Genomic DNA, 144,179 nt, shown 5'->3' with positions numbered 1-144,179 from the left:
CAGATAACAGGTTGATTCAGCTCTTGAGTTCACCACTTGAAGTTGAGGGTAAGCTCTGGTCTTCAAGACCCTCAAATGAAACAGAAGAGACTTCCCTAAGACCACCAGAACCACCCTCTGTTTTTGCAGTTTTCAGTAGGAGATAATCTGGCTTTCCCCTTTCTGGGTTGAACCACAGATAAGAAGTATCTGAATTACTAAAATGATACCAGAAGACGGACTGGAGACCTGTGTGTGCACCTATGATGCAATAGAACTTCAGTTCTGACTTGACCACATCCCCCTGTCCTCATGTGCCTCTCCAGCTCGCACTGCCTGTAGTTAACCAATCCAGATTTAAATTCTGAGTGCTCAATTCAAAGCACACTTACATTATGCATAAGTTTCCTCACTGCCATTTATTGCTATCACAGTACTTAGCACAGGGCGCTCTGGTCAGCTTGCCTGGCTGCAATAATAAACTGAAAGGATAGGGACACTTTTCATTTTTAGCATTTTTACTGTATGACTCATCTTTGTGCTTCCATGCAGTTTGGGCCCAAGGCCTCTCAGATCTAGCAGGTGACAAATAAATGCCTGTGGACCTTGAACCGTCTAGAAACAGAAGCAGAGTGTGGAGCAAGGTTCATGCATGAACTCCACCATCCTCCTACCAGTTGGGCTGTCTGGCTTGTGCTGTTCTCAACCTCTGGAATGGGAGTAATAGAGCCCATGTCTAAGGAAGATGGAGAGATAAACATGCTTGCTTAGACCAGTAGATAGCTGAGCATGCTAAAGCACAGTGGTACTAATTTTTTTTTTAATTAAACCAAAGGTTTGGCCTATATGAATGAGAGCTGTTCCCTAGTCCTGTTTTGTTTGTTTGTTTGGATTGCTTTTGGGAGGAAGAGTGAGCAGAGGTTGATTTCATTTAAGACAAGGCTAGCCCACACATAGTCACTAAATATTCCATGCTGGGTCAGAGCTCACTCCCCTCCTGCCTCAGTGTCCCAAATTACTAGGATTACAGGTATGTGCCAATACATGTGGCTCAATGGCTCGTTGTATTTTTACTTTCAGTTGCCTGTGTGGTAGAGCATGCATTCAGAAGCTCATAGCCCCCACACTCATCAACCTTGGTTTAAGCATCTTTCTAATGTTGGACAGGTATGAGTGCCAGGAGACTAAGTGCTAGCTAAAGACCATTCACCTTGCCATCTTCCATTATCAACGTTCTCAGATGAAGATGATCATTTTGCAGTAGCTCTTTAGTGTGCAGACTAAATGCCCTATTGCAGTTGTGCTTCACAACTCAGTGCCCGTCTGACTGGTGACTGGTGACAACTCTGTGCTGACCATCATCTTCCTGACAATGATGAAGGACAGGAGCAGCACACTCCTAAAACTCTTGAGAGATCAGAGGTCCTGACCCTTTACCTAAGAGCTCTTGGTCTCCTGATGCTTTGCTTGGAAAGATGAGTCTCGGTGCTGACAACAGGCTAGGTGGATGTGAGCCTTCACAGGTGACTGGGAGAGTCAGAGTCTGTGCAATCACTACATGTCTTGGTACTTGTCACTTTTGGTGGGGAGGGGCAGGGTGCAGATGGACCAAGGCCCTTGCACATCTGTGGCAAGTACTCTATCTGTGAGCTACATACCCATCTTGTTTAATGTCTCCAGTGCTCCTGGAAGTTCACATGAACTACACACTTCATTCAGTGGAATAGGAACCAAGAGAGCTTAGCTGTGGAGCCTAGATTCCCCATGACTCTAGAGAACCTGAATCCATTATGGAATTAGAAAACCTAAGTCCATCAATTCAATGCATGACCTGAGCGAAGGTGTTCGCCATCGCTAGGCTTCAGACATCTCCTTAGTTGGAACTCTTAGCCTTGCTTCCACAGATCCCTGATGGCACAGAATAGCAAGTCACGCCAGCACTCCATGCTGCCGGCATCTGCACGGACCTCACGGCACCATTTTCCAAGCCTTTGCTAACATTCCTGATGGTTTCCTTACATTCATGCTATGTTTATATAGTCATCCTAGGTATAGATATGGGAGCATTATATTAAAATTAGCCATTTTTTAAAAAACATCACTCTAAAATGTATCTGTAAGATGTCAAAGGTAAGTCTTTCATTTGGAAAACTATTTGTATGGCCTTCTGTTAATGTAGAGATTGTAAGTAACCAAGCCATATATAGAAAGAAATGAGGAGAAGCCATTGACTTCTAGAAACTGGGGAGTATAATAAACACCTTCTTCCAGGCCTCTGGAGACATCAATCCTGCCTCACCTTGGTTTTTTGGATATTTGGTGTTCTGGGGGAAGGGGGTTGTTTTGTTTTGTTTGATTTTAGTCTTCTGGAAACAATCACATTTTATTTATTTTTTAAGTCATCAGAGGCTGGGTAATAGCATATTACTGAAGAGACTACATTTTAAACTTAAAATTCTTCCCTTGGTAGATCTGAGAAAAGACATAGGAAGAACTGAAGCTGGAGAACAAACACACCAGGGCAGAAAAAAAGAAGTGAAAAAACTTAGAAAGCCTCTCTCTAAAGGAATGCTCTGCCTCCAGTGAATCTCCAGGAAAGGGTGTGGTCAACAGAGTTTAATGGTTCGCTGTTGTTTTAGCAGCTTATGCCAACTACACAGGAGTGCTTTCTTAGCTGTGCAAGTTAAGTGATTAGACAGTGAGTGGAGTGGACTGAAGTGTCAGTTTCCACTCACAGCAAAATTCCAGTGGTTATCACAAATCTTAGCAGTTCTTACCAGAATGAAGTCCCCAGGAGCAGGAGATGTCTATAGCGACACTTCATGTGTCATAACTCAATATTTACTAGCTTATAATCCTATCCAGGGTCCCTTGTGTCCAGTAACCTAGGAGGTACATTGCATGGCACACTGGTGGCTCTCTTGCCAGGCAGATAAACATAATATACTGTCTTGAAAACTAATGTCAGCTTGAGCCTTTGTGAGTAAGTTTGTTTGATTGTATCTACAATAGATACCCTGGTTGCTGAGGAACATCCAGTGTTTGTCAGGCAACTAAAGGGGTCTGATAAGTAGAAAGTTAGGTGTATACAGCCATGCATGCCCCATGCCAGCTGCAGCAAGTGATGATCCAGGGAGGGGAAAAAATGTCAAGTTTGTTCTCAGAGACTCTTTTGTTTAAAGTGCAAGCTTCTTTACAGCCACTATGATTACCATTCCTATGTCCATCCTTCACCACCCTAAGTTTTCCAAATTGAAGAAAGCAAAGCTCTTACTATTCTCCCTGGTAGTTTATTTCTGGGTTAATATGAATTGTTGTTGACCTATCAGTCTCACTAAGTTTGAATCCATTGTTACGTCCAGATAATAACAAATAAATGAGGTTGCTATGGAAATTTAATCTGAAAATCAGCCCAGACTGTACACCCCGGATCCAGGTCTCATTTTTACATTTCTTGTTGATGTTGAAATTCTCTTCACCCAGCATCTGAAGACTCCACCACTCAAGTCTGTGGGGTAGAGGTTGTTCAGTAATGGCCTGAGGTGGCAATTGGAAACCAAATATAATTTTTTACTGTGAATTTTTATAGTAGAAAGTTCTTTATATCAAAGGCCTTTTGGTGATGGCCATCTTTTAATATTTATATATTTTGAGGGTAAGCACATAGATTATTTTCAGGCATATGTCTCTTGACAAATCTGTAATACATAATTCTGAACTGTTCTAAATGAGCCCATTTCACTAGCTAATTCAAAATGCATTCAGTACATACCTTATACTTCTGGATTTGAGAACTCAGTCACCGAATTTAACACATATGTTTTTAAAATTCATCTCTCAGATATTAGTACTTCAGTTGCCTAGAGCAGTGGTTCTCTTTGGGAGGGGTCAAACAACCTTTTTACAGAGGTCACCTAAGATCATCAGAAAACAAGTATTTATATTATGATTCATAATAGTAGCAAAATTATAGCTATGATGTAGCAAAGAAGATAAGTATATGGTTGGGGTCATCACAACACGAGGAACTGTATTAAAGGGTTGCAGCAGTAGGAAGGTTGAGAACCATTTTCCTAGAAGGCAAAATGCCCAGAAGGTATGTATGGTCCAAATGACTCAAACTGGGACATGCATGGAAATAGGAAGATGACCATAGAGATTATCCAGGAATCCCAGGGCTCATTAGCTATTCTGACATGTAATTACAGCAGAGTTTTTTCCAACTTTTTAAAAAATTTTAAACCTTCATTACACTCAAGGAATATTGGTTTACATATAAAAGCAAAACTTTGAGCAGGATTTTGAGAAAAGTTCTATAGCCTCCATCCATAGGGTCCTGACAGGAGACACAGGAACCATGACTACCAGTTGGTCCTGACATTCCTTCATCTCTGCGTTTCACCTCTCATCTCAGAAATTGCTTCATCTTAAAGAATCTAATAGCCATTCCCAAGGTACAAAATGACCTTCAGTGCTACTGATGGGCTTTCAAGTATGCTGTTTAAAAGAACACATTTAAAATAAAAATCATTAGGCTCAGAAAGCCTTCTGTTTATTAAAGACCAAAGCCAAGCTCAGAAACAGAACCAGTGTAAACATTCCTGGGCATTACAAACACACCGTTTAGGATATAGACTTATCTATATCCTATTTCTGTAGGATATAGATAAGTGATAATATCCATATTCCATACAACAACAAGGCCAGACATGGCTGTTCCTTGTGCTGTAGGTGAGAAGGTCCAAATTCAGGAATGTTCTAAGGGTGTTGTACTTCACTGAGCCTGGGCTGAAGTCTCTTGGTTGTGTTAACCCATTCACTGGATGTCACTAGGAGCTAGAACCCTGACCTCTTGGTCATATTGACACAGGCTATGGAGGTTTGCATGAGAATGTCTCCCAACGGTGTGGGACACTTGGTTCTAGTTGGTGGTGCTATTTTGCAGAAGCTTGGGGAGTTTGACTTTGCTAAAGGAAGTATGTGTCTGAAGGCTAGCTTTGAGAGTCTACAGCCTTGTTCCATTTCCAGTTCACTGTCTCTGCTTCATGTTTGTGGTTTACAATGTGACCTCTCAGCTTCTGGCTTCAGAAATGCCTGCAGCATGCTACCATGTCTCCACTTTGCCATGATGTTCTCTTATCTATAAGCCTAAATAAAGCCTTTCTAAATTTACTTTCAGTCATGGTGCTAGACCAGAGCAATAGAAAAGAGTCTCATACACGAGTAGACAAATGTGCCAGTCACTTGCCATACCATGAAAAAAATTGCTACAAAAGCAGACCAGCGATATTTGGGGGAAGACTATGGAAACCCAGCTTAGCAAGCAGAACAGACTGTTTTAGAACCATGCTTGTCTGTGACTTTTGGCAACTGGGTTGTCTGAGCTCAAACCCAGAGATGCATACAGTTGGTATGGCATCTTTTTAAAGATCTGTATGTGAGACTGTAGTGTGTGCATATGCCACAGTTCACAAGTGGATATCAGGTCTCTGCCCTTGCTTCCCTTGTTTGAAATGTGGTCTCTTATTTTCTTTTGCATATGACAAACACCTGCCCAGGAACTTTTGGGGACTCTTTCTGTGCTTCATACCTTGCCACAGGAGTTCTGGGACATTAGACACACAGCCACCATGTTCCTCTTCTACCTGGTTTCTGAGGATTCAAATGTGGATTCTCACACCTGTGGGGAAAGCATTTTGCCCGCTGAGATCTCTCTCTCTCTACAGTCTGAAGTTGGTCTCTCTCTACAATCTGAAGTTGGTGTCTAATATGTATTCGTCACTGTTGCTTATGAGCCAAAGATGATCCTAAAGATAATACATATGTAGATAGAGTATCAGGGTCAAATCCATGATAAGCATTTTATCATTGGAAGGAAAAACTGACTGTTTTAATTTACTTTCTTCTATCTTTGCTGCATGATTTTTGATATAGAGATTATCTCTGAAGCATGCTTTCCTTTTTGCCTATGCTAGTTTAATGAGAGAATTGTAGTCATATGAAATGCTTTTTTAATGTTACCATTTATTAAATAATTTCTACAGCACCTCTGTCAAAACACATGAGGCACTGAACCACTAAGCCAATGATTCCTAAAATCTAGATCTCTTCTACCTTTTCTAAACAAGGAGAGCTGAAGTTTCAGTACGTCATAAATGTCAAATTCAATAAATGTTTCAAATGACTGTACCAGAGTGAAGCATTTCTCCTAATGGTTGGTTGCATATGTCACACAATTAAGTTTGTTTTCAGTTCTACACATGACTGTGAACTTCAGGTAGTCAAGCCATTGTGATCAATTCAGCTTCTGTCATGTATCCGGATCCATCAGCCCATTGACTGAAGTTGCAAAGAGTATCAAGGGTTTTCATCAAAAGGCTTTCAGAAGCACTGGACTGGGTGTATGGAGAAGTAGATGTACCAGTTGTATATCATGAATAAAAAGTTCTAGCTCTACAATATTTTCCATTCAACACTTCAATACTAAAACTGTCTTATAGCTCAAGCATTATCCCATGTTGCATTCTTCTCCAGTATCCTGTCCCTCTTGACTCCTCTTCTTCCTAATAGGGGGACTTTAAGGTTCTGCTAGAAAGCCAATGAGTTTTCCATTGTAGAAAATAAATAATATTCTATTAACAACTATGTGCATATGGCCTTGTCTAAATTGATATATACATATATTATATGTAAGATAGGGCCTGAAATCAGCTTCCATGGCCAAAAGAACTGGTCTCTCTGAAGTTCTGAATGTTGAGCAGTGGCAAGCCTAGAGTAGATGCCTAATGCTACAACCCTCAGTGAGTCGGCACTTGGCTGTGCTTGAAAATGAGCTTCTGTAGAGCTGACTAAGAAAAATGAAGTCATAAGGGTGGGGCCTTATGATATGACTACTGCCAGAAGAATAATGTCAGGAAAGACACACAGACAGAAAGCCACATGACAGCACACGGTAATGGTGGGTTTTCACAGGTCAGGAACAGAGAGATTCCCAAAGACTTTACCTCTATAGCCCCAAAAGCTTTTATCTTTGGTAGTATTTTACTAGGGCAACCCAAACAGACAAATCCAGCTTATTCCTTGTTTTGACCTACCCCATTTTCACCAGCAGTGTAATGAGAGAGAGAGGGGTGTGTGTGTGGGGGGGGGGGAGTGTTCAGTCCATCAGCACATTTAAAGAAAAAGACTTGAATAACCAGCCTTCCCAAAGGACAGTTCCAGTCCCCAGAGTAGCCAATGCCCAGCCATAGTACAGCTCTACAGGTCCTCCAGTGGCCTCCTGAAGCACCACACAGGATCCCTCCAGAGAAGCTCAACATCAGACGGCAATGGGGAAATTCTGGATACACATTCCACACCAGACATCACCAAGGAGGCCAGAAGACACTTGATCCGTGACACAGGCTGACCAACAGCTAGAAGGAGCCTCTCTACCTGCCTTCCTTTTTACTAATCCTGTAATTTGCCACTTACTTGCTAGCAGCCTCCCTACCAGCCTCCCAGACCTTCATCTGAGGGTGACCTGCATGAGTTCACCGGACAAAGAAGTTAAGAACACGGCACTGTAGCTGAGTGACAGGCTTGGGGAAGTGCCAGATGGCCCTTCAGGCTACTTCATCTTTTATTTTTGATTGTTCCATACTTAGCTCTCTTGGGATGTCATGGCAGCCCAGAGCTGGAGCAGATGAATGCCCTCAATTCTATGCTGCCCATCCACCACAAGGTGGCTGGGGTGTGTTTTCTACACAGGAGTTCTCTTGTAGTGCATATACCTCAGACATCTTCAGATTCAGCTATCTACAGGAAGAATCTGTTTTCACCTTTAAATTTTGATGTCATTACTTTAAAAACATAGCTTCGAGTATACATACTCTAGTGTAAGTATGTGCTTGTATGTGTGTGTGTGTGTGTGCATGTGTGTATATTTGTACATGAGTGTGTACCTGTGTTTCTGTGTGTGTACTGTATGTGTAAGTGTGACTCTGCTTGTGTGTAAATGTATGTCCATGTGTGTATGTGTGGGGATACGTGTATGAGCTTTGTGTGTGTGTGCCTGCGGTTTTGTGTGTGTACTTTGTGTGCATGTGTGTCTGTGCTTGTGTGCATATGTATGTCCATGTGTGTGGTGATAAATGTATGTGTTGTGTGTGTGTCCATATATGTGTACATGTCTGTGTGGATATTTATATCTATTTGTGTGTCTGTGTGTGCATGTGATGTCTCCAGAATCCAGTGTAAAAACCAAGGACCACAGCAAGAAATAAAGCCAGAGGCAGAGTCTTGAATTGAGGGCACTCGAGGGCATCATAAGATTTTAAGCCCTGTGGGAATTTTAGAAATTTTAGAAGCTGAGCCAAGAAGGTTTCAAAGAAGAAAATGGGACAGATGGTGGTTTAGTGGCTACTCAGAGAGGGCAGACTCTTAGATTATTCCCACATGTCCTGCAGGGGAACATCTCATCTACCACGTCCACGTGAAGCTGCTGAGAGTTAGACCCACACACGTGTGAATGCTCCTCTGTAGATTGTACCTGGATTTGCCTTGACACTTGAATGCTCTATGGAACTTCTGTCCTTTACAGCCGGAGAAAGCAGGACTGCCTTCCTTTGCTAGCAGTTAAATTCTGTTCCTCTTACCTAAGCAGCATGATTCAATCCAGCGGAAGTTGGTTACCTCTTAGACACAGCCAAATATTCTGCAAGGATAACTGAGATGTATGGAATGGGAGACTACAGCAGATTGCTTTGTAAAATGGACATAAATGATTTCTGTTTCAAGGAGATCTTGAGCCCCACTCTTTGCAAGTGGAACACTGTGTTATACTAACTCTTTGGTGTTTGATCTTAATCTACCTAGGATTACAACAGCCAATCATTCTGGGGTGGGGGTGGGGTGGGGTGCTGAATGTAGGAGAAATGCATTATTCAGTGAGTGTCTAAGAAGAAAGTATACCGTGTGGCACGAAGAGAGGTGTTGGTTAAATCTTTGGAGAGGTATTTATTCACTTCTAGTCCTCAAGCACTGTACTGTCCCCTGTCAGGTACCCAGTGAGGATCAGAAACTGAAGGGGACTCATGGGTGGGCAGAGGACATGCCCTGCTTAGATGATCAAAGTGCAATGGTGCTCACACAGACAGCATTGGCTATGGGACAAATGGTTCTGCTCTTTGGTAAATCCAGTCCACTCTGTGTCACAGGTAGAGTTCTTCAGACTTTTTAGGAAATCCACAATTAATAATCATCCTTTCATATTTATCAGTGTTGGTATTTAGGTTGTATTTAATCATTTACATTTACATCATTTCAAAATGTTTGGTGTGTACAGGAATGGGGTATAAGCTATTTCTGACATCTTGACCTTCTTACTAATTTAGAGGGGGTTTTAAAGTATTGATAGGACTGTCCCTTTAGAGGTGATACATTAACACAAAGTAGGACATTACTGAGTCACTGGGAAGTAATGGGGCCACTCCCAGAAGTTAATTTTCTACCTCAATTTGAAATAAATAAGGCATCTCAGAAGCTGTGTAGACTTGTGCAGGTGCTGTAGGGAAAGTGCCTTGTGATGACTTCTAGAGACAAGATAGCCCAGCCAGCTGGCACCTTTCCTTCAGGGTGCTCCACAACTGTCTAGGTCCAAAGAGTTTGGAAGTCAGTCAAAATGGAATCCAAATGGGTATATTTTCTTAGGTTCTTAGGTATAGATATAGATGATAGAGATATAGATGATATAGATATAGATATATGTGTGTATACATACACACACACACACACACATATATATATTTATATATATATATATATATATACATGCATACATGCATACATACATACATACTGTATTGTGATTATATTCAGTCTCCCTTTTCGGTCTGGTACACCCTTTTCTTCCATCTCAACTTCCTATTCTTCCCAACTAGTCCCCCAGTGACTACAGGACTAGTGAAAATGATGCCCTTCCTCTAGCAACCATAAACAGTCAGTCATCATTTTCTTGGGATAGGAGAAATAGTGCCTCATGGACACTTCTATCCATAGTACAAAGTTGAAGGCCCCAATATGGTGAAGGCATTCATGACTTATGGTTGTACTTACCAGCTTACATCCCTGATTGTGTTAACAGGATGCTAGGTTATCTGAGTGTAACACTACAGTGGACTCTTGTTATCTGTATGCAAGGATGGGGACAGATAAGCAAGCTATTTGTATTATCTTATAGAATCATGAGCTATAAACCCTCTCTTCCCTCAAAATCCATTCATTTATGTTCCTATGCCCAGAAGCAGATGAGCCCATTCACTCTGTGTGGATAATTCTCTGGCCAGTTCAAAGCCGAGGGCTCCTCTAAAGGAATGCGTCAAGTTCAGAAAAGCATTTCTGCAACTGTGCACCTTTGCTTTTCACATACAGGAAACCTTCAGACTTCTATGGAAAAGCCAGCAACAACTCCGAAGTAAGCTTTAAAGCTAGAAAACAAATGCCCATTCACTTGCTACTTTCAGGACCTAATAATGAGGCAGTAGAGGTGGGAAAGGGGAGGGGGGTAGAAAGAGAAAGAGAGAGGGTGCTATTTCTCACGGAGGTGGCCAGCTGGGAAGCTGATGGGAATCTCAAAAGGGAGAACACCAGGTAATTAAATCTTGGCTGTATGGCTGTGACAGCAGCAGTCAGCAGACACAGAAAGAAAATGACTTGGGGCCAGATGCTCACAGGGAATAATAACTGATAAGGAATCGCTGTCCAGCCAGAAAACTCACTCAAACTCTCCACAGGGACATCTTGCCTTGGGGATGGTGCTGAGAAACCCTTGACCTGCCTCACCCAACCACGGAGTCCTCCTCACACTCCCCCAGACAGCTCCCTCTGCACAACCTTACTTAGCTTTGTGCTTTCTGCTCTTTCCTCAATTCCAGGCTTTGGGAAATTTCCCAGCTTGGTTTTGCCTGGGTTTAGACTTGTACACAACCCTTTCTGCCTTCCTTGAGAGTGTCACCATAGGTGGAACCCTGTGGTGATTGGGAAGTATACTTCAAGGAGTCCTGGAAGAAATCCAGAAACAAAGCAGGAGAGGGGAGAAGGAAGGAAAAGGTGGGGAGAGGAAAAAGGGATGGAAATCCTCCAGGTCTTAGTGGGAAACAGTACAGAGGAGTGAGCCTGTTTTTTTGAGTCACACTTACAACAGAATTCAGAAAGAGAAGGCCATCAGAGGCTTGCTCACACTGTGCCAGGAACTAAGCTAGGGCTCTGTGGGGGGAGGGGGCTCCCAGCCAGCTGTCTCTCCCCATATAATCCTCTGTCTACATTTCAGATAAGGAAAACAGGTCTAGGAAGATGAAGGCACTTGCCTGTGGACTTAGCTAGGCATGACTGAGCTAAGGTTTGAGCTCTGGGTGTTTCTATCTGTGCATCCAATGATGCGTCTAAAAGACTTAAGAACTGCTTTTTGCAGACATGGTTTAAGCTGTGGACAGTTTTCTGTGTTTAGATATCTCTCCCCAAACATGCAAATCCTAGTAGGAGAAGCACTGCACTCCCCCACCCGCGAGGATTTCACAACCACCCTGCTTCCATTCCAGTAGCTAATTAGATCAAGATGGGAATCATGACACAGACCATAGTTCAAACTAGCTAATTAAATTAAGATCAATATAAAAACCTTCTTCAACCAAGGTGCATTTGGACATTTCTGGCGAAGATCTCTGCATGTTGAGTCAATGAGACAAGGAGGGAAAACACGTGTTAAAGAGTGTTTTCGTGCCAGACTCCTCTGTCCTCCTTAATGAAGCAAGACCAGGGATCTAGGAAGCATCAGCAGACCATATAAATGGGAAGGAGGCTAAGAGCTGGCAGTAGAGGTTTGTGGCGTAGGAGCTAGCACATATGAGGGCCTCATTAGGTTGCTATGTGAGCCTCAGTTTACCCATGCTGCACAGGTTTGCAAATCAATGTGATGATTTCTAAAATTTCCTTCTAAAGCAGTGACTCTCAACCATCCTAATGTGGCTACCCTTTAATACAGTTCCTCATGCTGTGGTGACTCCCGGGCCAGAAAATCATTTCACTGCTACTGCATGACTGTAATTTTGCTACTGTTATGAATCAATCGCAATGTAAATATCTGTATTTTCTGGTGGTCTTAGGTAACCTTTGTGAAAGGGTCTTTGGACTCCACTAAGGGATCATGAACAACATGATTAAGAACCGTTATTCTAGCTCATTTTGTTTGTTTGTTTGTTTGTTTTTTGTTTATCTCACAACTCTTTAATGATGGTGTGATTCTGCTTGTCCTCAATCACAGGAAAACAGGGAACTTTTACTGAATCTACTGTCTCTTCCCAGATGAAGTGGAGAAGTTGGTCTCAGATTGCTCTAGCCCTCACTCAAGGCTGGAGGTCTGGTGGTAGAGTACACATTCTTGTGTTGGTGGCATCTTATATATAGGTCAGGGGGCAATGCTCAAACCCTGTATCCACTGTGATGTTTATTCACTCGACTTTGAGCTTTCTGGATTCATACAGTGTAACACTTGGGCATCTTAGAGGCAACTAGAAAGTTCTCCTAGGGGGCTGTGTGCTCCAGAATAGAACTCTCTGGATGAGGTCAGTGAATTGTAATTCTAAGACTCTCCCAGAGTCAGTCTAGAATATTCCCCCTAAAAAGAAACTTCCTGCTATATTTTATCTGATGGTTCACTCGGAAGACTATTGTTTTTAAAATTAAAAAATTGATATAAAATATGTCTAAAAACTCAGTACTGATGTAACTGTGCACAGGATTCACTTTGTAAATATCATCAGTTTCTCTTCCTTCATTAGTGATATCTATATAACCTAGATATGGAAAATGGTAGCATAATTATTTGTGAAAAATCAAGACAGATGAGCAGGTAAGGACAAATCTGTGATTTCATAAAGTGTATTTGTCTTCCTATTCTCCTACATTGTCAGCTTCTAGGAGCAGAGAACCCTGAAAGCTCAGAGGACTCCACTTATAAAGCCCACTTACACAACAGCAAAGCTGCTTTTATTGAAGGATGCAGGAAGAGACTAGATTCCCTTTTCAGTGGTTCCCTGTGTGAAGTCTCTAGGGTCCATCCTGTTCTAGGGTCTAGGATGAAGAGCAGGGGTTAGGAGAACAGGGATCCTGAGGAACTACAAGATGTTAATTAGTAAAAGAATAAAGGAAGCCAGAATTTAATTGTCCAACTTCATGATCTCATCCCAAAGTCTCCTCTGAAATTCACATCGACACATGTTGTGTGGTGCAGTAGCATTATGTCATTTGAGGACTCATCCCTCACTGTAAACCAAGCTCCTAATTAATAGACATTTTGTGTAGTGCCAAGCTTCTTTTGTGCCTTTCTGACTTATGCCATGAGAGGATACAGTGCTCAAGATGTAGCTTAGAAACAGAGAAATGGAACTTTGCTAGACCATGAATAAGTCTAAATTTGAACTATGGTTTCCAGAACTGTAAAGGAGAGATCTGCTCTTTATAGAGTACCAATATGTGTGTTTTGTCTTAGCAGCACACACAGGCTGAAGGAAAAGGCTGCAACACAGACAAAAATAAAGGTCCCAAGTCCAGTGTGGGTAGAAGATGCAGACATTAGCATCCTGAATCAGACAGATGACATGGAGACATCAGTAAGAAGGGGACAGGGAGAGCTCCTCTTTGGTCTCTGCAAAAATCCCTAAGAAACCCAAACTTATTGTAGAGAAGAGCAATCTGGTCAGTACTAGAGTGGACCCTCAAAAATACTGAGTCATGAAGATTGTAAAATGTGGGATGAGGTTGTGATGCAATATGCTCTCTAACATTATTCTCCAACCATATGCTGGATCACAGGGCTTTTTCCTCAGTGACCTACTATGCATAATTTTTGCAAAATCATACATTTAATCAAGATAGGAACAAGCCAGATGGTTTGCCCCAGGGCTACACTAACTAGATGCTTTTGCAATCCCACTTAACCCTCGAGGATCCACAAAGTCCTGCATGCTTTTATGAGGCAGATTCCACCCCAGGTCTTGCAAACAAATCCTCATGCAAAAACATTATACAACAGGCTGGGGATGTAACTCATTTACCTGACAAGCAAAAGTCATGAGGTCTAATCCCAGCTGTGCAGCATCTGGGGGAGAAAAGCAAGGCACACAACACAGAGAATGAAAGGAAAACAAAATACAGACAGGAATAGAGGTTCGAGGTCCAGTCAGGGCTGGAGCTGCAAAAACCAGGGTCCTGAATCAAACAGGAATGGTATATATAGGTATGTATGTGTGCATATGTGTGTATGAATATCCATGCATGTGCATGTATGTGTATGATTTGCCATGTTCTCAAGTACATGTTCTATACTCCTTTACATACATCTTTACTGAGTTTACTGTCTAAATACCAGCTTACTCTTTATTTATTTATTTATTTATTTATTTATTATTAGATATTTTCTTTATATACATTTCAAATGTTATCCCAAAAGTTCCCTATACCCTCCCTCTGCCCTGCTCCCCTACCCACCCACTCCTGTTTCTTGGCCTTGGCATTCCCCTGTACTGGGGCATATAAAGTTTGCAATACCAAGGGGCCTCTCTTCCCAGTGATGGCCGATTAGGCCATCTTCTGCTACATATGCAACTAGAGATATGAGCTCTGGGGGTACTAGTTAGTTCATATTGTTGTTCCACCTATACGGTTGCAGACCCCTTTAGCTCCTTGGGTGCTCTCTCTAGCTTCTCCATTGAGGGCCCTGTGTTCCATCTTATAGATGACTGTGAGCATCCACTTTCATATTTGCCAGGCACTGGCATAGCCCCATACGAGACAGCTATAACAGGGTCCCTTCAGCAAAATCTTTCTGGCATATGCAATAGTGTCTGGGTTTGGTGGCTGATTATGGGATGGATCCCCGGGTGGGGTAGTCTCTGGATAGTCCATCCTTTCATCTTAGCTCCAAACTTTGTCTCTGTAACTCCTTTCATGTGGATATTAGCCCAGAAACATAGAACACCCAAGATACAATTTGCAAAACACAAGAAAATCAAGAAGAGGGAAGACCAATGGGTGGATACTTCATTCCTCCTTAGAATAGGGACCAGCTTACTCTCTAAAGGGCTACATTCCAGTGGAACATGACCCACAGCATGCTGGGAAGGGAGGTCTTAAGATCTAATTTTTAAAAATAGAGAAGCAATAACCCTAGGAAGACATCTTTCACACCGTACATAGTTGAATGAAAAGTCTTCCTCTGTGGCTTAGGGCAGGTTAGTTGTCAGTAAATTCCTACAACTTGACAGAAGAGCCACTGTGGGTCATCAGGTCATCTCTCCATATTTTCCAGTACTGTGTGAGAATGATGTGTTTTCAGATTCACAGACAGCTCTACCCCTCATATATATATATACCATATATGACTATCCCACTTTCCATTTGCTCTCTTGTTCCCTTCAGAGACTCTAAACTCTTTACATCCCTCTCTCTATGTACCCCAGATGATAGGGTCTGGGACTGGATGGATGATGGGCAGAGATCAGATACACATTGACAAATGATACCCTTGTGGCACTGGGCCTCCTGCCCCTCTTGGTAGCTACCATCATAGTGTACTCAGGTTTCCTTTTTTGGTATTCCATAAGTTGTCAAGCTAGCTAGAGGTACAGGCCAGGGAACCCAGGGAGAGCAGGGCCTTCCTAATCTGGCAATGTGTAGGTGACTTCAGATAACATTAACACAAATCATAGTTCCTACTGGACACAGAGAAACTGAGGCTTGGGGAGCCAAATGTTGACTCTATCTTACACCTGAAATCCATTGATAGCATCTGATTTTGTCCCACTTTGTGAAGCTGAGATGTCCTCAGCTTTCTTAACACTTTACTGTAAGGAGCAAAATACAAAACATCACACATATTGAGATCAGCCAGTCCCAAAGCCTCCACATCTCAGCAGCCTTCTGTACAATCAGAAGACATGTTCAAAGCTATGGAATTTCCACTAGATTCTACACTTCACTGCCAAAATTAATGTACTTATCCACCATAGGAAGGAAGGAAGGAAGGAAGGAAGGAAGGAAGGAAGGAAGGAAGGAAGGAAGGAAGGAAGGAAGGAAAGATAGAAGAAGGGAGGGCATAATAATTTTTAAATTAGAAAATCAACTAGCTTTCTATCTTTCTGACCACTCACACAACTATTCCTCCCATCCTTCCTCTCTGCCTAGTGTTCCCTTTCCTCATCTCCTTTTTAGGCATTATACTGCACCCACACACGTATTTGTTTGCATACATACATATACTATAGGCTAGGATCTGTGTACAGTGGAGAACGCATGGCCTCTTTCTTTCTGAGATTATGCGACCTAACTTAACATTAGGCACTGGAAGTCTATCTATTTTCCTGCAAATGTTGTGACTACATGTTCCTTTTAGAGATGAATTACTATTCATTTCAACTTTCATAGCATATAATGTTATTAACTTCATAAACTATTGCTGCCTTGACGTAACTTGCAAAGAGAAGAGTCCCACAGAGATAGGATGGAGACTCCTGCATTGGCTAGTGAGTGGTCCAGAGCAAACTCAGAATGAATCTTCTGATGACACATCCCCAGTACTTCGGTGACAAATAGCTTAGCCTCCCAGCATCAGGGCCCTTGGTGCTGCAGCGAGCTCTGGGGACAACAGGCAGGTTTATGTATTTCAGTCACCTTGCTTTACTCCTCATTAGTTTAATTTAATGCGCTTAAGATCCTCACATTCTGCGACTAAAGTGTCTCAATTTTACTGACAGAAAATCTGACGCTCACTACAGCTTTACAGCTTGATTGAGGTTACACAGCCCGGCAATAAGCAAGCTGTGTTTAAGCCCTCGGCTGCCCGGATCTTACACTGGATTGTATCTGCTGAGAGCTTTGTAAATGCAGTCTCAGACAACCATCTTCCTTCCAGCCTCTCTGCATTTGTCCTCCAAACCTGATTATTAATTTGCAGCATCCTAGAGCCCCAAATAAACTGTGAGGTGCTGAAGTTACCAATTAGGTGTGATTGTTTTATTTGGTTCAAGGAGATAAAGGCTCTCCCGTACCTCATCTGTCATAAAGGCCTTGCTTAAAAATCAATCGCTCAGTAGAGACATCCTAGTCCAACATGGAGATAAAAGGGAGATTTAAAAGTCATGATGCGAATTTGTCCTGGAGGCTAATCGAGGATGGAGGGAGGGGGAAGAGCAGTCTGTTGGTGTTCTCAGCCTCCTATTAGCTCCCTCATCTATTTATTGTCAGGACTATCATTAGGAAGATTAAAAACCCAGTGCCTACAAATAGTCCTGGAATTTTTGTCTTTCATTAGTGACTTATTATTATTATTACTGTAACCCTCCCACTCCCCCCAGCAAAGACAATGATTTCTTAGTCTACATCAGGAGGTAATCCATAGAGGATTCATCAGGGCTGAGAAAATATTAAACGCTATTTCCAACCTCTGCATCCTATTGTCAGAGGCCATCGTTGATAATAATAGCTTTAATTTATAGAAATATAAATAATACAACAGTGACACCAGGAATCTAGGATCCTATAAATCTGTCACCGATCAGTACAAATGAGCACGGCTAAATGAAACCCAGCTATAAATATACCCTGTACCATCTCAAGATAGGAAAAATTTGCAAAAATAAAAAGAGCAGGAACCATAATTGCAGTAAAAATGGAAACCTCTTCAGTCACCAGAGGGCTTTCACCTTGAAATATGAGCCATCTTTGTTTTCCCTTTTCCCCCCTCTGCTGAAATTTCAAAATGTATTGAATTTGTTTCTTATGAGAGGAAACAGCCACCATGCATCTTGTCTCAGGCAATGCCCCTGCATGCGAGCTCATGCGCCCTCTATAACTTACAGAGCAATCATGCCGTGCAGGCTCACCCTGTTCCTTACACTAAGTAGATATATGGTTTTACAAATGACCTACATGTTTGTGGTATTAGATTGCACAGGTGCTATCATGGTTTTTTTCCCTCTAAGAAACACATTTGCTGCATAAAATTAATGAAATCTGCTTTGAGAAATATTCTCTCTATATAAGAAACGTCACCTGTCCTCAATGGCTGAAGGAAGGCATTTCTGTGATTCTTGCTGCTATTTTAGGCACTGCTCTATTGATTCTTCCAGGAAAGACCCTCACTGCTTTATTCAATGCTTACAGAGCACATATGTAGAACTGAAAGGCAGAGAATAAGCTGGGTGGACCCACTTAATATTCCTGCCAAACACGGATCATTAAAAACATCTTCAATCTAAACAAACGGTCTCAATTTAAAAAAAAAAAATGCTGAGAGATGGCTGTCCCCACAGGAGCAGGGCTGCCTTTCACTGGGTATGTCTGCTCATGAAGGAGCTGAGAGAAGAAACTACCTCCTCAGAGCTTCAGAGCCAGATGTGGTTGCTAGACATAGCTTGTTTGTTTGTTTGTTTGTTCGTTTGTTTGTTTGACATCCACAGAAGTATAAGGTCTATAAAAATCAAGTCTTGATTTTACCAAGATGTTTCTGGAGTTGAGCAGCAGGGACAGTGGCTCTGTGGGTGAATTTCCTGCTATGCTCGCATGAGGACTTGAGTTCAGGTGTCTGGTACTCACATAAAAGAATAGATGTGGCCACCTTGCCTGGACCCCAGCATATCGAACAGAAGCAGAGGGCTCAGTGGCCAGCTAGTCTACGCAAAATGGCAAGATTCTGTGAGATATCTTATTTCAAAACACTAAAGAAAAGCAATTGAGGAGGATATCACATACAGGATTACCTACATAAGTCTACATATGTAGGATTACCTACATAAGTCTAATATGGGCAAGCACATAAATGTGCCCATATGCGTAACCACACACACATACACACACAGACAGACACACACAGTGGAGGAGGGTGTCTAGGGGTAAAAAGTGATATTTGCCTATAAACGTCCAAGCAGATCATTCCAGATTTTCAGTCAAAACCCATCTTCAGATTGTCATCAGGATAAAATCACATTAATGCTGAGTGTGGCCAATGGGTTTGGCTGAGAAGTTTAAATCTGCTTATGGACACCCGTGGCTGCTCTCTGTCTCAGGAGAGTCAGCCACACTACTGGGACTTCTTTTGGGAGAACGATTGTCTGTTTTAGGACCCACTCCAGCTCTCCTGGCCCCACTCTTTGCCCTGGTATAATCACTTAAACTGGCATTTAGCCTGTGGGCCCCCACACAAACTCCAGGACTCATTTCTCCTCTAGAACTCTCAGCATTTTCTGCCTGTCTTTCAGCATATGGAATGTGATTCTAGAAGCTTTAGGTACAGAGTGGGGGAGGTTTATTCACATCATGGCTGCTGAAAACCAGGGGAGGAAAGCAGCTGAATTCCTGATAGAGCCTTCAATAGTCTCTTAGCTAGGATTGTTAGAACAGTGATGAAACATCATGGTCAGAAACAACTTACGGAGGAAATGGTTTATTTGGCTTACGCTTTCACATTGCAGTCCATCATTGAAGACAGGAACTCAAACAGGGAAGGAACCTGGAGACAGGAGTTGATGCAGAGGCCATGGAAGAATGCTGCTCACTGGCTTGCTCCCTGTGGCTTGCTCAGTCTTCTTTCTCATAGCACCCAGGACCACCAGCCTAGGTTCCTCTCATGTCAATCATTAATTTAAAAAAAAAATGCCTTACAGCTGAATCTTATGGAAGATTCCTCTCGAATGATTCTAGCTTGTGTCAACCTGACATAAAACTAGCCAGCACAAACACCATGTCCACATTGTGTCACATTCCCTAGACAAATCCACCTAATAAGACACCAAGGATGAGCCAAAGAAACAATTCCATCCCCTCCAACTTAGTAAGCCAGTGAGTTTACTGGTGTTACTCCCGGGTATGTGAGGGGAGACGTCCTCATCCGGGTAAGCATGGGCTACTCCACAACACTAGAAAGCTCACTGCAGCAGGGTGCCAACTCACAAAATCTGCACTGCTGGAGCCTCCTGCATAACTCTCATTTGTCTCAGTCCCTTGCACACTCTCCTCTCCCAAGCAAGCATTATCGCATCTACAACCACTGCATTTGGGAGAGGCCTGTGAACCTTATAGGTTCCAGGAACTTCCTGAGGCTTGTACCTTTTCTTACTTCCTGAGCCTCGATAGAATGTTTTTGACACAACTTCCTTTGCTGAAGCACTGTTTCCTAAAAGTCCCACCATCAAATTTGGCACAGGCTAGAGACCCAGCTGTCAGCATGTGGTCCTTTAGGGGATATTCCAGATACAAATGATGGCAAACAGGCTGTAGACTTAAGCCTATGTCCCTTTTCCAACCTCATCACTTACGGTTATTTAATGTCAGCAAATGAATTCACTTCTTAAATTCAGGATGTGGGCTGGATGCTTCCTTTCTGATCCTCTGTTTCTGCCAACTCTGCTCCATCCCAGAGAAGCTTTGGTTCTGCCTGTACTTGGCTGCTGAGCTTTGTATAAGGGGATGATACAGGGTTTTGTCTTCTCAGTTCCTTCTCAGAAAAACCTCTTGGGCTCCATGCGCCCTTCCCAGAAAGCAGCTGTGCTTGCAAGCAGCTGATGTCACAGGCACTGTTGCCTAAGGAATCCAAATATTCACCCTCCCTGCTTCCCCTGGATGGTAGTGGCTCGGCTGTTTCTCAGACAGAAACTTGGAGCCCACACACAGACTTTGAACATGTCTTTCTTTCCTGTTGGGCTCCTGGCTGCTGAGAGAGCACCCTCATCATTTGTCTTTTATAGTCTGTGTTTGTTTCAGTTTCATGAACTGTGAATGGGTGAGATAAAGTGGGAATGAGCTATGCTGAGCCCTGAGCAAATGACAGCGATATAGAGTCAGTTGGGGTGTGAGCGGGACATTGGTGCTAGAAGAGGAGAGTCCTCGAATCCAGAAATAGAAGCTCACGCAAGCCCAGTTCTGTCTCTGTCTCTCCAACTCCCATAGCTTCTTGCCACATGCATCTGCAGAACCAGGCCTCTCAAAGTTGTCCACAAGCCAATCAATGAGTCTATATCAAGTCACATAATAGAAGAAGTAGAGTCACAGAGGATACTGTGGATGAGGGAGATGAACCCCTTGTGACCATCTGTTCCTTCATCATGAAAGAGAGCAGCTAGAGAAAATATGACTGGCTTTGAAAATGAAGACTGTCCCAGGAGCCAAGGGGTGTGGGCAGTCTCTGGCAGCTCTGAAAGGCACAGAATGGGAGAAACCAAGCGCTTATAATCTGTTCTCTGAAGAACTGCATTTAATCTGAACTTGTAACCTTCTTTGCCAAATCTGAAACTCATGCAAACTTGAATTTGAGCCACACGAGTGATAAGAAATTAGTGTGAACATAAAAAGTGATGACATTTTCCAGGGTGTTCTGCCTCTCTTTCGAAGATTTTCAGAATGTGGATTCTATCTGGGAAAGGAGAAATGCTGGAAGCATTCCGTTGGTCGTGTTTCCTGTCCAACAATAAAGAACTTCTGAGTTCCTTCCTGGCGTGCCCTGAGCCAATAGTCCCCAAGGTTCCACTCAACCTCTGTCATCCAACTACTAATCCACACACACAGCTAGCAAGATACCTCTTCTCCATTTGTTTTCAAGATTCTTCAAGGTGTCCCCTGCTCGGGCATCACAGTGTTCCAGGTGACCTGGGTAGATTTCGCATGTGTAATTTGGCTCACAAATTCAACTCTTTGGCCCGTCATCAAGAATTCCTCTCTAAGCCTCCTCTCAACTGTCGACAGCCTTCTGCAACACTCAGGCTCCACGATCTGAAAGTGGGGCGTGTGCCACCAGAAATGTGAAAGGAAACTGTGCAAACTGTAAAGATATGGCTTCTCTTCTTGGTGACGTGATGAGATGACAGCTGTGTTTGTGCAGTTAGGTGGCATTGTGGCAGGTGTGCATGTGGTTTATCAAGCTGTGCATATGTATATATGGTTGGTGAGAGGTTATGGGGGATATGCACATGGTTCATAGTATGCATTTTGAGAAGGAAGAAAGCATAGGTATTGGTGTATGCATGTGTATGTGTGCATGTTTGTGTTTGTGACTACATGCAGTCTCTGTGTATGTGAGGTATTGTGCTGTTCATATGTGAGTATTGATGTAATATGTGCATCAGCAGCTGTATAGAATATGAGTGTAGAGGTATTGGGATATGTGCATGTGTGCATGGTTTCATGGGACTCATATATGTAGAGTGACAATGTATATGTAAGGTATGTGCATATATAGCATTGTTAGGGTGTATATATGTATATACACCCTAACAATACTATATATGAGGTGTGTGATAGGTGTATACATGGGATGGTGTTGGTTTATGTTGTATGTGTTGATATAGTTCATACATATCAGGATATGAGGTGTGTCTATAGAGATATTAGGATGTGTATAGTTAAGTAGGGTGGATATGTATAGGGTGAGTATATAGGTAGGTGGCATTTTCATGTACATGCATCTTCACAGTTATTTAGGGGACCTATCCTGGGATGTCTGAATATGGTTTGAATGACATGTTCCAGTCGGGTTCTGGAGTTCTTCATGTTTGTGATTATACAGAACTATATGGTGTACACTATACGTCTACATATGTGTGTGGAAAATGTACAGCTTCCCTTTTAATGTGGTTATGTAGGACATGTATATGAGTGTGTAGAGATATCTGTTGTATGAATGTAGTTATATAGGGTATGTTTTCAAGCAATACATGTACACACTTGACTGGTATGATGTGGAAGAATTGTACACATGCTATAAATCTCATAGGCTTTGGGTAGCATCAAAATCAAGACCTCACCCCTCTCTTTTTATTCATTAATTCTCCCACATATGTGGAAACTAGCCTTGATCCACGTAGGGTTCCCTTTGCTTGAGTCCTCCATCCTGCCTGGTGTCCCCTTTGGGGCCAGTTGGTAAGAAGGCATGGAATCAATGGCTCAGACTCTGGGAGCAGGTGAGAATGCAGCAGCAAGCTCATTTATCAATTCTTCAGGAGTGCTGCTTATACCCTCTACCTGTGTCCGATTGGTCCCAAGCAAATGTGTCCTCCAAGTAGCAGTTCCCAAGTGACTGTCATCATATCATCAATCTCTAAGCTCTCAGGCAGGCTTCAGCATAGCCCTCATGCAGAAGTTGCCTCCACGGCTGCTTGGCCTCACTCACTGTTTACAGAGGTTTATGCTGAAGCAACCACCCACCACCTTGTCAGTGAGGCCTGCTGTTCCTCCTACAGGTTTCCCAGTTCAACAGTGAACAACACAGGCAAGACTTGAGTTCACTTACATGGGATAAGAGATAATTCACTTAAAGTAAAACCTACACAAAAAAAATCATTTGTTAAGTCAGCAAATGCCAGGAGAGATTAAAGCACAACAAATGAGATATAAAGGAGGGACAAGGACAGCCATCTGGCTATGGGGACCTTTAAAGTTTGTTGGGGCAGCATAGGGCTGATGTGGTAACAAACATGGCTTTCGGAGCCACCTATGAGCTGCATGGGAACCTAAAATGGACTGAGTGTGGTCAGGTACAATGGTCTCTAAGCCACTGCAAGGCACCTTCTCATCCCATGAATGCATGGGAAGCCAATGATGGGGCTAGGACTGCAGTGGTTTCTCACACTTCAGTGAGATAGAGAGGTAAGGGCCAAGAGTGGGCAAGAGTGAGAAACACAACCAAGAAGAAGGAAATGGGGCAAGTAAGATTTTAATTCTCCCTTCCTTGCTGAGCACTTCTCTCTCAAAGCCCCCTGTTCAGACTCTCCTCAATTTCAGATGGGAATAGGCCTTGATAAATCCAACACAAATTGCATATGACATACATTTAAATATATATATATATATATATATATATATATATATATATATATTCAATTAAGATTGATCTATTCAACATTCTAGCATAGAGACAGAGGGTTTTGAAAGCCTATACCCTTAACTGCAAAGCAATTGACAGTTGATAACTTTGGGGAGAGAGAGTGTGTATTTTTTTTTAAGGTTGTGGCTCCTGGTAGGTCAACAGTACTCCAGAAGATGGCCACACAACCGTGAGTATATGGGGATATGGGCTACACAAATTAGAATCAATAGAAAAAAAGGAAAAGGAAGAGGAGGAGGATGACGATGACGATGAATACAATGATAACAACAACAATGACAAGGAAGAGGGTAAGGGTGAGGGATGAGGAGGCGGGTAAGAGAAAAGGGAGGTATATTGAATGAGTATATTTTTTCCCTTGAGGGAGAAAGTAATATTGCTGTTTTGGAAGAACAAGGAGGCCCCAATCATTCTGTGAGCTGAAGTGTGAGTGCATTCAGAGGGGCTGGGGTCATGCACATAGGCAGCTACTAGGAAGTTTCATCTATTCTTTTGTGGTGTGACTAGGAGCAGGGTAGGTTGTTCTCAGTACCTATACATATTGTTTATTGTTTCTGTAGGTAGAGTGGACCAGTCAGGCTGAGTCCATGCAATTCTTTATGACAAGGGGACTATAGCCTAATACACCCTGACTCAATTCCTCAAGACCTGAGCCCTATCACCCAACAAAACTAGGTTCAAGATCAATATCCATGGTCCACCTCTGGCCATGTGCATGTATACAGGATGATGTGAGCAGTTCAGAGTCTCTTCGATGTTGACATTGTAAGTCAGCATAGCTCCTGGAGTAGGGAAGGATAGCATGGAAGGGCAGCATGTATGCTCAGCTGTGAAACAGCCTCCATGTGTAGGCTGTATCAACCCCTGTGCTATGGTCCCTCCCAAAAGTGAGAAACAAATTAAAATTCATATTCTGTCAAATACCTGCCAAGGGACAAAGGCATTCAAGTTCAGAAACTAGCCTTGAACAAATACTTGAGATAGCAGACATAACTCTTAGAACACAGGCTTGAACAGGCTATGCCTCTCCATAGGTCTCTGAGACTGAGTTCTTCTGTGACTTGACAGCTCTCAATTTGTGGTACCTGATTCCTCCATGCTCCCTGCCAAGTACAGTATGTGAAACTAAATTCTGTGATGTAAAATTCCCTATCACTCCTGAAAGTTAGGCCTTTGCTTTGTTCAGCAGACTGGTCCAGATTCCTCAGGGAGATGGGGATTTGGTACAAAGATGTCAGAGATGAAGGCAGCTGCTCTCTGGCCAACCCACTTTCATCCCTCTCATCTCATAGTCTCTCTTCCTCACTTCTTCTCCCCTTCCACCTTCTCATACACACTACACACATACACACACAAACACATGTGCACACATAGGAGAGAGAGAGAGAGAGAGAGAGAGAGAGAGAGAGAGAGAGAGAGAGAGAGATTGTGTTTGGCCTGAGAAGCTGAATGGGAAAGTAAAACATAAGATCTGCCACCAAGGTCCAATGAAGGGAGGATTTTATTAGTCAGTTCACATTGTTACTGGACAGCGGACAATCAATAGTCACTGCTGAGTAAAGTGCCCCCATCCTGTCAGAACAGAGCCACAGAGCTCTGCCATGCTCCTGTTGTCATCTGTCAAGACATATCTACAGGTGCATATGTGTAAGAACCACAGAGCTCCTTGTGTTTGCTCTGGGAGCTGAGACAAGACAAAGTCAGGAAGCAGCCAGGGTTTGGCATTGACGTGTAAATGAGCCAAAGATGAAGCCCATTTGCTGTGTGCCTGATCTCCATGTCAATGCTTGACTCTCCTGTCAGTCTTTATGCAAAGGAGTCAGGGAATAGGCATTCTTCTTATCACCCTTGAACAGATGTTAAAAATTTACTCCCTGGAATGGTTGTGTGCAAACACAAGGAGGCAAAGTAGGGGAAGGCACTTTCCAGGTTGATTCACATGCAAACGGTATTTTGAAGTTATTCATCTTCTTTGAAAGGCAATAACTGCCTTGAAGAGAACTCTGACTTTAAGGTTTTGGCAGCCTCATTTATATAGGTCCAGGGTCCATACTCAGAGGCAAAGTCCATGAATGCCAGAGGGAGGGCTAGCAACTTGACTCAGAAGATTCTCTATCCAGAATCTTCTAGTGGTATTCACTTCTAGGATCACTGAAACGTCTGTTTAAACATCATGTTTAGATCTTTTATGATGACAAACTCAGTCTCCTTGTCTTCATGAAATGAGTAAAGTTGGGACACTCCAGATATATTAAAAAGTCTTCCGTGTTGTTAGCAGATCGTTACACTGATTTAGGAAGAAGAAGAAGAAGAAGAAGAAGAAGAAGAAGAAGAAGAAGAAGAAGGAGGAGGAGGAGGAGGAGGAGGAGGAGGAGGAGGAGGAGGAGGAGGAGGAGGAGGAGAAAGAGAGAAAGAGAGAAAGAAAGGAAGGAAGGAAGGAAGGAAGGAAGGAAGGAAGAAAGAAAGAAAGAAAGAAAGAAAGAAAGAAAGAAAGAAAGAAAGAAAGAAAGAAAGAAAGAAAGAAAAACTAGGTTCCAGACAGTATATATATATATATATATATATATATATATATATATATATATATATATATATATATATATATAAAACTGCAGGGTGCTGAAGACCTGAGGCTGACTTCTGAGTTTCATTGAATTCTCAACTGTATGCTTTTGAAAAAAAGAAAGAGAAGGGTCAAGAGAGAGGGAAGGAGGGAGGGAGGAAGGAAGGAAGGAAGGAAGGAAGGAAGGAAGGAAGGAAGGAAGGAAGGAAGGAAGGAAGGAAGGAAGGACAAATTGGAATTGTTGTGGCTTGACATGATGGGAAGGAGGGAGAGTCAGTGTTCTCCAGAAAAACAGAAGCAATACAATGAATAAGTATCAAAATAAGAGTTGTTAGATTGTCTACATGATATGGGCAGAGTAGCCCAACAATGACTATCTCAGACTGGAAAGGCTGAGAACCTGGTGGTTTCTCAATGCACAAGTAAAGTGCATGTGCATGCTGGAGTGCGCCTCTTGGATAACTCCAGGTCTCATCAAGTTAACAGTCAAGATTAACCACCATGTCCACTAACTCTGTTCTAAACACCACATTAGGCAGGCAGAGTGGAGTACGTGAGATCTTAGTGGTATAGCTCAGTGTATGGTTTGAAAATATTTGGCCAGGGAGTGGCACTTGTTGGAGGAAGTAACTGTGGGGATGGGCTTTGAGACTCATCTCCTAGCTGCCCCTGAGACAGTTTCTCCTGGCTGCAGTCAGATGAAGATGTAGAACTCTTGGCTTCTTCTTTAGCACTGTTTCTGCCTGGACACGGCCATGCTTCCTGCCATGATGATAATGGACTGAATCTATGAACCCATAAGCTAGCCCCAGTTAAATGTCCCTTAGAAGAGTTGCCTTGGTCATGGTGTCTCTTCTCAGCATTTGAAACCCTAACTAAAAGATTCAGCCTATCTCAAGGTCTTGATGTAGCTGAACAGAGACAGGAGGACTCTCTGGAAATGTGTATTGGCCTCATCCTCCACAGTACATCTCCTGGAAGCAACTGTAAGGCTGGTGAATGTACCTATGACCATTGCTCATGAATTCTGCTCACCTTCTTCTTCAAGGTACCACTACAAGTATATACAGTCACTTGGATGCTCTGTGGCAGGTATGAGCCCTCAGGCTACATCCTATGAGATGCTAGTGGGGACCCTCTAGGCAGCTTCTCTCTGCCCAGACAGGGAATTTGTTTCTATCATCCAGTTTGGCCCTCAGTTTTTAGCCCACCCTGATAGCTATCCTGCTGGTTTGTAACATGATTAGACACAAGTATCCAAAAGGCCACAGCTATGCCTTCTGGCATGAACATATAGAGAGTTGCTTAGTCCTCATTTACACATCTTATTTTTGCTTTCTTAAAACTCTTTTTTTAGTGTTTTTTTTAATTAGGTGGTTTTTTCATTTATATTTCCAATGTTATCCCAAAAATCCCCCGTACCCTCCCCCACCCCCACTCCCCTACCCACCCACTCCCACTTCTTGGCCCTGGCGTTCCCCTGTACTGAGGCATATGAAGTTTGCAAGACCAAGGGACCTCTCTTTCCAATGATGGCCGACTAGGAACTCAATGTGCTTAAAGAAAATGGATTTTGTGATGCAATTATGGAGCTATGTAGATACATGGGCTGAGAAGACCCTCTGTTTCCCCACTGGCCTTCCAATGTGTGCAAGGTCATCCTGCAAGTGGTGTACTCAGAGAGAAGGAAGCTGGTCAGCCTTTGATTGGCAGGATGGTCAAACCTCAGCAGCCACTTACTTACCTGCAGAACCTCCTCCACTCTCAGTTCTTCATAAACCTTCCTTCCTGTGTGAGAGTGAATCTTGATTGTCAATTTAGTTGAATTTAGAATCACCATGGCTGTAGTTAAATGCACTTCTGGTTGGGCCTTCTATTTTGTTCCACTGGTGTACATGTCTGATTTGAGGCCAGTACAAAACCAGATGTGTTTTAGATTTCTTGTTGTTTGGTTGTTTGGTTGGTTTTGTTGTTATTGTTGTTTTGTTTAGTTCTGGGTTTTTTTTTTTACTTAATTTTTAATTACTGTACCTCTGAAATATATCTTAAGATGTGCAACAGTATTCCTTATGCCACTGATTCTTCAGGACTGCTTTGGCTATCTGGGATCTTTTGTGGTTTATAGCGGCAAGTTTTTCCACCCACACCCAACTTCACAAAATAATGACTCAGAGACTGAATTATTATGAATAAAGGCTTAGGCCATATACTTAGGCTCATTCCTGCTAGCTTGTGACTTAATTAACCCAGTTATCCTATTCTGTGTGCTGCCACATGGCTAGTTACCTCTCCCTGGTTTATGCAACCACCTCCTCCAGGGTTCAGGGCAAATCCCTCTCCCTGCCTGGCTCTCTCCCAGAAACCCCCCTCTGTACATGAACTTCCACCTCCCTATTTCCTGCCTAAGCTATTAAGCCAACAGAATTTCATAGACAGGTGATGCTTCCACACATTACACAAGAGAGTCTCTCTACAGTGGTTTCTTGTAAATTCTTGAATTTTGTTTCCATGTCTGTAAAGAATGAAACGGGGATTTTTGATTGAGATTGCATTGAATCTGTAAATTTCTTTTGGTAGAAAGCTTATTTTCACAATATTGATTCTACTAATTCATGAGCCTAAGGTGGTTTTTTTTCCTAGTCTTCCTCAATTTCTTTCTTCAGAAATCTTAAGTTTCCATTGCAAAAGTCTTGCACTTCTTTGATTAAGTTTATTCTTCGATATTTATGGAGGCTATTGTTAACGGGACTGTAGGCATGATCTCTTGGTGTGTTTGTTACTGGAGTATAGAAAGACTATCGATTTTTGTGAGTCAGTTTTGTCACTTTGATGATCTAATTGATAATTTCTAGAAGCTTTTTGGTGGAATTTTGAGATGTCTATTGTATAACATCACATCACCTGTGAATGTGCGTAATTTGATTTCTTTCTTTTTTTTCCTACTTGCATCCCTTTAATTTCCTTCTCTGCTTTATTGATCCCACTAGTGCTGCAAGAACTTTATGAGAAAGAAGTGGGGATCATGTGCGACCCTGGCTCATTCCTGATTTTCATGGGATGGCTTTGAGTTTCCTCCTCCATGTGATACTGGGATGGATTTGCCATGTGCAGCCTTTATTATGTTGAGGCATGTTTCCTCCTCTTCCTACTCAACTATGAAGGAATTTGATTTTGTCCAAGACTTTTTTTGTATCTATTGAGAGGATCATATTTTTGTCTTTAAGTCCATTTATACAATTTATTACATTTATTTATGTATGTGTTTATTTGTGCTACACTCTTCCTACATCTCTGAGATAAAACTAACTTGATCATGGTGAGTGAGTGCTCTGTTTGTTATATGCCAGCATATGGTTTGCAAGCACTGGGGAGGGAGGGAACCTCTTTTGCATGTCGCCAAGAGGAGCTTCTAGATTAGGTTAAGTGAGATGAGAAGACACTGTCTAAATGTGGCCATTTCACAGTCTGGGTGTCGACTGAATAAAAGAAACAAGCCAGCAGAGCACCAGCATCTGCCCCTCTCTCTGCTTCGTGATTGCAGATGCAACACAAGCAGTGTCTTCACACTCTTGCCACCACATCTCTGCAAAATGCTGGACTGTTCCCTCGACCCAGGAGATGAAATAACCCTGCCTTCCTGATGTATTTTTGCCAGATATGTTGTACCAGCAGGGAGAATATAGAACTTCCTGTTTATGTCAGTGCCACCAGGCTTGGAACTTTTCATACTGCTGGTTGAGGAGAATGGCAAGGACCTAGCCTGGTTCTATGTCACCACACACATACAGATCCCTGTATCACCACACACATACAGATTCATGTGGCACTAAAGAGAACATGGGAACATGGCACCAGGGCTCTCTGCTTACCCTGATAGTCTCCTTTCTTCCCATAGTGATGTTAGGGTTGTAGGGGTGATATGAGGAGTTCAGAGCCTATTCACTGTTGTTATTCCAAGTCAGCATAGCTCCTGGGGTACTGAAGGACAGACAGCATGGAAAAGCAGTGCATATGCCCAGCTGTGTATCAACCCCTGTACTAGGGTTCTTCCCAGAAGTGAGAAACAAATTAAAATTCACACTGTGTCACATATCTGACAAGAGGCAAAAGCATTCAAGTTCAGAGCCATTAAAGCCATCCTTTAACAAATGTGAGCTAGCAGACATAACTCTTAGAACATAGGCTTGAATCAGGCTATGCCTCTCCACCGGTCTCTCTGAGACAGAGAGAGTTAGGAAGCAGTTTGTGTTGTGACTTGACAGGCAGCTCTCAATTTGTGGTACCTGATTCCTCCATGTTCCCTGCCATGTGCAGTATGTGAAACTAAATCATGTGATGTAAAATTTCCTGTCACCCCTGAAAGGCTATAAAATCCAGACCTTTTCTTTGTTCTGGGGACTGTTCCAGACTGCTCAGGGAGCTGGATTGGGGATTTGGTCCAGAGATGCCAGAGATGAAGGCAGCTGCTCTGAAAGGAGGCTCATCTGGCCTTCCTAACACCATCCTTCTCACCTCATGGCAGCTCGCTCGCTCTCTCTCTCTCTCTCTCTCTCTCTCTCTCTCTCTCTCTCTCTCTCCCTCCCTCCCTCCCTCCCTCCCTCCCTCTGTGTGTGTGTCTGTCTCTCTCTCTCACACACACAAATACACACACATATTTACCCTTAATGAAACTCCTTTTCCTCCATTTAAAGTATTATCCACTTAGATCTCCATATATCCCGCAGTTTATGGCTAATGTTCTCCCTCTCTCATGGCCAGAGAACCTGCTCATTCTCAACCTCCCTTGGGAATTAAACACTAACATCTCTGTCTTAGTCAGGGTTTCTATTCCTGCACAAACATCATGACCAAGAAGCAAGCTGGGGAGGAAAGGGTTTATTCAGCTTACATTTCCACATTGCTGTTCAACACTGAAAGAAGTCAGGACTGGAACTCAGACAGGTCAGAAAGCAGAAGCTGATGCAGAAGCCATGGAAGGATGTTCTTTATTGGCTTGCCTCCCCTGGCTTGCTCAGCCTGCTCTCTTATAGAACCAAGACTACCAGCCCAGAGATGGCACCACCCACAAGGGGCCTTTCCCCCTTGATCACTAATTGAGAAAATGCCTTACAGTTGTATCTCATGGAGGCATTTCCTCAACTGAAGCTCCTTTCTCTGTGATAACTCCAGCTGGTCAAGTTGACACAAAACTAGCCAGTACAATCTCAAAACATGTCTTTAACATGTAAAAGATAATTTATGAAAATGACATGAGTGGAATGTTAATAGTATAGACATAGTGCATGCTTTTTGTGGGAGATATGGTGTATGTGTATGCGTCTTGTTGGCATTCTGAATGCACTGTTGTGGGTGAGTGTGGATGTGCTCTAAGACATGACGTATATGTATGTTGTGGGGAACTGGTATACATTTGGCAGGTTGTGTACCTCCATATAGGAAAGGGTGACTATGTGGTGGTAGGCAGGTCTGTGTGTGATATATGTTGTGATGTGTGGAATGGCATAGGAGCATGTTTTTGAATGAGTGGTGTGTGTAAATGTGTGACTTGTTAGTACTATGTGTTAGCGCTATCTGTGTTCCTGTGTCCTGTGTGGTTTGTATATAGTGTGGTTGTGACATGTGCATATAAAAGTATTCCTGTGTGTGGTGTAAGTGGTGTGCATGTAAAAAGATGACGCATGTCCATGTGGTACATGTGCATGTGTGATGTTGTGATTGTGGTGTCTGTGTGCTATATATTGTGATGTGTGAACTGCCTGTACCGTCCATGCTCTCATATGTGTAGGACGGGGTGCCCTGTGTGTCACGGGGGGTCTAAGTGAAGCCCCTAGCCATGTGGAATCTGTGACTGCTGAGCCTTCCTGCTGGAGCTGAACAGACAGGAGTGGACAGGGAGCAGTGGGTATCTTTATCGCCTCTGCCCACAGCTGGGGGTGAAATGTTGAGCCCAGGCACTTCCAGAACCCGAGACAGCAAATGACCTGTGTCAAGATAGACAAAGTCTCTCTGGGTTCCATTCTATCTGGATAGTACAGCCAGTGGGAGTGAGAAGGGAAGACCAGCCAGCCAAGAGGAGCCTGTGGCACCTCTCACTGACAGCTCTGAGGAGTCTTAATCAAGACTTCCTACTCCAGAGAAAGCATACCTTTCTAGAATGGTCCTTGTGTGGTTACACACTTCATGAAATTGTGGATAAAAGACCCTGGCTTTCCTCACCTCACCCCTTTTCCTGGAGATAGACACACCTTTTTCCGACTGACAACCTATAGCAGTTTCAACCTGGCGACAATTTCAATTCACAGTTTTGGGTTTTTTGCTCTAAAAATCAGACATTTCTGCAGTGAACTGTTTCCATCCTGACTCCAGGAAAAGGCTCCGCTTCCTGAGACAGAAGGCTCCGCCCCCTGAGACAGAAGTCTCCACCTCCCAAGACAGAAGGCTCCGCCCCCTGAGACAGAAGGCTGGGCTACAAATCTGTCTTCCAAACCTTCATCTCCTTTTCTTTTAGAAAGAACACAGCGACAGCCCTGCTCATAATGGCAAAGTACATGGGGATAAGTGTGCACGGCTGAGTAAATTAGGCCTCCTGCTCCCATGCCTGCTTGTTTAGATCCTTTCTTTCCCACACTGGGACAGAAGTCAGGTCTTTGGACATGACAGACAAGCAAACCCTGTTCTACTTTCACTGCCTTTAAAAGAGGAGGGGGAGGGGTGTGAAGGACAGGGTTAGGAGGCCAGCTGTTCCCCACCCCTACCCTTCACCTCAGAGAGTCCCTAGCCCTTCTCATTCCATTTTCTCATGAGCAGATGGCAACAGGGCTAGGAGTCCTCATGGAGGCTTAGGGAAGCCAGGATCCAAACACGGGACAAACGACCAACAAAGCTCTAGTTGTTTGGTGTCCCACACAACCAAATTACTTGTGATTCTGATTTTAAAGCCACACAAATTAAAAAGGCATATAGATAGAGACAATTTAGCCATCTGTTCCGCGGCCTCAGATCCCATCCAGAAGATATCCTAAGATAAGCCAAATTTACATCTGTCCTTGTGACTTCCAGAGAACAGTTACTAAGTCCAGATGTGTGTCCAGCTATTATGTAGCTCTCCCAGCCGGCCCATCCCCTGCAGACTTGATGCTGCTCACCTAGAGAAACCGTCCTGCCTCAGGAAGTGTGGGAATGAGGAGACATGACTCACTGAGCCAATTAAAGTGGGAAATCCCCATTACTGATCAGGATCTGCCTGCTTGTTTCAATTAGGAGCAGCAGTGTTCCCCCTTTCCTTCCTAAGCAGAGAGTACCAGGACTGTGAGGAGAAGGGTCTGGACTCCTTTGAAGGAAAACGTAAGAGTGCACAACTGGAGTCAGAAGTCTCACACTGGCTGGCCAGAGCTGGTGGAGGTCAGAGCTGCACAGAAATGTTTGAAGAATGCCCGTCAGGAGAAGATAAATGCTTCCTGCTTGCTGGGTGTGCTCTCCCTTTAACTCTTCTCAGTCCCATCTCTGTGAGACCCTGCAGCCCCTTGCAGCTGTGACCTCTCTAAACTGCCAGCCTCAGATGACTCACACTTCATCAATTTTGCCTGAACTGCATTTACAAGCCAGTCTCGGGAGGATTGGCCAAGTGCACCAAGCATGGGGGCATTTCCCTACCGGAGCCAGATTGCCACAGAATGAGGGGGCTCTTCCCACCTTCTCCCAGTGGCCCGGGCAAACAGCCTAGGGGCCTCCTCGCCAAAGGGAATGAACGGACCTCTGATTATTCCTTGTAAATTTTTCATGAGGACATCTGCCCATGCTCCTCTCCCTCTGAGTACCTCTCTCTCTCAGTCTCTCTCTCCTCACCTCCTCCCTTTCTGTGTTCTCTCTTCTCTCCTCACTCTCCTCCCCCTCCTCTCTCTCCTCTATCCCTCTCCCCACCCCCACTCAGGTTTCATCTCACCTCTAACCCTTTCTCCTCTCCTTCCTTCCTCTCCCTCCTGTTTTTCTCTCTCTCTCCTCCCCTCCTCCCTCCCCTCCCCTCTCCTCCTCCCTCCTCCCTCCTCTCTTTTCTATGTCTCCCCGTTCCTCCCTCCCCTTCCTTTTCTCTTGCCTCCCCCTTCTCCTCCCTCTTCTCCCTCCCTCCCTCCCTCTCTCCCTGTGTTCAGACTCCTGACAACTCATGAAAAACGAGAGTCATTGGGCCTCAGCCGCCATTAGTCAAGACATGCCTGATGTGTGAGCGTGGACCTCAGGCTGAGAGGGGCCAGGCTGCAGGGACTGGTCGTAGAGACAAAAGCCGGATGGATATTATAGAAAGGTAGGCAACAAAGCCTTCTGGACCGGTAGGGTTGGTTCTGCCTGTACATCAGTGTGGCCCAGGCTTTCCCTGATGAACACTCTTGCCTCCCTGGCTCCTTGATGTGGCTCCCTGATCCAGAGCAGAATCCAAATCCAAACAGAGAGATTGGAGATATATATATGGTGTCGAATGCTCCTTAAATATCAAAATACAGTAACTCTCATGTAAGGAGTACTGGGGTGGGGAATAAGCCTCAAAATCCTTTTTTCCGTACAGTTCAAACTAAGGACCCACAGCTCTTTCTCATTACTACGCCCAATCATGCCGATGTCCTTTTTGTGCCCCCTTTGAAGTGACATGTGCTTCAATTTATTTTTAATTTTCTAAGTGACGTTGGGACTGCAGCCTGTGCACACGTGAAGTCTCTGCCCTTCTTGGCTGTTGTCTAAAGCAGTTTGGGCCATAACAAATCAGGCACTCAGTCCAGAGAGAGCCCAGGAACGATCTGAGGCCGGGGAGATGCGCAAAACTGCTGCGCAGAGGAGGCAAAGTCATTAATAAACCCTTCACTGTACACACCTTCCCTACCTTTGTGTAGGTCCTGGCCCTGGTCCTTGGGGGACCCGCCATGGAGACACTCTGTGGAGCAACAGTGCCACCCAGTGGTCAGTACTGGCAAATGACTGTCCCTTCTCTCTGCAGTCTCCCTGGGCCCTAATATCACATCTTTAAGCAGTTTTCTACATGAAAGGAGGCCTGCAACTGATTCAAAGCCACCTTGCCTTGGAAACCTGAGCATGCCCATAAAAGGCAGTGTGCACAGAACATTGAGGAATGTTTTTCGTTATGTTGGGGGTCTACCCCCAGCAGCTACTCTCGGGGGGTGGGGGTGGGGGGATGTCAAAGGAAAAATAAAATTAAATATACTTTTAAATCATAGTTAATTTATTAATCAGTTCAAATAAATATGTGTATATATAAATGTGTGTGCGCACGCGTGCAGATGTTTGTCCAGTTACAGTCTCAGTGTATAGTTGAAACATAAAGTCCATTAGCCCATGCTCTTGTTACCCTCAGTATTGAGGGAAAATGGCTGAAATATCATCATATTTGGAGTTAGGCAGTGAAGTCAAAGTCTTGCCTGTACATAGATCTCACTCACCTGATAAACTGGAGGGTTTCCACTTTCCATCTGCAGTCTTGAGTCACCCAGAAGGAGGCTGATGTGACAGCCAACTGTGACTTGCCCTATTATGCCTGGCTAGGTTCTGACTCTGCCTATGATCTGGAAACCTCCCTCCCCTCTCTCCTTGGGTATTCCCTTTCGTCCCCAAGCAGAATTCAGCCCTCCACCCCCTCCTGGAGCCTTTTCTCCTCACGCCTCATGTATGTTGGCAAGGTGAGCACATTACACGGGCTTACGAACTCCTGGTGAATCCACTGGTTTCCAAACTCACATGCACCCGGATTGGAAGGCAGAGGTGTCCTACAAATAGGGAATCCAGCCAATGCCTGCCTCTTTCTGAGTCATCTGCAGTACAGAGTGGACTTCTCATACATAAACAAAAAGGATGGTTAATGCTAATTTTAACCAGTCCGTTACTGAAGCCTTTAAATACTGCCTACAGCATCTTGTAGAAAACATCATTTGGTGCAGACTTTAAATAACTTAATATAAAATCATCATGAGGGGAGGAGCTGAAAATCATCAACTCTGTGAAAGGATGTGAAATATGACCTAAAGTGCATTAGATCCAGATCATTAAAGTCATCAAGCCATCATCTTTCTCGTCCCCACCCACTGCAGTGACTGACTTTGCTTACTGCCGTCACACACCTCGCAAGACTCTCAGTTGAGGAACTGACTCCATCAGATGGCCTATAGGCAAGTCTGTGGGGGCGTTTTATTGATTGATGTAGAAGGGCCCAGATCACTATGAATGACACTGACCCTGGGAAGGTGGTCCTGTGGTATAGAGAAAAGGAAGCTAGGCAGAGGGAGAGTGGGCCAGCAAACAGTGCTTCCCCTGCCTCTCAGTTCCTGCCTTGAGTTTCCAGCTTGGCTTCCTCAATAGTGGACTTTGGTCCATGATCAAAGGTCATGAGTTTGTCACAGCAACAGGATAGCAAACTCAAACAAATGGAAAGGAGCAGTCTGCCCATGTCTTCTTGTCCTCTAGGTTTTTGGGGCTTTATATTCTGTGATTGAGAGTATCACACTGGCTGTGGTGTGCCACCTTGTGCCATTTTGATGCTGAAGAAGTTCTGAGAGAAACTGTGAACTTCTAAAGGGACCAAGCCCTTGTCCTGGCTAGTTTTAGGTCAGCTTGACACAAACTAGAATCATCTAAAAAAGAGAAACTCAATTGAGAAAGCACTTCCATAAAATCCAGCTGTAGGGCATTTTCTTAGTTGCTGATTGATGGGAGAGGGCCCAGCCCATTGTGGGTGGGGCCACAAGTGGCATGCTGGTGCTGGGCTCTATAAGAATGGAGTCTGAGCCATCCATCCATGAGGAACAAGCCGGTAAGCAGTGCCCCCTCTGTAGCCTCTGCATTAGCTCCTGCCTGCAGGTTCTTGCCTATTTGAATTCCTGTCCTAGACTTCCTGCAGACGTGGACTATGGATACGGAATCATAAGCCAAATAAACCTGTTTCTTCCCAACTTGCATGGTTTCATCATAGTAACAGTAACTCAAACTAAGACAGAAGTTGGTACTAGATGTGGCACATTGCTGTTTCACACCTAATTCTGTTGTTTTGTGGGAGGATCATGGATGGAGTTTGGAACTCTAGGTTAAAAAGTTTGGTGAGCTCTTCTGTGGGAGCTTGGGAGATAAGAATGTTGAAAACAGTGTGAAGAGGTCAGCTCAGGGCCTTGGGAAAATCCCACCAGACCCCTCCCCTCCTGGAGGAGCAAGGTCATGGAGCACTTAGGCACTCCGCTTCTCTGGAAAGGAGGCTTAATTATATTTATCATACCATGTGGGGGCTTCGGGGGAACTGACCACCAGCCACCTGAGTGTGGGGGAGGCTCCGAGCACTTAGACACATTCTGTGACCATTGGCCACCGACAGACAAGGGAAGCCCTTGCCACCTCATTCCCTAAAGACCAGTCAGTTTAAAAGTCACTGTTCTGCCAATCACATTGTGCCTGATGGCTGCTGCTCTGAAAACTATACAAAAAAATTTGTCAAACGTGCTGCACGGGGTTGTTCCATCTCCTTTGTGTGTAGGGCAACCCCAGCATGCTGGAACAATAAAATTCCTCTTGCTTTTGCATAGATCCCTGACTCCGAGTTGTTCACTCAGGGCATCTTTGGTAAGTTAAGGCTCACCAGAGTCTTAGAGTGTCTAGTTTCTGAAGTTCTAGAGGAAAGTTCTAAGAGTCACTTAAAAACTGTATCAGGGCCATTTGCTATTTTGAATTGAGAATCTGTGGTTCTCGTTACCTGGGGCTGAAGAATCCACTCTGATTAACAATCAGTCAGAGGCACTCACGTAAAACCTGTGCTTTGCTCAGACAATTGATGCCGGTCAACTGGAGTTTAGAAATTAACAAGAGACCCATATCATTGATGTAAAATCTTCTGGGAAATGTCTCCACAGAGTCGGCACACAAAAGCTGTGTTCCAGAAGCAGCCAAGGTTGTACCTCACACAGGCAACTGAACTTGGCAGTGTAAGAGTCACCTACGGGGTACTGGCTTCAAGGCATGGAATGGGCATAGAGAGCAGCCGAGGATTAGCACTGTAAGTAGCCAGGACAGGCCACTGGTGAAGCTGCAGCCTCAATAGCAGTGGAAACCTCAGGATTGAATGGGTCATGGAAAGAATTTGAGGCTTGTCACCATAAAGAGAGTCTAGGAGAGGCTACTGGTGAAAGTACAGCCCAGTTGCAACAGTGGCCCTAGCTTTGGGGAGATGCCAGTACCATGGGATGGTCACCAAGAACAGCAGCAGTGGTGGAATGTAGGCTGCCAGAGCCTGAAAGACAAGCTATGTGTGCTACAGATGCCTGAGCTTGTGGGGTGACCCAAGCCCTTTGAAAGAGCCTCAAAAATTGTAAGCCAGCCCTAGATATTGAACAGTGAGCTATTTACACTGTTCAGTTTTGCTTCAGTTTGATCTTATTGACTGTGCCCTGGTTCCTGCCCCTTAAAATAAGAAAGTATTTAAGTTACTTTTTATTTTATAGGAGCCAACGGTTGAAAGATACTGGATTTTAAAGGATTTGCTATTTTAAAAGACACTGAGATTTTAGTTATTTGAATTTATAAAGGCTGTGAGACTTTTAAGTTTATAAAACGTTTTATATTGTGATGTCTTTACTAATGTGCGATCTTGGGATTGAACAAGGGAGGAAAGGCTGTATTAACAGTGATAGTTGAAGTCCTCAAGGGGCCATTTGTGCTGGGTAGCCTAATGTTAAAGTGACACAAGTTAGAGTCATGGGAGAGGACTGAGCCTCAGTAGAGAAAATGCCTTCAAAAGGTGGGGCTGTTGCCTCTTGCTGACTGGAGGACTCAGAAGAGCAGGTCTGCACCTTGCCTGGGCAACACAATAGAACTGGCCCTGCTACCATGGACACAGAGATGGAGCCTGAGGGTGTGAGAGCAGGAGAGTCAGTTCTGCCACTTGCCAGTTGCTGCAGGCAGGAGAGCTGTCCCTGCCAACTCACTTGGGTAAAGCAGGAGAGCCGGTGATCTGACCAACTCAGCTACCACCCAGGCTAAAATTTGGGACTTTGAGTTGGTCCTCCTCAACATCTACCCTATCTGTGAACTGCTGGAACACATGACAGGGCAGGTCCTTTAGAACTAAAGCTGCAGGATCTCTATGACACAGGGTACCAACAGGATTCCCAAGAGGAGTCCTGGTGAGGATCCAGTATTTAGCAGAAGCCAGAGGCCTTGAAACAGACGCATTGCAATGAACATTTGCAAGGAAAGCTGACAGGGCAAAGGGTATACTGTGTGACACACTGTAATACACCAAAATTTCCATGGTGAGGTGGCTTTTTCCTATTTATTTATTTATTATTTTTACTTTTTGTTTTGGGGGTAGAAATTGCAAGGCAGAGCATGGATATGGAGGGATGGGGTGATGAGTGGGGTTGAAGTGTGTAATGTGAAATTGACAAAGAATCAATAAAAGGCTTTTCTGAAAATCAGGCTGCAGGCAAGCCTGTAAGACATTTTCTTAATTAGTGATGGATGGTGGAGGCCCCAATCCATTGTGGGTATTACTGTCCCTGAACTGGTGGTCCTGGGTTCAGTGGGAAGGCAGTCTGAGCAAGCCATGTGTAGTAAGCCAGAAAGTAGCATTCCTAGGCCTGGCTCCCAGCCTTGCTTGAGTTCTGCTCTGACTTCCCTCAAAGATGAACTAAGATATGGAAGTATAGGCTAAATGAACCCTTCCCTCCTCGAGTTGCTTTTGGCTGTGGTGTTTCATCACAGCAATAGAAACCCTAAGTAGGCTAGCTCTATAATGACCAATAGCCCCATAACAGCCACTCCAGTGGAGAGGTGTTTTGAGTATCCCCTCTGTGCCAGTCACTGTGCTCAGTACATCCTTGCTTCTCAGTGGTTTCCCAGGAAGGACTCTGTGGAGCAGGCATCTTTAGAACTCTCCCCCCTTTTCTTAGACCAAATGAAACTTCAGGAGGTTTAAGAAAAGTACTCTTAAAAGACCCTGACATTTAATGGCTCCTTGGGATTTAGGGCTCCAGAATTGCCTCCCCTGGCAATTCCTGACTTCCCTTTGTATTCACAGATGGGTTTGACATGATTTCAGACATGCAGGTCATACATAGGACACTCTGACTATGCAGCCTCTGGCTCACAAGTGTAAAGATAGTCACAGGCATCACCATGAAGACTTACGTTTGCACAGCTCTGACACAAACAGAGAAGGCAGAAGCACAAGCTACTTAGGGCTAGAGAACTAACTCTTATCAGGGGAGTCTCCAAAGACAGAGTGCGGATAAGAAGGATCGAGATAGGTTGAGATAGGATAAAGTAAGATAAGCCAAGACCCTGGAGAGAGGGCCAATCCTTCTACTATAACCTAATTGTTACTTCTGCCTTTTTGTTGGGGAGCAGGGAGGTGGCCCTACTCTCTGAGCCTCATTGAATGACAAAGGCAACCACCACCATGAAGAGTATGGGGTCAGCTATTGCAAATGCCGTCCATGCCCCCCAAACCACAAGAGGAGAGATACATTCCAGAGACAAGAAAACACAGTCTCCCACACGGGCCCTGTTAGGCTCTGGACACACTTTTCCTGTGTGGCTTCTGGAGGTAGCATGAGCTCTGCGTGGAGACAGGGGGAGTTGCAAATGCTTCAGGAAGGTACCTGGATACTGCTTGTCTGTAAGAAGGATGCAGGGACATTTGTTTTTTCACCAATCCATTGGGAAGAATTTGCACCTGCTGCAGGAAGAGGTAAACAACTGTATATCCGTACTAAGCTATTTAAAGTATGCACCAAATGACCTTTTCTAAAATAACCTGCTATATGTGGAGTTTAAAGGCTTCAGCAACTAATTGGTTAATTATTTTGTTTTGTTTTGTTTAATAAAAATAGACCTGTAAAGAACACTCACTGAATGGTGGAGTTTTGTCAAGTGTAGGTTTCAATACCATAAAGCTCCGTGCACAGCATAAAACAGCTACCCACACTGGTACCATGGCTTAGATGCTTTGGGTTGGATGTTTTTACCTGCTGAATAGTAGGTGAGATAATCTTCAAGTGCACTTTACAAGAGACGACAAGTTAAGCTACCTTGGGACATCAAAGACACAGGAAGAAGTGTGGAGCAACCACAGATGTTCTGACCATGGGAATCTGTATTCTTCCCTCCAGAGGGTTGTATGAAGCCAGTTAAAGACTGAGTGCAAGATGTATTCAAGGTCTCTGATGGACGTCTATTCTGGCTTTGACATTTATTTCAATAAAGCTGGTATCTTTAGGATGATTTTAGAAGACTACAATCTTGGAGCTTGCCTATGTGTGAATTTATGTCTAGGAGATGGTAGGTAAGTCTTCATTGCATCCCTGTGATGATCCACTCTTAGGAATACACAAGTGTACACACACATGCAAATCTACACAGGAGGACTCCTAGCCCCCTCGCTGTGTCGGAAGACACCCATCTGCAGCTAAGATGTCCTGCCATTCATTCCAGATCATCCAGTCTCTTCGTCATCAGTATTTCTTCAACAAAAACACTTCCGAGCAGAGAATTACTCATGGTTCTTGAGACTAGGAAATTTAAAATTGAGACACCAGCAAACCAGCTGTCTGGTAAAGGACTGTCTTCATAGATGCCTTCTAGGAATCCTTACACAGTAGCAGTTGGGGGACAAGTTTCTTGGGAACCTCACTTTTAAGGCCACTAATTCTGTCACTGGAGATGGAGCCATAGGACCTTCTCACCTGAGGCACCACCCCCTAATACTATCACTATGGGTGCTTAGGGTTCAATATTTGAACCTTGGAAGAACACTCATATTCAAAGCACAGCTCAGTCCTCATCCCATACCTCCTCATTGCTCATTATCAATGCCACTTCCCTAAGGGAAACACAGGCCTTTCTCTGGGTTATGTGACACAGTTTCTGTAGCTCTTATTCATTCATCGTGTGGCGTGGGTCACCGTGTGCTGCTTTTATCAGGCTTCTATGTTTATGCCATTGCTTAGGGATTCAGACTGATAGGATTTGATGCACTTTCCCCCCGTGCATCCCGGAGGGGTCTGCTGCTCTCGTGCCCAGTGTTGCAGTGGTAGCTGTGCTCCTTTGTAAGAACCGACTGGAGAATCAACCCTCTTCTTTCCTGTCTCTCCCATCACTTGCAGCTAAAAGCATCTCTCACTTATTCCAGAGCCCATGGCAGACACCAGGAGCCAGGAATGGATTATGAGAGAAAGTGGTATCCAAGCTGAGCACTGAAGGATGGGAAGGGAGATGGCTCTGTGCCAAGAAAGCAGAAAATCTGTGTTGATGCAGGTGCTTTTAAAAGCATCATTTCAGTTCATCTTTCCACCAGTTCATGAGCAAAACCTTAGGAAACTCATTTTGTACATGAATTCAGACCGCCTGAGCTGTCAAGGACCCCACAGAAAGTTAGGCAGCTTTTGTAGCTATTATGACATCACTCAGCACTGCTCTCCTGCATGGTGCCTGTCTGGCTCTTAGTCCCCAGGAAGAATTCACTCAGAAGTCACAAGTTGATACCTCTTGTCAGGAAAGAACTTTGCACCAGAAAATCCAAACAAAATAAAAGCCCTCTGCACCACCAGGTCTGGCTTCCCAACCCCTCCATGCTGTGAGCAGCTGGCGTTCTACTGGGCACACTTATCCATCAGCACACAAGGGGTGGGATTGATTCTCAAGAAGCAGTTGTCTGGTGGCTTCACATACAGCACCCCTGGAATTGACTCTTGCTGCCACCCCTAGTTCAGTGGCCACTGTCGGCAGTGGTTTGAGTTGGAGGCAGACCCCCTAGTTTGCTAAAAGGGAGCCAAGGAGGCAGCAACACCCGGAAACAGCTGTTTCCAGCACCTGCCATGACAGGGGCTCTCCCAGCATGCACATTTCCCCACCCAGTGAAGCAGATGTTTTTTCTGGCTGCTGGCCAGTCTGGCATCACCTCACATGGCATCAGGCACTGGCTGGGGATACTTAGGGAGGTTAGACTGACTCTTAATTTCCACTTCCTCATACACTGACAGAATAGAGCAGAACAGAGCAGAAGCCCCTGCAGACTGGCATAAAAACTCTGACAAGGTGCAGAGAAGGTGTGCCTGAGACAGTCTATATTCAATCACCCATTTCCTCTCTCCTCCGATGCTGTTCATAGGAAGATTCCAGCTCATTGACTTGCTCTGACATAGCTACTTCAGTAATCACTTTTTGAACTGAGAAATTGAGGCTGTTGCAGGATGCATATTAGGGTAGTCCTACACTGACTCATACAAAGGCAAACATATACAAACACAAATACACAATACCCACATGTATATACATATAACACAGAGAATATGCATATATAAACAAGACACACATATACATAATAGTCAGACATACAACATACAAAATGCTACATATAATACACACATGCAAGTAATATATACAGAAAACATACATTTAGATGGCCATAGAACATGCACAAAATATATACCTATACCACACATATACAATACACATGCAGAGTACACATATACACACTACTCACACACATATTTGCACAGCCCATGAGCACATGTGTACACACACTCACACTCACACACACTTCATATCCCTCTAACTCCTGGCCCAGCACTGTTCTCTTTGGAATGGGGTTATAGAGTGACCAGGGACAATACTGCCCTGCCTGCCTCCTCCAGTAAGCCTAGTCTCAAATCTACAGTGTATAACTTGGATGAGTATTGCCTGCTAGTCAAGAGTACAGAATATAACCCTTGAAAAGCAGTGCTATAGTTATAGCTAAGTTCCTCCATTTGTGCCTAGCACACAGCCACCATATGGGCCACTTACGAAAGCCTGACATGGCTTCCTATAGGACTGAGATTAAACAAGCATCTCACTTGTATCTCCCTGGCCTTATGCCTTCTTTGTGTGCATCTAACATTCATGTGGGAAGGGGGAAATGATGGTTTTGGCACCATGCTAGCCCCTTTCCCAGGTATAGCAACATCAGCAGCATCTCAGAAGCCAAGATATGGGTATGTCCTGTCAGAAACTCCCTAGTGAGGTGAACTCAGTGGCTGTTATTGGCAGCACATTTCCAGAGAGAAAGCAGTTTGTTCTAAACCTTTTCCAGCTTTATCAAACTGAAGTGTCATGAGTGGAGCCTGCTTCCCACATATACACCAGATCACTACCATTTGTACCTGGGGGCCACTGTCAAATTCTAAGATGATCTCTGTATAAAATGTATTCTAGATGGGCTGTTCTACAATTTTTCCATGGGAAGATGTAAGGAAACACTTATTCACCCCACCAAAACAGTGAACCAAGAATAAAGAAAGTCCCACTTAGTGACCAGTGGATTTTTGGGGGTTACTTACAGAAACATGGGCATTCAAAGGCAGTTAACAGAACTCAAAAATTCTCTCCATCACTGAAGAGTCACATCACAGCCCTTCTTAGACAGGAAAGGGTCTTGATGAGGATATCAGACCTCATGGGCCTCATGTGTCTTCTTGACCCTCCTGGCCTCCTCCACCAGGAAGGATGTTTATGGCTGACCTCGTGTGCAGCACCAGTGGGTAGCAGCAACTGAAACATTCTGAAGACTGAGACAGGAGAATTTCCTTCTTTGTTCCTTATCTCTTATAATGTGTGCCAAGGTCTCCAAGTTTGCTCTCATATCTCAGTCTGCTCCTTGGTTGACAGCAGTGTGGTGTCTCTGGTTGTACAACAGGGAGCTCCAATATGTACCTGAAACACACACACACTTCCAATCCACCCAGACACCAGCAGGACCTGTTTTAAAAGCTCCTTAAATTAGCCTCCTGGGGAAGAGGCTTCCATTCACTCCCTGCTGACAGAGAGAATTAGTAACCTTCTATAACTACTACATTTTAGGGTCAGATTTCTTTTTTAAATGGAAGTCCATTTTCCTGTGAGTGTACATTTATACACTTCTTAAGAACACAGATCATACCCTTCCATTTAGAAAAGAAAATGAAACAATTTGTGGCACTTTCTTCACTGTAGCAGAAGGTATCCCCATGGGCTAGGCATTTTAGCAACATCATTTAGTGGTTGTCAACGTTTTAGAATGAAAACCCCATTGTAAGTCACTCTAAGGAAAGAACTCCTTGGGAGGCAGGAGCTTCAGGAGGGGGCCGTGTAGCTGCTATGTTCTCCTGACCCACTAGGCCTTGCCACTCAGGAAGAGATTTAGGAAGTCTGGAGAAAGAAAGTGACACAGAGTCAAGGGTCTTCCTGCCCAGCCTCGCTCACTTTGTAACCTTGAGATTTCTTCTTTTCCTTCTCCTCCTCCTCCTCCTCCTCCTCCTCCTCCTCCTCCTCTTCCTCCTCCTTCTCCTCCCCCTCCCCCTCCTCCTCCTTTTCCTCCTCTTTCTTCTTTGCCAGTCCTTAAGCATTTTCTTCATGGATATGAGGAAAAGGAATGTCCGCAGCTGGAAAAATGACTCAGTCAGTCAAGTGTGTGCTATGCAAGCATGAGATACTGAATTTGATCCTCAGAATCCTTGTAAAAGGCACATGGTGGTGTTGCTTATTTTTAATCCCAGTACTGGAATGGTGGAGAGAATTGGGAGTCACTGCCTGATCAACCCAGTCTAACTGGAAAGCTTTAGGTCCCAGTGGAAAGTCCTTCTCAAAAAAGAGAGAAGTGTTGGCCACCGAGGAAAGACACACTGGGTTGTCCTTTGGTGTGAGCAATAGGGACAGACACGGAGTAGTCATAAACTATCTGCTGAATGAACAGTTAAGTGAACAGAGTTAAGTCAACAAAGGGAAATGCTTTCTTAAATAACAAATGCAAAGAATTTAGCATATCAACTCAGGAGTGGGTTTAGACTCACATCAGAATGAAATGAAAAGATGCACTGATTTAGGTCCTCAGCTTCATAGATCAAATGCAGAGAAAGACCTTATGCATAGGACCAAGCAGTGCAATGAAGAGACAAGAGAAAGGGGCAATGAGAGACCATCGGCTTAGCAGCCTGAAGCTCCTAGCTCAGCCTTTTCCATCTCCAGTCTTCTATGATCCTACTTCAAGGCAGTAGATTTTTTTGTATTAATTTCAATTTTACACATAAGAAAAGTGATTTTAATCTTCTAGTCAAAGTTGCACAAGATAAGATTGGAGAAACTGGTACAAGAGCTCTCTACCTCACAGGTGGGTTCCGGAACATACACACACACACACACACACACAGACACACACACACAGACACACACCACCACCCTATTCTGTCTGCTCCATCTGCTCACACTTCTGCCCAAGGGACTTGTTAATACACCTTGAAATGCTAGCATACTGCAGAGGGAAAAACTTGTCCTCACAGACTCCAAACACAACCAGCAAAGTGGTAAAGAGACAAATGTGCTCCCTGTGAGACGTCATGGTGCAGACTCCAAAGCTTTGAGAATGAGCCAACATGGCAGCATAAACTGAGACAGTGATACCAGACAGTATGACAAGAACCCTGACCAGACCACATGCTATGCTTGGGGACAGCTTAGAGAAGGTTGCTACCTAATCCCTTTCTCCATAATTCCTTTTAGGGAACCAGGGGAGGAAAGATCCATGCCACTTCAAAAACGGAATAAAAGCTACAGCCTGGGAAGAAAAAAATGTGCCTAGGAACAGGTAACTTACATGAAAAGATGGTTTTCAAATGAGCTATCTAGGCACAATCAGAAAAGTACTAGGGTACTGGTCTTAAAGACTGAGGAATGCCAGTCATGGAAGCCTAGGACTGATATAACCTAAGCCTCTGCAGGACACTTCCTTAAAGCCCCACTGAAGTCTAAAAGTTCTTGGAACCCAAGTTGAAAGTGTTGGTCCAGAGTCTGCGCCGAAGGGGCTATTACTAATAAAGCACGTCAGTTTTTATAAGAACTAATAGAATCATAGAGGTGAAAATATATTATATATGTTTCATACTATTTTTATTGACTATTTGAGAATTTCAGATCATGAACACCAAACACACTCACTTCCCAGTTCCTCAAGGTCTGCCCTCACACCCTTGGGACCTCCCCCACAAAAAAGAAAATAAAAAAAGTCTAATTTGTGTTGCCTACATACTCGCTGGAGCATGGCCAAACTTCTAGTGGCCAGACCTGTAAAGAAAACTGAGTCCTTCCCTGCCTGCACCCCTACCAGAAGTCATCCACTGTGAAGAGCTATACTTCAACATCCTTATCACGATTTTTAAAAATTCTCCGTGATGGATTTCTGTCTAGGCTGTTACATTTGTAAGATGGGTAAGGTAGAAATAGGGGTTGTCACAGAAGCCTTCTATGTCTCTCTTTCTCAACTATGAACCTGCAGTCATCAACACCATTGCAAAACTCCCTTGCCCTAGATCTCTGGCATTAACATATGCCACGGACCTCAACATGGTTTCTGGAAGGAATACAGACCATGGATAGCAACATAGATTTCTGCCACAGCACAGGCCACAGATGCTGTCTTAGTTAGGGATTTAGTGGTGAACAGACACCATGACCAAGGCAACTCTTCTAAGGACAACATTTAATTGAGCTGGCTTACAGGTTCAGAGGTTCAGTCCATTATCATCAAGGCAGGAGTACAGTAGCACCCAGACAGACATGGTGCAGGAGGAGCTGAGAGTACTACATCTTCATCTGAATGCTACTAGCAGAACACTGACTTCCAGAAAGCTAGGATGAAGGTTTGAAAGCCCATACCCACAATGACACACCTACTCCAACAAGGCCACACCTTCTCATAGTGCCTCTTCCTGGGCTGAGCATATACAAACCATCAAAGATACCATCATAGTATTTGATGGTAGCACAGGCCAAAGATATCAAAATTGCCTCAGGTGACAGCACAGGCCATGAACATCTGCATGGCCTTCAAGGATAACATGGACCATGGATTTGGTCAATATAACCCCAGCTAGAGTAAGACCACAGACCCAGACATGGTCCTGTTGATGTCTGTGATCCGTGTTACTCCACTTCAGTTACCACTGAAGGCCATGCAGATGTCCTTTGTCTGTGCTGTCACCTGAAGCTATGATGATGTCTGTGGGTAATGGTGCCACGTTGAAGTGAGAGACCTGTGCTTCTACCTAAGACCAGGTTCATATTCACGATCTAGACTGCCACCAGAGGCCATGTCTGGGTCTTTGGGCCTGCTAAACCCAAGGACTGTGTTGATGATGTTCATGGCCTGTGTTACCACTGAAGGCAATGTAGATGTTCATGGTCTGTCTTGAAGACTTTATAAATTGGAGAATATAAATAATTTATGGGATCAGCTATCAGGCTAGGGTACTGTGGAACTGGTAAGCCAGTCTGTAGCAGAAGTAGGGTCGAATCCAACCCCAGAATTCTTGTCTAGGGCAATAGGAATGAGGACCACTCCCTCCTCTATCCTAGGCCTGCATACCCCAGTTGTGCACATAAGCCATGCTCCTTATGTTAAACTTCCCCTTTCCTTATAAGGTCATGTCCAGCAAGCAGCAGGAATTCCTCTTCATGCAAATGAGGCATTCTTAGAACCTCAGATCTGGCCAATAATGATGTACACTTACCCCAGAAGTCTCTACCCACTCCCCAAAGGTTTAAATAGCCTCTGTTTCCCCAATTAAATGAGTTGCTCAATGAAATTTGCCTCCCAAGAAGTCTATTTCTCCTCACACTCACCCATTGCCTGAGGTCTCCATCACTCCAGCTTTTCCTGCCTCTGCTTCCTCCCCTCAGGATCTACCAGCCCAGTTTACAGTCTACAGTCTACAGTCTACAGGATCTACCGTCATGGGCCCACCGAGCCCGGAAGGGTGGGGGAAGGGTGGGGGAAGTACTGGAAGGGCAATCAGACATGGCCTTACCTTCCAAGGGTAGACCTCTTGTGACTGCTTTGTAAGTTCCCCAGCAGAGAACTGCATTTTTCTTACCTTTTGGCACCTGTTATAGAGTGGAATCCTCCTCTGGGTAAAACAGCAACCATCTTTACTAGCTCAGCTGTACCTACTTGGGAGAGTCCATCACACACAAGCCCATTGACTATTGACATGCCCTGATAAAAAGGGTGGGTGGGGAAAACTGTTAGATCCTCTTCTAAGGTTCTCACCCTCCTGGCAGCATTGCCTTTTAATGTAGTTCTATGCCAATACTACACGGTTTGTGGCCTTAGGGACTTGGGAAGTGTTAGAACATACAGGCTCTGCCGCGGGCTGACTGAGAGGGGCTGTGGGAAAGCCACCCTCCATGCAGGCTGATGAAGACTTTCTAGTCAGGCACCTTTCAGGTCTTCTACCAGCAACCCCCTGCCATACTCTATAACGCCAACAAACCCACTGGACTGTTTGAACTTCAGTGGCATCAAAGTTTGGTTTGTCAGTGGAAGGAGCTCTATAAGGAAGGGGTGGAGGTTTTTTACCTGTCCTCAGGAAAGAAAATCTCACAGGGGTACCCACAGTCCTGAACCACTTTTCCTGCAAGATCAAGGTGTCCCCCTCCTCATTTCAACCTTCTCTTCAGTCCTTGCTATTTATCCATTGTTTCTGTCTCTGACCTGCCAACAAATGTCACCCATGGCTCTGACAGCATTTTGACTCCTCTTGACAAGGACTCTGGCTCTGTCACCTCACAGTATTGTCCTTGCCCTCAAATCCACAGACCTAGGTTGACTTGTCTTCAGACTATTCATCATGGGTTGTCCTTGTGGCACCCCTGGCCCTTTCAGAATGCTCGATTGCACAGCAGCTTAATACAGGAGCTTGTTCCAAACTGCCCCCATGGAAGGACACAATTATGGAAAGCATGAGCACTTCATAACTAGAGATAGGTCTTCTCACGGGTCCCTGTGATGCCCATTCATGACTTCTGATCACTATGCAAACCCTGGCAAATAAATGCTATTGAAAATAGCACTGTGCGGCCAGGATTCAGAAATGTCCATCTTCCGCTGAGTGCAGTTCCAGGACCATCCAACCAGCAGCCTGTTGGATCACGTTAAGCCCAGAATCACTATGACAACAACCCAACATAAAATCGCAAACTCACTGAACATATGAAGGACATCTTTGTAACTTGGGGGAGGAGGGAACTGATTGCAGAGTTCTCAAGCCTGAACTTTGTAGATAATTTTGTATCACAGTATCAAAGAGTTGGACACAGCTGGGAGAAGGCTTCTAGGGTCTCATTCTTAAAAACAAACAACAAACACCTTCTATGTGTAGTGTATGTGTGCATACGTGTGCACGTGCATGTGGAGGCCAGAAGTTGATCCTGTGTGTTCTGCTCTAGCATTCTGCACCTTATCTTAGAAGAGGGGCTCTTGCTTTTGTGCTTTTCTCCAGTTGGCAGGCTGGGGAGGTTTAGGGATCTACTTGTCTCTGCCCTCCCAACACCTGGATGGCAAGCACATACCAGAGCTCCCAGCTTTTTTTTTTTTACATAGATAGACACTAGAGAAATACGCTCAAGTCTCCCTGCTTATGGAGCAGGCTCTTTGCTGACTGAGCCATCTCACTGGGCCTGCCTGTAGCCTTATTTCTTCTTAAAGGGAAAAGATAAGAACAATAAGACAGGACTGTGTTAGGGACAGGACATTCTAAAGGAGCAGTCAGCCCTCTCCAGGCCCCTGGTTTCCTTCCTGCACCTTTCCCTAGAGCCTTGCTAGCTTCATCCTGCAAGAAGGCCAGCTCATCACTCCCTATGTGGAGTTCCACATTGAGTTTCTCATGGCATTAGCAAAGCACTCAGGCATCCCTCGTGGAATTACAGCCCTATTATGTACAATTGAGTATGCATTACTCCTTATTTTCATGTCATTAGCTCGGAGAAGGCTATTTCTAAAGCACTGAAGTATGTAAGAGTTACTTAGGGGCAGAAAAAGCCCAACTGAGGGGATCAAGATGAGAAATATGAGCCAAGAGAAGGTATACGTTAACAACACATTTATATTCAACCAGGATAATTAAACAGGATGAGAAGGGGCAAGGTTGTTTTGCTTCCATTTTTACCAGTGGGAAGCAACCTGGGATGTGGCTGACCTGTAGGAAGCATGCACAGTTATCTGTGACCACACCCTGGGAAATGCAGGAGACCTAACAGCAGGTCACAAGGACTTGCCTTGGGGCCTCTAACACTTTTTAAGTGGCAATCAGAATGGCATTAATTATTGAAGTGTTTGATCACAGTGTTTAAGAATAGACTATGAATTTAGGCAGGAAGATAAAACTACTAAGATTCCAATTAGAATTCAAATCTCAGAGGCTTGAAAGAAGACTCAATAGGTAATGTCTCTGCTGCAGGCACATAAGAGTCTGAGATTATCTCAGACACATAAAATCAAAGCTTGGTGTCATATAATGCAACCCTAATGCTGGAGCTGAGGCTGGAAGATCCCCAGTGCTCTCTGGCCAATTAGTGAACTCCAGGTTCCATTAGGCAGTTTGCCTCAAACAAACAAACAAACAAACAAACAAACAAATAGGGTTGTGGAGCTAGAAAAATGGCTTGGTGGTTAAGAGCATGGCCTGCTCTTGCAGAGCACCCTTCTGTTTTCCAGTGCCCACGTGGTGGCTCAGAATTGTCTGTAACTCCAGTTACAGAGGATCCTAAGCCCTCTTCTGTCTTCCACGGGCACCAAGCACAAACAGAGTGCACATGCAAGTGCATAGCAACATATTTACATAAAGAAGAATGAAATATTTTAGAAAACAGTAAATGCGCACACAGATACACACACATACAAGTATGTACACACATGACAATACTCAAATGATCATAGCTCCTGGTGTAGCACCTGACAGGTGCTTATCATTGTTCCTTTCACCATTGGATTATAAGTTTCCACCAGGGAAAGATACGTTTTGAACTTTATTGAAATGGCAAGACAGCTTCAGCAGATCTTGGCCCCAAGCAGAGGAGAAAGCCCACACTTTACGTTTTAGTTGGTGCCAGAAGAAAGGCAAGCAGAGAAGCATGGGTGAGCCAGCTGCACAGTGCATCCCGAAGGTAAATACATAATGGACAAAAGACAATTGCCTTTGACTACTCATAAATTAACTGAAAAGTCCTTTTGCTGTGTTTTATCCTTGTCACTAGTGACACCTAGACCCATGAGTCATGAGGTCCATTTCCATGGCCATTGACATAAATTGTTCTTAGATCCATATCTTCTTCACACCAAAGAACGGCACTGAGTTGCTGCCAAGAAATCCCTTAGTTGAAATCGCCAACCAAGTGTGATAGAGAACTGTCTGCAACCCTGATGTCCAGTGTGGTCTTAATGAGATACACAGAATTAGAAGCCCTAGAAAAGGGCATGGATGGGGAGAGACATTTCTGTTGTTTCCAGATGGAATAAGATGGGTTATTCTTTCTCTTTCCTTTATCTGAAAGCATTGCCTCCTTTGTAGAGGCCCATCCAGGGGGAGGAGTAAGTGGAGACAGAAAGAAATTCCAATCTTGTGTCCAACTTGCTGGATCCGATGTTGCTCTGAGCATCATTGGTTAGGTCTATAGAAATGCATTTCCCATTCTGACTTTTAGAAATTCCAATCTTGTGTCCAACTTGCTGGACCCGATGTTGCTCTGAGCATCATTGGTTAGGTCTCTAGAAATGCATTTCCCATTCTGACTTTTCAATGACTGTGTTTAGAAGGCCACACTGCGTTGCATTACCCTGCTTAGAAATGCATCGTGGCTGCTATGTTAGAAATTGCCTACTGAGAACACATTCAATAAAAGAAAAGATTGTCTACCCCTCCCCCATCTCAGTAGTCCTGCCAAGGAGATATCTTAAAGGACATAATAAAGGAGTAGGGAAAGGAAAAATAAGGAAGGACAGACAGAGATCATGTTGTATTGACACAAGTTTTCATCTAAATTACCTGCTAATTGACCAGAGCAGTCAGAACAAAGAGTGTTTACTGTGGTCACAACAGAATCTCCACCTGAGATTTGTGCAAATGAGCCCGGGAGACCAAGCAAAGATCCATAGCAGAGGTGTCCATCAGCTGTCAGCCAAACACCCACTTTTACATCCTTTAATTAAATCATCGAGCTATTCACACTGCCTCTGCCTCTAAATTATATGGAATGAGGATCCTTCCACTTGAGACTTGCAGACAATCAGGGCGGTGAGTGGAGGAATGGCAGGGAACAAGAAGTACGGTCTGTCTGGGAATTTGATTCAACCAAGGTACTGCCAGCCAAGAGGAGAGATGGGGTTTATAAACAGGTTTTATAAAGACCTAACTGCCCCCAGGTCTTGCATAGATGAATACAAGAAGAGAAGATTTAGAGTTTGCTCATGGCTGCTCATATTTTTAAAGAATAGATTGTCCTTCATTTTCCATGTGGCAAATGTGTTCTCCTTGGTAACATATTAGGGAGAGGAATGCATGAATTATTGAAAATCTGGGGCAAAAAGACTCGGGATAATTGCTTTACTTTATCAACAAAGATGAGACTTATGACCAGACTAAGAAGATTTGAGTCAAAACCAGAAGGAACAGGGCATTGTGTACAGCATGGTGGTTACATACTGAAAATTCTATCTCTGCCTCTTATTAACTGCATCCCTTTCAGTGAGTTTCTTACTGTTCCTGTCATATAATCTTCTCATCTGTAAAATATGAGTTGGAAGGGTAGCTGAAAAATCTTCCCCCATGGGATTATTGAGAAGGCACAGAATATACAATGAGTGTAGATGGCAAAGGCTTCATAAATATTATCCTTTATTAAAACCCAACCACAAGTGGGGCATGGGAAAGCCTTTCAGAGCACTGGAAAATGGCTCTGATCTGTCATGAAGACAGCCAGAGTTTAAATGTCACTTCCCCATTTCCTGATCTGTGGCTCTGGGCAAATGAAAAGTTTCTGAACTTTCGTTTCTTAAATTGGTAAAATTATAAATGGTGGAAATGACATCATCCTCCAGAGAAGCATTCGTCTATGTCAAACACCCTGGGTGCAGATTCCTGCAGCTCCCAATACTTTCTTCTCCTCCTCTGTCAGAGGACTGACATGAACCTAGGCAGACTGTCGGAATACAGGAAGGAAATGAGCACACACAAGAACTGTCTGCTGCTGGCCATCCCTTCATGTCAAACGGAAGAGACTTAGTATGTCCACCTCAGGTACATGCTTTGGTTTTCATTTGTGATGACCTCATATTTATTATGGCACAGGTAGGAAACAGAAAAGGCCATGTACCCCAGTACCATAAGAGTGTTCTGACACAAGAAAAACCTCAAGAAGACTAGCTTCAGGACAGTGCATTGTGTTTGGAGCTTAGAAAGAGGAAATTCTCTGGAGCCCGAGAACTTGGGAATGTTCACCCTGCAGACCCAATGCTTAAACTCCTTATCCAAACTCCACTTACTCAACCCTCTCCCACAGGAGTGCCCTTTCCTAGAAGTGAGTTTAAAAAAAACTATTATCCTTTAAACGCTCCAGGGATTTAGTATCCATGTACAGGATGGCACTGTCCAGGCAACTTTTCTCATCACCATGAGAAAATGCCTGACTGAAATTTAGGGGAGGAGAAAATTTTTGTGGCTTTTTGTTCTGTAAGGTGTCAGTCCATTAAGGTGGAGAGGCTTGCAGAGTTCATGGTGGTAGGAATCCCTGGTGACAAAATGCTTCCAAAGGCAACTCAAGGAATGGTGTGTTTTGACTTACAGTTCTAGGGGACATAATACATTATGGCAGGGCAGGCATGGCAGCCAGCTCAGCATGGCTGGTCACATTGCATCCATAGTTGGGAAGCAAAGGACAAATTCCTGCACCCAGCTCATATTCTCCATTCTATTCAGTCTAGGACCCCAACCCATGGAATTGCACTGCCTACGTTAGGAGTTTGTCTTCCTTTCTCAAGCAACAAATTAACAAGCAAAATTAACCATCACGTGGAAGTTGGTGAGATGGGTATTGGAGGTTGTGTGCAAGTTCTAGATGGGGACTCAATAACAAAAATCCAAATTTAAAAAAAAAAAAAAGCTATGCATGGTGGCACACAACTGTAATCCAACATCAGTGGAGGCAGAGACAGGTGGATCTGAGGCTCACTGACCAGTCAGCCCAATTTATTTAAGGATCACCAGGTTAGTGAGAGACTTTACCTCAAAATCACAAAGGTAACCATGTGTGATACCCTATACCTCTAATACCATCATCCAGGAGGCAGATACAAGCAGTTCTCTATGTCTACAAGGATACCCTGGTTTACACATTGAGTTTCAAACCAACCAGGCCTATATAGTGAGACACTGTCTTAAAAAGTAGAACAGATGCAAAGTGCCTGGGGTATACCTGTAGATGCACAATCACACGTGTTCACATACTCATAAAGAGCTGCACAGTTCATATTGTGAACGGTAAGCAGTGCAGCTGCATGATGGCCAGGTTTGTGCCCTGGATCTCACTCATCTCTCCACAGCTGTGGATAACTCCCTAGCTGTCAACAACGCAATCCCCACCACTACTCATTCTCCTGAGAACCCTGGCCAAGCTCAAGGCAGAAGAACATGCAGAAGGTGTCAGTTATTTTTGTCAGATGTTTTAAAATGTGGGGTTGCTCTGTAAAAGCTTCCAAACAAATTAATTCCATCAACGTAGGGCCCGGCCGAGGTGGGATGGCAAGATTACATCGAGTTCTCCAGACAGGCACTGGGAGAGTGTTGATGCTTCTTATCAATAGAATCTATCGGAACCAATGACAAATAGAAGCAGGCTGATGACTGCGACATGGTGGGAAGCAACACACTTGGTTTATTAAGAGGTTGAGTAAAAAAATCTTTGTGTAACGACAGTCATGTTCTATGCGAGAGGATAAAGAAACAGCATTCAGAAATTCTTGCAAAATTTTATATGCAATTTTAAAGATTTTCGCATACATGTAGCTCTAGTCTATAAAATCACACTATACTTTTAACTAAGACTGAAAATGATCACTAGGAAATAACTGTCATATATGACTTTATATCTATGCCTTATTAATCTAGAGGTGAAGGTTATTAATTTATTCTCTGCTGTGTATAAAACTGCATCATTTATACACTTGACCTAAGGAAGGATTCTACTCTAAAGATCTGAGTCCAAATTAAAAAACATGATCCTTACCAAATATATCTGTGACCCATGATTACAATTGCACAATACCTGGTATCTGAGCCAGGCATGGTAGGAAGTAGTGCTTGATATCCCAGCACCCGGAGGTGAAGGCAGGGAGATTGGGAGTTCAAGGTCATCACTGGCTACATAGCAAACTCAAGACCAACTTAGTTAACTGAGACATTCTACCTCAAAAAGCAAAATAGCTAAACAGAATTCAAATTGGGCACCTGGAAATCGAAGATTTAATATGAATATAAAATAATGTTCTTGAATGTTATAAGAGGTGATGGTGAATAGTTTTTTCATTTACCCCCCAAATGTGACAAAATATGATTTGGTTCTAATTGGAGCAGTAGAGAACAGACATCTCTGTATTGACTTTGAAAGAATAATCTATCAGCTATTTGCAAGTAGCCATCAAACCACCTCTACATCCTTGCTGTTCACCAAGGTTAAATCAAAGGGCCAGCCACACCATTGCTCATGCTGTCAGGCCTTCAGTTTCCACCATATTGATCTCACTGGGCTAATTATCAGAGTAGGTGTACAGAGACAGGTACTCTCTAGGCAAATACGCTCATCTTATTTACAGCCTGATATTTGAAGAGAAGCTCAACATACACTTGACAAACAACAGTGCACATTGATGTAAATCAAAATAGCCCAGAGTTCTTTGTCCCATGAGCGATTTTATTGGCATATTCTTCTTGGCTTCTACTAGGAAAATTGCAAGAGCTGAAAGCCGGCATTTAAAAGGTCAGATCCAGTGCAAGCCATTCATAATCTGATAGTCTACACAAGGGAAATAGCCTACAAGGGCACAGCAGGGGTCTCAAGGTCTCAGCTACTGGATGGGATGATGGAGCATCAGCCTGGCAATGATATAAAAGCTTAGAGCTAAAATGGCTCAGACTGTCTTCCTGGTGTGCTGTATTCCTCCTAATACTCTTCACACTGAAGGCTGCTGGATGGAGGAAGGGAATTGTGCTTCTTCTACTTCTGTGTTGGTTGCTTTTAACTGTCAACTTGATTCACTTTAGAAGCACCTAAGACAGGAGTCTCAAGAGGGGTTGTCTGTGGGCATGTTAGGAGGGAGTGTATCTTGATTATGATAACTCAGAGGGGAGGACTTGTCTATTGTAGAAAGGGCCATTCCCTGTGTATGATCTCTGACTGAATGAAAGAGATAATGTATTAGCTTGCTTCCTTTGCCTGTGGGGAGTGGAGGGATACTTGAGTGAATACATAAAGGCAGGTAAATTCCTGTCATGTATTGTTAACAAAGGCATGGCCATTCAAGGACCAATGCCTCAGACCCATGGAGAATTGGAAAAGCCTTTTCCCCAGTGAGGCTCAGAGGTTTCCTCTGGTCTGAGTATGAATGCTAACAGTATGTGCAAACATGATTGTTTATGAACAATTGAGTGATGTGTGCAAAAACTAGCAACTGCAGCTTTCTCCTCCCAGATATTTACAACCTGAGACTGCTAAACTAAAGACCTTCTAAGACTACCTAACTCCTCCTCCTCTGATGTACATTAGAAACACATTGAGGTTCACTGTTGTTGTCCTCTATGCAACCTACCTGGCCTTGGCGCTCTCTCTCTCTCTCTCTCTCTCTCTCTCTCTCTCTCTCTCTCTCTCTCTCTCTCTCTCTCTCTCTCTCCCCTTTGTGTGTGTGTGTGTGTGTGTGTGTGTGTGTTTGTGCTCCTTTCATCCTTCCCTGGCACCTCAGTGAAGTTTCCAGAACCAAGCCATGCTGAATTCAGTACATCAACAACAAAAGTTACCTGAGGAGGGAAGGGTTTATTTTGCTTATACAACCTATCACAGTCCTTTATACACAGACATCATGGCAGGAGTAGAAGCTGGGACCTTGATGCAAAATCTAAAGCAGAAACCACAAACTAATGTTACCTACTGACTTGCTCTCTGTGACTTCCTTACCTTGCTTTTTAAAAACTCCTAGAAAAAAAAAAAAACTCCTAGGACTATCTTTCTAGGAGAGGTATCACATAGTCTGGGCACTTTTACATCAATCATTAATCAAGAAATTGCTGCACAGACTTGTCCACAAGTAAGTCTGATAGAGGCAATTTCCAAATTGGGATTCTTTCTCCCAGATGACTCCAGATTGAGTCATGTTGACAAAATCCTAACACAGGGAGAATAAGATGAACACAAGCATGTATGCATTAATTTACTGTTCTCTACTGTTACTATGAGTGTGTACATGAGCAGATGCCTAAAGTTCATGCCAATATGACTTCCCACAGTGATGGGCTATTACCTAGAATTGTGAGCCAAATAAACCCTTTCTCCCTTAAGTTGCTTTTGTCAATGTATTTAATCTAAAGAACAGAGAATAAAACTAAAGCATCCTCCCTCCTTGGCCACAATGTCTCCAAATAGCTCCCTCATCTCAATACCTTTTTTCCTCTTTCTATCTGTTTCTGAAATGAATTCACTTCATGCCTACTATCTCATGAAACCACAGGATTATCTCATGGAAAGAACATGGGAGATCCTGTAGAATACTGTGTATAATGACATAAAGAATCCATGTGATACAAAGCTGGAATAAGAGAAGCCAAAACCTCCAGACTTCACTGTCAAGAATGAGACCAGACATGGCAACAGCATGCACAGCACACATGGTTAAAGGAGAGGCATAAAGGAGAAAACCCAAAGTTAAGGAAATCTTGGGAGAAAACAAAGTAAAGAATGAAGCAAGAGATGACATGGTCCATGGAAAGGAATTGATTAGATGGAATATTGAATCATGTTGACAAAATCCTAACACAAAGAAGCCCTTCCTATCTCATATTCTTATCATGTGGCAATGGGACAGGAACACACACTTTGTCATCTGCCATTACTAGCTCTGAATCTTGTCAATATGATTAAGCCAGTCACTTCGTGGAGGCTTGATACTATCAGTTCCATGTAAAGGTGGCAGTCAGTGTCAAGGCTGTGACTTTGTAAAGGTCAGCACTGGTATCCACAAGGACCTCTCATAGTATGGCCTGGAGTGGAGAGACTGCAGTGTTGGGAAGTTCATTTGGTCTTCTGAGGCTTCCAAATGTTACCTGTTTTCCAAACATTCCTTCAATTTGTTTCCTTCCCTGTGATTGATATACATCTTCATCCAGCTCAACTGTCTTTCAGATGCAGCATCTCAGGATCTGCTGGAAGACTGATAAGGACAGATGCTCTGCCTACTGCTTCATGAGCAAACATGTCTCCTTGAATTTTCTGATTGCTCAGCAAAGAAGCCCTTCCTATTCAAGGAATTCTGAGTAATCACTCCATTTTGGGCTCTGTAGACTAAAGTGGAAACTTAAGGGTTCTTTGGAAAGTTGGTTGGATGGTGTTTTGCCGTGGCAAACACATGAAGGAACTTTAAGCTGAAATGGACACAGGTGGAGGGCTTAGGCAGTCACAGATGAAAAGATGTTCTGCTAAAGCAAGAAAATGAAAGAACACATGATGAAAGACTCTTTGCCAACAACAAGCATGTATTGGTCCACCTTACATTGTGTCATTGAGCTCCATCTGTGGGGACTCCATAGAGAGAAACACACCAAAAAGACTTCTGGTGGTGTGCTAAAATTTCTTGCTACTTCTGAGAACTCGGGCTGATAGGCAGAGTAATGTCAGCTGAGACAGATGCACATGCTAAGACAAGACATGTACAGAGGAAAGACCCATCTGTGGAGGACACATAATGTTTACAGGGATATACATAGGACTTGACAGACAATGACAGAGGCTGAGCCAGGCTTACTTATAGAACTAGCTATGCAACAGTTGTTGGTCTCTAATCATCACTGATCTTCAGCTGAGAGAGGCACCGCTGAGAACATCTCCTGGTGTTCTTACTGACCCTGGTTCCTCCTGCTGACTTGTGCCAAGGCTGAGGTCTGGCTGTCCCTACTAGGTAGTACCATGACTGTTGATTCATGTTTGCAATGCTGACTCTATCAAACTAGAATGTGGATCAAGTGGTAATGTATGATCTAAACTGTCAATTTTCAGACAATACATATGGGAGTTTCTCCAAAGAACCATTTCTAAACAGGTCTCCCATATCTTTTCTTTTCTACAACTGCTGTTGGGTGGTGGACTACAAGGGAGGTTAAAGAATTTAAGAATCATCATTAAAAATAGATGTTAAAAAAAAAAACTAAAATTACCGTAGACCAAAACTCTCCAGACTCTGACAGTGCACATGCTGCAAGGACACTGGGGACTATAGGTGGGAGTTTTTACCAAGTGACATGAACAAAAGGAAAGAGTTTTTAGTGTAAGAGACAAGGAGGTGCTGGGGAGTAGGGTGGTCTGCTAGATACTGTGCTTAGCATTGAATATGGAGGAAGACAGAGATCTTCAAAAGATACTGAGTGAGTTGTATGCAAGCAAGCCAAAGAAAAGAACAGCATCTCTGGTACCCAGGAAGAGTGTTCAACTCTCTTTTGTCCTTTATCAGATCCTCATGCCTTCCTGGCTAGTACTCGATCTGAATGGCTGATTTTGAGGCATCCTGCACACATGCTCATCATCTGTCTTCCTCCAATGGACACTTGATGCTGAAGGGCAATATGAAAACATCAGGGAGCAGTGTGGACTGCAGCCATAGGATGAGTCAGGCAGGTAACAAGCATTATTATAGTTAGCATTGACAGTCAAGTTGACAAGGCCTAGAAGCACTAGAGAGACAAGCCTCTGAGCTTACCTGTGAGGGATTGCATCCACCGGGGTAACTGATGTGGAAAGACCTCTACGAGAGGATGCCCACATTCACTGGGCTGGGATCCAGGAGTGATGAAAAGGAGGACTTAAGCTGAGACCCAGCACTCATCACTCTACTTTCTGCCTGTAGATTACATGAGACCAGGTGCCTCACACTCCTGCCACCATGTCTTTAACACTGTGATAGACTCTGAGCCAAAGTAAACCCACATTCCTGAGGTTGTTCCTGTTAGCATTTTAACAGTGATGAAGAAAGTCCATGCCAGCTAGAGTCTAAGGCAGTGGCTATGTAGTCAGTGGGCTCCATAGAAAAGCTGGGGCTATAGACACAACCTACAGAATGGAGAATTCCAGATAGAGCCACAAGGAATGGGAGTAAAGGAGAGAGGAGGAGGCAGGCTGATGAATGGAGATGTGGTTTTGTTGTTGTTTGTTTTTGCTGTTGTTGGTTTTAGTTTGGTTGCTGCTGCTGCTGCTGCTGCTGCTGGTGGTGGTGGAGGTAGGGGTGTGTGTGTGTGTGTGTGTGTGTGTGTGTGTGTGTGTGTGTGCCTGTGCCTGATGCTATACACTGGTCACAGGTTTGGAAAGCTTAAGGCTTCTGCTTATTCCTAGAGTAAATTGGAGCAGGCCTCAATGTCCAGTTTAAGATGGTCCAGTCAACAACATGCAAGCAAGAATGTCATTCAAGAATGCATCTCTCTTTGACAAGGAGGAACACCAAGCTGAGGATATACCCAATAATAGAGTCTAAACTAAAATGCCATCCAGCATTTCTGTTGGCCACCAAGCTTCCCCAGGGAGAGCTTGAGTGTGTGCACATTTGATCAATATCCTTCAGAAAAGCTTAATAGATTTTTCTTTCTCTACCTTCATTAGACATTATTTTCAGATTCTGAAAAATCGTGGGGAATTTGCACTTAATTATGTAGTGTCTACAGCCACAAGATCCCTGCTTTCTTCAGGCAATGCTGCCAACGTGTATTTCCCTTTACAAATCCATCAGGTATTCATGGAAGACTTAGTTGGAATAAGGTTCTCTCATCTCTTCCTCAGTAGCTTGGGCTCACCGGCAGGAGGGTGTCCTGCAGCAAAATGGGCTGCTACAAACAATAAAATGAAATAAGAAATGAAAAAAAGAAAAATAAAGTAATCCTTGAAAATTGGTCCTATTCTGAGTTTTGATAGAAATAAGGCTGAAGAGAAACTGTCCTGGATGCAAACAAGACAGAGAACACACACACACACACACACACACACACACACACACACACTGCATCTCATCTCAGTAGAGGAGAATATGTCTTCCTGCTTTCCTGCTACCCTTACTTATTCCTCTCACCCTCTGATAAACACAGATCCATCCCTTCTTTGTCTTTCAGAATGCTACTTCAAATCTCTTCTTTTTCTATCTCTCTTAACTCTTCCCTTCTTTCAGCTCATTTCCTTGACTGTACAATTCCCAGACCTTAATTTAAACCACAAAAACAGATAGCTCTCAGTTACCATCAATTCTGTTTTACTGTGAATGCTAGGCTAGCAGTCTACCAACTGAGCTATTCATTTAGCCCTCTTCTACCTTCCTTATGATTCTAGAAATAAAGTCATAAGTCTCCAAAGGTAGTGAGGGCAGAGCTGAGAGTGCTGTCTGAACAATGGGAGTTGACCATTTAGAGCACCCATGTTCAAAATAGTGGCCTCCTCCTGTTACACAAACAGTCTAAAACTTGGGGTGGGGCACTCCTCTTCTTTCTCTGCTGGTTCTATATACAGCTGAGATAAACCGTTCCTTCATTAAATTGTTCCGGCCAGCTAAGGTGCAAAGGCCCTTGACCATGAGAAGAGCCAGGGGCTCCAAAGGAAGATAGGGGGATTCTTCTGTACAGATGAGTGACTTTCTGTCTTCTCTACCATTCATAGGAGCTATTTGGTAAAGAATCCAAATCAAGTCCAGCTGCAGACACAGACATGGGTGGCATGACCTTCTGATGAAGAGGCTCATGTTCTCGAATAGAGAGAAAGACTGCCCTGAAACCTCAAGTGCAGTCGGGAGGAAACATTGTCTGAGGAGCAGCTTTGGAGGAAAGGTCTTGTGCTCAATTTCTAAGACATTGAGGCAGAGAAGGAAAAGAAGAACAAAGGCAGATAGATTCAGCCAAGACAAGGGAGGAGTGTTCAAGCCATTGACAGAGGAGCAGTCCCCAGCTGCAGGAGCACCACCTCTGCTCTAAAACCACACAGTTTCTCTCCTGGCACTCTTCTCCCTATGATTCAGAGTGCTTCATTAGAGCTTACTCATAGCCAAGCTCAGGGTTAAGCTGACTCTAACACAGAAAGAAAAGGTTAATAGGCACAGACATGGTGATTGCTTGAGTATCTATGTATGCTCCCAGCAAGTCAAGTAGAGCAGCAGAAACTGAAAGGTAGAGGTCTTCCACCAAAGCTGCCAGGATCCAATGAGGAGGGTTCTGTGTCACAAAAACCTACCAGAGTGAGTTTACTGGCTAGAGGTGGAATGGACAGTGCTGGGTGGAGAGACAGCTCAGTTGGTAAAGGCCTTGCCACACAGCTGGAAGAGCATGAGCCTGAACTTCAGCACCAACATAAAAGGCTAGGCACAATATGTTGTCTCTGTATTCCTAGAACTGTGGTAACAGAGACAGGTGGATCCCTAAGGCTTGCTGGGAACCAGCCCAGTACATTCCAGGAAAAAGAAAGAGAGCTTGTTGTAAAATAAATCAAGAAAATGGAAAGTAACAAAAGAAAGGTAACTGGTATCTGTGTACCTCTGGCCTTCCTAAGCACATGATGTACCACACACACACACACAGAGAGAGAGAGAGAGAGACAGAGACAGAGACAGAGACAGAGACAGAGAGAGACAGAGAGAGACACACATATGCACAGGCACACACATGCACATATACACATGCACACATAAGCATACACAAAGAGATATAAAGAAATCAAGGATATTCAAAAGAACATAGGAAGACTTTGGTAGAAAGATGAAAGATGCTGGACTGAAAAAAGCTAGAATAGTCTATTAGTCAATATACTTATTAATCAATATATTTAAGGGCAGCATGTGGGATATCTAGTTGACCATGACAGTGTGTAGGACTCAAAAAAGAAAAGGCATTTTTAAAAATAGAAATCAATAGCTTGAAAGATCCAACCATGGATTGTGACAACAGGCAAGAATGCAATCAAATTAATATTAAAATGGAATGAAATAAATAATATATTCCCAAACAACCTATCATTTTTACCAAATCCAGGAAATCCTACTGTTACAAAGAATTGACATAAAATAGCATCAGTTGATGGGATAAGTGGGGATTCCTGGGCCAGCAAAATGTCCTATATTTCTTAGCAATACTTCCACAGATTGCTACCCTAATTAATTAATTCATGATCTGTGTTGTCGAGTCCCATGTGATCTAAATTAATGAGATTTTCCAGCAGTGTGTCAGAGTAACTGTTTCCTGCTTCTCCCTCATTTCCTAGTTTCCCAGAGCCAAAAGAACTTCCATCCAGAAAAATAAAAGATATTTATACTTTTGATAAAATGTTTGATCCAATGCATCTTAGTAGGAACACTAGAAATAAAGTATAAAATCAATATTACCATTTGTTGGTTAGGATGTCTTTAGTACGTCTGCCTACATTCCTTCTATGGCAGTTTCTCAGACTATAAGTCATTTCCTGCCAGAGTTCCATGGAGGTGTACACAACCATTCCCCTCAGACCAGTGAGGAGGCCCTCCATGAAGTGAAGTGAAGGAAGTGCCTTTAGCAATGCTCATGGTTCTTAAAGGGTTTGTAAAAACTCCAGTGCCTGCTTCCCTCCTGTCTGTTTTATAGCCTCACAACCTAAGCTTCCCTTTGTGGTAATGGTTCCAGAACCTTCTACACTAACCTACTGATCTGTAGACTCCTCTTTTTGTCCTTCCTACTCTGGTCTTTCCCCAGTCAGCACCCCTATACACACACGTACACCGTACACACATATGTACACATGCACATACACATACATCCTCTCTCTCTCTCTCTCTCTCTCTCTCTCTCTCTCCCTCCCTCCCTCCCTCCCTCCCTCCCTCCCTCCCTCCTCCCCCCAAAAGTGCTCCAATAGTTGTCCACCTACATGTTTTGCCTGACCCATACAACACATCATTCCAGGAGCACTTATCATTAGTGGAAATCTACCATACAGAGAAAGGAGGGAAAGAAAGAAAGCCAGAAAGAGAGGGAAACTCTCAGAATACTGTAGCCAGTGACCACGAGCTCAGTGATCAAAACACATTTCCTATAGTCCCAGAGGGAGATCTAATCCCCAGTTCCTCTGTGGCTCCTGGTTTCATAACTTCAATCCTTACTAGTGCCTTCACAGGGTAGCTTCTTTCTGATTTTTTTAATTTTGTCTCTGAATCCAGGGCTGCCATGTTCACCTCCTGAAATCCATGGCTTCATATCTACAAAACTCTTCTCACATCTAGAAACAGGCTCTAGAGTCAGGATTCTGACACATCTTGAGGGTACCATTCAACTTACCACAGGTGTTCAAGTTTGCTTTTTAATGCTGTGATGAAGCACTCTAGTCAACAGCAGTGTGGAGAGGAGGAGAGTTTATTTGGCTTACACTTCCAGGTCACAGTCCATCACTGAGAGAAGGGATGGCATGACTCAAGCAGGAGCTCTGGAGGAATGCTGCCTACTGGTGTGCTCATGGACTCACATTTAGTTATTGCTCTCACAGCAAGACAAGCATCCAAGGTGAACTGATCAGTGTGCTTGGCCATGCTTCCATATTTGGCTTAGAACTGACATTATCTTATCCTCTAATTCAAAGTCATTATTTTCCCCAGAGGTGGGAGCAACTCAAGTGTTTGTTAACAAAATACATGGATGATGGAGGTGTGGCATATTCATGCAATTCAAGCAAAATATGACACTTATTGCAACATGGATGAATCTTGAGACTATGCATTGAGTGAAGTAAGCTAAGCACAGAGAGGTTAACACTGTGTGATTGCATTTATATTAAGTGTCCAGTGGTCAAATTCACATATACCAAATACAGTTGTGGTTGCCAAGGGCTGGTCAGGAGGCAGTGGGAGGTGCTTAATGAACATAGTTTTAGCTTTGCAAATTGAGAGGCACATGTAAAAGCAATATGTGTATGCTGACACTGCTGACTGTTTGAAAATGGAAACAGATGAGTAAGATAGTAAAAAGCTATATATCACTGCTCCTAAAATTTATATATATATATATATATATATATATATATATATATATATATATATATATTTATGATGTGAGGGAAGAACAAACGAAGAAAGTCAAACTTTGGGTGCTAGAAATATAATAAATGGCCTTAAAATTGATCAGAAGCACACTTCCTATCTTAAACCTTGTGTTTGAACCTGGAGAAGTTCAGAACAGAGCTTTACTGTGTTACTCCAGGATATGCGTCCTTAGGACATAGAATATCACAAATTGTCTAGACTGTAACATACTGCCCAAAGAAGAGGTATTTGAAAATTAGTAATGTCACATTTTCAGATAGATGAGGCTAAGAAAGGTCAGACGTGGTAGGAGACTGGATTCAAGCAAAGGGCAAAGCTCCAGACAAGCTCTACCTTGGATCTGTGGACTGGAAACATCTCCTGCCATTTTGCCTCTCATAAGCTGGGGTTAGTGCATGGCTCCAGTTGTAGTATAGAAGCAATGGCTACGGGATGCAGTGAACCACTAAACTTCAGAGAATCTTAATGGATGAGGGAATCGTTGCATCCCATCACTGGCAATGCCCACCAGGGTGTAACATGCACAGAACCAGCAGGAAACATGCAAGGGTATCCAGACCTTTGCTGGGCCACATTGACTTCTGACTTTCATGTGGTTTGGTGGGGGCGGGAGCTAGGGACTTGGTGGGAACAGTGGTAAGGAAAGGGAAGAATCTGAGGGTGGAAAACTACCCTTTGGGAATTAAATATTTATATTTGTTTTCTCCAAAATTATATTCTTGACTTTTCCACAAGTGCAGCAAAATTACAGGCTGTCAGCACATACTGTGTGCTTGATGGATTCTGTCTGCCTGGAGGGAACCGAATGTTTAAAAACGAAACTCTGACAGCAGCAGCAGCAGCACACACACCTACAAGGCACTCGGGGCACACATTAACCTTTGCAAATTAATAGCTACTGTCAATAAACAAACATTTTAGACATGAGAAAATACAATCCATTTTCTAACAGCTCCCAGAACAAACTTAGAGGCTGGATACTAGAAATCGAAAGCTACCCAACTCCCCTTTTTATTTTTTTATTTTTTAGATTTTTCTTTTAATTTTATGTGTATGCATGGTTTTGTCTGCAAGGATGAATGTACAGACTGTGTACCTGTAGCCCACAGAGATCAGAAGAAGATAGCATCAGATTTCCTGGGACTGTAGTTGTGACCAATTTGTGTGACATCATGTGAGTTCAGGGAACCATACTTGGGTCCTCCTGAAGAACAATGCATGCTTTTAACTGCTGAGACATCTCTCCAGCCCCAATCCCCACTTTTAAGGTGTGGAAGAGAACAACCAATAGGTTACATCATTCATTAATATTCCTCAGCAGCTTAGGAAGGACAGAAGCGGGGATCCTTGAAGATCTTCCTTCATTTTTGTTCCTTAGTCTTTCTCTCCCATGCATGCTTCTTTTGCAGAGCCTGTTCTTACAGGTTCAGCTTGTCCCCAGGGCAACCAGAATTTCTCTGGCACCAATACTCCTTGTACAAGTTGGCTACAGTGGAGCAGAAACCTTAGGAATACTGGTGTCTTAGTTAGGGTTTTACTGCTGTGAACAGACACCATGACCAAGGCAAGTCTTATAAAAACAACATTTAATTGGGGCTAGCTTACAGGTTCAGAGGTTCAGTCCATTATCATCAAGGTGGGAGCATGGCAGTATCCATTCAGGCATGGCGCAGGCAGAGCTGAGAGTTCTACATCTTCATCCAAAGGCTACTAGTGGAAAACTGATTTCCAGGCAACTAGGGTGAGGATCTTATGCCCACACCCACAGTGACACACCCATTCCAACCAGGTCACACCTATTCCAACAAGGCCATACCTTCAGATAGTGCCACTCCCTGGTCCAAGGATATACAAACCATCACAACTGTTGTTCTTTTTAAAAAAGAAAAAAAAACTCACAGCTCAGAAAAACACAATAGAGATTGAGGTGGGATCAAAACCAGAGGACTAGCGATCATTGATAGTTTGTGTAACTAAAAGAAAGCCAGGATGCCTATCATCTGGAAGCTTCTAGACATCCCCATGCCTCCTTGTGTCTCTCTACTCTGGCCTTGGAGAATGCTCACTTATGCATTGGTGATGAGCTCCTGGCCCAGGTCAGCTGCTCACTCATGCCCTTTGGGTCCATAGGGGCACCTTCCTGCATCACCAGTCTCGTCCAGCTCTGGAAATCCCACACAGGTCCACATCATCCTCTTCTATGTCTGTTCCTTTCCAGTGATGGCCCAGCTCCCCTATGAGGTCTTGCTCTCATGGGTTCCTGAGGCTGTCTGGGGTTCTGACAGTTGTTCCTGCTCTTCAGTCTTTCTGTGTCTGGTGAGAAGAGCAAGAGGCCAGAAGGCACCATGGACCTGGTTCACCATGCTTGCTCATTGAGCAAAAAATCGGGAGGCTCCCTTGCCTTCCTACTTGGCTGCATGGGTATATAGGTGGAAGAGGAAATGGGTTCAGGGAGCCATGTATCAGACTGAGAGCTGGGGGAAGCCAGGGAGTGAGAGTATTGAACTGTTGTTCAATCTCCAAGAAGAGCTAAGAGGCAAAATGGGTAAGACAGGGGCTTGTGGTGCTGAAGAGAAATACCGGGACCCTCCCTGTCTCAGGGCCATCTCCTCCAACATTGCCTGGAACAATCTCCCTGACAGAGGGTGGGAAGCTTGGGTGTTGCCAGGACTCTTCACATTATTCACAAGAAATCAGACCATCAAAGAATACCTACATACTCAGGAGACCCACTCAGCATTGAGCCAGGTGGTTTGTCCCAGGTCCCCCATTGGTAATTTGGCTTCTTTCTACAACCTCTCCTCATCAGGAGACAGGCAAGCAGCCAGCCAGCTCTGAGGCCTGAGACTCTACAGTCTTCCTGTCACCTTTTCTCCCTGGTCCCACCATATCTCACCAAGCTGTGTTTTAGTGTGTGTGAATTTACATTTAGATGGAGAACATGGTCCATTTGCTAAGGTCCATTTGGGTAAGTGACAAATTCCAGGATGGCAATGCATTACTTACAACCAATTAGGAGGGAATTATCACCATGGAGTGCCCTATCTCATGTCCTGGGACAGAAGCCAACATGTAACATTTATGAGTCTTACAACACCAGCTTCAGTGGATGGTGAAGCGTTTTTAAATCCAATTCTACAAAAACACTTAAAGCAAAACCTGAAACTTTAGGATTGTAAATCACGATTAGTGGGTCAGTAAGAGGGGTCATTCCAGATACTCATGTATCATTTCAGATACTCACCCTAGTCAGCAGGAACCAACTCAGGAATCCTTGGGGCATGTATATGCAATGTGTATCTGTAATCTGTGTGCACATGCAGATCAGAGGGGAAAAAACCTTGGTTCCAGTTCTTGCCCACCACCTTAAATATTGCTGACCACTATGTGCACCAGCAAGTAGGCCTACCCATAGCCTGTGCTATTCTGTCTGTGCCTCCCATTTTCTTGTAAGTGTGTTGAGTAACAGCTGAGCTAATATGTCTGACTTTACATACATCCTGGAGCTCTGAACTCAGTTCCTCTCAGCTGCACAGCAATCCCCATTTCCCACTGAGCCATTTCCCCTGCCTCGACCCTGGAATGTTGAAAACACACTGACTTGGGTTCAATTTGTAGTTGTATTAGCACTAAGGCTTGTGGCCCTGGGAATAGTATTGTATGGGGTGCTACAGACAGCGGAGTGTACCCTATAGGTTGTTAGAATTCAGTGGCAAAGTCTAGAGCTCAGTGAGCAGCAACCGTGTTTGAGGTACTGTCCCGTGATTTTGAAAGCAAATCCACCTCTTGCTGACACATTTAGTATCGTGTATATGAAAAGCAGTTCCCCCTCTCCTCAGTAGGATTCTAGTGCAAAATCTATCTCTTAGCATAAATAGCCCACAAGAGCAGTTAAAAGAAAATGAGGACCGGAGAGATGACTGCAGATAAGAGTTCAGACTGCTCTTCCCCTGGACCAGAGTTCAGTTCCCAAGACCCACACCAGGCAGCACACATCACAACTGCCTGAAGCTCCAATTCCAGGGGATCTGACATTCTCTTCTGGCATCTGCAAGCACCCTACATACATATGCATACATACTCAGACAAGCACATGATTGTTAAGACTCTGTTAAAAACATATCTTTTAATATTTAACTAAAATTTTCAGCAATTTCCTACAAGTATATAAAGCATTGTTCATGCTGACTCCTGTCCTCTCTCATCTCCTTCCCATCTGTCTCATCCCCCATGTCCTCTCTACAAGTCATTGCTCCACATCCATGCCTTGTTTTGTTTTGTGACCCTCTGGTTGCAAAAAGGACCCTTATGTCACAGATTTGAAAATATCCATTTTATCTTAACACTGAAAAAAATATAAATGGTCAGCACAGATAGAAATAAAGAACTGATGTGATGGAGAGGTGGCTCCATGGTTGAGAGCACTTGCTGCTCTTATACAGGACCCAGATTTAGTTCCCAGCACCTACTTGGTCACTAGTAACTGTCTCTAACCCCAGTTATGGATATCAGGTATGCATCTGGTACACTTGCATGCAAGCCAAACTCTCATCTGCATAAAATGAATGAATCTAAAAAAACTCCCCAAAAGGCAAAACTATAAGCTAAAAGAGAAATGAGATTTTATTTTAAAAACATTTATCTTCAGGTGGGTATAGTTCAGTAGCAGAGTGGGTGTCTAGCTTTGAAGAAACCTTGGGTTTACATCCTAGAATCACAAGACACAAACAAGCAATGTAAAACGTAAACTCTTAAACTGAGGACAATTTCCAGTTGAGTCATGTGCCTTACTTAATTATGTTTCTATTGTTGTAATAAGACACTGTGACCAAGGCAGCTTACAGAAGAAGGAATTTATCCGGGGCAGCAGGCAGGTAAGCCATAGCTGAGAATGATCCACAGGCACAAGGCAGAGGGAGAGAAGGAGAAAGAGATGATAGAGACAGAGACAGACAGAGAGACAGAGAGATAGAGAGACAGAGAGAGACAGACACAAAGAGAGACAGACACACAGAGACAGAGAGAGACACAAACACAAAGAGAAACAGAAAGGAAGAGAGAGAGAGAAAACTAGTGGGAATGGTGTGAGGTTTTTAGAGCCTCAAAGTCCACCTGCAATGGCATTCCCTGTCCAACAATGCCACATCTCTTAATTTTTTTCCCAAACGTTTCCATTACCTGGGGACAAAGCATTGAAATCCATGTAGCTATGGATTCGGTCAAACCACCGAAGCATGGAAATTAAAAAAACTTTCAAGATACATACATTTTAGTACATAAAAGATGACTTTTCCAGAAAACAAATAGCCAAACACCAAATTGGAAACTGTAAGCCCCGTCCGTGGGACTGCGGAGCGCATACTTAAATATATAAGGAATGCCTTGCATTGTCTCAAAAGGCAAGACTCAGAAGCATACAATGATCATATTGGTGAAGAGACAGAAATAGACTGAGAAGAGACTCAGATACTTGGGCTCAATTTATATAAAATACAAATGCAAACAATGTAATAAAATTATTCATGTATGTGACCCACACACATTTAAATATGGGTGTATTCTACACTGTTGGCACAATTACACCAATGCACCTTTTTTATGCCAATGCTGGTCATCCAATTTGAACAAATTAGAAATAAAGAGAGTATAATCTTGGACTCTGAAGATTTTTTTGTTATGAACTTTTTCTACAGAAACTCTAGGAGCTATGCAAATCCACACACATGCAGAGGGTGAGCTGAGGGACCAACAGCTCTGTGTGGTTTGGGATCATCTGAGGAGAGGTGACCAGAAGCAATCGGGAGGTAAGTGAGCTCCAGGGTAACAACCCATCGTGCCTCAGCTCCCAATGACTGCTGGGAGCTGAAAACCTACAGCTTGGCTGACACTGGGATGGGAAGGTCCTGAGTGTTGGCTAAGCTGACACTGGGATGGGAAGGTCTTGAGTACTGGCTAAGCTGACACTGGGAGGGGAAGGTCCTGAGTATTGGCTTTCTGTGCAAGCTCTGTCTCCTATGAAAGAACAGAAAGACAACTTCAGACTGAAGTTCACCTTAAGAGATCAAGACACAGCTGCCTGGCCACAAGTGGATCATGAGGTTTCCACCCATAACAACCAAAGTCACACCTTGGAAATTTCCAGGCATTGAGCAGAATGTTAGGCAAGGCTGGGAATTCTCAGAGAGGGTCAGAAAGTTTAAAACCTTAGCCTTGAGCTGGTGACTGACCCATCTAGTCTTAAGTCCCTGTGTGTAAAATAGAAATAATATCCTCACCAGATTTTCCAACAAAGAAATTAGTAACAGTTTTTTTTAATTTTTTTTTTAGATATTTTCTTTATATACATTTCAAATTTCAAATGCTATCCTGAATACAAGGCACAGAAACACTGTTTACCTAACTTCAGTTTCTATCCATCCTCTATAGGTGAGAAAACAGTTACACAGACAAACCTGGTTTAAACCCGGTAGGTCTCAAACTAAAAGGAAAGATGTGAGAGAGCAATTTCTGGATGGAGAGAGGATAGGAGAGCTGACAGGGGTGGAAGGCCAGAGTAATCACAATGTGTTTTATGTGCATGGAATTGTTAACAACAAATTTAAATAATTTAATTTTTTAAAGAAAACGTTAAAGAGGAAAATGGCAGAAAAGAATGTCACTGTCACAATAGTTTCTTCCAATTTTATTTGGACACCTAATAAATCCCCAATGTCCTCGAACCTAGAGTCTTCTGGATTCCAGGAGATGCTAAAGTTGTGGCCTGGTTCTTCCCATCTTCAGCTGCACCTCCATCGTCTTAGAGCTTCAGGATTTGGAAACGGTTTTGCAAACAGTAAGAGGTCAGGGGACCAAATAACTTTTGTGCAACCCTGGTGCACAGTTAACTTCCTGTTCTCTCCACCCCAGAGTTATGCTGAAATTCCCCGATTCCTTACTCTGCTGTCAGGAATGGTTGGCCTTGCTCAAGATGTCATTGTTAACAATATGCCCATATGTTTTCAGTTTATTAACCTTTTATTGGACTTCTAATTATGCCTTTAGGGAAATTTCTCATAAAATTTTAGGTCTGTGAAAGGTAAACATATTTTAAAAGTCTTGATAGTTTTCAAATGCAGCTTTCTGTCATTTCTTGATATCTGTACATTCCTGTGGCCTAGGCTGGTGCTTTTTTTCCCATTAAGTTAACATGCTCTCTTTGAATGTTTGTTCATTTTATATATGTGTTCATTCGTGTGTAATGCATGCATACAAGCCACAGATCAACCTCAAGTCTCTTCCTCAGTCCTTCTCCATCTTGCTTGTTTGAGACAAGGTCACACCCTTCCCTGGAAAGCACCTATGCCATGCAGCTGGACAGCCAGTAACCCCTAAGGATCTCCCGGTCTCCAATGCCCGCACCTCTGGGATTACAAGCACAACCACATGTTGTGGTTCTTGTTGTTTTGTTTTGTTTCTATGTAGTTTCAGGAGATCAGACTCATGTCCCCATGCCTATACAGGAAGTACTTTACCAACTGAGTTATTGTCCCAGTCTTAAAACATACACAGACATGCATGTATGTACACACACAGAGACATACACACACACACACACACACACACACACACACACAGAGGGTCACTAGAATTATAGGAATTTTCACTATATCAAATTCGTTTAATTCTCAGTTTTGAAGCAAAGGAAAGGGGAAGGTAGGGAAGGGCCATCCTTTATGCTTAACTAGTCCATGGGCTTGTTGTGACAATAAAATGAGATCATATATTTTAAATGCTAAATTGTGCAATGTAAATGTCAAGGAGGAAGAGAAATGGATCCTATCGCCCGACTTCCGATGAGTGCTTATGAAGTCGATTAATTAGAGGCTCTTGCCACTTCTTGACATTTTGCAGTACTATAGATAATTCACACACATGGGCCGGAGAATCTGGGCTTTTCTGGGAAATGTGAAAAAAATAAAGGTGATGACTTCCAGGAAGTCTTCCATCCTTTGGAAAAGATCATTTGGCCTGAGTCTCTGAGAAAAGACAGGATCAAGAATCCCATTTCTGAGAATGCCAGACTTGGGAGGTTGCCTGAGACTAGATGAGCTCAGCTTCCATTTGGTAGCTGGACTTTCATTCTTGCTACCTGAAACTTTAGCTGCAACCTAGAGCTCCTTGCTTCAGAAAATAAAATTAGCTATTTAAAGGAAATGTTTTTGAGGCTGTAAGGGGCATGTCCCTGAATCACATTTTTTTCTTTAATTTTTAAAGTCAATTTCTACAGTCCTTCTTGACTTTATTGATGGATCTCTCCCACCATTATACAGAGAGAGAGAGAGAGAGAGAGAGAGAGAGAGAGAGAGAGAGAGAGAGAGAGAGAGGAGAGAGAGAGCTCTTCAGGATTCTGAAATGGTTTTGCAAACAATAAGAGGTCAGGAGACCAAGTAACTTTTGTGCAACCCTGGTGCAAGAGAGAGAGACAGACAAAGACAGAGACAGAGACAGACACAGAGAGACAGAGACATACAAAGACAGAGAGACAGACACAGACTCAGAGAGACAATCTCTGTCTCTCTTTGTCTCTCTGTCTGTCTCTCTGTGTGACTCTGTCTCTCTCTCTTGCTTGTGCTCTCTCTCTCTCTCTCTTTCTCTCTCTTCCTCTTCCACACACAGAGAGAAAGATCCAAGCCCAGATTTTAGTTCTCAAAACAGATGGGCAAGCCCCACTAGCCTCCTTCTTACCCCCTTACAGCTCTTTGAATACAATTCATATTTCCCAATCTCTTTAGAGTCTTTGACCCCACTGGAGCCTTCATAATCATCTACCTGGCGTCCTCACTCCCATCCAATATCCAACCATCTTCCAATGTTCCCATAGCATCCAATGACACACCATGATGCTGCTCTAATCTGGGATCTCTCACCAGATACACAAATCTAGAGCACTTAGATCAGCTCTGTGGGCTTCCCTGTTCCTCATCTGTCTCTGTAGCTCAGGAGGAAAACTAAATGAGAACATAAAGCTCTGCCCCTATACTCGAAGCCCTCTACACTGGCAACAGCCATCAGAGCAGCCAATGGGTAGATCCTCTATGTGTTAAAATGTCTGCAGTAGGGCTGGGGAGATGGCTCCATTGGTCAAGTGATTGCTGAGCTCAGTCCTCAGAAGTCATGTGAAAAAGTCAGGCTCAGTAGTGTGGACTGACTTGTAATCTCAGTGCTGAGAAGGCAAAGACAGAAGGATTCCTGGACTGGCTAGACAGACAACCTATCAAGTTCAACTAGCCCCAGGTCTCAGAAGTAAGGTAGACAGAAACTGAGATATGACCACAAAAACTGACCTCTGTCTGGCCTCTATGTGCATGCATATGCAGACACACATATGCATGCATCTGTATACACACACACACACACACACACACACAGAGTCTTTAAGTAGATTCTCTATTCATACATTAAAAGGTCTGCAAGTATGTGGAAGGAGAAAAGATTTGAAGTCACTCAGGATCTGGTCCTTATTTTCCAGGATTTCCCAGTAGGGTTGTCAGCTGCTTCTTCTTTTGAGAATGGAAAAAAATGTTTAGAGTTGTTCCTGAATAAACTGTTGGAGATGATTTAGACCAGCGTCACAATTATATAAACATAAGGAACTCCACACAATACTACTGTGCACCTCTGAGGCTCTGGGGGCTCAGTTCAGCTTGGTCTCTCTCTGTTCTAAAAGAACATTGATTTGATGTTGGCTCTCCCATCATTTTTGATAGTGGTTCTCAACCTGCGTGTTGCGACCCCTTCAGATGTTGAAAGCCCCTTCACAGGGGTTGCCTATCAGATACTCTGCATATCAGATATTTACATTATGATTCATAGCAGTAGCAAACTTACAGTTATGAAGTAACAATAAAATACTCTGTGGTGGCATGAGAAACTGTATTAAAAGGTTGCAGCATTAGGAAAGCTGAGACCCACTGGCTTATGACATCCCGACTGCAGCTTTCCTTCTCTGTCTATAGAGCCAAACACACATGGGACAGGGTCGAAGACCTTTTGTCATCCAACCTCACAACCCTGGGCAGGTGACATAACATCAGAATAATCGTGGTAAAAGAGTCTCTAAGCTCCTGGGTACTCTCAACCAGAGCTAAGCGTGAATCATCTTATTGACCATAGTAGACTTTTCCCTATTCGAAGTGTTCTGTCTTTATCCGTGGAAAGAGGCCTTGGAAAGTTTCTCTGCTTGTGTTGTGCAATGATGTAAATGCTTTCATGGCCATATAAATGGCTCATAGCTCTTTAACAGGTGGGTATTGGTAGAATTAGACATTTAACTGTAACTGTTCTGGGCTTTGGGAAGAACCTGTGTACTGCCATCACACTCAAACTCTCAGTCTTAAATGCAGTGCTGTGCATTGTGACTGTTCCTCCTGTGGAAAATAATGGTTATATTTAACATGACCAGATGAATCTTTGCAGCAGGATAATTTCAATATGCCAGCTTTCAAAATAGCACAGCAGCAATATAGGTAGGTGTATTTTCACTGGGACTAAGACATCCTGAAAATCACCTTGATTGGCTCAAAGAGGTAGGAGGGGAAAGGGAAGAGGACTGCAGAGCATTTGCCGTAGGTTCAGGGTTACCCCTCTCCATTACATCATTTCAGTTCAACCTCAAAACAGATTTCAGAGGGAAATTATAATATTTTTTATTTATAAGTGAAGGAACAAAATCTCTTGTATATTAAATAATTCTTCCACAATCACATATTTTATAGAATTTCAAATCTTAACCTCAGCTTAGTTCTGATAAACATGATATAAAATTTGTCTAGTCCACTGACAAATATTTATTAAGTGCTTCTTGGATGCTGGCTGCTACGCAGAAACTGAACTATAGGTATTTGTAACACAAACTTGCTGGCTAGCTAATGAAGTAAGGGAGTAGAAATTATCAATATATTGTACAGACACATGGGGACAGATGATAAAAATATATAAAGATATAGAGGAAGATAGAGATTTGCTCGTGGGTGTAGATGGGACATAAGAGTGCATCTGATCATGAGTATTAGATGAGGGTCTGACTATGGATGTAGAATACAGATATAAGCATGATATAGATGTAAGTGTGAAAATACTCAAGAATTTGAGCCAATTAGACTGATGAGAAGTACCAAGTTAGGTCAAGGAATACTGAAGGTCTGTTATGCTAGAAGGAGAACTGAATGAAGCTCTTAGGGAGATGAATAGCTGGGGCATCCATTGAAGGGATCTCATTGCATGCAGTTCAATGATTAGACTGTAGGGGCACTAGAGTGCCATGCCAGTGGGGCTGGGGGAGGGGGGATGGGGTGGAGGGAATGATTTACTCTAACTTCCCAGGGAGACCAGGGGTGTGAAACTAAAAGGGAATGAGATGAGTGGTCACTATTTACTAGTCCTTTTACGGAAACTCAGAGGAGAGTCTTTATGCAAAAGATTCACTTACTTAAAGGCATTGTGGAAAGAGATGTATATAGAATACATAATATGCAAAATCAACACTTTCCCAAGTTGTTGAGACACACCAATACCCTGTACTACCATCTTGTTAGACATGGAATGGTGTAAGTAAATCACATTTTAATTCAGATGAAGCAATGGCCTAGTGGAAATAGGGGACCCATTGAACTCTTGGGATCAGGTCCTGATTTGTAAAAAGACAAATAGAAGCCCAGAGACAGAGGATGACTTCTTAGAGATCACACACACTCAGTTGGAAAAGATACTAGTTCTGCTTGCAGCCTGGTATTCCTCCGTCTATCAACCTGTATACATGCACAGAAGACACATCCATCATTTTAAATGAAAAAACAAAACCATAGTTCTGTCAACATTTCACCTGAAAGACACATCTTCACCTCCACTAACTCTATAGCACTTTACATTTAGTGCAAGCTTTTTCAAAGTAAAAAGAGCCAAGAAATGCAGGCTGCAACACTCAGAGGTTTAGGGGAACTCTATGTGTTGTTGCTTTCATTTGGTTTTGCTTTCAATTAAAACTCAGAAAATAATCTTCCCCCGCTCAGAGATGCATTAGAATTGGAAGAGCCAACCCAGCAGGTGAGCCAAAGTGAACTGTGATTGCACCCTTGTTTTGCAGAAATGGAACACATCCTCAATTATGTCAAAATAAGCAGGGCCATTAATATCATGAATGTTAATAAAAATGTTGGAAACTCCACAGGAAAAAGTTTACGATGTGTTTTCTAAACCCTGGTATGTTGATGGCTGTTTAGTCATTCCAAGAGCTGAGACCTTGTAGGCACCATTATTAGCAGGATCCAACATAAGCAGTACCATTTACTTGGAACACTATGAAATGAGGGGACCGGGGAGGGGACATTTTGAAAACAAATGAACAAGTACACATAAAAACAGAGAATGTTTCTTCATGCCAGATCCCAAATCATAAACCTTGCAAGGAAGAAAATATGAGTGTATGCCTGTGTGTAAGTATGATTGTGTATTATTTACTGTCCCTGATATGCTGACACAACCCACCAAGTTATAAAAAGCACTAGAGAAAGAGTTGCAGAATTTATTACTCTGGCATGCATCTGCTGTTACAAATTAGATGACCCAGAGCAGGGCAGGTCCCTCTCTGGGCCTCATTTTCCACAACTATTAAAGAGATTGAGCCCCGTGATCACCATGGCCTTTCTTTGAATATTTTTCTGACCTCGGGGCTGTATTTAGAATTCTTGAAGCACGAAATTAGCCACTTTGAAAGACTTGCTACTTTGACCTAGAAATGTTCTTCAGTCTGTCCTTTGTTTCCCCATTAGAGACGGCATTTAAATAAAAATGAAAGGAACTACTGTTGTTTTTCCAGGCTGTGCAGTTTGTGCCTAATGAGAAAAGTGGTTATCAAGCAAACAGAGCAGCTCTCCTGGAAATGAGCGAAATAGGCACTTTTCCTCCCTCTAGTGGGAATGGAGTGGACTGTCACTCAGTTCAGTAGACTGTAAGCCTCAGACCACAAGCTAAAAGGCAAGCAAAAGGAAGTGGGGTTGAGTCGAAGGTTTTCCACAAAGGCATCTTGCACATAACACTTCCTTAAAGGAGCTCCAGATTGAAAAATAAAAAGCTTCGAAGGAGAATTGAGCCAATGCATGGCCATGAAATACAACCCATGCAGGCTGAAGAGAGAGTTTGCTAATTTAGTTTATCCCTTTCTGTGTCTTAAAATTGGCTCTTGTGCGGAAATCACAAAGCATGCGAGTGAGGCAGACTAGAAAGACTAGCTGGGCAGAGTTTAGCGCTCTAGGAAGCAAGAATGCACCTATCAGAGTGTGGTACAGGGAGATGCGAGTTTCCACTTAGTTTTCAATGCCTGATGCATATCCTAGATGGGTCTCTTCTAAGTCTCTGGGATCTTGGCTGACACCCCAAACCAAGTCATTTACCCCGGCCTGGGTTTATCTCACAAAACTATAAACACTACAAGAAGACCATAGTGAGGATATGTCTGCCTCCCCACTGAGGGAGCTTTTCTGCTCCTTGCAATTTGAGAGGATACAAAGGGACAGGAGCAAAGAGTGACACATAGTGACATCAGGACTTGAAGACATTCATACTCGGCTGTCCTGTAATTGCCATGCTAGGAACTCTTTTATTTATTCATTCATTCACTCATTCATTCATTTTGAGAGTCTCAAGCATAGAGCTTTCTATGTAGTCCGAACCTACCTTTATTGACATAAAAGCCACCACTCTCATCTTAAAGGGAATAAGAGACAGTTTATTCTGGAGCCATTTATGATTGACCATGGCCTAGAAACACAGATTTAGGTTACCCCAAACTCCGTGTTCCAATACAGATACAATTTCATAGGATTTTTACAGTGTTACAGAACAAAGAAAGGCATAAATCAAAGTGAATTCAAAATACATTGGTGGGTATACCAGAGAGGCAGATACAGGGAAATGAAGGAAACTTTTGGATAGGCCCAAGATGCTAGATGGTGACACATTCAGCTCTTGGATTGGTACAAGCTAGTGTCCCTCTAAGTTAATAGCTTCAAAGAGATATTTTATTTATTTATTTATTTATACTATTTCTATTATATTTAATTTATCATATGGTTTTAGTTTAGATACAGAATGAGGCAAGAAATGGCTATTCCCGAAAACTACAACTAGTCCAGGATACCATAATTAGCATCTGAACGTACAAAAATTCCAGACTCTCCACAGTCCTGAAGTTCTAATCAGTGTGCCGGTCTCTGCAGACAGACATCTTCTAGGAGGTTTTTTGTGCATAGCCAGACACAGCTTCTTTTGCCAAGTTTTTGCTCACACCTTAAACTTCTGATCCTCCTGCTTCCACCTCCGGGTACTGGGGTTACAGGCATGCAGCACAGTAGCTGTTTTGTGCAGCATTGGGGAGCGATACCCAGGGATTTTTCTCCATGCTAGACAAGCATTCTACCAAGTGAATTACACTCTCAGCTTGGAAAGTTTCTTTTCAAAAGTAAAACCTAGCTTTCCGCGCTACCCGGGGATGGGTCCATACGGCGTTGTTCTTGATTCCCATAGTAACTTAAAGGGAAACTTATACAATGTCCGGAGCCCTTGACGTCCTGCGGATGAAGGAGGAAGACGTCCTCAAATTCCTTGCTGCCGGAACCCACTTAGGTGGCACCAACCTTGACTTTCAGATGCAGCAGTACATCTACAGAAGGAAAAGCTGTGGTATCTACATCATAAATCTGGAGAGGACTTGGGAGAAGCTGTTGCTCACAGACTGAGCTATTGTTGCCATTGAGAACTCTGCTGACGTCAGCGTCATCTCCTCCAGGAACACTGGCCAGAGAGCTGTGCTGAAGTTTGCTGCTGCCACAAGGAGCCACTCCAATTGCTGGCCGCTTCACGCCTGGGACCTTCATTTACCAGATCTATAAGCAGCCTTCAGGGAGCCACGGCTTCTAGTGGTGACCAATCCCAGGGCTGACCATCAGCCACTCACAGAGGCCTCTTATATCAACCTGCCCACCATTGCTCTGTGTAACACAGAATCTCCCCTGAGCTATGTGGACATTGCCATCCCATGCAACAACAAGGGAGCTCACTCAGTGGATCTGATGTGGTGGATGCTGGCCAGGGAAGTACTCTGCATGCGAGGTACGATCTCCCGTGAGCACCCATGGGAGGTCATGCCTGATCTTTACTTCTACCGAGATCCAGAGGAGATTGGGAAGGAGGAGCAGGCTGTTGCTGAGAAGGCTGTGACCAAGAAGGAATTCCTGGGTGAATGGACCACACCAGCTCCTGAGTTCACTGCTGCTCAGCCTGAGGTGGCCGACTGGTCTGAGGGTATGCAGGTTCCCTCTGTGCCCATCCAGCAGTTCCCCACGGAAGACTGGAGTGCGCAGCTAGCCACTAAGGATTGATCAGCAGCTCCCACGGCACAGGCCACCGAGTGGGTTGGAGCCACCACTGAGTGGTCCTGAGCTGCTGTGCAGACGCCTGAGCAAAGGGAAAAAGGTGGGAGGAAAATAAAGTTCCTAAAAGCTGAAAGAAAAAAAAAGTAAAATTTAATCAGCCTGGAAGAATCTACCTGACAGCTGCTCTAATAGGTTTGTTTGACCTGGGAAGGATCAAAGGTGTTCTACACGGATGCACTGTAGCAAGACTATAGAGAGTGGACAGGATAAATGGAGGTTAGACAGGGTCATCTAGGTGTCCCATGTAAAGATATGAAAGAAGAGAGTTGTAGTCATAAAAGTGAGACACTATGGGAAGGCTTTCTTCATCCCTTTTGCAGTTGGCTTGAATGCATTAGTAATAAACTCCAAATCAATGATAACATGCCAGAAAGAAATCCAAGCACTTGCCCTTGGTGTCATTTCATCAAGAGTAAGCCCAGATATGAACTCCCTCCTTCACTTCCCCTATGCCTTCCATCCTCTCTGTCTGTACGCGTCTGAATCTATGCTTAGCTGAAAGCATGACTTGGTCCCTCCGTCTATGTGTATTTGAGTTTGTCTGTCCCTAACAAAGGGCTTTGCTCTGTCTTTATGGAATACCATAAAACACATCACAGGGAAGGAACAAGGGACACTTTCCAGAAATCTTGAATAATTTTACAAGGGATTAAGTCGTTTGCTCCAACTGACCCTGGCCAACCCAGACAACAAACAGTATTACAAACATCACTGTTTGTCAAGCAATGTCCTTACGTTGCATTCAACAATTGTGTTGTGGATTTATTTTGTAAGACTGCTTTCAACCTCTATTTGCTAGTTCCAGCAAATGATTATTGTAACACACATGCATTGCTCAAGGTCTGGGGCACAGAAGAGAATGTAACTGGGGATTGCAGCTATTTATTAGATTTAGTTGATTTCATGGAAAATGCAAGGCAAATAAGGTTGATTTTTGCATTGCTCTCTTAAAGGCCATGTAAACAAACAGGGTGAGCACACAGTAGGATGACAGTCTTAAGTCTTAAGTGATCACAAGGTATATTATTAACTCTGGCTGTGAGGTCCAGAGTAAGTTCCAGTTTCTTAAAATGTAAGAAATAGTTTCATGCCATTGTACTGCCATACCCCTTAATCACAAGCAGTTGACAAATATTACTAGAATTTCAGACAAGCATATTACTTGCAAGACACGAAGATAATAAGCTTTCCAGGAGATTGACATTCTGCAATAACTAGACAAGACCAAGGCAGCTGGAGCTTGTGAAAGAAAAACCAGAAAAAGCAAGAGTTATTCAGAACCCACATAAGGGCTCCTCAAGACAGAGAGAGCAGTCTGGTTCTGCCAGAAAAAGGAAAATTCTGAATATTAGAGACAACAGAATCCAGCATGTACACAGAACTAAGACAGCACCTCTGACTAAACCAAAAGACTGTAGGATCCATTTAGGATCTGCTAGAATACTACAAGAGGCTTGCCTCAGCATGGGGTTGGGAGCAGTTAACTCTTGGTAAACTACTAGTACCATCTAACAAATCTTAAATGCAACATTCAGATGGATCCATCTCTTCTAATGAGCCCAAAATACACCAAGCTGAGAAATTGTTACAGAAAAAAGCAATATCTGTTACCTAACAAGGTAACATTTAGAATGGATAGCATCCAAAAGCAGGCAGAAAAATGTGACCTAGAGTGAGGGGAAAACTCAATCTAAACCAACTCAAAACTGACATGAGTTATAACAGTCATCCAAGCCTCCTTCCAAAACCTCCAAAGATAAGCAGAGATGTGGTGGTATAAGAATCATAGCCCATTTCTAGAGAATGGCATACACTGAATTCAGAGGGCTGTTTGTATTTTTGGTGCTAGTGAAAATTTCCGTTGTCTGTGTTACACTCGGCCATCACTGGAAAGAGAGGCCCATTGGACACACAAACTTTATATGCCCCAGTACAGGGGAACGCCAGGGCCAAAAAAAAAAAAAAATGGGAATGGGTGGGTAGGGAAGTGGGGGGAAGGGTATGGGGGACTTTTGGGATAGCATTGGAAATGTAATTGAGGAAAATACGTAATAAAAAATATTAAAAATTTTAAAAAAAGAAAGAAAGTTGTACCTCTCAGTATCTGAGAGGAAAAGCATTGGATCCAGACAATGATCTGTGATAGCCATGGTTTTGGTTTTGGCTGATAGAGTTTATTAAGTATTGAGCAAGCCAAAGTGTGTGTGTGTGTGTGTGTGTGTGTGTGTGTGTGTGTGTGTGTGTGAGAGAGAGAGAGAGAGAAAGAGAGGTGGGGGGGGAGAGGGGGGAGAGAGAGAGGGAGGAGGGGGAGGAGAAGGGGGAGAGCGAGAGATATGAATGTGGGAGCTCACTGTACAAAGTGAGGACATGACCGTTCCAAGGTATTGTTGAGAGGAAAGGTATTTTTATTTTTATTGCAGATAGGAGGTAGAGTACAGCTAGAGGCATCTGGAAGTGTCCAGAATAGAAAGATAAAGTAGAAGACTGAAGCAGGCCATGAAAGGAGAGAGATGGGAAGAGCGAAAGGAAGAGAAGAGAGAGGAAGACAAAAGAGAGGACCGAGAGAGAGGGGTGAAGAGATAGCATGACCAAAATGGCAGGGTTATATAGGAATCAGAATCTGCAGGAAGGGAAGCCCATTAGCTGGAGAGTTTAGAGTAGGGTGTGGCATTGGCACGCTTGGCTCATTTGTTCAGCTAATAACTCAATTCATCAGTGGTCTGTTATTCTACATGGTAAAAAATCCACTATATAATATCCACTCAGTCACTCAGTAATATCGAGCTAGCCCCTCTACTGTAAATCAGTCCAATAAATATTCTGCACACACACACACACACACATTTATTGGTTCTGTTTTTCTGAAGAACCCTGCTTAACACATGTGGGAAATCTGATTTTGTATATGCACTTAACTAAATTTCAATATAAATCACAAACTTCACATGATCTCCAGACATGCCTCATGTATGTTTTGTCGATTAGATTGAAATTTAAAGTACATATATAAAAATCAGGGTTTCACACATGTAGTAAGCAGAATTCTCCAGAAAAACAGAATCAATAGAATATATAGGGTGTGTGTGTGTGTGTGTGTGTGTGTGTGTGTGTGTGTGTGTGTGTGTAAAATATTTATTGGATTGATTTACACAGTAGGAGCTGGGTAGTTCAACCGTGGCCATCTGCATGCTGAAGAAGCTGAGAGCCTGGTGGCAGCTGAGCCTCCAAAAGGTAGCATGTCTCAGCAGTCCCGGTTTGTTGACGAAGACCCGGAAGATTCCTCAAGAGACACTTGTATTTAGTGCACACTGGAAGGCTGAAGAAGCCTCCATCTCACACCAGCTGGGGATGACAATGGCAGAGTTAGAAGCACTCACTCATGAAGGAGTAAAGGCATCCAGGCAACATGGCTTTTTTCTTGGACCTCTGCATATCTGGGCAACTGGAGAAAGGTTCTGCCCAGACAGAGAGGAGCCTTCTCCCCTCACTGGAGCCTCACTGAAAGTGACTTCATACGGACACTTGGAGAGATATTGCCTAGGTAGTTCCAAGTCTTACCAAATTCATTTAATTAATACACAAGTGGCTTTTTGGCTTTTACAATCTTGCTCTCTTACTTTCTACTGGGATCAGTCCATACTTACAGGTCTATGAGTTTTCTACTGGACTCCAGTCAGCAAACAAAGCAGATATTGACATGTCAGTCAGATAAAAGCCAGGGACACTCAAGTTTACCACACATTTCTTCCATGTACATTTTAGAATATGCCTCTTTTGACTTCCTCTTATAGAATCTTCCTGCAGAATATTTCCCTGTTTCCTCTGGAGTAGTCACCTGCCATGCCCAGGAAGTTCAACTATTGCAGATGATTTGAGAAGGCATGCTTTCCAAACGATAACATTTTTTGTAAATTACATTGTGTCATTATAGAATACAGAAAAGATGGGAGAACATGATGTAGAGAAAGAAAGCAACAAATCATTCTCAATCAGAAGCATGTTTACATCTTGACTTTAGTGCTTTGATATATAAGAGATTGAAAAGATTGAGGAAATCAATGTCACATCAAGGATGAAAATAAACATCAGTATAATACTGGCATAAATCCAGAGAGCACACCGGGAAGAGACAAACATGAATTTCGGACTCTTCTGTGCAACATCTTTTTATCTACAGTGCAAAATGGGCATGCTTAAAGTCAGTTTGAAGGAGGACCATCCAGTTCCCAAAGCTAAGCTTAGTCATCCATTCTGTTAGGCAGGCTGCTTCTCCTATCATCTCTCTTCACAAGTGCCTAGTGCATATCAAAAGCATTTTGATATATTTATTATATGAGTTATAATGTTTGAGGCAACTGAGAGGTCTGATATACAAACTCACTGTAGAATAAATGAATGCAAATTGGGTATATGTTCAAAAGGAAGACAATTTGCTGTGTGATAAAAAATAAGATCAAGGGGAGAGGAAGGGAGGGAGAGAGAGAGAGAGAGAGAGAGAGAGAGAGAGAGAGAGAGAGAGAGAGAGAGAGAGAGAGAGAGAGAGAGACTTAATATGATACAGTGTGAGAGAGAGACTTTACCTGATACAATGTGTGCTGGTCTCCCATAGAGCTCAAGGGTAAACAGTCCTGGCTGGTAGATGCACTCTGTCACCTCACCTCGAACTTTCCTCTCTCAAGCCAAAGTTCTGATTGTCTTCTAACCAGCAAAAGACAGAGAAACATTACAGACCCAAGCATGCTCTGTACAAACAACAGTCCTGGAGTGGCATTATCAGTACCTGTTGGTCACACATCGCCAGCCAGACCACATTCCGAAGCTCACATAGCTTCAAGGGGTTCCAAGCCATGCAATCATGTCTAGGAGCCTGTGCTTCCTTCCATTTAAGACTGTTAACAGGGGTCTGTGTTACTTTTCCCATTGTTGAGACAAAATACTAGACAGGGGGAACTTAGCAAAGAAAAAACTCATCTCAGCTCATAGTTGAATATGTATGGTTCATCTTGGTGGAAAGGCAGGGGAGAAGAGTGAGGTGGCAGTGCATCTGCAGTCAGGAAGCAGAGGCCAATGAGTGCTAGTACTTAACTCATTTTCCCCTTTTCAGCCAGCCCAGGATCCCATTCGAAGAAATAATGCTACCATTGTTAACAGTAGATCTGCTTGCCTCAAGTACCTCCCCTACATACATGACCAGAGATCTGTATCCTGGATGATTCTAGATCCTGTCAAGTTGTCAATCAATATTAATTAGCACAGTAGGAAAGTGGGGTACATGAGTGTGGAGGAGCAAACCACAGTAAGTTACACCTTAGGTACATGAAACCTATGGGCATTACTTCCCATCTATTTTGTGTACCCCTGAGCAGCAAAGATCTTTTCACTCCACACACCTACACCTATCCTGCTCCCCGCTGGAGATTTTCTCCCAGCTACTATCTGAACACAGCAGGGACAGAAGGAAAAGGGAGCCATATCCACTTGATAGCCATCATGTTCCTTCTACCAGACCCAACCAGTCAGACACATCTAAGTGCATGACAAACTCAGACCAGGGTTCTGTAGTTTTAGCCGCCATGTGCTATGATGAACTGCCATTATTAAGCATGAAAGAAAGTATTATGGAATAAGAATACGGCTCACCGTACAGTGAGAAGAGCTATGCATCTTGGTGGGAGCCCCTGAGTTATCAAATGTAAGTCATCTACAGATCAGTTGGACAGAGAATGGAATTTTTAAAATCCTTTTGATATTTTGTAGCGTGAAAATAATGGTCAAAACAAATCCTCCCTCACCAAAGTCCATTGACCACAGAGTCCACTCAGCGCCAAACTCACAGCCTCCACTTTCTCACATACATAAGAACCTTTGACTAAGGAAAGATGAACTTGCAGGGAGATATTCCGACAAGTGTGTCACTCAGCAATGATGACAAACAGGGTTAGGAATGTCAGAGCAAGTTTATTCACTGTCAGGTTTCATGAAGAAAGCATTATGACTTTTCAGCCTCTGGTGCAATCATCTCAGAGAGGCTTGAACAAAACCCTTTGTGGAATTAGCTGCCACATTACAGAGAGCCTTAATGTTATTTATCAGCTTAAAAATATGTTTAACAGAAGCAAAGAATATATCTATATACATGGACACATTATTTATAAGTTATACATAGTCCCAAGGTGAAAAATATTGACATGTTAATATTAAATCTTATTATAGTTTAAGATTAGGGTAAACCTTAGAAGGCTTTCATATAATTTAATATAGTTACTTGGGAACAGATTTTTCTTAAGAAATGGGATGTGGGATCAAAAATGATGTAGAGAGGCATCAACATTTGAACTGGAATGTTAAATAATAGTCTGGTCCAGCCACCTTCTTGTGACCAAATCTGACTTAATTCCTTTTATTGTTTAGTTGTTTGTTTTTCTGTTTATATTTTTCTTCTTATGGTACTGGGAATGTACCCCAGATTCTGAACCCAGGGATAGAATATTTAATACCATGTTCTACTATGGAGTTTCACCCCTAGTCCTCTTTGTAGTTTTTTATCTTGAGACAAGGTCTTACTACACTGCCCAGGCTAGTTCTGAACTTACACGTAGAGCTTTCAATTCTCCTTTCTCAGCCTCCCAAGTAAATATTTCTATAGTTCCACCAACTTCCCCCTTTCAGATCAAACTACTGACATTGTCAACGTTAAATGACTAAGCCAAGGCTACAGAGCCACCAGGCTTCTCCTCCGCAGCTCTATTCTCTATCTAAAGAGCCCTCGAAGCTGACTTCACATGCAATCAGAAGACATTCAAAGTGCATGATAATTTACTACGAAGTCTCGTTCCAGAATCCACGGTGCTTATTAAGATAAATTAAATTTGTGTAGTGAAAACATTGAGCAAACGCTACATTTAGCTCCTTGGCCTCGGTTTGTGTGAGTGACTCACACACAGTTCCTACACTAAGGAAATGCATGATGTAAACATCAACAGAAACAAATTGGTGTGCAGCGCATCCCGATCAGTGCAGCCTGCTCATTACACTTAGAACAGGATTGCAGAGCTGAGAAACGGAATACAGATACAGACACGCAAAAGAGAACAAGAGGGGTTTGCAGCACTTGCAGTTCAGGGGAACACATCTATCAATGCTGAGGTGCTCACTCAGGGCACTGTCCAAGGTGTTCTTTGATCCTCTGAAGTAAGAGCAATGGCTTCTTTCCAAGTGTCTCCACCCATGAATAGCTCCAAAGGAATGTCCTCGGATAGCCAGCTCTGTGATAATCCTTAGTTATAGGGCTTGGGATAAAAACAAATGATGCTAGCTCATCACAATTGATCAGTGCGGGCCAAAACTGACATCCTTAGCTTCCAGCTGCAGGAAGTCCTGCAGCTGGCTCACCACTGGATCAGAAAGTTGGGGTGTTAAAATATATCCCAAGAAGTTGGTACATGGCCAGGCAGAAATGAATCAGCAGTCGCAGCTGGCTCGGTCAGTCAGAAGGAAAGCAAACTGCTCACTCTCCAATTTGTTCCACCAAATATGCTCATACCCGCTAAATCTAAGAAGCCACATGGCAAGTGATGGGTTTCAGTGCATCACACAGCTCCTCTGGTGTAATGAGGAACCTGGCCAGAACATCTACAATTAACGACCAGAACTCTGGATCAGCTGTAAAACCTTCTGCAGGACTGTCTCTCTCGAGGGGCTGGCATCCACCAGATGGCAGCTTGGGTTCTCCATACGCTGGTACGTCATTTCCACCCTGAAGGCAAAGAGAGAGGGAAGAAGTCAGTCTCCTCTCCCACCCAATTCATCCTGAAAAAGCAACTTTCTTACCTTGTTATTGCAACTTGGAGCAAAACCCCATCTAACTCAACTTGGAAGCCATCGCTGCCTCTAAACCTATTCAGTGGGGTTTGTTCAATGAAGGATGATGTCCGCAGTGATGCTTAATTACTGACAGCCTTGCCAATCATGTATCCTGATCCTTTCTTATCAGTTTATACTCAGAGGTATTAGAAACACAAGCCAGGCCCAGGGTCTCTCTCTTCCTGCTGCCTGCCTATGGATCTGAATGTAGAACTCTCACCTCTGTCTCTAGCACCATGTCTGCCCGCATGCCACCATGCTTCCTGCCATGCCAATGATGGACTAAACCTCTCAACTGTAAGCCAGCCCCAGTCAAATGCATTCCTTTATGAGATTTGCCCTGGTCACGGTGTTTCTTCACAGCAGTAGAATACTGACTAAGACAGATGCTGGAGGTCAAACCCAAGTCCTCTTGCTTGTACAGCAAGCCCGTGGCTCATGGGGAGTATGTCCCTAACCCTGAAACTATGGGTCTTAATCAAGGTCCCACTATTGCTGGCATAGAAACCCCACTGTTTTCAAGTGGCAAGGCAAATGTCAGATGATAACAAGCACAGAGACAGGGACTAGAATGGCTTAGAGGACATTGTCTCTCTTACTAGAAGCACAGGAACTGTGCCCTTCACTCACATCCTAAAGCAATTCGGATCTTATCTCAGAGATGGCAGGGACTTTGACTACTCATATCACCCCAGGGACACTTACTTCTGACGAAACACATTATTGGCCTCAAGTTCAGCCTCTTCTTTAGTTTTCTCCTGGCCCCGGTCCTGCAGTCTCCGCACTCTCTCCTCAGAATTCACAGTCAGCAGCAGGACCAAGTCAGGCTTCAGCAGGTCCCCTGGCCACTGGTACACAGGGTGGTGGGCAGGGGGTAGATACTGTAGGCCTCCACTCACCTCAGTAGCTATGGCATAGGTGGCTGTGCTATGCCAGTACCTGAGAAACAAGGCAGCAATGAGGTCTCCTCTTTGGAAGGAGTTAAAATACCATTTGAGGGCAACAGTCAAACCAGGCTGCCTCTGCTGAAAGACTTCTCAGCACCGCACAAGTGAAATATATTTGGATAGTTGTTTTTTGTTTGTTTGTTTGTTTATGTAGAAAACACAAAACTCAGAGTCAACAACAGTAATAAAGGTGGACTAGTCATGAAGTCATATATTCAATTAAAACTACAATATACCCTAAGAACCCTTCGAGCCCTTTAGTACACTAACTTCTGTGTAGCTGTGAGGTGGGGATGATAGACCTGCTCAGCAGTGTCTTTGTATTTAATGCTATATCCTGAGCTAGTAAAATATGGAGGCCTGCTCACAGTCAGCTATTGGATGGATCACAGGGCCCCCAATGGAGGAGCGAGAGAAAGTACCCTAGGAACTAAAGGGGTCTGCAACCCTATAGGTGGAACAACAATATGAACTAACCAGTACCCCCAGAGCTTGTGTCTCTAGCTGCATATGTAGCAGAAGATGGCCTAGTCGGCCATCAGTGGAAAGAGAGGCCCCTTGGTCTTGCAAACTTTATATGCCTCAGTACAGGGGAACGCCAGGGCCAAGAATGGGAGTGGGTGGGGAGGGGGGGAGGGGAGGGGGGACTTTTGGGAGAACATGGAAATGTAAATGAAGAAAATACCTAATAAATAAAAAAAAAATACGGGAGGCCTGAGAAGTTCCCATACTGTGCCAAATTCAGATTACCCATGAAATCCATGTTCAGGAATGGAAGCTACAAGACCCCTCATCTCTTCACAAATGTCTACTTGTCTGACTGTGCAGTGGTAATTAAGCAGAGAGGAGACCAAGTCAGGCATCCCCCAGTAGAGACAGCCATGGTCATAAATGGAAAGAAGTCCAGCGCACTATTTTGAGGATTCCATCAGCTATCCACAGCCTACAGAAAAGGGTTTTGTCTCCTTGTGAGGTATGGACCTTTCTTCCAGCTTGGACCATGGACCATCTTCACACCTTGTCTCCAAGCAAGGGTGATACCATCAAATAGCAAAGTCCCTTCTCTGCCTTCACAGTTCTGCTCCATGAAGGCCCCATACAGAATCTATGTTCCTCCTTCAGCTCCCCATACGCAGGAGGAGACTCTACTAAGGTACTGCTTATTGGGGTCCACAGCTATTGTTTCAGGTGTGAGATCCTATCTCCCCCACCCCTGGAGCTTGCATCCCTTTAGTAGGCAATGTTTCTTAGTTACCTCTGTATTCTCAAACCTGAAAACTACAAAACCAGCACATGGTAAGTTTGCAATAAGTGAGTATTCCTCGTGTCTGTTAATGAATGGCGTTTATTACTATGCAATAATTAATATTCTTCATGGGAATTGATGCATGCATACATATATCAATGGATAATATTAACTAATAGATACGTAAAATTATGATATTACTAGAATGGGGCTCAACTCTGTGTGTCCCAACAAATCTTGTCCAGGTGCTGTCACCAAAACCAACAGTGAACAGCAGGAAAGGGGTTCCTGTCACTATAGTCAAACCAGGAAGACAGAGGGACCTGTATTCTTAGCTTGGTCCTTGAGGGTACTGACATGAGTGTCAATATTAAGCAAGGAAAAGGTAAAAATGTTGAGATACAAGATACACCCATAGCTAGTCAGTCTTGGTCTAGATATGACCTGGTTGACCATAAACTTGGGATCAGTCAAGAGGGATGTGGTTTCCTTGAGAAATTGCTATTGCCTAGTGGTAGACTCAACACATGCTGGAAAATGTTCATCTGTGATACAGACATAAGGTCCTAGAATCAACGGTAACCATGGTTGAGAATGACTCAGAGCAAAGGGGACGGAGGTGCTAAGCATTATATATACAACTTTAAGTTACCCAAATTACTCAGGATTTAGTGAGCATTGTGAGGCCTCCACAGACCCACATGTAAAGGGTTATTAGTGAAAGCACCCCCAGGCCTTTGTTGCAATCAGATTATTTATTCTAATATAAAGTGAAAGAATGCAAAGCTTCATATCTGACATCAAAGGAGAATCACCTATATTACGTACTTACCATAGAAACTTAAGTTCTCAAGGAAAATAAAGTTGTTCCCAGGTTTGAAGATTTTCCAAGGCTGAGTGACCGTTTAGGCTGAGTGATCACAGCAAATCCTATTATTGTCTGCATTTTTAAGTTCCCATTTTTAATAGTTTTGGAACTTCTCAGAAAGGCAAAGAACACAGTGGAGTCCACAGGATAAGCCCACTGCATTAGCCTAGAGGTTGTTGTTGATTATGTTGGTAAGAAGAATAATGTCTGTAAGTTATGGCCTAACCTTTCTTTAAAAGATTTTATTTATTTATTTATTTATCTTATGTATATGAGTACACTGTCACTCTATTCAGACACACCAGAAGAAGGCATCAGATCCTATTAGAGATGGTTGTGAGCCACCATGTGGTTGCTTGGAATTGAACTCAAGGACATCAGGAAGAGCAGTCAGTGCTCTTAACCACTAAGCCACCTCTCCAGCCCATGACCCAAATTGTAAGATCCATGTTCCTTACTTAAACTGCAGAAACTGATTCTGACCTACCCAAGGCACTATTCCAGGTATTAACATGATGCAGACAGTTAATAAATCATAGACAGTATTCCTCTTGTAATCATAACACATGTTCACAGTTGAGCACCTGGATATATATGCAGAAGAGAGTGAGTCACATTTTAGGGAGAAGGCATCTTGCTACCCACCTGTCTACAATAACAGGAAAGTTGGTTGATTCTTTAGCTATTTCAGAAGCCACGAGATAATTGCCCAAAGAATAAAAGGCTCTTCGAATGATAGTAGGTTCATCATCAAAGATCTTCCTCCACTGGCTGATACAGGGGGGTGGCGACTGTAGGAGGACAGCCTTGAGAGACTCTGACACCGACTGCGTCAGTGTGGTCTTTCCTATATAAACAGAGCAGAACACTTCCTAGCTGAAACTGGCCATGGTACTCTCAAAGGTTAACATTAACCTATTAACCAAGGAAGAGCAAAGGTCCTCAACCTGTAATGTCCTGGGTTGTATAAGAAAGCAGGCTGAATAAGTCTAGAGGAGAAAGCCAGTAAGTGGCATGCCTTCAATGGCCTCTGCTTCGGGTTCTACTTCCAGGATTCTATTTGAGTTTTGCCCTGACCTCCCTGCATGATGGGCTGTAAGCTATCATATGGAATAAACCTTTTCTTCCCTGAGTTGCTTTTTGGTCATGGTGTTTATAAAACATCAGACATCTAACTAAGACATTCTCCTTTCTCCACCTCCCTCTGGGCCCCTTCACGTTCTGCTGCTGCTTCTGCTCATTCCTCTAGAGATCCATCTGCTCCAGCCTTGTAGTCCTTCTGCCTTGCTTCTCTCCACCTGCTCTAACCCCACTTCTCAACTTTCCTCCAAAAGCCACTCTGCTATCCCTGCCACCCCCTCCACTCTTGCTACTCTGGGCTTGACATTCCATTCTGCTTGGCATTTGGAGCTCCTCGGTCTGGCAGGTCAAGTCCCTTCTTTAGGGTATATTTAGGTCTATCTCTGCTCTCCTCTTTGCATAGCCCTGGATGCCACACTGTTCAGGGCCACTTCCTGGGCCCATCTCAGATGTCCCAGCCAATGTCTGGAGCACAGGACTGCAATGATAAGGCATAATCTACCCTAGACAGATGCTGTTCTTGGACCTCCCTGAGCTCCAACTGTTTACACTTACAGCCTTTTCCCCTCTATCATATTTAACATTCAAAATAGCAAGGTTTCATCTCCAACTGCTCATTTACTGTTCTTACAGATTCTGACAGTGTTGACCTGCTGTGTGTGCTATGAGAAAACGGTCAACATATACCGTGTTCTGAATGCCCAGTTCCACAGCAGAGTATTCATTGAGTCACTGAGCAATAGAGAAGGTAATGGAGCCTCCTTGGTGGGGCTGAACCCAGGATGAAGCAGCCAACCCTTTCTCCTCTCCTTGTTATCACTCTCTGAATTTCACATCTGTGCGCACAGGGGTGTGAGGTTGTGTGGTTTTTGTTGTTTTGTTTTGTTTTGTTTGTCTTACAGAATCTGAATTATCTCTAAGTACAAAATAAATTATCTAAAATAATAAATACCCACTGAAAGATGGACAGCTTGTGTTAACCTTCTAGCTGTGGCTGAAACAACCAGGACTACATCTTTGATCAGTGATGAACGCCAGCTGAATGCAATTCACACTGTTTCTCCCACCTGATGACTTGCAGGCAGAGCCAGGACAGTGAGCTACAGCCATTCCCCTGCCCCAATAACACAAGAGGTCCCATGAGGAATGGACCTTTGAAGTTATTAAAGAGAACAGTCTGGGACCAGGGATGTGGCTTTGTGGTCAAGCACTTACCTAGCATGTGAAATCCCTAGATTCAAACATCAGTACTGAGGCCCTAGTTAGTGTTCTGTTGCTGTGACTGCAACTGACCAAATCTATCATCAGGAAGAAATGAGTGTATTTCACCTTACAACTCCCATCTCACACTCCATCACTGAGGGAAGGCAGGTTAGTAATTCAAAGCAGGAGCCCAGCAGGCAGGGGCTAAAGCAGAGACAATGGAGGAGTGTTGCTTACTGGCTTACTCCTCTTCCTGGGTTGCTTAGCATGCTTTCTACATAGCTCAGGACCCTCTGCCCTGGGTGGCACCACTAACAGTGGGCTGGACCATCCCACACTAGTCTTCAATCAAGAAAACAAAAATGTTTCTACCAAATTTCCTACAGGCCAATCTGATGAAGGCATTTTCTCATTTGAGGTCTCCTCTGCACAGATGACTCTAATTTGTGCCAAACTGACAAAAACAAAAACAAACAAACAAACAAAACAAAAACAAAAACGAAGCAATGTAACCACCAAAAAAAAAAATTATAATCCAGTAGTCTGCATCCATCCAAGTGACTCAGGAGACATCTGAAGCATCCATCACCACCAGCCTTTGCCTGGGCTTGAATGTTCTGGTTACAAGGTTAACTCATCCCCATACTCTGACCCCTTTTGAGAAGCCTGGGAAGCTTCTCCATTCCCTCCTCCTCCCTACCGCACAGTTTTCTCCAAGAGGAGGCCTCTCAGTGCCCTGTGGCTCCTGGACGTAACTTGTTGGCTAAAGCACTGCACCTCACCCAGTCAGTGCTTCCCCCTTCCTTGTCCACATGACCTAATGTGCTCTTAGATCTAATCTTGGTTCTTAGAATACAGCTTGGGCATGGCCTTGGGTGTCTTCTGGAGACATCAGCAGAGCAGGACCCTCCTCGGAAAGCTCCACTAACTTGTCCTTGTGTCCCAGGGTCAGCCTGGAATTGATTATTTCAAGAACGACCTCCTGCAACCGCTCAGTCTGTGGCATTGACAGAAAACTGCAAAGCAGTGTTTGCTTACCAGTGGCATCCAGTCCTTCGATGGCAATGACCTGGAACTTCCCTTTCTGGATCTCCTTTGGGCACTGGTCAACCAGGTCAAGCACTGCCCGGGCTTCTGGAATAAAGGATGTGCACTGTAGGGAGAAAAAAAAAAAAAAAAAAAACCTGTGCATGAGCAAGGAAGTGCTGGGGCTTTGGAGAACCTGCATCTGCCAAAGACACCACTGCCCAATGCTAGAGAGGTCTGTTCCAAATTGAACACAATGCCTAGAGCGTGGGATCCTAGTATTTAGAAGTTGAGACAGGCTCACAAAAAGGCTGCAAATGTCTAGGTTACACAGCCTCAATCCTTCATTGGCCAGCTTACCCTATGGGAAGGACAAGTAGACATGTCATTCCAGCCACAGCCACAGTGGAGCAATAGATCCTGTTGCCATAGGAGCCATAGGAGGCCTGGGGAACTAGAACCACCCTATAGACAAGCGCATCTGCACCCTCCCCACCACCAGCAAATGCGCACTTGTTCCTGAAGGCCCAGAGGCTGAGAAAAGTGCTTAAAGCTGCAGCAGCCGTATCTGCTGAGAATCCGAAGTTCCTCGCTGTTCATCCCCACATCCCATGCCCCTAAGACCTTCATCTGAGGCCCACTTTCATTCACTGGCATGCTCCCTGGAAGCAAGGCACACTCCAAAGAGCTTTGTAAGCATTAGACTGGTCAATCTCTGTAAATGCTTCTGCTATTACCACCTTATGGACTAAGAAAAGTGAGGCAGAGTGTTGGAGAAACGAGCTGAAAGTGAGTAATTGACAAATGCCAGACATCCGATCGTCTGCCCGGCTGACCAGGGGCTTTTTGCCATCCTCTAGCCCTGCCCCACCATTTGTAATACCGTATTAACTACAGAAACCAGCAGGCCCCAAGCACTGCTTGGGTGTAACACAATCTTAGGCTTTTTCCTGGAGACTCTGCCAGAAATCCCTTGTCCCTCCATCACAGGAACATTTACAGATGACAGGGATGTGTGTGTTGGGGATATGGGGGGATAAAAGCAAAAAAAAAAAAAAAACCTTGAGCAGTTGAGGGACCACATATGGCCCACAAACCAGTTGAATTCTTACACTCTCTGATGCACATACCATGTCCTGCACCCCAAGATCCCAGATTGGTAGCAAATGCCCAACAAATTATCCCTTTATCTGGCTGACTTCCTTCTCCTGATTTCCAGGGGACTCTCTACTCCCCCTGCAGGCTTTTGAGAATGAATGTATTAGCAGAAAGCATTGCTCAGCCAGATAGGTGTTGGATGCACGGGACAGTAAGTTGACAGAAACCTACACACGAAATATTGAAGGCAGCATCAGTGTCTAGCACAGAGCCTACCTGTGTTGCCTACACCACCTGGCTCATGAATAAGAATAAACAAACCAAGCAGAAAGCACTTGATTGGCCAACCAAAGTGCTGAGTCCCCAGCTCCACTCAGTCCCCAAGGGAAAGAACTCTTACCTCCTCCAAGACAGCCCTTGCCGCGTCCCGGTCTTGGAACACCGCAGAGTTGAGCAGATCTGGCAGCAATGGGTGCAGATGAGGTTCCAGGGCCGGCAGGACGCATGCGCAGTCCACCTGCACCTGCCTGTCTCCCTGCAACTCCCACAGACGCTGCCACAGCAAACCCTGGGAGTCGGCCTGGAACTCGGCCAACTGCGGGCGCGCCGCCTCCTGGCACGAGCCCAGAAGCTGGAGCAAGTCGCGCCGGGTGTCCGGGTGGTCGCTAGGGTCCCGCAGCAGGAAGCCATGCTGGGCTTCGCCGGCCTGATCGCCCGGACCATAGCCCAGCAGCTTGCTCAGCTGGCATCTCTGTAAAGGACCCCGGCGCAGCTGCTGCAGCAGGCGCTGGTGCACCCGGGCCGCCTGCACCCGGGGCCCGCAGCCTTCGCCAGGAGCCAGGGGCACACACAGCGCGTAGCTGCGCCCCGGGGGCCCGAGCAGCTCTGCCAGGCGTGCATCCCTGTGGTCTGTTGCGTCCCCCAGGACGAAGTGAGTCAGGGAGCAATCAGGCAGCTCCACAGTGAAGCGCCGCGGCCGAGCCATGGTCCCCATGCAGGCCTGGTGTCGCCCGCACAGCCTCCGCGACAGTCGCCCGAACCACAGTGGGGCTCGAGGGCGGCTTATTAGGGCCATGGGTGTCCCGGGCCGCGCCCTCCGCCACGCCTCGGAAACGAAACCGCGGTGACCACACACCCAGGATCCCCGGAAAACGAAAGTGAAGGCAGCTGTGGCTGAGACCTCCAGTGTGGCCGAGCTACTCCCGGGCTTGGGCTTCTCCTCCCACCACAGACGCGCCTTTAACCGTCGGCAGCGGTTAGGAAATTCTGGCCCTGGGGCTCTGGCGGGTTGCTAACACTGATGTGGTCCCCTGGCAACGCCTGCTCTTGAGAATTCCAGCCTCTCCTGAGGAATCAGCTTTGTCTGGCTTGGTTCTGTAGTGGCAGGTGATCCTGGCCCCAGTTTTGGACCTCTAGGATACTTATTTCTGTTGTATGAGGACTTGGGGAGCTGGAGAAAGGCTCAAGAAAACACGCCACCACCACCACCACCCACACACACAGAAAGAGAGAGAGAGAGACAGACAGACAGACAGACAGAGCTGACCCACCTGTGCACAGGCCCCTGACCTTCAGGTACCTGGCCTCAATTTACCTTGCAGTAACTTTTCCCCAGGCCTGAAGCCTGTTTGGGCAGCTTTTCAACTTTGCAAATGAGGGACTCCTCCGGGGTGCCCTTTGCTCACATGGGATGCAAACTGGGATGTGTGACCAGGTTGTCACATTTAGTAATTGCCAATCAAAATTTCCTGCATCAATGTCCTGTGTTTGTTTTGAACTCTCTCTCTGTCTCTGTCTCTCTCTGTCTGTGTGTGTGTGTGTGTGTGTGTGTGTGTGTGTGTGTGTGTGTGTGTGTTTTGGCTATGTTTTAGGAGTCTTAAGACCGTCTCAACCTTGCTGGTTCACAGTAAAGATAGGTGTTTCAATGAGGCTCCCAGCTTAAGATTTATCTCCCACACAAGGAAGGAGTAAGGCCAGGGTGAGCAGGCTGTCAGTTGTGTTGGTAGAGCAAAAAGATGCAATGCACAACTGACCCTGGAGTGAGCTGTCCAAGGAACACAACACCTCCGGCAGTTAGCTACAGGGACCTCTGTGAAATTACTGCCTGGAAGGCCTGCTAGAGTCTCAGAGTCTCAGATTATAATTGTTGGAAATAAATATTTTTGGTCACACACACACATTACACACACACAATCACACACGGAGAGACACAGAAGTGAAAGTAACCCTGCAAGACAATTTGTTTGTTTGTTTGTTTTTAGGATATTCTTTTTTTAAATTATTTTCTTTATTTACATTTCAAATATTGTTCCCTTTCCTAGTTTCCCCTTCGAAAATCCCCTATCCCCTCCCCCTCCCTCTGCTCCACAACCCACTCACTCCCATTCTTGGCCCTGGCATTCCCCTGTACTGGGGCATAGAACCTTCATAAGACCAAGGGCCTTTCCTCCCACTGATGACCAACTAGGCCATCCTCTGCTACATATGCAGCTAGAGCCATGAGTCCTACCATGTGTTTTCTTTGTGATTTAGTCTCAGGGAGCTCTGGGGGTACTGATTAGTTCATATTGTTCCTCCTATGGGGCTGCAAACCCCTTCAGCTTCTTGGGTACTTTCTCTAGCTCCTTCATTGGGGACCCTGTGCTTTGTTCAATAAATGGCTGTGAGCATCCACTTCTGTATTTGTCAGGCACTGGCAGAGAGAGCCTCTCAGAAGACAGCTTTATCAGGCTCCTGTCAGCAAACTCTTATGGGCAATAATGTCTGGATTTGGTTGTTTATGGAGAGGAATGGATACAGAAAATGTGGTACATTTACACAATGGAGTACTACACAGCTATTAAAAACAATGAATGTTTGAAATTCATAGACAAATGGATGGATCTGGAGGATATCATCCTAAGTGAGGTAACCCAGTCACAAAAGAACACACATGATATGCACTCACTGATAAGCAGATATTAGCCCAGAAGCTCAGAATGCCCAAGATACAATTTGCAAAACACATGAAACTCAAGAGGAAGGAAGAACAAAGTGTGGATACTTCACTCCTTCTTAGAAGGGGAACAAAATACCCATGGAAGGAGTTACAGAGACAAAGTCTGGAGCAGAGACTGAAGGAATGACCATCCAGAGACTGCCCCACTTGAGGATCCATCCCATAGACAATTTGTTTTTGGAAGTGTGCATAGAGACCTAAAGCTGCCCGGACAGCACACCAGGGCAAGGAATTGCTTGGATTTTGTTTCAATGAAGGTAGCAATCTGTCTCTTCCCCCATTGACTGGAGACCAGCAGATTGGCTAACATGTAAGAAATCAAGGCAGAGAAAACGAAGAAAGGGGGGAAGAGATCATCCGCTCCCGGCCACCAAGTTCCAGAGATGGAGCGGGAGGGATTTTCATTTTTAAAAGTTGCATAAAACAGAAAGAGGAAGATGAAACTATCTGAAGTCTCTTGCATAGAAGTTTTACAAACTCAAGAGATTTATAGAATGTTGACCATTGGTGAGATAGCTACTTTTGGTGTAAATCAAAACAAAATATTTCTTTCATACTGACCCCACTACAATGTGCCCGATAGGCCCTACCAGTTGAATGAGTAGCTTAGGCCTTTGTGTGCCATATTGGAACAAGTTGGTAAGGCATGTACACACAGCATCCACAATCACTGTCATAGAGACCATCAGAGGGGCTGGGACGAAAACCTACAGCACCTCTTGGTTCCTGTGGGCACAGTTAATGAATTGACACTTGCATTCACATCAATAGTCATTTTTTTAAAATTGCCTGTATTGGTTTGAATGAGAACACCCCAGCATTTGAACACTTGGTCCCCAGTTTGGGAGAGGTACAGCCTTGCTGGAACTAGTATGTCACAGGAAGGAGGGGAGGACTTGAGAGTTCGAGGCCCTCTCCCACTTTAGTTTATTCTCTCTGCTCCATGCTGGTGTTTGAAGATGTGAGCTCTCAGATTCCCTCTGCCACCAAGTCTGCTGCTTGCTGTCATACTTTCCAGCCACGACGAATCCTTTTCCTTCTGAAATCAAAGTTAAAATAACTCTTCTATAAGTTATCTTGGTCATGGTGACTTATCTCAGCAACAGAAGGCAATCTCATATGAAAGTTGGTACCCTGGAGGCAATACCCCACTCAGCTAAGTTTCCAACTTGGAAAAAGAATAAGGATTTTTCAGCTCTCAGAAAGCAACTTCAAACAAATGCTGCTGCTATGGTGGCTCAGAGGGCAAGGGCCCATCACAATTTGACAAAAGAGCTTGGCAGTGTTGTCCATATGATGATGGATTTGGGGACACAAAGAATGAAAAAGTGAAGGAATTAGGCAGTTTCAGCGAGCCACTGAGACCAAGAACGGTGAAAGGTAGGGAAGTCCCTTCATAAATAATCCCTTAGAGGGCAGTATCCCCCAATAGAAAAACTGAAAGTAGAGTCTAGATTGCAGGAGAAACTTCTGGAGTCTCCTACAGTAAAGATGTCAGGGCCAAGAGCCAAGAGACATCTAAGAAAACAAACAAACATAACCAAAACAAAAACCTGCACAAAGCGGGAAGAACAAGCTGAAGAGAAAGAAGTATGTTGCAGACAACACAGCTGAGAAGACAGAGCCGTCAAAGCCTCCTACCCTGGATATGGAGTTACAGGATTTGGTGTTTGCTATGGTGGGTTTAGGCCTTGCTTTGGTCCAGTATTTCATCTTTATGATCTCATTTCTCCCTTCTGGAATGGCAGTGTGTATTCTGTGTTATTATATGTTGAAAGTAACTTGCGGTTTTTTTCTTTTCACAGCAAATTATAACCAAGAGATTGGTTAAGTCGCAGAAGAGACATTAAACTTTTGAAGGTAGACTTAGTGTACTTTGGATTATGATAAGGCCATACTCCCGTTAGACCCAGGGAGTAGAATATGGTGGTTTGAAGGAGAAATGTCCCCTACAGAGTCAATATCTGAAGCTTGGTCCTCACTTGGTGATGTTGTTTGGGATAACAATGGGTTTAGGTGGTGTACCCTTGCCAAAGACGTATGTCACTGTAGGTGGGCTTCGAGAGTTTAAAACCTTGCCCTACTTTGTCTAGCTTGTGTTTGCATTTGAAGATGTGAGCTCTCATCTTCCTGTTCCTGCTACCATGGCTGCTGCCTGCTTCAGGCTTCCCTGCCATCATGGAAGTCCCTCTGGGACTACAAGCCAAAATAAACTCTTGGTTTCATATGCTGTTTTGATCACAGTGTTTTATCGTAGCCATGGGAAGCAAATTAGAACATCACATATGAACTTTTCTTATGTGAAAACCAAAACAACAGTGTTGTACAACGCTATTCAAGTTAGAATCCATAAATGGCCAGGAAAACAACAAAACAAAACAAAAAAAAAAAACAAACCAAACCAACAACAGCAACAACAACAAAACCCCCTCCACATACTCTAAATAGCTGAGAGTCAAATTTTTGAGTGCCAGTTTAAGATTCCTAGGCATGAGCATCTGGTGGCGCTGGGCAGTCCGGACTGAACAACTATTCCTGTATCAATTTCCCCATTTGCGCAGAGATGAGAAGTAGAAACTGAAAAAACCCTTCAAGAAGTTCCTGTGGGTGAGTAAGTGAATGAGCTAATAAATCAATGAGTGGCAGGTATGTATTCAAAGAAATAGTTATTATCTGCAGCACTTAGAGAATTTGCTTTCAGTTTCCCAAGGCAGGAAAAAGTAGTCACTTCTGTTTCCATTCTCAGCGTTGTCCCATCCTCAGCACTTCCAGAGTCCGGGAAGTAAAAGAGGATCAAATTATTCTAGACATGTGTGAGTGTGAGTGTGCATGTGCGTGTGCGTGTGTGTATGGCTATGTGTATATATATGTATATGTATTCAAACATGCATATACACGCACATATATATAAATCAAGAAGGGGTAATACATTTCAATGTAATAATCAATATATTGTAAAATGAAAAATGGCTCAGGTTTTGAAGTCCCTGTTAGCTAAGGTTTCTCTAGTCAATTCAACTCTAGGAAATAGAGAAGAAAATCAAAATCAGAGCTGTGAGAACACAGAGAATGAACAGGACTCTCCACAGAGAGAAAATGTCATATAATTGCACACCAGTCTGCATACTGGACGCTATGTCTGTGGGGAGATTTGTGGGGCTCTGCCCTGGCTGGAGCAGTCAAGGAGTTGTGCTCTCTGAGGGGCAGGGGGGAGTTACAGGGAGCAACAGGGAGGCGAAGAACAATCACGGTCAATGAGTGGGCTTGGGGCCTGGGGGGGGGGGCTGGCCAGCTAGGTAAGATGGCTAGGAACCAAGGTGGGGGCCACCCAGCAATAGGAAGTACCCAGGCAGCTTTTAGCAGCCAAAGTTTCAAGAGAGGAACAAGAGTGTCACAGCTCTCATATGACAGACGCTCCCAGAAGATCTTGGTGAGACAATTCCCACACCTTTATTTCCTCTGGATAAGGCCTTATATACATTTTGGGGTGGTTTTTGGGTCTGACAACAGATGCTTTCTATTGGCTTGGTCTGAGATGTTAGGGATGCTTCATCTACATGTGGAGGGGTTTGGGTCTCTGCCCTTATGTGACTGATTGTCACGATCCATTCCATGGGATGCTGTGGTCTCATGACAGGGGCCTGGTCTGGAGCTGGTGAAGCACCTACCGTCCTCTGGTATGAGGTGCTGGGAGTTCTGAACCCACCTCAACTTTACCAAGTTTCCTGACACAATTCACCGCCCCACAATTACATACTAATAAATGTGGATGTCACAATATAAATAAAGAGGTGAGAAAATGAGAGTCAACCAAAGAGATTCATGAAGAGTGTTGATGATAGAATCCAAATTCCAGGTCAAGTGCAGTAAAGGGGTTAACAAGCTCTGTGCCTGTATATAAGTACCAAGGAGAGGGGAGAGTCTTCTAGGTGACTCTAAGTCAGGCCCAGCTGATACCAAAACTGTGCATCACAATGCTGTGCTTTGATCACTGATGCACTCTCTGTGTGACGATTCGGTGAGGATCTCCTAAAGACTATGATGTTTGTAACTCAGTGAACAGATTCCACAGTCCAGAGAAGCATTCTAAAGCCTGCTGGAGCACTATCCCCCCCCCCCACCAGAGTTCATGGAACACGTTAAGAACGCACAAGTACTCTGGAATAAAATCCCTGGATTAGTAAAAATGCTGGTGCCTTTTGACTGTTGTCACAACCTGTTTGGATGGTTTTCAGTATGAGACTCCCAAGGAAAAGAGAGAAAACAGGGGCCTCTCAGATGTCAGTCATGACCCACACCTACCTTCAGCAGTCTTCAGAAGATCCCCTCTCCCAACTTGACTTTGGTAAGCTCTGGCTTGGAGTAGACATTGTTGTGCCAGGGAAATGTTAGTGATCCTCCAAAACACACACAGGAGCCGATCTGATGCAACTCACAGCATGGCCTTTACTATTTGAGCTGGCTCAAGCCACCACCCCCTCCAAAGCACCACCATCACACAGGATGGTTTTGGTGGAGGGGAGCCCCAAATGTTTATTGGGGCAAGGCTTTATAGTAAGCAGCAAAGGAGTACATGTGCAAACATCTAATTGGAAACCTCCAATGGCCTTTTACATAATTGGTTGGTGCTGGAAGTCATATCATAAACTTAACTTCTGCTCCCCTCTGCTTTGGTGGTCTTTAGACAGGCTTGTAACCTGGGGTGCAAATTTGTTGGGGGGATGACCTGGAGACACTGGTCTTGTTGGGGGTCTTTTTGGGGATTAGCCTAAAGACTGGAGCTTGGCTCAGGTTTTGTTGGGGGGCAACTTGGAAACTAATGCTAGATATCAGCCTCTTCGTCTACCTGAGTTCAAACTTAGGTCAGGTTCTTTAAAATGGAGTCCAAAAGCTTTGGAGTCTCAACACCAGTCCTGAAAGGATGCTGCTATAAGTCACAGTCCTGAAAAGATCTAGAATCAGCCATAACTATCAGGACTGGCCTTCAAGCCATTTCAAAGAGCAGTTTGGTTGTAAACTACCAATGGGCCCAAAGGTCAGATTTACGAGTTTTACATGTCTGTACTTATGGCTCTATTGTAGCTTAAGGCAAATGTTTACCTAAGTTCTGTAGAAAGTCTGGGATGTGGAGAGGTCCTGTGGGTGGGGTGTGTGTGTGTGTGTGTGTGTGTGTGTGTGTATAATCCCAGTACTTCTAAAGATAATAGTAGTACAAGACCAGAGAATCCCCCAAAATATATGGACATAGTAACCTGATGTCCACAGTGTAACAACAGAAGAACCTGTCTAAAGAAGGTAGAATCAAGGAGCAACCCCCAAGGCCTCCATAACCCCTAACCCCTCTGACCTCCATAACCAAATGAACTCCCCAGATTATACAGAAACAGAATATGCACTTTCATGATCCCTTCTCTCTGTTGGGAAAGGAGTTAGGATTGCCCAGCCTGCCTCCAGAACACTCAAACGACAAAAGACTGAGCTGTGAGCTCTGGACAGCAGAGTTGTAACTTCCTCCATTGTATTAGTTACTTTTTCAGACTGTTGTTGTCAAGCCCATGACCTGCACCCATTTAAGGGGAAAAGAATTCCTGTTGGCTCAGGGTATGATGGGAGATGGTAGGGAAGGCACCCAGGCTGGAGCATGAGGGGCTGGTTGCACTGTGTCCACAGTCAGGAAGCAGAGAGAGAGGAATGTGGTGCTCAACTCCTCTTTCCAGTGTTATTCAGTCTGGGCTGCAGCCTACGGGTGCCACTCACATCCATAGGTCTTCCCTCCTCAGTTAAGCTCCCTGGAAACATCTGAATATGAAAACACAGAGATATTCCATCCATCGTGACACTGAATCCAGTCAAGGTGACAATGAGGATAACTATCGCATTTATATTTTACTGACAATTGTTCATATTTTTATATGACAATTTCATACAGGAATCTCAATTAATGCACATCAAAGAAAAGGAAGATGAGAAACTGAAGTTTGTCTGAGTACCTGAATGAATGAATGAATGAATGATTGCAAGAAACCAACCTGCACAGCGAACTCTTACCAAGAAGATGAGTAATGCTATTATGGAAGTCAGTTATGAAGCAGTTAGCCAGTGTTTAAACCCTGGCTGAGATCTTGCTCCCTGACTGAGCTAAGTGTCCTAAGCTGTACTGTGAATCAGCAAGCAAACCGCAGCACAGGGCCAGGCTCTGAAGCAGAGTACACATTCCTCACTCTCCCACGGCAAGCTCTGCCCTTAGTGCTTAGCCTGCACCAGACCCCTTGATATCACAATGCCATGAGTGAGTTAGGCATGACTATCCATGCTTACCAGATATAACACAGGGTCAGGCAGACAAGGGGCTAGGTATAGAGCTAAGATGCAACTTCCTGCTTAAACACAGAAAACAGATGTCCCCAAATATGATACTAAATCAAGTCAACTTGACAATCACATTTATATTTCATTCACACTTGATGAAATTGGTACATGGCAGTTTCACATGCCATCTCAATCAGTAAGCCTCAAAGAAGAGGAAAACAGCTTGAGAGAAGCATGCCTGAATAGAGGAATGAATGACACACTCAAAAATAAATCTCATGCAGGTATCCAAATCTACCCCAAAGTTTGTGATTCCAACTTAGCTGGGACCTACCACAGAAATATTTTCTCTCACACTAAAGCATCATAGCTATGCGACCTTTCAGAAGGCATTTCTCAAGTTGTGCCAGAGATTGCAACACCTTTATTTCCACCTCTTTCCAGGGCTCAAGTCAGATGACCCTGGCATAACTGACCTCATCAGATGACTGTGGCATAACTGACCTCATTAAACACTAGGACTGTGCTGCAAAGTTTACTTTCAGTTTCCTGGTACAAAAATAGCAGAAGTTTCTGTTTCCATCCACAACAATGGCTCAGGGTAGGCAGTGTTCTGTTGCTCCAGGAAAATGAGTGTTTTCCCTTTTCACAAAAATAACAGGACATGTTTACTGAGGAAAGAAGAAGTTCACAGCGCAGTAACTAGTCCTTGAGCACAATACCTCGGCAGCATCACCTAGCCTCTGAGCACAGTACCTCAGCAGCAGCACCCAGACCCTGAGCACAGTACCTCAGCAGCAACACCCAGACCCTGAGCACAGTACCTCAGCAGCAACACCCAGACCCTGAGCACAGTACCTCAGCAGCAGTACCCAGCCCCTGAGCACAGTACCTCAGCAGCAGTACCCAGCCCCTGAGCACAGTACCTCAGCAGCAGCACCCAGACCCTGAGCACAGTACCTCAGCAGCAGCACCCAGACCCTGAGCACAGTACCTCAGCAGTAGCACCCAGACCCTGAGCACAGTACCTCAGCAGCAGTACCCAGACCCTGAGCACAGTACCTCAGCAACAGCACCCAGACCCTCAGTACAGAACTTAAGCAGCAACATCTGAGTACAGAACCACACCCAAGAATCAGTCACCAGATTTTTTTTCACTTTTCACAGACATATATAATATTTATATTCTGATAAAAAGGGAATCTAGTACAGTTTAATCAGAAGTCTGTTACACTTCCTAAGAAAATGTGAAAATGAGGCCTGAGGATATGGCTTGGTTGGTAAAGAATCGCCATGAGGCATGAAGACCTGAGTTCAGCGCTCTAGCACCCACATAAAAAGCCAGGTATGGCAGCCTGTGCCTACAGTCCTAGCAACAGGGAAGGCAAAAGTAGGCCGACCTGCTGGAGCTTGCCTAGCAAGTCCTAGGCTCTGGCTGTCTCCATATCCCCAGTGCTGGGATTTCAGTCAGGTGATATCAAACATGCCATTATTTCCATAGGTTCTGGGAATCCAATTCAGGTTCCCCCATTTGTAAGGTGTACAAATGAGTATGGTCTTTCGTTCTGTGAGCAGAACAGATTCACCTCGTTGCCATTTTGGAGCAAAGATTTTTCTTATTCGCCAATCAGGAAAACAGTTCAGTGATAACCAAGGCTGTAATAACAGAGTAGAGCTATTGATGTGCCTTAGTAGAAAGCAGCAGCGGGGAAATGTCACAAGACCTCCACTTGGTGTATAGCGGTGACTCCTCCTGGCTCCCACTAACTCAAGTGATCTTGGGAAATGCTAGGATATATGGGAAGTTTAAGGCTAACTGAAAGAGGGGGTCTGCATGATGCAGTTCCCATGACATCGTCATCCATGATGGGATGGGACTTGGCCAAGGTGCATTTCTTTCTAAGCAGCCCATTTCTAAAGCTCTGTTAGTCCAGTAAACTCACTGGCTCACCAAACTGGACTTTGCTGGAATTGTACATTGGTCCTTCGTTGGTGCCCTAACTGAGATGAAAAGATACTGAAAAGATACTGGTTTTCATCTCCTTAGGAAATGTTAACACAAGTCAAGCCCTTTACCAACAGACCCTGTATTGTGACCTCCCCAGACCCTGTATTATGTTTTCTTTTACATCAGCCTGTACATGGACCTACAACTTAGCTATTGGGGTGAGGGGAACGCTGTAATGAATGTGAGCTTACTACAGTCATGTCTCTGTCATACTGACTCTTTACCTTGGATACCAGATTTGGTCATTCGGTCCCCGGGAAAGTTTTTTTTTTTTTAATCTGGCTGTCCCAACAAGCTGTCCTTGAGTCCTAGTCATGAAAGTTATCACAGGAAGTAGCTCCCATGTGGTTATTCAAGTTGAACACGTGCACATCAAAATCTGGAACAATGAAGTTTATGTATATGCACAGGAATAAAACTCCACATATATAACTGTTGCATGTGAAAAAAAAAGTTCAAAATGTGTCTAGAATCATTTCCAGGTCTGTAAGTGTGGATGAATGGTACATGAACATCATTGTCATATTTGGTCCATGTCCCCAAGACCCCTTCATCACATGCTATGCAAATATCCCCAAATCTGACAAACAAACTAAGAAATAAGAACCCCTTCTCATATCCAGTTTGATAAGGGACAGACAAACTGCATTCTCTTTATTTACAGGAGAAAGCAGATGCCTTAGAGGCAAAGGAGGCAGAATGGGAAACAGAGTATCCATGCGATGTTAAACAGACAAACTGTTCCATTTGGAGAGGCTTTAAAGATGACTAAAGGATAGAGACAGAATTTCAAAGCCTGGAGTTGGTTCTTAATGTGCCTCAAACAGCACTTACCAACTCTTGCAGGCTTGCATTCGTTAGCCATGGCATTGTAAGGACCTTCCTTCACTTAGGCTGTCAGAAGACTTGCATGCACTCTCTCTTCTTCCCCAGACACTGGAAGAACTAGAAACAACACAAAGGAAGTAGCTTGAGGAACACAGAGCGCCCAACGAAAGATGTCAGAGGGACATCAAAAGAGGAGAGGTCCAGCGACTGAGCCAAGCAAGTTAGATGTGTTGCCCCAAGGGACCTTATTACTGAAACACAGGAGCTTTGCCTAGAGGTGAGGCACCAGCCACGTGCTGCAGACAGAGTGTGACTCTCAGGATTGTCGCATTGTACCATACTGGCAAAACTTTAAATGAAGGGGTTTGAGAAATATTTACTCCATATGCCCTTTAATAACATAAAAAGAAAGAACCAATTATTAAGGAATCAAGTTTTAAAATGGCTATGCTCACAATCATCCATTGGACAGAGCACAGGGTACCCAATGAAGGCGCTAGAGAAAGTACCCAAGGAGCTGAAGAGGTTTGCAGCCCCATAGTAGGAACATCAATATGAACTAACCAGTAACCCCAGAGCTCCCAGGGACTAAACCACCAATAAAAGAAAACACATGATGAGACTTGTGGCTCTAGCTGTATATGTAGCAGAGGATGGCCTAGTCAGTCATCATTGGGAGGAGAGGCCCTTGGTCCTGTGATGGTGCTATGCCCCAGTATAGGGGAATGCCAGGGCCAGGAATGGGAGTGGGTGGGTTGTGGAGCAGAGGGAGGAGGAGGGGATGGGGGAATTTCAGAGGACAAACTAGGAAAGGGGATAACATTTGAAATGTAAATAAAGAAAATATCTAATAAAATATAATTTAAAAAGTAATTAAAAAGAATATAAAGTTGGGTAGGTAGAGAGGTGGAGAGGCTCTGGAAGGGATGGAGAAAAAGAAAACATGAAAATATATTGTATTATTGTATTATTATATTGTAGTCAATAGAAAGTTTTAAAAAAACATAAAATGGCTAAATTTACTTTGCCAAATTTCTCTGGCGTGTTTGCCTGGAATATACCAGTCCTGAATCCTTTTGAGAGAGTTGTCAGGCACTGTCAAGGTCAGCATACACCTGATTTGTTGCATACCAAGTTATAAAACTCTAGGGTTTTGGTGAGTTTGTCTTGTTTTGTTGTTTTGTTTGTTTATTTGGGGGTGGGTGGGGAAAGAGAGCAGAATATTTAAAAATTGTTGAGTATGCGTAGATAATCATTGTAAGAGGAAAATGCATATATTTTGTTTGTTTGTTAAAATAACAGCCTGCAAGGATGCAGCTATGTGTCTGTCTGTAAGAAACTTGTTTCAGAAACTGGTGGCTGCTGTAATCCTTGCAGCGTCATCAGGACAGATGTTTACAAGGGTTATAGGGGCAGCCTGGAGCCAAGGAAAGGCCTGCGTCCTAAGGTTCAGTCTTGGCTCTGGTCCAACTTTCATTTTCAGAAAACAGAAACTCTGCTTAACTGAGTCTTACTCAAGGGAGGTGTTTCCCTCCTCCTTGTGACACAGTGATCAAATGCTTGGGGGCGTGGCTAGCTGGGCCATAGTTTATAAGCCCTTACAGGCAGCAGCAGGTGTGTGCCTATCACCATGGGGATGCTGGTGCCCACTGCTCTAGCTGCTCGGCTGCTGAGCCTGTTCCAGCAGCAGCTGGGTTCCCTCTGGAGTGGCCTGGCCATCCTGTTCTGCTGGCTGAGAATAGCATTGGGGTGGCTAGATCCCGGGAAGGAACAGCCACAGGTCCGGGGTGATCCGGAGGAGACCCAGGAGACCCAGGAAGATGGGAACAGTACTCAGCCCACAACCCCTGTTAGTGTCAACTACCACTTCACTCGTCAGTGCAACTACAAATGTGGCTTCTGCTTCCATACAGCCAAGACATCCTTCGTGCTGCCCCTGGAGGAGGCCAAGCGAGGACTGCTTCTGCTCAAACAAGCTGGTAAGTTCCTGGACCAGACAGGAGCCAGGATGCTCCAGGACAGTTGTGCATAGGATGGCCATGGGAAGGGCTCCATGAAAATTTGCCACACCAGGGAACAGGCAGATTTGCATGAATGACAAAGGAGAACCAGGTAGATAGGAAGGACCTCCAGGCTGGGAGGTGGCCTGACCAGGACCATGGAACTCACTCTTGTTGACAGAGGTGTGTGGTCAGTGACCCCTATTCATCCTTGTGCTTGGAACAGTTTTCCCAGAGAAATCTGATTTCCAGAAACACTAAGTAAGAAAGGGGGTGGGGGTGTGGAGACCCAAGTCCTCTATGTGAGCAACCTGGCAGAAGTTTCCACCCTGTTCCATCTGTATTCATTGCTGGAAACTTCTCTCTCTCTTGAAAAAACAATCTGTGTGTACACATGGTGTGTGTCTGTGTGTGTGTGTGTGTGTGTATGAGTTTGTGTATGCATGTGTATGTGTCTCAGTCTGCTGCTGGGTACAGCAAGTCTGTGAGCATCATAGGACAATTTCAGGTGTTAGTTCAGTCTTAGCCTTGTCAAATCTTGTTTGAGACAGGATTTCCCTTTGGTTCACTGCTGATGTACAATGTTGATTAACATTTAAGCCTTGCAGATTCTCCTGTCTTTTTTCCCATATGGAAGGAGGAGAGCCAACACTACAAACTCTCACTACCATGTTTCAGGTTTACTTGGGTGTTAGGGATCTGAACACACATTCTCAGAGCTGTCCAGCCTGTGTATTACACACTGAGCCACGTCTCCAGCCCATGGGAGCCTTAAAATATTTTTCGACAGGTGTGTTATGGGATTTTCTTCCCAAGACTTGCTGTCGTACTCTATCAATCAGTCTCAGGTATGCCTTAAGCAGTGACGTTCAAATACAGCATCTTCTCCTCCGAACCTCCCCTTCCTCCTTCCCTTCCTTCTGCCCTTTTACTCTTTCCAGAATACCTGCTCGCCTAGAGACTACCTTATCTTTCTGGCTACCCTTTAACTGAAGCACAGCAGATGTGTCTAGGCGGCAAGCGTGCTAGCTGCACTTCCAGCTGACTCACTCAGCCAAGAATTCTCCCTGGAGCACAGCTGGGAAAGAGAAAAGTCATTGGCCAGTGCTCCAGGTACACTCTGGCCTCCAGCCACCACACTGACCACATGGGAACTCCCAAGCAGGTTTCTGATGCTCACGTCAGACTCGCCTGATTCTGTGCTGTGATAATGAAATCATACAGTACATAGCACCACTCAGCAGGATCTGCCTCACTCAGCTCAAGTCTATCCTGGCTCATTACCCACAGTAAAGACTGTAAGCTTTGTTATCTCACTGGACCTACATCAAGGTCTGGTTGTTTATCACCAGGAGTTTAGTAAATGTAGCCAGTCTTTACTTTCCTAACTGAAAGCATGGTGTCTCGTTAAAAAGGCAGCTTTTGGATTCACCTGCCAACTAACTCATCTAAGCCTTTGCTGTTTGACAGGATCTGAGCCCTGACATCACAGCTGTTATGAGCTCATAACACACACACACACACACACACACAGAGAGAGAGAGAGAGAGAGAGAGAGAAAGAGAGAGAGATTATAAAACCAAAATAATATTTATTTGTATGTGTGTATGTATGTATGTATGTGTGTGTGTGTGTGCATGCATTTGTTGATGTCACCAGAGGCATAGGATCCCCTGGAGGGAATTGCAAGCTGTTCAGGGTGGCTCCTGGGAACTATCTGAGCTTTCTCTCCAGCCCCATAAACCAATAATAAATAGTGCTTGGAAATATAATATAACATATATATTATAAATATAAATAATTAAATAGGAGTTTGGAAAGTGCAAACATATAGATTTTCCCCTCCCAGGTTTGGAGAAGATCAACTTTTCTGGAGGCGAACCCTTCCTTCAGGACCGGGGTGAATACCTGGGCAAGCTTGTGAGATTCTGCAAGGAGGAGCTAGCCCTGCCCTCTGTGAGCATAGTGAGCAATGGTAGCCTTATCCGGGAAAGATGGTTCAAGGACTATGGTAAGTTTTCTTGGATGGCACCTTGGCCACTGACACGTGTACTGTTCACTCCTATGATTCCTCCCACTAGGCTCCTGGCCTGAGTATCTGAGGAACTGGGAGGGAAGAAAATATAATCTGATCTTGTCTGTGTGTGTGTGGGGGGGGGCGAGTTTATTTTGTTTCTATTGGGTGCTCAGCTAACAGGTATTGGGAGGCAGATACCAGCTCATGTCAGCGCACAGAGCTATGCCTTCTAATATAACATGCATGGATTGCTCATGTCTAAGCTCAGCTGAAGAAAATCAGTGCGCTCTAGCCATATAAATATCTGTGTTAGAGACAGGGCAGTTAGTGAATGTCTTTGATCCAGGAACTCAGGAGGCAGAGACAAATGGATCTCTGAGTTGAATGCTAGCCTATTATTTATATTTATATTTATTACTATTTATATCTAATAACACCCCCCCCCTTTTTAAAAATCTTTGTTAGGACTAAGCTGATTGTAAATCTACTCACACCAGAAGCTCACATCACATGGTCTGTCTGAATTCAGGGGCTCTTAAGATTCCTGAAAACCCAATGTTTGTCCAGAGTTGTCCATGTTCCCAGGTTCGGAGTTTCTTTGGAGCAGCACATGACATGATGCAGCTCTTGAGAAAGCCTGTTATCATGACTACCTCCAGTTTAGAAGGCAGTTATAACCTCCCCCCAGGGCCTCTTTCTCTGCCCTTGCTTTATGACCCTTTGGAGCTCTGATGTCATTCAAAGAGAAGGCTGTCACATTTGGTTGGAGACACTGACAAGATAAGCTCACAGGATGCATCTGCAGGGGTGACTGCAGACAAGGGTCATACTTGTGGGTGAGGCTGTCTATAAAGTTTGTGCAGGCAAGGAGGAAATTTAGAAGCAAGGACAGTGACTCAGCGAGGAAGCTAGAGTAGTACATTAAACCGGACATCGGTGAAAGGAGGCACTGGATGATGGTGCAAAGTGTGAGAGAAAGACGACAGAAGCAGCATGAAGAGAGAGCACTGGAGTGTTTTAGAGGGTGTACCTGGGCAGTGCCCTTCCTTTAGGATCGGCTCAGAATATCTGTCCCTGTGGCAAGGAGTGTGAACAGGAGGATGACTGCAGCACAATCTCAGAGACTGGCTGCTCAGAAATTGTGACGTGACCCAGGATCATTGCCTAGAGAGAGAGGAACACACAGACTGCAAAAGCCAACTATGCTGATGCTCTCCATAGCAGCTGGGTAGCTGCCGATAACAAATGTTAATTGACTTTTATACTAGATGGAAATGTGCCATATCCTCAAACTATCCAGGAGACATAAAACCATATTCTGTGTTAAGTATGCCAATTAAATACGTCTGCAAATAACTTGAAGTTGGATCTATGTGCACAAGTAAAAGTTGGTCAGAACCTCACAACTCCAAGTTAGGAGTTTGCCAAGACTCTTTCAGTGAGAGCAATATACAGCAGGACACAGGTGTGAATCATTGTGTCCAGAGAGGACATCTGCTCCTGAGCCAATCTCTATCTGACCCTATACAGGTTCTACTTTTGTCCTAGTAGAGAACCTCAGGAAATTTCTGGGTTGTCTTTACACAGGAGACTCACTTGGGTCTTGGATCAGAGAGTGGCATACAGTGTTGGTCACTTAGGCACATATTGTTTAGTGCAAGCTACTGGAATCCCAACAATATCGCCAAAACAATCCTAACACATGACCCCATGGCTGGAGCTTACACACATCACTCACTGTGATGACTCAAGCTGGAGCAGCAGCAGCAGCAGTAGAATATTCAAAATAAGACACAGTACACCATGAGAATCTCTGGTCTTCTGGAAAAACACAGAGACTGAGCAAACAGAAGGGCTCTGTCAACCCATTCCTTCAAAGTGTTGTGACCAGGAGAAGGGGGCATCACAGAAATACAGCCAAAGATAGAGAGAGACATGTCAGGATGCAGCGATGGACTCACAGGTGCTCACTGTTCTTGCCTAACAGCCAGCCAAGGTACTCCCGGAAGGAACTGGTTTTTATGTGTTTGGTTCTGAACTTCTGTTTTCCCTTGGTTTTGTCAGAAACTATATGTCCAGTTGCCTCATCCTGGTTTGATATCTCTTTGGGAATTTACTTGAGGTCAAGTTTTGGAACACCTTGAGTTGTTTTAAGTAACAGCCTTATTCTGGCTCCAGTTTGTGCTTGTTAAATATAGGCAACAGGAATTAAGCCTTAAATAGGAGCTAAAATTAGTCTGCTCATGATTATAGAGAATATTGAATACAGATAATGGTGTCTAAAAGAAGTTTTAGAACTCTTAGCTTTTATACTACAAAAAGAAATCTTAAGATAGAATATTGAAGTTTGTCAATTCGCAGTGACCAGGAGAGCACAAACTTGGTCATCTGCCAGGGATATCTCAGCCCCGAGGGTGCCTGCCCTTCTCAGGCAGGGGAGGGGCAGGGATCAGGACAGGAAGAGAGAGGTCCCAGACATAGAGGTAAAAATGGAAGCTGCAGAAACCAGTAAAGAGAGCTGAAAACCAAGATGATTTTCAATATTCTCTGAGCTCTTCAAATGACTCCCTATCAGAGCTCTTAATGAGTGAGCTAGCAGGGTGGGGCCTGGCTGAACGGTGTCTCCTATGCCCAGTTCCTCTTTATCTGGGTTTTCTCAGCCTCTAGATTAGTTGTACCTGACAGAACATAGAGTGTCTGTAAATATTTACATAGTAAATAAAACATAGCAGTAAGATATAGTGAAAGGCATGTCAAAAGGACGCTCATGACCCTGACAAACAATACTAGATATTTATTATCTATGAGGCAAGCTTGTCTGTGTGATGGGCAAAGAAAATCTAATTAATAGAAGTAGGCTTCAGATTTATATAATCTCGATGATAAAACAAGTGGAAAATCTGATTAAAATATGCCATTGATTCCTCATGTATATACATGTATGCAGAGTTTAAAACTGACCACATTAAGTAGCTCTGTGCTTTCATACATATGTATGTATTTTAATGAGAAAATACACACCACATGTAATTCACATCTCTGACTTTCATGTGTATGAGACAGGGAATCATAAAAATTCTTTACAACACCACTGGGAAGACAATGGGCCTTACTGTAAAGAGGCATACATGACATCCAAGACTCAGGGAGAATTTTGAAAAATTATTTTTTCTTATCATTGTCCTGTAGGGGAGTACTTGGACATTCTCGCTATCTCCTGCGACAGTTTCGATGAGCAGGTTAATGTTCTGATTGGCCGTGGCCAAGGAAAAAAGAACCACGTGGAAAACCTTCAAAAGCTGAGGAGGTGGTGCAGGGATTACAAGGTGGCTTTCAAGATCAACTCTGTCATTAATCGCTTCAACGTGGATGAAGACATGAATGAACACATCAAGGCCCTGAGCCCTGTGCGCTGGAAGGTAAGCCCACACTAGAACATGTTTGACTTCAAGCCACAAAACACTCAGGAAACTTGGCTCAGTGACACTGAAAACAACAGGAACACTGAGGATTTTGGGATTTTCTAGCCAGGCCCTTGACTCTTCTCTGTTAGGCTTACAGCCTCACTATGCTTTGTCTCATATTCTGTTTGCAAAATCTTAAAATAATATCCTTCAGGACTTGTCTCTGAGTAAAGGTCAAGGCCCTGGTGAGTGATTGGCAATGTTCTGAAGAATAAGTTTTTAAATAACAATAATAATGATAATAATAATAATAGAATATTTCTCCCCACTCCTGGCTTTTGTATGGATGGAGCTAGATGTTTCTCATAAACTTCAATGCTCGTGAGTTTGCATTGAATTACTTGGTGACAGTAGAGTGTATAGAGCCATGTTAGACTTTATTTCAAAATGCATTCTTTACACCTGGCCCGGATAGCAGCTGCTGTAAGTCCCAAGCTCACACAGATACAAGCCAGACTACCATAGGTAGGACCACAATACAAGGGGAAATCACTGCAAATTCAAATTTTCTACACCTGGCTGCTGAGAACCCATCAGGGAGGGTTGCTAAGAAGGCGGCTTCTCGAACTTCTCCCTGCTGTTCTATCTAATAAGGACTGGCACAGGCATGAGGGTTGTCATACGCAGACATTTTTAACCAGCCACCTGGTGACTCCTGTGTAGTTCCTTTGAATCTGTTCCTGGAGACAGAGTAGACACACCCAAGGATAAGATAGATTTGGGAACTGAATTTTGGCAAGGACTAGAGTATGGAGGACACATGTTCCATGATATTTGTGTGTGGCAAATCTGGGAATGTAGGGGCATACCAAGCTGAATTGCAAAACATAATAGAGGAAGTTGTGTTTGACTATATTTTGAAAGGAAGGAAGAATCTTCACATGTGTACTAACCCAGGCAAGAGGGTCCCAGCTAGCTCAGTGTCATGTTCACCCATGGAAAGCAGTCATTTCAAGATCATCTTTGTTCATCTTTATATAGTGAGCCACACAGTGGGGATAAAGAGATGATATCATTTTTCCTTTGATTAGACCGTAATATGTTTGGAAGTAGGCTTGGGGGAAGCAAATCATGCTATATATTTTAGAGAATTTTTTAAAAAATAGATGTATTAAAATCGAATATCAGCAACACCTTTGGGCACAGAGTAAATGAAAAACAACTAAAGAATGGTTGATGATAGAACGAGCCAGAACTGACCAATGGAGAGGCAGAGACCTCTGATAGAGGATCCCGTAGATCTACAGCTTGCCTCATCCAGTCATCTGTAACACTGTTCATTTTTTCTCTCCTTCACCTCAGGGTTACTCTTTCACTCTTCTCCCTTCACCCTCTTATTCTTAAAACCCATCTGTGCATTTTCCCTCCTTACTTTGGATTGTTCTTCTCTTATGATCTCTCTCTACAATCTTCTGCCTCCTACTCAGGCTTCACGATAAATCATTTCAAGATACTGGCTGTCAGTGGTAGGGGCAGTTCCTGCTTAGAAATCTCTGGTGTCCATGGGCTCTATACTGATATAGGCAATGTCCCAAGGGAGAGCATCTTTACTTCATTAGTTCCATCACTTGTGGCTCAGAGCCTTATACTGTAAGTCACCACAGACTTAGCAGTGACTAGCAGTTGTATTCTGAGCTCACTAGTGCTGAGTTGCGTAGGATCGCCACTTGGGAAGGGTTTTCTGTTCACTGCAGGTTCATAGTGAATGATGGTGTAAAGCTCTTGGCTTTATTCTCTTCACCATGCTTTATTCTCTTCCAGGTTTTCCAGTGCCTCCTAATTGAGGGTGAGAACTCAGGAGAAGATGCCCTGAGGGAAGCAGAAAGATTTCTTATAAGCAATGAAGAATTTGAAACATTCTTGGAGCGTCACAAAGAGGTGTCCTGTTTGGTGCCTGAATCTAACCAGAAGGTTGGATGCAGCAAAAGCTGCCTTGTTCACTACCACATATCCACACTGATTCTAATGGGGACAGGGTGACTTTCTCCCCTGGGAACTTTGCAATTTGCCATCTTGTTATTCCAGACATTCTGGAAGGGGAATGGCAGAGGAATACAATGCCAGAATCAAACAGATGCTGGTCCATCATGGATATCTTTCATCAGGGTGGGGTTCTGCAAAGACAGTAATTTCTTTGCTACCCAACAATGGGTCTGACTAGGCCACCTCAGAGATGATGTGATTAAATGTATAATCATATGTATAACTCAACAAATTTAACACACACACGCTATGTGTGTCGGGGAAGCACAAATGTCATTACAGTGTCAGTGTCATTGCAATGTCCCTTATGCCCTCTCAGGTGATTATTTTAAAAGTTGGACAAAATGTAGAAGAAATAATTTTGCTAGTTCTTGGGTGTCTATCTTTAAAGTTACCAAGGAGCAGGGTTGTATTACATTCTTTCATTATTTTACTTGAGTTTGCATCTGTTGGTTTGGGTAGTGGTGACTTCCACAGTGTGGTGCAGAGCAACAGAGACACAGACTGTGTGTCCTGTATATCCAGTCATATTAGCAGATCTAGAAATGTGTCTTACTTGGGAGAATAGCTGCTGGGAGTTCTGGATTTAATTCCATTGCATAGCTAAAAACTGTTACTGCACATCTGTAATCCAGCATTCAGGAAGTGTTATCAGAAGGACCAAAAAGTCAAGGATATCCTTGGCTATGTAGTGAGTTCGAGGTCAGCTTAGGCTATCTGAGGCCCTGTCAAAAAGGAGGGGGAGGAAGGGAAGGGAAAAGGAGGAAGACAGAAGTATTATTACTTAGTGTCTAGCCTTTATTAGGAAAAAGTGTTTGTCAAAACCTCCCTACAGACAGCATAGCAGTGTCTAATACACCCAAGACCACAAAGCCATCTCAAGTCAGGTCCCAGCAATGTTGGGAGCTTCAGAAACAAGTCCTTTGCAGAGAGCCGAACTTGAGCATTGGAAACCTGGGAGATTCCTTGAATGGTGGCCACTGTGGTGGGGACTGAGAGATGACAACAGCTTTCCTGGCAGTGGCTTGAGGGTAAAAGAAACTGGTACACAAAACAGGCCTCAGTGTAAAAGTCTTTTGGTCTAAAGCAGAAAATCCAGAATGAGTGGGAGGACTGGACACTGCAGATTCTCCACTGTTAGGGCCACTCCACAGGCCTGCAAATAAATGGGGAATATGGGAAGAAGAACAAACTCAATGCACAGACACACAGCATAGGAGGGACAGCCAGTAAGACATACAAAATAAATAATGCGTGTTAGATGAAAACTAACATTTGATTCTTTTTTTCCACTGCAGATGAAAGATTCCTACCTTATCCTAGATGAATATGTGAGTATTCCCAATGAGCTATAAAATCACTTGAAAGCTAGCAATGCCAGAGATGTGCTAAACTGAGCTCCTTCAGAACATCTCTTATGTCCAGTGCTCCTCTGGTGGTTATAATATCAGCATGGTACTGCCCTGGCTTCACACACCACCTTCCCTCTCTGTACATCCCAGGCACTATCCTGGGCTGGACTGGCATTAACCACCATGAAATGACATCCCAGGCAGCCATGCCTCTGCAGATGTCATAAGGCTGTCCCACTCAGGAGAGCCCTGCATGGTGTGGTCTGTGTGGATTTGAGGGTTCTGCTATGGCAGTGACACTGTCACCTCCACCCCACACTGTCTTGGATAACTGAGGGGCTGCCAACACCTGCACTGCAGATGAACCTTGACAATGGGGGGAAGTCTCATTGTCCCCTTCAGACACCATCAGCGTTATCTCCATGACCATTGCTTCCAAAGGAAAACCCACCCTTCTTTAAAAAGGAATGAAATCACGCTTGCCTTCCTTTTCTTTGTTGTTGTTATTTAGAACTTTTGGATTTACAACTTCTGCTGATATTCCCCAGAGGACAGACAATTCCATTCCAGACTGTGTGTGGGTTTTATTTTTCAGTGAACTACAAAAAGAACAAAGGGCACAATATTGACCTTGGCTTCTTGAAAAACATTTGTTACGACTTCTGTGCTTTGTTATTTTCAAAGTAATCAGTGATAAATTACAGCAGTTGTACTTAATTGTCAACATGAATTTTATGCAGTGTAAGGGGGAAAGTTACCAAAGGAATCTTCAGGTAATGAATCTAAAGAAAAGAGGAAAATGAAAGTTATTTTAGAGTATAAACTGTCATGATTGACTGGAGATTTTGAACCATGCTCTTCAGTGAGCCGTGTGATCTCCACAGAGTCATAACAAACATTTAATATTTTTTCCAGTTGGATAACATCGTAGTTCAGTGTGTGCCACCTGATGCCCTACAGAATGTAGAGAAACACAAGTACAAAGACCTCACCCCTGCCTACAACGTTGGGGAGGAAAGAATCAGAAGTCTATAAGGATAGGATGTGTTGGGGGAACTTCTGTTCTTGACCCAGCCCTTGCTCCCCTCGGTAGCCTCTGTCTTGTCCCCTATTCCTTCCAGAAGCCTGGGTGAGGATCCACATCACACACTGCTGCCATTTTACTGAGGCCATTCAGCTGAGCTTCCGCACAACACAGGGCGGCAGGCGCTCTGCTCTGCTCTGTGCTCTCAGTTACCTCAGTGCACATGTCTAACAAATTCTGATGCCCACACTTAGAGAATGTCTGTTCTTAATGTCCTCTCCACTCCAAGAAAGCATCAAGTCCTCGGGCCATAAGACTGTACTGTTCATGACACTCGGCCCCTACAAATGTTCAAGTCACCCTCGGCATGGGTGTTCGTCATGTGAGTTGGGCATGGAATCTGATCTTAGATCTCAGTACACATAGACCATGCTCGGGATGTCGGAAATACTTTTTATAGGATACCCTCCATTGAGTTTTACAGGATAAACCATATGGAAGCATACTTATTTCTACCTTGCTTTTCCCAGATGCGCTTTCTGAACTGTACCGGTGGCCGGAAGGACCCTTCCAAGTCTATTCTGGATGTTGGCGTGGAAGAAGCAATAAAGTTCAGTGGATTTGATGAGAAGATGTTTCTGAAGCGTGGCGGAAAGTATGTGTGGAGTAAAGCTGACCTGAAGCTGGACTGGTGAGGCTGAGACGGGAAGGAAACTCGGACCAGCTACGGGGACATTCACGCCCAGCTATCCTTCAACAAGCTACATCTTCTGGCTGTCTACAGACTGTTGTTATTAGAATACAGTCTGTTTATTTTTCTTTCAGTTTGACTGAACTAAAAAGGGAGTAAAATTATGCAGCAGATAACTGTCCTCCACAGGAGAGAGTTCGGTTCTCAGAAGAGTAAGGTCAAGTGATCCCTAAGAACCAGCATTTCATTTGTATTTGAATTTTTGTGTGGATTTTACTGTGAATCCCACATTTCCTTTTCCCTTTTTGTTCCCCTTGAGAAACTGGGTTATTTTTTGCTAACTATGCCAATTTTGTCAACAGGAAACTTCACAAAACACACCTTCCAATTACTGCTGACTATTCTAATGCTTTTCTGCTTTGGAATATTGGACTTTTTTACTCAAAAGTGTAGAACCAAGACATATCTCATAGAGCCTTAAGTGAGAATCTTACTCTTATGGAAGGAGTTATTTCCCAGAACAGGCTGTTCATGGTCCCAGCCCCTGCTGCTGCTGCTTCAAGATGGCTGCTCTGTACTGCAGCAATTCCTTCAGGGTTCTTGACAAAGCCAAGGTACACTTTACCTCCCAGGGTGTGGCCATGAGGATGCCACTTCTGCAGCTGCAACTGCCCTGGCATTGAGGCTGCTTGAGTCTGTCATGCTGAAAGGTTGTCACACTTTTCTGAAAAGCTCCAAGGGCCATGTAGCACGTCCAGAAGAGTCATGGGGGGATGGACAGGAAGGAGTCTTTCAGGAATATAAAATGTGGCGGCTGGCTTGGTATAAGTGTGCCTGTGGTTCCTTGGCATATCTTTCAAGAAACACTGAAACTTGACCTAGTCTAGGTCAACATGAGAAAAACAAAAACAAAAACAAAAACAGTTCCTTCTTTACACCAAAAAGGCAAAAGACAGAATGTGAACTAGCCAAAATCTTCTTCCTGTGGAAGCATTGTGTGAGATTATTAAGCCTAGACAGTGCCTCACTGCTTGGAATAATGTCCTAGCAAAGAGTAAAACCGTGGAAAATTTTGTTCTGTCCAAGAAACTGAACTCCCCTGCAATTCCACTGTGGCCACTAGAGGGCACCAGGAAGTCAGACCTCACTAAGCATCTCAGAAACTTTGCTTCTGAGTCTATTTTTAGGACTTAGTGGATTTTGGTTCTGTTCCTTCTTTGATTTATTTGTTTTTGTTTGGTTGTTTTTTTTGGTGCTTATATTAATACAAAAAATTTTCTAAGGAACTGGAATTTTGGGTATTTACTCACAAAAGATACTCATACTTTAGTTAGGTCACTATAATTCAACTGAGACACACTTTGTCTCATGAAAAATAAGTCAGGGTTTTCTGTGTTTTCTATTGTGTGTTTGTGTGTGTGTGTGCGTGTGTGTGTGTGTTTTACCTATTTTTGCTTGAGTATAAATATAACTATGTAGCCCAGGCTGGCCTGGAACTCATGATACCTCTGCCCTAACCTCCCCCTCTCAAGTGCTAGCATGTGTGTATTAACCAACTCATATGTAGATATTTTTACATGAAATTTGAGTCACATTCCCCCTGAAGATTGTGATAGTTTTTAGTTAAGACCTCCTCTGTGCTTAGTTCACCTGGGAAATCCCAGAGGACATGGCCAGACACCCACTTGGTCAAATGAGAGGAAAGCAATCATGAAGCTGAGGTCCAGCCTTCTGAATTGCAGTATATTTTCTCCTGGCTGAGGGAAGCTGCAGGTCTCTTTCCCTGATTAAAGTAGAGCATGAAGGGAATCTGCTTGGGAAATGAGCCACCATTCTAAATGCACCCCTCCCCCCTTGTGCATGCACAGGAGGTGTGTGAGGTCTCTGTGCTTAAAATATTCAAAAGTCACCCTTTCCTAAAGGGAAGAATTACAATATTTTATTATCATAGTGAAGATCAAACTTGGATTAGATCATACATTGGTTACATTTTCAGTGTTAAATCTGGGTGCTCATTTTGTGAAGTGGATGCTCTCTGCTGGGAGAACAGGAGGTGATCTAGTGGACATTTGTTAAGTGTTACAGGCTGATGCCTTTTGTCCCGTGACTGATTGATGCAGAGTAGTAATGCTGTGAAGGGGGTTTCACTTAAGAACTTCAGAGGTTAGGATGTCCCATGTGAGTTTACAGCCTTTGGTGTCTCTGTTATAATGTGTTCAATGATAAAATCATGGGCTGTGTTCTTGTAAGAGAGATGCTTCATGGTGTTATTTGGCTAAGTTATTTGAAAAAGAAAAAAGGTCCCAGGTTTCGATCTGTTTGGAGTTTGGAGTCTAATGGTTGCATAGATAAACAGGCGATCAATCACACCCAGCAGCAGTTAGCTCCTTACAGCAGTAATTCAGCTCATGGACTGCCCTCTTGATGGATTGATGTTGTTTCATAAGCTATTATTAGACAAAGAACCATCACGCAGGCCTCATGTGAGTGCGCCCAGATGAGGTTTAATGTTCAGGGATATATGTATATGTATTTCTCTGCAGAATTACACTGTGTTCTGAGGCATCGCTCTAATGTATGGTAACATGGTCTGTGAATTAAAATGTTCTATACGTGGCCTAAGACTCTGTGTTAGTCTCTCTTTGATGTGTTATAGTCACTGCATTTTTACATGGTGAGTTTGCTAGACATGAGTTCACTTTATAACTCAACCAAGTTATGGATATTGTCAGCTCCTGACATTCTACTCTGCAGCAGGGCTGCATGGAGCTGAGCCACTGGAGAAAATGTTCCAGCCTAACATGAAAGGCAGTGTTTGGGAGCCTGGTCATCAAAACCCTGTCAGTCTCAGAAGGGCGGCTGTGCAGCTGGCCAGAAAAGGTTGTCCCAAAGCCCTTTCTGTGGCCACCAATGCGAAGGGTGATACTGCTAGGTAATATTTGTAGTACTTGATAGTACTTGGTAATACTTGGTCAGCAGTTCAGGACCCAGAACCAAATCTGCTCTTCTAGGCCCAGTCCCCATGAAATGGCAGAGTCCTGAGATATCCACAGTCCAGTTTACCACTGTCAAGTAAAGCCCGCAACATAGTCACCTTTGCAGCAGTAGTTCACACAGAAGGGCAGGTTTCCAGCACTGGATCTGAACTGAATATTTTAGAAGACTCAGTGGTGGTCATGAAGCTCTGCTGATTGACAATGGTGGCCATCCAATTCTGCTGAATGCCATCTTCTCCCAGATACTTCCCCTACCTCAACCCCTGCTGAAAGCACCATGGAAAGATGCATGTATTCAGTGAGTCAGCAAGAAGGGACTCCTTTAGACTTCTATAGGACACTCAAGGTGTGTCTCCTAGGTGATGCTTAAGTGAGGCCCAGCTGACACCAAGAGGAATTATCACAATGCAGTACTTTGATCACTCGTGCACTCTCTGAGTGATGAGTCAGTGAAACATATCCTTAAGACTATGAAGACTGCCGCCCACTAAGCAGATGCCACCGTCCAGAGAAGTACCATAACCCCTGCTGTGGCACTGTCCCCAGGAAAGTGCATGGAGCATCTTAGGAATGCACAGGTACAGTGTAACTAAGGAAAAATCCCAGGGACCTTTGGCTTGTTTCCATACCATGTTTGAATTGTTTTTAGCATGAGATTTCCAAAGAGAAAGGGAGGAAAAAGGGTCCTCTGTGATGTCAGCCGTGGCCCTTCATCTTCATCACTTTGCAGAAGATCTCTCCTACCTTGGCTTTTGCAAGCCAGAACTAAAGGGGGGTCCCAGTGCCTAAAGGCTGCTGTATTCTTCCTGGGAAGACTCAGGAGCAGTGCAACAGCCTTTGCTAAAATATAGACAAGGAAAGTGGCAAAGGGGGTGTTTGGAGAAAGTCCTAAAAAGATATACAAGCAGTGACCCTCATCAGGCCTGGTGTTAAGTTTTAGTTGTCTTTAAAGTCCTCAGCTGGTACTTATGCCTGTCCTCTGTCTTAAGACAAATGCGTATGTTAATTACTAAATCCCAAAGAAACTCTAGGCTTTGGAGACTGGGTTGTGGGTAAAAGTACTTGCCATTGAAGCTGGGAGACCGCAGTTCAGATCTTCAAAACTTATTTAAAAGAGGGAAGGGTAGTGAGTATTGAAAATCTCAATGTTCCTATAAAATAGAGAAGACAGAGCAGCCTCCAGAAGTTCAAGAGCAGCTATGCACAGTGGGGAGAGAGGAGACATTGTTCTTTGACCGCCACACCCCAGACATGGGATGCATAACATTCACAAACACACATACACACACTGAAATGGAGAGATGTCCTTGACACACTTGGGAATAAAAATCAACATGCAAAGCATTTCTAGAGTAGTCCTGCCTGTGTAAGCAGAACCAGAGACACTGTTCTAGAAGATTCCAGAGAAAAAAGGAAGGGCACCAGTGATCATTTTAATCCAAAAAGGAATTTACCCTTCACGTTGCTCCTCCTGAGAACTTTTGGTCTCTGTACAAACTTAGATTTTCAGAGGTTAATGATCTTTGGCACAGTAAACTTTATCCACTACTTACTTTTCTTCTCTAAGACAAAGAACCACATCTGCCATGTATAACATACCACAAACGATGATTTAAAACTTCACAGAAAGGATCTAATTCCTTTGTATTCCCAGTCTTATGATAAAGCAGAGCTTTCCCCCTCTTCTCCTCAATACCTACTCTGACCTGCACCTCCGCACTTGTGTTAGTTACTTTTCCAGATTACTATGGGGAAAAAATTCCTGTTGGCTCAGGGTGTGATGGGAGATGGTAGGGAAGGCACCCAGGCAGGAGCATGAGGGGCTGGTTGCACTGTGTCCACAGTCAGGAAGCAGAGAGAGAGGAATGTGGTGCTCAACTCCTCTTTCCAGTGTTATTCAGTCTGGGCTGCAGCCTACGGGTGCCACTCACATCCATAGGTCTTCCCTCCTCAGTTAAGCTCCCTGGAAACATCTGAATATGCAAACACAGAGATATTCCATCCATCGTGACACTGAATCCAGTCAAGGTGACAATGAGGATAACTATCGCATTTATATTTTACTGACAATTGTTCATATTTTTATATGACAATTTCATACAGGAATCTCAATCAATGCACATCAAAGAAAAGGAAAATGAGAAACTGAAGTTTGTCTGAGTATCTGAATGAATGAATGAATGAATGAATGATGAAGGATTGCAAGAAACCAACCTGCACAGAGAACTCTTACCAAGAAGATGAGTAATGCTATTATGGAAGTCAGTTATGAAGCAGTGTAGCCAGTGTTTAAACCCTGGCTGAGACCTTGCTCCCTGACTGAGCTAAGTGTCCTAAGCTGTACTGTGAATCAGCAAGCAAACCGCAGCACAGGGCCAGGCTCTGAAGCAGAGTAGACATTGCTCACTCTCCCACGGCAAGCTCCGCCCTTAGTGCTTAGCCTGCACCAGACCCCTTAATATCACAACACCATGAGTGAGTTAGGCATGGCTAACTGTGTTTCCCAAACATGTCACAAATCAGGCAGACCCAAGGCTGGATATGTGATAAAACACATACCTAAAACAAAAGAGTAATCAGGATTGAAAGACCAGAGGAAACCTCAGCTAGACAAATAGTTCACCCCAAGTTGCAACATAAGCACTGAGCCAGGATTTAACCATTAAAACATTTTCCTGTACCAACTGTGTATCGCTGTCCCTCGTAGTACTGTAGCTAAAACTGATGTCACATGTCCGTGAGCTGGCAGAAGGTGTTTCCTAATTGGGCTGTCTTCATAAAACACATCACAGCTGCTTTCAGTTTCCCAGTGCACAAAAAGCAGAGGTTTCTGTTTCCATCCACAGCAATAGCTCAGGGCAGGCAGTGTTCTGTTGCTTCAGGACAATGAGCGTTTTCCCTCTTCACAAGGATACAGGGCATGCTTACTGAGGAAAGCAGAAGTTCGTAGTGCAGTGACTAGTCCCTGTGCACAGTACCTCAGCAGCAGCACCCAGCCCCTGAGCACAGTACCTCAGCAGCAGCACCCAGACCCTGAGCACAGTACCTCAGCAGCAGCACCCAGACCCTGAGCACAGTACCTCAGCAGCAGCACCCAGACCCTGAGCACAGTACCTCAGCAGCAGCACCCAGACCCTGAGCACAGTACCTACCTCAGCAGCAGCACCCAGCCCCTGAGCACAGTACCTCAGCAACAGCACCCAGCCCCTGAGCACAGTACCTCAGCAGCAGCACCCAGCCCCTGAGCACAGTACTTCAGCAGCAGCACCCAGACCCTGAGCACAGTACCTCAGCAGCAGCACCCAGACCCTGAGCACAGTACCTCAGCAGCAGCACCCAGACCCTGAGCACAGTACCTCAGCAGCAGCACCCAGACCCTGAGCACAGTACCTCAGCAGCAGCACCCAGACCCTGAGCACAGTACCTCAGCACTACTCCCTAACCCCTGAACATGATGTCTGTGACTACCATCATTTGGCCCAAACTGTTTCCATTTTTGTCAGGACACACCATTTTTGGTAAAAGAGGGCTCATGTAATAGTAATATTCAGAATTCCACAATGCTTTCTAAGAAAATGTACAACTAGAGTCTAGGGAGTTTGTTCAGTAACTAAAGTGTCTGTCATGAACTCATGCAGGGAAGGGAACCGAAGGCAGGAACTAAGGCAGAACTTGTAATATGGCTTGTTTCCCGTGGTTTGCTTAGCCTGCTTTCTTATACACTGCAGGACCTCCTGCTCAGGAGTGATACCACATAAGTGGGTTGGGGCCTCCTACATCCATTAGTAATCAAAGGGCCTGCTGTTTCCCCTCAGCACCAGCCTTGGTATTTTCCAGTCCAGAATGTTCTCTGTCAACCAAGCTAACACAGCACCTCTCAAAGGAATTCACTCAGGTGCTCAGAACACAAGCAGAATAGACAAAACACAAATAGACCCCAAGCCCAATTCCTGATAGAATCCATATTCCCCTCTGAAATCTCATTAGCCAGGCCATTCTGTCTACATTCCTCTCAAAACTCTTATCTTCTAAGCTCACACAACAACCGACCATTAAGCTCTGCCTCTAGTATTTAATGCTTTCTGAGCTCAAGGTTCCAAACGCTTCCACCTTCTTTCCACAAATGTGGCCCTAAAGCCACATGGTCAGGTTAACTAAAGCAGTGGGCTTACCTCCTGATACTTAATTTCTATCTTATCTTTGTCTGTTGTACATACTGCAGACAAAATGACTTCAGTGAGGTAAGTAATTTTTTGGCTCAAATTTCCAGGTTAAAGTCCATTATTGCCGTGAAGCAACCAGCAGCTTAAAGTAGCAAGTCACACTACCTCCACAGTGGAGAACAGAGGAATGAATTAAAGTATGTATGTTAGCATTGAGCTTTCTCTCTCTCTCCTTTTCATTTCAGCTCAGGATACAGCTCATGAAATAGCACTGCCCATAGTCTGTGTGAATTACCTCACCCCAATGAACTCAATTAAGAAAACTCCAGATGGTCGTGTCCCTGGGCCAATGTAACCGATACAGCCCCTCATTGAGCCTTTCCAGGTGGCTCTACATTGTGTCAACAATCAGAACCAGTCATCACAGTCCCCTATGTCACACTTATTCCTCAACTACTAAAGCATCAAGGCCTTTGACCGTCATTGGAATACCCGCCCCCAGCTGCTGATAACCTCTATTTTACTGTCCACTTGAACCAGTTTAAATATTCACATTACACACTGCAGACAGAGAGAACTTGTGGCCCACACTCCAGGTACACTGTGGCTTTATGTGTCCCCATGGGGAGACTTCTAGCTGGTTTTCTGATGTTCACATTTGAGTCGCTTGCTCCTGTGCTGTGACAATGAAATCGTGCAGTGTACAGCACTGCTCTGTGGAGTGTCTCCTACTCAGCCCCATTGTGCTAGCACACTATCCATGCTAAAGACAGTCGGCCTTGTCATCTCACTGTGGCCTACATCAAGATCTGGCTTTTTATCATCAGGAACTTATGGTTATTCATTCTACAGTCTCTGCTTTCCTAACTCAAATGTCTCCTTAAAATGTCGATTTTAAATTCACCTGCCCACATAATGTAAGCCTTAGATGCTGGACAAATTCCACCTGTGAGTCTTGACACTAAGGTCTTGGCAAGCTCACTACCACTTCCACATCTTCTTCCAGATGTCTCTGGAAGTGGTTTTCTGCATTGAACATCTCCAGGTGCTTCATGGTGCCCTTGACTTCTGAGTCTGTTGAGGCACTGTGAGACCTGTTACCAACACTCAAGTGGGTCTGCTTTCCATAGAAAAGGAAAACAAAATACAGAATGAGACTAGGATATTCCAGTGAATTGTTTACTGACAGAATTCTGATTTGAATGTAGTGATATTGATATTGGGAAGTAGAACTAGAAAAAGGTAAGGTGCTGAGGTAGTCCTATTTTATTATTTTAATTAAGGAAATGTTATTTTGTCATTATAATAAAGTGGTTTGAGAACGGGGATATCTTTCAGACACACACTCCACAATGCCATATATCACACATACACACCATACATACATACATACATACTATACACGTCAGACACACACATGCAAACTATACACATACATAGTACACACATCAGACACATATATACAACACATACACTACATGCACACATGCACACATCAGACACATACACACCACATATGCCACATATAAACAACACAACACACACAAACAAACAAACACAGACCATCATACATACACATACCACACTTGCACAAAAACATGCACAAGTGAAATAAAACAAAATAATAAATAATAGGTGTTTGGAAAGTGCATCCTTTTCCTCTCACAGGTTTGGATCAGATGTACTTTTCAACAGGAGAACACTCCCTGCAGGACGGTGGTGAGTACATGGTCAGGCTTCTAAGGATCTGCAAAGAGGAGCTGGCCTTGCCCTCTATCAGCATCATGGTCAATGCCAGCAGCATCCAGGAAACGCAGTTCAGGATCTACCGTGAGCTTCCTTAGGTGACACCATGGTCCCTACAATTCATACTTTTGGTGCCTGCATTTCCTTCTATCCTGGGCTTCAGGCCAGAGTATCTGGGAAACTTAGAGAAAAGAAAATCTAATCTTTCAATTCTAATTTCCCCAAAGACTAGGCATGTCGTTTGGGCCATTTTGCTTGTGTAATGTGTCGAATATTAGGTGTGCTAAGACAGATAACAGGAAATGTCAGCACCAAGGCCTCAGCCTCTACCTTAGTATTCGTAGACACCTGGGGCCTAAGCTTAGTTAGCTACCACAGAGGAAAATTGCAAGTTGTGTAGTAAACCCTACAGGACCAAAGTCCATGGGAGGCTCACTTGGGTCTTGGATCAGAGATTGGCATACAGTGCTGGTCACTCATGCACATATTGGTAAGTACATAGCCACTGGTATCTCAATGATATATCCAAGCACATCACACGTGTTTTTATACAATCCTGACGCATGGCCCTGTGGCTGGAGCTTACACATATCACTCACTGTGCTCACACAGGCAGAAGCAACAGCCGTATATGCAGAAAATGCATAATAACTCACCACCCGAGTGTCAAGTCTTCTGTAAAGACACAAGGACTGAGCAAAGACACAGGCCCTGTAAAGCCATTTCTTCCAAGAGCTGTAACCAGAGGGAGGGGGAATTACAGAACCACAGCTGAGGGTTGTCAAGATGCAGCAACGGATTCACTGATGCTCGGTGCTCTTGTAAATCAGCCAGCCAAGGCACTCCTGGAAGGAACTGGTTTGTATGTGTTTGGTTTTGAACTTCTGGTTTCCCTTGGTTTTATTAGAGACTATGTGTTTGGTTATCTCATTCTGATGTGATATCCCTTTGGGAATTTTCTTGAGGTCAAGTTTTGGAACATCTTGAGTTGTTTGGAATAGCAGGAAATTGCCTTGTTATGACTCCCGTTTGTGCTTGTTAAATACAGGCAACGTAAAATGAGGCCTGAAATAGAAATTCAACTCCCTCTCCATCATATCAGAGAGCAGAGGTTCACAGGGTCTTTGAAACCCTCTGCTTCTACAATCTGAAAGGAATTTTCAGAGAAAGAGCACACTCGGCAAAGTCACAGTAACCGGGAGAGCTCAAGCGCGGTCATCTGCAGGGAGTGTCTCAGTCCCGAGGATGCTAGCTTTTCTCAGGCAGGGGACAGAAGGCAGGGAGTAGCAAGGGAAGAGGGGAGTGGGGGTCAAAGGAAACAGAGGAAAAACTGAAGCTTCAGAAACCAGTGAAGGGGAGCAGGAAGCCAAGATAATTTGCAGTGGTGTTTGAGCGCCAATAATGACTGACCCAACTGAGGATTCCTTACACAGGGCCCCAGAATGATCTTGTTTGCTCCCTGGTTCCCGTACCCAGCTCCTCTTCTCTGAGTTTTCTTAGCCTCTGTGTCAGTTAGTTGTACCTGACAAAGCACAGGGTTTCTCTAAATTTCTCTAATATTTATTTTGTAAATCAAATATACAAGAAGTGTCAACTGAAGTTGCCAAGCCTGGAAAAGGATGCTAGGGATCTTCTACAAAGCAGCATTATTTGCGATGCAAAGAGAAATACATCTGCAATTGATAAAGAATTCTAAAGAAATAATTTTCAAAATAATTTAAAAACTACTTTTGTGATCTCTATGCTATAATAATGAGAAAATCTCATTTAAATACAGTAGTAAGAGATTGTACAAACATGTGTACAATTTTATTTTATTTTTATTTCTTTTTAAATATTTTTTATTAGGTATTTTCCTCATTTACATTTCCAATGCTATCCCAAAAGTCCCCCATACCCTCCCCCCTCCCCCCCCCACTCCCCCCCACCCCACCCCACCCCCACTTTTTGGTCCTGGTGTTATCCTGTACTGAGGCATATAAAGTTTGCATGACCAATGGGCCTCTCTTTCCAGTGATGGCCAACTAGGCCATCTTTTGATACATATGTCTCTTGTGAGACTATGCCGGGGCCTAGCAAACACAGAAGTGGATGCTCACAGTCAACTATTGGATGGATCACAGGGGCCCCAATGGAGGAGCTAGAGAAAATACCCAAGGAGCTAAAGGGATCTGCAACACTATAGGTGGAACAACAATATGTGTACAATTTTAAATGATTGAACTCAGTAGCTCCATCATTTTATTATATCTGGATGGCTGTATTACATAGATACCATATCTAGCTAATATCTCAGTAGCCTACATACACAAAATAAAGTATGTCACTAAAAATAGTAAAAACACAGGTAGAAACACAATGCATTTTGTCATAAAGAGTCCAAATGACCATAGGGGTTGGTTCTCAGAAAGAAAAAAAAGAAGTAATTGTTGTTTATTCTTTGAGAATTTCATATATGCATTCAAAATGATTCTGTACACTCATTACTGCACCATTTCAACTCCTCTCAGGTCCCCTACCTCTTCTCCCAACCTTAAGTCCTGGTCTGTTGATTTTAAAGTAATGAAGTTAATTTGTGCTGCCCATATACTTATGTATGTGACCTATCCCATTGGAACATGGAAAACTACCAACAGCCATACCCCCAAAAAAGTCTCTGTCTCCATCAACTGTCAATAACTCCTCATCTAAGGGTGAGCCTTATAGTCTCCTCCCCATCCATACTGTACTGTTGACTGGCAGGTCTTCTGTAAGTCATCACAGCCTTGTGACTTCATGAGAGCAGTGGCTGTCATGTCTAGAAATATCCTGTCTTCCTTGATCTCTGGCTCTTATGACCTTTCTTCCCCATCTTCTACAAAGCTCACTAAGCTTTAATGAGAGACAACATGATGTAGATGTCCTATTTATGGCTGGGCATTTTACAGTGACTTGTTCTCTGCACTTTGACCAGTTCTGAGTCTGTTTTAACTATGCCTACTACACAAAGATGTCTCTCTGATAAATACAGACAGCTGTAATTACTTATGGGTACGCAGGTGTATGCGTAGAAGGTAGTTTGATGTTATGCTTGTTTAGCAAAGTAATAGCAAGGCCCTTGGGCCTGTGAATGCACCACCCATGGATTCTTGGCCAGATTTTTAGTACCAGTGTGTTTCCTTCTGTCTAATGTGCCTTAAGTCTAATCAGAAAGAAGTTGGTCACCCCCATAATATCCATGCCATTATTATCTCCATTGGGATACCTTGTCAGGCTGGGCCTTATTGTATTTTTCATGGTCCACATCTGCAAACACTATTGATGACATCACTCCCCAAGTACCTCGCAAATACCTTCTGAGACTTGGAAAGATAGCAAGAATAAAGAACGTTTTTAAGGCCAGTATCTGACTGATTTCTCCAAGTCCTGTGATCAAAGTCTGTGGTGGTTTCATCAATAGAGTCTTAACATGAAATTCTGCTGGTCAGCTATAAACTGTGACAATAGGCTGCATTGATTCAGAGGTTCCCTACAACCAAGGTGTTGAGATAACCCACAGCTGGCACTGAGCTCCTTATTGGGCAACCTATGGCTTCTGAGAGGGGCATTATGACAAATATAAAGCAACTCCATATAAACACGTGTGTGTGTGTGTGTGAATTATTAAATAGTAGATTTACATATGCCTTTTTCAAGCTTACTTAGTATACAAAGTTTTTGACACCTTCTTAAAGGTTAATACTTGGACATTCTTGCCATTTTCTGTGACAGCTTTGATGAAGAGATCAATCTATAACTTTACACCTTGAATAAAATATAGAAAGAATCATTTGTCAGCTTTCATTATCCTTAAAATACAGTTCCTGAGAAACAACGCTGTGTCCCTTCTACAATATCATGGCTTCAAAGTGGCACAGAGCCCATTGGCTCTAATATAAACTGTGTGTCCTGTAGATTGAGAAATGTCAGCAGAGCTTGAGATGCAGTTTGGTTAGTAGAGAGCTTGCCTGGCATACAGGAGACTGTGGATTTGCTCTCCATTTGCATAAAACAGAATGCGTACCTGACGTCTGTGGTCTCAGCACACTAGAGGTAGAGGAAGAAGGACCAGAGGTTTTAAGGTTATCTACAACTACACAGCAAGTTTGACTCTAGCCTGAGTCACTCGACACCTTGTCTAGAAAACAAAGAAGGAAATATTTATTATTTGTTCCTTGAGAAGAAGAAAATAAACAGCTGAAAACTCCCCCACTGGAAACGCCACTGATGCTGTGATACAATCCCAGGTGGCAGCGGTCTTCAGTCCTGTCAGAGCAATATCTGCATTATCAGAGAAGTCTCCCATTATTCCCCAGGTGGTCTGTACAGACAAAACTAGGAAGATTGCTTGTATGATGGCTACTGTGAGTCATGTCAGTGACAAAGACAGAGGCTCTACTTCTTTTTTTTTCCTTTCCATTTTTTATTAGATATTTTCTTCAAAATTTACATTTCAAATGCTATCCCCTTTCCTAGTTTGCTCTCCGAACGTCCCCTATACCCTCCCCACTCCCCCTGCTCCCCAACCCACCCACTCCTGCTTTCTGGCCCTGGCATTCCCCTGTACTGGGGCATAGAATCTTTGCAAGACCAAGGGCCTCTCCTCCCATTTATGGACAACTAGGCCATCCTCTGCTACATATGCAGCTAGAGACACGAGCTCTGGGGGTACTGGTTGGTTCATATTGTTGTTCCTCCTATAGGGTTGCTGACCCCTTCAGCTCCTTGGGTACTTTCTGTAGCTCCTTTATTGGGGTCCCTGTGTTCCATCCAATAGATGACTATGAGCACCCATTTCTATATTTGCCAGGCACTGGCAGAGCCTTTCAGGAGATAGCTATATCAGGGTCCTTTCAGTAAAATCTTGCTGGCATATGCAATAGTGTCTGGGTTTGGTGGTTGTTTATGGGATGACTTCCCAGGTGGGGCAGTCTCTGGATGGTCATTCCTTCAGTCTCTGCTCCAAACTTTGTCTCTGTAACTCCTTCTATGGGTATTTTGTTCCCCATTCTAAGAAGGAATGAAGTATCCATACTTTGGTCTTTCTTCTTCTTGAGTTTCATGTGTTTTGCAAATTGTGCTTTGGGTATTTGTTCATAGCGGCCTTATTTATAATAGCCAGAAGCTGGAAAGAACCCAGATGCCCCTCAACAGAGGAATGGATACAGAAAATGTGGTACATTTACACAATGGAGTACTACTCAGCTATTAAAAAGAATGAATTTATGAAATTCCTGGGCAAATGGATGGACCTGGAGGACATCATCCTGAGTGAGGTAACCCAGTCACAAAAGAACTCACATGATATGTACTCACTGATAAGTGGGTATTAGCCCAGAGACTGAGGCTCTTCTGGAAGCAGCTTGAGGAGTAGGAGGATGAAGCCTGAGGTCCCTGTCAGAGTAAAATGCCCAATGATGAAGTTATCTTTCAGCTGAGTTGAAGCTGCCTAGATAGACTGAGCCCTTCAAAGTCAGTCTCATGCCCAAACCCGTGAATATCGGATTGAAATGCTGAGCTCAGAAAATTCGAGGTGCACACACCCTGCAGGACATGAAACAGACAGAGTGCACACTGAACAGTGTGCGTTGAATGAAAACTAAAATTTTTTTCTATTTCCACAGCAGATGAAAGACTCCTACCTTCCTAGGGATGGATGCATGAGTATTAGTCATGAATTATAAGCATTGCTTTAAAGCTAGCAGAGCATCAATGCTGGAGATGTGCTAAACTGAGCTCCTTCAAAACATCTCTTATGCCCAGTGCTCCTCTGGTGGTTATAATATCAGCATGGTACTGCCCTGGCTTCACACGCCACCTTCCCTCTCTGCACATCCCAGGCACTATCCTGAGCTGGATTGGTATTAACCACCATGAGATAACATCCCAGATACCCATGCCTCTGCAGATGTCATAAGGCTGTCCTACTTAGGAGAGCCCTGTACAGTGTGGTCTGTGTGGATTTGAGGGTTCTGCTGTGACAGTGACACTGTCACCTCCACCCCACACTGTCTTGGATAACTGAGGGGCTGCCAACACCTGCACTGCAGATGAACCTTGACAATGGGGGGAAGTCTCATTGTCCCTTTCAGACACCATCAGTGTTATCTCCAGGGCCATTGCTTCTAAAGGAAAACCCACCCTTCTTTAAAAAGGAATGAAATCACACATGCCTTCCTTTTCTTTGTTGTTATTTAGAACTTTTGGATTTACAACTTCTGCCGATTCTCCTCAGACATTTTATTTTTATTTTTGTTTTTAATGAACTACAAAAACAACCATTAGCCTACTGTTGACCTGGGATTTATGGGCTTTTGAGAAGTTCTTACCATAACTTTTGTTTTCTGTTATTTTCAAGTTAACAATGCCACATATATAAATTTTGTTTATTTATTGTCAGCTTGAGTTTTATACAGCTTAATAGGGCAAGTAACCATAAAGATGTCCAGTTTATAGATGTAAGATTAAAAACATTAATAAATAAAATTCGTTTTGGAGAACAAATTGTCATGATTGTCTGGAGATTTTAGTGATATTCTCCATTAAGCTCTCTGACCTCCACATGGTTGAAACAAACATGTGCAAGCCAACATTTACTCTGTCAGCTGAGTAACTTTGTGCCATAGTGTGTGCCACCTGATGCCCTTTTAGAATGTTCTGTATAGAGACCCCACTCCTGCCTGCAAAGTTGGGAAGGAAAGAGTCAGAGGAAGGCAGAAGGATAGGATATGCTAGGGAACTTCTGCCCTTGACCCAGCTCTTGCTCACATCAGCAGCCTCTGCCTTATTCCCTTCTCCTTCCAGGAGAAGCGTCTGCGAGGATTCATGTCACACACACAGCTGACATTTTCCTGGGGTCCTTCAACAGAGCTTCCTCAACACAGTACTCAGCCCACTGTGCTCTGCCTTCTTCTTGAATTTACCTCAGTACAAGATGTCTAAGCATCCACATTTAGGGGAAGTCTGTCATGCTGATACCCTGCACTGCACTAGAAGTGCATGTCCTTGGGTACCAAGGATATACTTCATAGCACATTCAACATCTTTATATATGCAAGCCACCTTCCCTATGAGCATGTGTGTGCAGGTAAGGGATGGAGACCTGGGAGTTCAGAATCCTTCTCAGTTCTCAAGACATACTTATTCACATGATTGGGATATCAGAAATGGGTTTATGTGGATACCCACTGTTGTTTTAACAGAGAGTTAAACTGCATAAATGGTATGAAAACATACCAGTTTCTATCTTCAAGGTCCATCCAGGATGTTGGAGTAGCAGGGAGACATGTAGTACTGTTGACCCAAAAGCGAACTGGTGGAGCTGCAATTGAAATGAGACCTTGACCATTTCTATGGAAGTCCACGTGCCATTGCAAGGTCCAGGTCTTTTTCTAGAGCTGACTCTCACTGCTGTCCATCATTCCTGATTTACTGTGGACTACAGTTATTGAAAAGTATTCTGGTAGTTTTATGCAGTTCAACATAAGCTAGAGTCATTGTGGATGGGGGTATCAATTAAATAAATGTCACTATATTGGCATGCCATGCATTCTTTTGATGACCGATGTAGATAGATTCAGCTCAATGTGGGTGGTGTCATCCCTGGCTGGTGGTCCCTGAGTGCTATGAGAAAGTAGTCTGAGCAAACCTTGGGGAGCAAGCTAGTAAATAGCACCCCTCCATAGCGTCTGCATCAGCTCCTGCCTCCAGGTTTCTGCCCTGTTGGAGTTCCTCTCCTCACTGCCTTCTATGATGAACTGTGATATGGAAGACTAAACCAAATAAACTCTTCCTTTCCAAAGATGTTGTTGGCCATGGTGTATAATCATAGCAAACTTAAGGCAAGGCAAGCCTTTCCAGCTTAAACTATGAGAGAAAGACAACCAAGCAAGAAAGCACAGAACAGGCAGGCTTCCTGTTCACAGGGCTAGGATCTACTCCACAGAGGTGTGTGTGAGAAAGGCATTTCATTGGTAACAGTGGGGAGAAATAAACCCATGTTTGTTTGTTTATTCTGAGGGAATTTCACTATGACATCCATCTTCTTACTTTGAAGATTTTTTTCTTTTCTTTTCCTCTCATATTTATTTATTTATTTATTTATTTATGATACAGAGTTTCTCTGTATAGCCTTGGCTGTCCTGGAACTCACTCTGTAGACCAGGCTGGCCTTGAACTCAGAAACTTGCCTGCCTCTGCCTCCCAAGTGTTGGGATTAAAGGCTTGCGCCACCATGCCCAGCTTGTATTTTATTTTCATTTGAGGTATCAGTGATTTACCCTCTGACCTGCTGGTTTCACACCAGGAAACTTTACCAAGTGGGTCTTTAATTACTGCTGCCTGTCCTAAGACTTCCTCCTTCTACTTTGCAGTCTTGGACTTTTTACTTGGAAGTATAAAAAGAGTCAACAGGCATCTGAAAGAACTACAGGTAAGACTCTTTTTTATAAAGTGTGCCTGGAATTCCTGGAGAGATGGTGTTTATGGCCCCAGCACCTGAGGGCACTGTATAAAGGATGGCCGCTCTACACCATGCCTCCAAGGTTCTGTACAAAATCAAACTAAGCTTGCCTTTTATGATGTGGGCACGAGGGTGGTGCTTGTGTAGCTGCACCTTGCTCAGTGTTCAGGCTCCCTGGGTCTATCACACTAAAACAGGAGTTTGAGCATGAGAAGGTCATTACCTTACTCTTAAAAGCAACGATGGCTGTGTCAGTGCATTCTGTAAGAGTCCTAGAAGCTTGGGCAGGAGGGACTCTGTTACCATATAGAGTGTGGCTGGCTTAGTATAAATGCAACTGTGACTCCATAGACTATCTCCCGAGGAACTCTAAAATGAGACCCACTATACACCAACATGAGAAGAACCAGTTCCCTCCCTAAACCAAATTGACCCAAGAGAAAGTCACTGAGCTCTTCAGTAGTTTGTCAGTTTGACACTAAGTTGAATCTAAGGTCACCCAAGGAGAAGGAACCTCAACTAAACAAAAGTTACCTCCATCAGATGTGTCTGTAGAGAACTCTGTGGGAGCATTCTCTTGATTGTTGTCTGATGCAGGAGGGTCCAGCCCAATGAGGGTGGTGCCTCCCTATCTTAGGGTTTTACTGCTGTGAACAGACACCATGCCCAAGGCCACTCTTATAAAGAGAGCATTTAATTGGGGCTGACTTACAGGTTCAGAGGTTCAGTCCATTAGCACCAAGGCAGGAACATGGTAGCATCCAGGCAGGCATGGTACAGGAGGAGCTGAGAGCTCTACATCTTCATCTGAAGGCTGCTAGAAGACTGGCTTCCAAGCAGCTAGGATGAGAGTCTCAAAGCGCATACCAAAAGGGACACACCTACTCCAACAGGGCCACACCTTCTAATAGTGCCACTCCCTAGGCCTAGCATATACAAACTATCACATGCCCCTAGGCAGGTAATCCTGGCTGAGAAAACCACGGGGAGCAAGCTAATAAGCAATGTTCCTCTTGGGTTCTGCATCAGCTCCTGCCTTCAGGGTTCTCGTTTGAGTTCCTGCCCAGACTTCCCTTCATGACAGCATAAGCTAGAAGATGAAATATACCCTTTTCTGCCCAAGTTGCTTTTGGTCAGTGTTTTGTCACAGCAAGAGAAAAGAAAGCTAATATAATCATGTACTCAAAAGCCTCTTGCTGTGGAAATAGTACATGAACTTTAATATATATCCTAGACAGCATCTTAGTGACTGTTTCCAAATCCATCAAGGAAATTCAGATGCAATTCCAATATTTGCCAACAGAGGGCACTTAGCCATTTGATTGATGTGAGTAGTTTACAGAAATTCTGCTTTTTAGACTATTTTTACTTATTTGATTTTTTTCACACAAATTATTCTTACTTCACTGTAATTCAACTAACACATGTTTGTGTGTCATTCTGAATAGGACAGTTTCTGCACTTTGTAGTTTTTATTTTGGGGGGATCTATGTAGCCTAGGCTTGGGAGAATCACAGGAGCCTTCTATCCCAGGCTCCTGAGTGCTGGGGATTGATTGCAGGTTTGCATAACCATGCCTAACTTTTATGTTCTCTTTTTTTTTTTAAAGAGAAAAATGAATCATGTTTTCTCTTGTGGATTTCGATATTACCTAAGCTAAAATGGCCTCTATATAATCAGCTTACAAGTAAAACAAATCCAGCTAAGCCCAGTGCACTCTCTTTAGGGATGAAAGCTTGGATAATATTGGCTGATACTCAGTGAGAGACTAGGGCATGTGGCTGGAAAGTAAATTTGAAAAAAATATATACATATATATGTATGTATATATATGTATGTGTATATGTCTATATCTGTATCTGTATCTGTATCTACTTCTATATCTATATCTATTCTAGTCCAGGGAAACTATTGCTGTCTCCTCTGAAGGAGAAAAACCTATGAACCAAGTACATGCACAGAATGAGGTTCACTCTAAATGCAGCCAACTGTTTCATCCAACCTGACCCCGCATTCACACACAGGATGTGTGGGATCTCTATACTTAAAACATTCAAAACCCCCTTTTTTAAAAAGGGCATAAATAAGAACATTTCATCATGGGAGTCAGATTCAACTTTGGATTGAATTGTGCGTTTGCTTATTTCTTTTTCGAAGCCTGAGTATTCTGTGGTAAAACACACACTTTCTCTGGGGAAACTAGAAGGTAATTTGATTTACATTCCTATGTGTTAACAACAAATGTTTTGCATGAGATCATTGCTCAAATTAACATGACAATCCTGTGACTGGGATTTTTTATATTAGGAAGCTGAGAGGGTAGGGCACACTGAGATGGATAGTTTTATGTCACCTTGACTCGGGCTAGAGTCATCCCAAAGGAGGGAACCTCAATTGAGAAAATGCCTCTGTAAGATTAGATTGTAGGCAGAGCTGTAAGGCATTTTCTGAGGGAGGGCCAGTCCATTGTGGGTGGTGCCATCCCTGGGCTGGTGGTCCTGGCTCTATAAGAAAGCAGGCTGAGCTAGGCAGGGGGAGCAACCCAGTAAGCACTACCCTTCCATGGCCTCTGTATCAGCTCCTGCCTTCAGGTTCCAGCCCTGTATGGGTTCCGGTCCTGACTTCCTTCAATGATGGACTATGGATATGTAAGTAAAAGGCAAATAAACTCTTTCCTTCCCCACTTGCTTTTGGTCGTGATGTTTCATCGTAACAACAGTAACCTCAACTAAAACACACATGCTGATTTCAAAGGGCTTTTCACCTCTCTCTGTGTAAGCTAGTGATGGTACACGCCCGTGGCTTGCTCTATTCTTTTCAAGCCTGAAGCTGAGTGGAGTTACTGGGCTAAATTATCTAAATAATGGGCTATGTTGTAGTTTGGAGTCTAGTTGTTACATAGCAAACATCCAAACAATCAAATCTAGCAGAAGTTTGTTCCTTTCAGCAATATGTATCTCATACCCTACACTACTGGTGAATGGATGTTGTTTAGGAAGGTGTGATTAGACAGAGAACAATCATGCATGCCTCATTTGAGTGTGTCCACACGAGGTTTATACTTGAGGGATATATATATATATATATATATATATATATATATATACACACACACATACATATATATGTACGTATATACACACACATATATGTATATATACATACATATATATGTATATGTTTGTGTATATATATACATATATGTATGTGTATATATACATACATATATATCCCTCAACTATATATATATTCAAATATATATAGTTGTAAGTATATATATTCAAATTTACATTCCAGTCACACACACACATGCATATGTACACACACACATACCATACATACACACATGCACACACACACACATTCTTAACATATGCTAACATGTCCAATATATTAAAATGGTTTATTCTTTGGTGTTTTACACTCACTGTGTGCTCTGACTTACAAATCAAGATTGCTGGAAGCTTGCACACTCCAAAACTCAACAGAGTTATGAACGTTGGTCATTTCTGTAATCTACAGTCATTTGACAAGAGATCCTCAGCTGTCCAGGCAGGACTGGCTAGTGGGTGTGTCTGTGTGTGTGTGTGGGGGGGTAGTTTTCTTCATTATCATTTGATATGGGTGGTACCATTCCTGAGGTGCTGGTCCTGCGTTTGTAAGAAAGCATGAGCCAGAGAAGCAGCATCCAGCGGGGATCCCTCCTTGGTTTCTGCTTCAAACTCCTGCTTGAGTTCCTATTCTCTCAGCGATGAACTGTGACCTGGAAATGTAAGTCTAATGAAGCCTTTCCTCTAATAAATTTCTTCTGGTCATGGTTTTGGCCACAATAACAGAAAGCAACTAGAACACCTGGGTTTGGGGGAATTGAATTCTGGTCTTCCAGGCTTGTATATAAAGCACAGCTATTTTGACACACCCAACTATCCATATGTTGAAGATTCAAAATAATTCAAGTCTTAGAACATTTAGAATCACAACAGAAAACAGATTAAATAAAACACCACCAGCACAACAAAATGCTTCTAACATACAATACACATGACATGCTAGAATATTTTTCTAAGGAGTCTCAGGAGACCTTGCTCCCAGTTTTACTCCCATAATCCCTCAGATTTTGTATAGTCAGCTAGTGTCCAGACCCTACGTATAGAGCATGATTGTAGCCTGTGTGCTACCCTGACCTAGTTACACTGAGAAAAAGTCTCTGAATCTCCCTTAGCCACCTCACTGGGGCATTGAAGGGCATAGCCACCTTGCTTCAGTGGATGGGTTGGGTGTCGCTTCCCCAACTTAATTTAGCTCATGTCTCTGAGAAGGAGAGTGAAACAGAGGTTCTCTGGCAAGAGCGCCTCTGGAGAATATGAGGGGAGACTGCTGGCCTGCGTGTATTGCTGCAGAGGACTGTACCTGAGGAAGCCCTCTGCCCACCTCCAAAGCAAGGAATGCTGAGTAGGCTTTGACTCCATCGGCAGTGCTTACTGGAAGCATCTTTGGGTAAGGTGCTTTGCTGTGGATGTTTTCAGCATCTAATACCCATCAGGGAAGGCCTGGAGTGCCTAGGTTCTGTCTGTATGATGTGTACATAATACACTGACCCATCCATTGTATTATAGAAACCTAAACCAATTATATATGATTCAGTGTATCCATTGCATTATAGAAATCTCACCTAAACCCAGGTGGTAGAATACCATATTCTGTCTTCCTGTGCTCTTTA

General features: G+C 43.7%; 2 protein-coding genes and 1 pseudogene across 2 annotated transcripts; 2 read left to right on the top strand and 1 right to left on the bottom strand.

The window, feature by feature from the left end:
• The first annotated feature begins 81,185 nt into the window (after positions 1-81,185).
• Positions 81,186-82,099, top strand: LOC110307164 (small ribosomal subunit protein uS2 pseudogene; annotated as a pseudogene).
• Positions 82,100-88,008: 5,909 nt separating this feature from the next.
• On the bottom strand, positions 88,009-98,676 carry Cmpk2 (cytidine/uridine monophosphate kinase 2). The gene is made up of 5 exons (XM_021179025.3): positions 97,802-98,676; positions 96,316-96,430; positions 93,640-93,841; positions 90,639-90,872; positions 88,009-89,826 (listed from the first exon to the last, which is right to left on the bottom strand). Exons 1-5 carry the CDS (start codon positions 98,474-98,476, stop codon positions 89,709-89,711), a joined length of 1,344 nt encoding a protein of 447 aa, XP_021034684.1. The 5' UTR covers positions 98,477-98,676; the 3' UTR covers positions 88,009-89,708.
• A 12,498-nt stretch (positions 98,677-111,174) lies between these two features.
• Rsad2 (radical S-adenosyl methionine domain containing 2) lies at positions 111,175-124,699 on the top strand. Its single transcript, XM_021178667.3, has 6 exons — positions 111,175-111,523; positions 113,394-113,555; positions 116,751-116,980; positions 118,787-118,936; positions 120,307-120,339; positions 121,915-124,699. The coding sequence occupies exons 1-6, from the start codon at positions 111,175-111,177 to the stop codon at positions 122,077-122,079; spliced, it is 1,089 nt and encodes a 362-aa protein (XP_021034326.1). The 3' UTR covers positions 122,080-124,699.
• The last annotated feature ends 19,480 nt before the right edge of the window (positions 124,700-144,179 follow it).

Source organism: Mus caroli, unplaced genomic scaffold (assembly GCF_978045245.1).
Source record: "Mus caroli unplaced genomic scaffold, Mus_caroli_1 scaffold_14, whole genome shotgun sequence".
Taxonomy (NCBI): domain Eukaryota; kingdom Metazoa; phylum Chordata; class Mammalia; order Rodentia; family Muridae; genus Mus; species Mus caroli.
This window is presented reverse-complemented; position numbering and strand designations above follow the sequence as displayed.

Bases quoted from the DNA above. Each gene is read 5' to 3' on its own strand.
- Cmpk2 (XM_021179025.3), bottom strand. From the start codon at position 98,476: ATGGCCCTAATAAGCCGCCCTCGAGCCCCACTGTGGTTCGGGCGACTG. The intron at 96,431-97,801 runs GTAAGAGTTCTT...TTCTCCCTACAG, and splicing joins CAAGGGCTGTCTTGGAGGAG to TGCACATCCTTTATTCCAGA. The intron at 90,873-93,639 runs GTGGGTAGCAAG...CTTGTTTCTCAG, and splicing joins TTTCCTGTTATTGTAGACAG to GTACTGGCATAGCACAGCCA.
- Rsad2 (XM_021178667.3), top strand. From the start codon at position 111,175: ATGGGGATGCTGGTGCCCACTGCTCTAGCTGCTCGGCTGCTGAGCCTG. The intron at 111,524-113,393 runs GTAAGTTCCTGG...TTCCCCTCCCAG, and splicing joins GCTTCTGCTCAAACAAGCTG to GTTTGGAGAAGATCAACTTT. The intron at 116,981-118,786 runs GTAAGCCCACAC...ATTCTCTTCCAG, and splicing joins TGAGCCCTGTGCGCTGGAAG to GTTTTCCAGTGCCTCCTAAT.